Consider the following 144,179-nt stretch of genomic DNA (forward strand, 5'->3'; position numbering starts at 1 on the left):
TCAGTGATTTGGATGAGAATATACAAAGCATGATCAGTAGGTTGAGAGTGTGAGGCTGGAAAAGCACAGCCAGACAGGCAGCATCCAAGGAGCAGGAGAATTGATGTTCCGGGCATAAGACCTTCATCAGGAATGAGGCTTGTTGACCAGGGGGCTGAGAGATAAATGGGAAGGGGTGTAGGTGGAGGTCAGGTAGCTGGGAATGTGATAGGTAGATGAAGGTTGGTGTGGGGTGGGGGATAGTGATAGGTCAGAGAGGAGGATGGATTGGATAGGTGGGAAGGAAGATGGACAGGTTAAGAGGGCAGTGCCGAGTTGGAAGCTTGGGACTGGGATAAGGGGAGAAGGGGAAATGAGGAAACTGGTGAAATCCACATTGATCCCGTGTGGTTGCAGGGGCCCAAGGCGGAAGATGAGGCGTTCTTCCTCCAGGCATCGGGTGGGTAGGGTTTGGTGATGGGGGAGGCCAAGGACCTACATGTCATTGGTGGAGTGGGAGGGGGAGTTAAAGCGTTCGGTCACGGGGCAGTAAATTTGCAGGTGACATTAAATTAGGTAGTATTGTGGATAGTATGGAAAGTTATCAAAAATTGCACCAGGACCTTGATCAGCGGGGAAGTGGGCCGAGAAATGGCAAATGATGTTTAATATAGATAAGTGTGAAATCTTGCATTTTGGAAAGTCACATCAAGGTAGGAGTTTCATGGTGAATGGTAGGGCCTTAAGGAGTGCAGTGGAACAGAGGGACCTTGGAGTTCAGGTTCACAATTGTCTGAAAGTGGAGTCACAGGTGGACAGGCAGAAAGTGAGGACTGCAAATGCTGTAGATCAGAGTCAAAAAGGTGGAGCTGGAAAAGCACAGCTGGTCAGGCAGCATCCGAGGAGCAGGAGAGTTGATGTTTCAAGCATAAGCTCTTTGTCAGGAAATTAGTAGGGCCCAAGGGGGCTGAGAGATAAATGGGAGGGAGCTTGGCTGGGGTGGGGCGGAAGGTAGCAAGGAAAGTGATAGGTAGATGAAGGTGGGGGCTGATGGTGATAGGTTGGAACGGGGCGGGGGGGTGAAGCGGATAGGTGGGAAGGAAGATGGACAGGCAGGCCAGATCAAGAAGGTGGTGCCAAATTGGAGGGTTGCATCTGGGATGAGATGGGGGGAGGGGAGATGAGGAAACTGGCGAAGTCAACGTTGATACAGTGTGGTTGGAGGGCCCAAAGGCAGAAGATGAGGCATTCTTCTTCCAGTCATTGGGTGAATAGGATTTGGCAGTGGAGGCCACCAAGGACATGCAAGTCCTTGGTAGAGTGGGAAGGGGAGTTGAAGTGGTCGGCCACAGGGCGGTGGGGTTGTTTGGTGCATGTGTCCCAGAGATGTTCTCTGAAACATTCTGAGAGTTAGCATCTTGTCTCCACAATGTAGAGGAGACCATATCAAGAGCAATAGATACAGTAGAAGTGGTGTTTGGATGTGCAGGAAAATCTCTGCCAGATGTGGAAGAATCCTTTGGGGCCTTGGATGAAGGTAAGGGGGAAGGGGTAGTTGCAGGTTTTACACCTCTTGCAGTGGCAAGGAAAGGTGCTGGGAGTGGAAGGTGGGTTGATGGGGGGAGGGGGGGGAATGCGTGGACCTAACAGGGGAGTCATGGAGAGAATGGTCTCTGCGGAATGCTGAAAGGGGTGGGGAGGGAAATATATCTCTAGTGGTGGGGTCTGACTATAGACGGCAGAAATGGTGGAGGATTATGTGTTGTATCCGGAGATTGGTGGCGTGGAAGGATCGGGGGGGTTTGATCCTTGTTGCGGTTAGAGGGATGGGGATCAAGCGCAGAGGTACGGAAAGTGAAGGAGGTACTCTGGAGGGCATTGTTGACCATGTTGGAGGGGAAATTGCAGTCCTTGAAGTAGGAGGCCATCTGGGATGTTTTGGAGTGGAATTGATCCTCATGGGAGCAGATACAGTGGAAGTAAAGGAATTGGGCATAAGGGATAGTGGTTTTACAGGACGGAGGGTTGGGAGGTGGTGTAGTCCAGGTAGCTGTGGAAGTCAGTGCTCGCTCCTTCCCTCCCTCCCTCCCCCTCTGGGCACGTGCTCGCTCCCTCCCTCCCTCCCCCTCTGGGCGCGCACTCGCTCCCTCCGGGCATAAGGGATAGTGGTTTTACAGGACGGAGGGTTGGGAGGTGGTGTAGTCCAGGTAGCTGTGGAAGTCAGTAGGTTTGAAATAGCTGGCTGTGTTGAGTCAACCACTGGAAATGGAAAAGTCCAGGAAGGGGAGGGAGGTATCCGCGATGGTCCAGATGAATTTGAGGACTGGCGCCAATACAGTAATTGATGTAGCAGAGGAAAAGATGGGGAATGGTGATGGTGTAACTGTGGAAGGTGGATTGTTCCATGTACCCGACAAAGAGACAGGTATAGCTGGGACCCATGCGGCTGCCCATGGCTACCCATTTGGTCTGAAGGAAGTGGGAGGATTCGAAGGAGAAGTCTTTGAGGGTGAGGACCAGCTCAGCCAATTGAATGAGTATGTCTGTGGTAGGGTACTGGTTGGGTCAATGGGAGAGGAAGAAACGGAGGGCTTCGAGGCCTTTGTCATGGCAGATGAATGTATACAGAGACTAGATGTCCATGGTGAAGATGAGGCATTGGGGGCCTCTAAATGAAGAAGACCTCTAAATTGCAGCAATGTCTTCCTCATTGTGGAGGAGTGATTTTTTTTAATCAACTTGCCACATTTCCTGAAGGCCCACTTTATCAGCATTGCATGTGGTTTTTCTCTCTCCACATCCAGTGCCTCAGTTAGCCTTAAGCTCTTTACCCGCTACACTATACTTTCACTAGACTTTTTTTCAGATTCTTCCCCCTTTTCGCTTGGAGTGCTAAACTGGGCTTGAACTTCACCCACTATACCATACTGCTGCTGGTCCTGTGAAACTGATGTTATGATTCCAGATGATGGAAGGTTTTTGGTATGCTTTCCTTTATTGGTCAGAGTATTGAGTACAGGAGTTGGGATGTCATGTTGCGGCTGTACAGGACATTGGTTAGGCCACTGTTGGAATATTGCATGCAATTCTGGTCTCCTTCCTATCGGAAAAATGTTGTGAAACTTGAAAGGATTCAGAAAAGATTTACAAGGATGTTGCCAGGGTTGGAAGATTTGAGCTATAGGCAGAGGTAGAATAGGCTGGGGCTGGTCCCTGGAGCATCGGAGGCTGAGAGGTAACTTTATAGAGGTTTGTAAAATCATGAGGGGAATGAATAGGGTAAATAGACAAGGTCCTTTCCCTGGAGTGGAGGTGTTCAGAACTAGAAGGCATAGGTTTAGGGTGAGAGGGGAAAGATATGAAAGAGACCTAAGGGGCAACTTTTTCATGCAGAGGGTGGTACGTATATGGACTGAGGTGCCAGAGGAAATGGTGGAGGCTGGAACAATTGCAACATTTAAAAGGCATCTGGATGGGTACATGAACAAGAGGGCTTTGGAGGGATATGGGCCAGGTGCTGGCAGGTGGGACCAGATTGGGTTGGGATATCTGGTCGGCATGGACGAGTTGGACCGAAGGGTCTGTTTCTGTGCTGTACATCTCTATGACTCTACAACTCTATAAGTCAGATACCAAAGTAAAGTCTGGCTTGATTAACTCTAAGTGATATTTCTGTAATTTGGTTACTGTTATGGTCAGGCACTGAACACTACACAAGAGGCTAAGATTGTATGTTGAACAGGATAATGTAAAGACAGCACATAAAAGAACATTTTTAAAAGCGGCATATAGAAAAAATTTTATCATAAACAGCTTGTAGGAAATTATTTAACTGAGATAGTGCCGTTCTTATTTTCAGAGGCTTGTTCCTTGAAGCCACTAAGCCTAAATACAATAAATGAATACATTCTAACATTGATGTCTGTTGCAAGACCCTCTCAGAGCAGCTCCTTTAAGTTCTAGTTCCATGATATAGCAAACAGGAATAGCCAAACTATCTACTTTGACACTGGGGATACTGTCAATCTAACCAATGAAATGTGAAACCTGAAAATGTTGGCAGGAAATAATGCGCACTTCATTCACAATCAAATCATTTCTTTAGCAAAATCAGCTGGCTAGTTTGGAAAGTCAACTTCAAGTCTGAAACACAGAGCAGTTTGGAGATAACTATAGCAGATACATGATGAACTGAAAATATTTACCTAGTTGTGTCATCACATAGCTTTATGGCACAAATCTCTAGAATTGATTGAGTTTTTTGAAGGAGTAACAAAGAAGATTGATGAGGGCAGAGCAGTAGATGTGATCTATATGGACTTCAATAAGGCATTCGACAAGATTCCAATGGGAGATTGATTAGCAAGGTTAGATCTCATGGAATACAGGGAGAATTAGCCATTTGGATACAGAACTGGCTCAAAGATAGAAGACAGAGGGTTGTTTTTCAGACTGGAGGCCGGTGACCAGTGGAGTGCCACAAGGATCAGTGCTGGGTCCTCTACTTTTTGTCATTTACATAAATGATTTGGATGCGAGTATAAGAAGTACAGTTAGTAAGTTTACAGATGATACCAAAGTTGGAGGCGTAGTGGACAGCGAGGAGAGTTACCTCAGATTACAACAGGATCTGAACCAGATGGGCCAATGAGCTGAGAAGTGGCAGATAGAGTTTAATTCAGATAAATGCGAGGTGCTGCATTTTGGGAAAGCAAATCTTAGCAGGACTTAAACACTTAATGGTAAGACCATAAGACCATAAGACATAGGAATGGAAGTAAGGCCATTTGGCCCATCGGGTCCACTCCGCCATTTAATCATGGCTGATGGGCATTTCAACTCCACTTACCAGCATTCTCCCCGTAGCCCTTAATTCCTTGTGACATCAAGAATTCATCAATCTCAGCCTTGAAGACGTTTAGCGTCCCAGCCTCCACTGCACTCTGCGGCAATGAATTCCACAGGCCCACCACTCTCTGGCTAAAGAAATGTCTCCGCATTTCTGTTCTGAATTTACCCCCTCTAATTCTAAGTCTGTGCCCACAGGTCCTAGTCTCCTCGCCTAACGGAAACAATTTCTTAGCGTCCACTCTTTCCAAGCCATGTATTACCTTGTAAGTTTCTATTAGATCTCCCCTTAACCTTCTAAACTCCAATGAATACAATCCCACGATCCTCAGCTGTTCCTCGTATGTTAGACCTGCCATTCCAAGGATCATCCGTGTGAATCTCCGCTGTACACCCTCAAGTGCCAATATGTCCCTCCTGAGGTGTGGGGCCCAAAACTGGACACAGTACTCCAAATGGGGCCTAACCAGAGCTTTATAAAGTCTCAGTAGCACAACAGTGCTTTTATATTCCAACCCTCTTGAGATAAATGACAACATTGCATTTGCTTTCTTAATCACGGATTCAACCTGCAAGTTTATCTTTAGAGAATCCTCGACTAGCACTCCCAGATCCCTCTGTACTTTGGCTTTATGAATTTTCTCACCGTTTAGAAAGTAGTCTATGCTTGTATTCTTTTTTCCAAAGTGCATGACCTCACATTTGCTCACGTTGAATTTCATCAGCCATTTCCTGGACCACTCTCCCAAACTGTCTAGATCCTTCTGCAGCCTCCCCACTTCCTCAGTACTACCTGCCTGTCCACCAAACTTCGTATCATCGGCAAACTTCACTAGAATGCCCCCAGTCCCTTCATCCAGATCATTAATATATAACGTGAACAGCTGCGGCCCCAACACTGAACCCTGCGGGACACCGCTTGTCACCGGCTGCCATTCCGAAAAAGAACCTTTTATCCCAACTCTCTGCCTTCTGTCAGACAGCCCATCCTCAATCCATACCAGTAGCTCACCCCAAACACCATGGGCCCTCACCTTGCTCAGCAGCCTCCCGTGTGGCACCTTATCAAAGGCCTTTTGGAAGTCTAGATAGACCACATCCACTGGGTTTCCCTGGTCTAACCTACTTGTCACCTCTTCAAAGAATTCTAATAGGTTTGTCAGGCACGACCTCCCCTTACTAAATCCATGTTGACTTGTTCTAATCCGACCCTGCTCTTCCAAGAATTTAGAAACCTCATCCTTAACGATGGATTTACCAACAATTGAGGTTAGGCTAATTGGCCTCCAAGTTTCCATCTTTTGTCTTGATCCTTTCTTGAACAAGGGGGTTACAACAGCGATCTTCCAATCATCTGGGACTTTCCCAGACTTCAGTGACTTTTGAAAGATCTCAACCAACGCCTCCGCTATTTCCTCAGCCACCTCCCTCACAACTCTAGGATGTAGCCCATCAGGGCCAGGAGATTTATCAATTTTAAGACCTTTTAGCTTTTCTAGCACTCTCTCTTTTGTAATGGCAACCATACTCAACTCAGCCCTCCTGACTCCCTTTAATTGTTGGGATATTACTCATGTCTTCCACTGTGAAGACTGACGCAAAGTACTTATTAAGTTCTCCAGCCATTTCCTTATCTCCCATCACTAGCCTTCCAGCATCTGTGTGAAGTGGCCCAATGTCTACTTTTGCCTGTCATTTGTTTCTTCTGTATTGAAAGAAACTTTTACTATCATTTCTAATATTACTGGCTAGCCTACCTTCATATTTGATTCTCTCCTTCCTTATTTCTCTCTTAGTTATCCTCTGTTTGTTTTTGTAGCCTTCCCAATCTTCTGATTTCCCAGTGCTCTTGGCCACTTTATAGGATCTCTCTTTTTCTTTGATAGATTTCCTGACTTCCTTTGTCAGCCATCGCTGTCTAAGCCCTCCCCGGATAATCTTTCTCTTCTTGGGGATGAACCTCTGTACAGTGTCCTCAATTTTACCCACAAACTCCCGCCACTTTTCTCTACTGTCTTCCCTGCTAGGCTTTGCTTCCAGTCTATTTTCGTCAGTTCCTCTCTCATGCCCTCATAGTTACCTTTATTTAACTGTAACACCATTACATCCGATTTTGCCTTCTCTCTTTCAAACTGCAGACTGAACTCTACCATATTATGATCACTGCTTCCTAAGTGTTCCATTACTTTAAGATTTTTTATAAAGTCTGGTTCATTACATAGCACTAGGTCCAGAATAGCCTGCTCCCTTGTGGGCTCCATGACAAGCTGTTCCAAAAAGCCATCCTGTAAGCATTACATGAATTCCTTTTCTTTGGATCCACTGGCTACATTATTTACCTAGTCCACCTGCATATTGAAGTCCCCCATGATCACCATGACCTTGCCTTTTTGACATGCCTTTTCTATTTCCCTGTACATGTTGCGCCACTGGTTCTGACCACTGTTAGGAGGTCTGTACATAACTCCCATTATGGTTTTTTTGCCTTTGTGGTTCCTCAATTCCACCCACACAGACTCCGCATCATCCGACCCTATGTCGTTCAGTTTAATTTTGTTCTTAACTAACAAGGCCACCCCGCCCCCTCTGCCCACCTCCCTGTCTTTTCGATAAGTTGTAAATCCTTGGATGTTTAAGGTCCCAGGAAGTGTTGCTGAACAAAGAGACCTTGGAGTGCAGGTTCATAGCTCCTTGAAAGTGGAGTCGCAGGTAGATAGGATAGTGAAGGCTGCATTTGGTATGCTTTCCTTTATTGGTCAAAGTATTGAGTACAGGAGTTGAAAGGTCACGTTGCGGCTGTAAGGACATTGGTTAGGTCACTGTTGGAATATTGCGTGCAATTCTATTGGAAAGATGTTGTGAAACTTGAAAGGGTTCAGAAAAGATTTACAAGGATGTTGCCAGGGTTGGAGGATTTTAGCTAATGGGAGAGGCTGAACAGGCTGGGGCTGTTTTCCCTGGAGGGTCAGAGACTGAGAGGTGACCATATAGAGGTTTACAAAATCATGAGGGGCATGGATAGGATAAATAAGCAAAATCTTTTCCCTGGGGTTGGGGAGTCCAGAACTAGAGGGCATAGGTTTAGGTGAGAGGGGAAAGATATAAAAGAGACCAAAGGGACAAAGTTTTCACACAGAGGGTGGTACGTGTATGGAATGAGCTGCCAGAGGATGTGGTGGAGGCTGGTACAATTGCAACATTTAAGAGGCATTTGGATGGGTATATGAATAGGAAGGGTTTGGAGGGATATGGCCCAGTGCTGGCAGGTGGGACTAGATTGGGTTGGGATATCTGGTCGGCATTGACAGGTTGGACCAAAGAGTCTGTTTCCATGCTGTACATCTCTCTGACTCTATGACTCTATGAACCCTAAACCTCAGGTACAATATTTGGTCTGGCAGTGAAGATTTATGACCCCTCAAGAGGGGCCTCTTGGTTCGAGATTGGTCAAAAGATTCAACAAAATGCAGTCTGTACAAAAGCAAGGGTCATTAGTTTATTGAATTAAGGTACCCTTGTTGCAATTCTGACCAGCAACACAAAGGTTAAAGCTTCTGTGTTCCATGGTGAAGTTGCACAATTAAATACAAAAAATTATACATTATTTATATGTTTTTTAAAGAGGTAGTACAGCCTTAATTACAAGGAAAGACCAATCACATATAATAAGGTGACATGATTTAAAGCAAGTTAATCCAATGATATTTCCTGGACAAGTGTTCTTATATACGTAAATCATCATGCCATGGTAGGAGTTCAAGGTTTGTTTGATTACTGTCAATTAATGTGTCAGTATTCATTTTATGAAAACTCTTATTTTTGGATTTCAGCTTAATTCTGCAAATCAGTTTACAGGGTTCAATCACTATTCTCAGCCATTTTCTTATATTCTTTTAAATTGAAAAGCCATTTGTGGTTCATAAAAATCTACATATATTTGTTGCTTCTAATAATAACTTCAGTTCAAATTTTAGATCCTCAGCAGCATCTATGGAAAGATTTCCAAACTCACAACTACTACCATTTAGAAGAACAAAGGCAGCAGATACATGGGATACCAGACTGCTCACAATCCCAACTTGAAAAAATATCACCATTCCTTCACTGTCATTGGGTCAAAATCCTGTAATTCCTTGTCGAGCAGCTTTTGGGATCTACCTGCAGTACATGGACTGCAGCTGTTCAAGAAGGCAGTTCACTACCGCCTCAAGGGCAACTTGGAACAGGTAATAAATGCTGGTTAGCCAGCTATGCATATGTCCAATAAGTGCATTCTAAAAAAGCTCACTGTTCCAAATGATTTTTTGGATTAAATATTGAATAAGTTCTTGAATAAATAAAAAAAACCTTTTAAATGTACTAAAAACCGAAAACCGTGTACCTCTCCTTGAGAGCTGCTGGCACTGCAACATATTGAGAATGGTGAAAGTTATAAGGACCCCTAATTCAGTTTGTGATGAGGAACAGGCAGTGTGATTGTGAGTGATGCAAATACAAGATGGAGGAAGTAGCCCTTGCAATTGTCTGACAGGTTTGAGGTTCTTCAAGAGGGTCTGAAGGGTATGAGTTCAGTAGGCAAAAGTGAAGACTGCAGATGCTGGAGACTAGAGTTAAGAGTATGGTGCTAGAAAAGCACAGCAGGTCAGTCAGCATCTGAGGAGCAGGAGAATTGACCTTTTGGGCAAAAGCCCTTCATCAGGCACCACAATCTCGACTCTATATGAGTTAACTGACCATGGCACCATTTTACAGGAATACATTCAAGCAGGAGAAGTTAATAGGAATGTGATTGGCGCACCGATCTTTACATTGCTGAGGCTAAACGCCAGCTCGTGGACACCTCCTCCTACTGCCCCCTTGACTATGACCCCACCTCCCACCACCAAACCATCATCTCCCTGACCATCCATAACCTCATCACCTCAGAGGATCTCCCATCCACTGCCTCCAACCTCATAGTCCCACAACCCTGCACCGCCCGTTTCTACCTCCTGCCCAAAATCCACAAACCTGACTGCCCCGGCCGACCCATTGTCTCAGCCTGCTCCTGCCCCACCGAACTCATCTCTGCATACCTCGACACGGTCCTGTCCTCCTTAGTCCAAGAACTCCCCACCTACGTTCGGGACACCACCCATGCCCTCCACCTCCTCCATGATTTTCGCTTCCCCGGTCCCCAACGCCTTATCTTCACCATGGACATCCAGTCCCTATACACCTCCATCCCCCATCACAAAGGCCTCCAAGCGCTCCGCTTCTTCCTTTCCCGCCGACCCAACCAGTACCCTTTCACTGACACCCTCCTTCGAATGACTGAACTGGTCCTCACCCTGAACAACTTCTCTTTCCAATCCTCCCACTTCCTCCAAACCAAAGGAGTAGCCATGGGCACCCGCATGGGCCCCAGCTATGCCTGCCTCTTCGTAGGATATGTGGAACAGTCCATCTTCCGCAGCTACACTGGCACCACCCCCCCACCTTTTCCTCTGCTACATCGATGATTGTATTGGCGCTACCTTGTGCTCCCACAAGGAAATTGAACAGTTCATCCACTAACACCTTCCACCCCAACCTCAAATTTACCTGGACCGTCTCAGACTCCTCCCTCCCTTCCTAGACCTCTCCATTTCTATCTCGGGCGACCGACAAAACACAGACATTTACTATAAACCGACCGACTCCCACAGCTACCTAGATTACACCTCCTCCCACCCTGCCCCCTGTAAAAATGCCATCCCATATTTCCAATTCCTTCACCTCCACCGCATCTGCTCCCAGGAGGACCAATTCCAATACCGAACAACCCAGATGACCTCCTTCTTCAAAGACCGCAATTTCCCCTCAAACGTGGTTGAAGATGCTCTCCACCGCATCTCCTCCACTTCCCGCTCCTCCGCCTTTGAACTCCGCCCCTCCAATCGCCATCAGGACAGAACCCCACTGGTCCTCACCTACCACCCCACCAACCTCCAGATACATCGTATCATCCTTCGTCATTTCCGCCACCTCCAAACAGACCCCACCAGAGATATATTTCCCTCCCCTCCCCCATCACCGTTCTGGAAAGACCACTCCCTCCGCGATTCCCTCGTCAGGTCCACACACCCCCACCAACCCAACCTCCACTCCTGGCACCTTCCCTTGCAACCACAAGAAATGCAAAACTTGCGCCCACACCTCCCCCCTCACTTCCCTCCAAGGCCCCAAGGGATCCTTCCATATCTGTCACAAATTCACCTGCACCTCCACACACATCATTTACTGCATCCGCTGCACCCGATGTGGTCTCCTCTACATTGGGGAGACAGGCCGCCTACTTGCGGAACGTTTCAGAGAACACCCCTGGGACACCCGCACCAACCAACCCAACCGCCCTGTGGCTGAACACTTTAACTCCACCTCCCACTCCGCCAAGGACATGCAGGTTCTTGGCCTCCTCCATTGCCAGATCATGGCAACACGACGCCTGGAGGAAGAGCGCCTCATCTTCCGCCTAGGAACCCTCCAACCACAAGGGATGAATGCAGATTTCTCTAGCTTCCTCATTTCCCCTCCCCCCACCTTATCTCAGCCCCAACCTTTGGACTCAGCACCGCCTTCTTGACCTGCAATCTTCTTCCCGACCTCTCTGCCCTCACCCCCTCTCCGGTCTATCACCCTCATCTTAACCTCCTTCCACCTATCGCATTCCCAATGCCCCTCCCCCAAGTCCCTCTTCCCTACCTTTTATCTTAGCCTGATTGGCACACCTTCCTCCTGGCACCTTCCCTTGCATACACTTTTCTGTAGCACGTTTCTGCCCGAAACGTCAATTCTCCTGTTCCTTGGATGCTGACTGACCTGCTGCGCTTTTCCAGCAATACATTTTTCAGATGTGATTGTAGTAGTATAGTTAAGGTGATAGATCCAGTACTCTGCTACAGAAAAGTGTATGTTCAGAAGACTGTGTTACTTGCCTTATGCAGGGTTTGGGCCAACTGCTTAGTGGGAGGGGGATGATCCTGTTATCATGTTGTCACATAGCTAGTCATTTTTTTTTCTAAAAGCTGTTCCTTGGCTCAAGGATACTTTGTCCTTGATATATTTCAGGGGGCGGGGTAATAAACTGGGCCAGGCTCCGATCAGTCTAGTATGGTACAGAGATGAAAAGGATTTTGAGAGGCCTTTTGTTTATATGTAAACAGATGAGACTTCAGGCCAAAGTGGTCATAAGACCATAAGACATAGGAGCGGAAGTAAGGCCATTCGGCCCATCAAGTTCACTCCGCCATTCAATCATGGCTGATGGGCATTTCAACTCCACTTACCCGCATTCTCCCTGTAGCCCTTAATTCCTTGTGACATCAAGAATTTATCAATCTCTGCCTTGAAGCCATTTAGCGTCCCGGCCTCCACTGCACTCTGCGGCAATGAATTCCACAGGCCCACCACTCTCTGGCTGAAGAAATGTCTCCGCATTTCTGTTCTGAATTTACCCCCTCTAATTCTAAGGCTGTGTCCATGGGTCCTAGTCTCCTTGCCTAACGGAAACAATTTCCTTGCGTCCATCCTCTCCAAGCCATGTATTATCTTGTAAGTTTCTATTAGATCTCCCCTTAATCTTCTAAACTCCAATGAATACAATCCCAGGATCCTCAGCCGTTCCTCATATGTTAGACCTAACATTCCAGGGATCATCCGTGTGAATCTCCGCTGGACACATTCCAGTGCCAGTATGTCCTTCCTGAGGTGTGGGGACCAAAACTGGACACAGTACTCCCAAATGGGGCCTAATCAGAGCTTTATAAAGTCTCAGTAGCACAACGGTGCTTTTATATTCCAACCCTCTTGAGATAAATGACAACATTGCATTCGCTTTCTTAATCACGGACTCAACCTGCATGTTTACCTTTAGAGAATCCTCAACTAGCACTCCCAGATCCCTTTGTACTTTGGTTTTACGAATTTTCTCACCGTTTAGAAAGTAGTCCATGCTTGTATTCTTTTTCCAAAAGTGCAAGACCCCACTTCCTCAGTACTACCTGCTTGTCCACCTAACTTTGTGTCATCGGCAAACTTCACTAGAATGCCCCCAGTCCCTTTATCCAGATCATTAATATATAATGTGAACAGCTGCAGCCCCAACACTGAACCCTGCGGGACACCGCTAGTCACCGGCTGCTATTCCAAAAAAGAACCTTTTATTCCAACTCTCTGCCTTCTGTCAGACAGCCAATCCTCAATCCATACCAGTAGCTCACCCCAAACACCATGGGCCCTCACCTTGCTCAGCAGCCTCCCGTGTGGCACCTTATCAAAGGCCTTTTGGAAGTCTAGATAGACCACATCCACTGGGTTTCCCTGGTCTAACCTACTTGTCACCTCTTCAAAGAATTCCAACAGGTTTGTCAGGCACGACCTCCCCTTACTAAATCCATGTTGACTTGTTCTAATGTTTTAGAAGTGATCTGTATAAAGAAAAGGGCGTGGTCAGCTCTATGGCTGAGCTGAGCAATTTAGATCAGTTGGACCTGGTGAGGAGTTCAACAGGGAGCTGTGTGGAAACTCTCTTTCTCCCCTTCAACTTCAACTGTAAGCATATGTTTCATTTATACTGGCTTGTCAGGAGAGTTTGCTTATTGGGACTGCTGTGTCTATTCGGAACAGCATAATTAAATCTAATTGGATAGACTGAGTACTGTAGGGGTTCTTTATTCTGTCTTTGTGTTTCATTGTGTAATTTTGTGAATAAATTTTTGTCTGATTTAAAATCTAGTAGTCAACCTAGCTAACTTATTTTCACTGTACACTTACTGAAACAAATTGTCAAAGTTATGGTCTGAGCTGCCTGCTAAAAAACATGTTTTGAGTGGTCTGGCTGAGTCCATAATGGATTGGGGGCTCTTTGCAGGATTTTAAACAGCGAGTGGTAGATGCTAGTATCTTTATTTTGGGTGTTGGTTTGGTTAGGTAGACAAAGCTTGGGATAGTAATGGCTTTTTCAGTCGCCAAAAGTTTTCTGGATGTGGATGTGGTCATTTTGGAAGTTTTGCAAAGAATGAATAAGATCAAGCTGCAGGAATTAGCAGAGAAGCTGGAATTGGACTTGTCTGCTTCTGTGAGGAGAGGAGAGATAATTACAGCAGTAGCTCAGTATTTAAACTTGCTGGAGAAACCATCAGAATCTATAGAGATGGCAAGAATTCAATTGCAAATGAAGCAGCTTGAGCTGGACCTGAGAGATAAGGAAAGCGCGGCAGAAATGAAACAGTTTGATTGAGTTATGATTAGAAGCAGAAGAAAGGGAAGAAGAGAGAGTAGAGAAAGAAAAAGAGAGAGCTTTTGAACTTCAAAAACTGGCACTTATAAAGGAAAGTCAGCTTAAAAGGTTGAAGATGAAGGCTGAAGGTAGGCTTAGTGAGGAAGAGAGTGAGGATGAGCCTGCCCCTGGTAGTCAGAAACCTAGTAAGAAGCTGTTTAAGTACATTCAAGCATTGCCTAAATTTTATGAGAAAGATGTGGAAGCCTTTTTCATCTCATTTGAAACGGTGGCGAAACAAATGCTTTTGCCAGTGGCAATGCAGGTTTTGTTGATCCAAACAAAACTTATAGGTAGGGCTAATGAGGTATTCGCATTACTATCAGAGGAGGTATCTGGGGAGTATGAGGAGGTGAAAAAAGCCATTTCAAGTGCACATGAGCTTGCACCAGAAGCCTGTAGCCAACCGAGCTAACTTAATCCGGGTAATTTTCACTGTACACTTACCGAAACAAATTGCAAAGTTATGGTCTGAGCTGCCTGCTTAAGAGTATTTTGAGTGGTCTGGCCTAGTCCATAACACTGTCTACATAGGGATCAACAACGTAGAACTTCTTTCCTCGTCCAATCTATGTACAGAAAATGACAGCTGGGGTCAAAATCAAACAGTAAACCTTCACAGGTAAGAATGTTTGGATTGTTACCTAAACCATGAGCATACTAGTGTAAAGTAAATAAAATTAAGATTAGAGAGATGAATGGTTGGGTCAAAAACAGGTATGATTCATTGGGTACTTGCATCAGTATTGGGGCAAGTGGGTGCTTTTCTATTAAGGCAGGCTTCATTGAAACTCTGCTAGGACTAGTGTTCTTGTGAATTATATAACTAGGGCAGTATAGAGAGATATAAACTAAATAATGGGGGAAGGGACTATGTAAGAGTAGATGTGATAAATAAAAGGGAAACGAGAATAGAATGGGGCAGTCATTGGGTGATGATAATGAGGGTGAGTCAGGAAGAGACAGTGATTATAAACATGATAATGTACCAGTGCATATAACCAGAGATTGTTGAAATGGTAAAAAGACAGAATTAAAGGTTCTATATCTGAACGCAGCCAGCATTCATAACAAAACAGATTAATTATTTGCACAGATAAAGATACATATGCATAACCTGATAGCCTTCACAGAAAAATGGTCGTAAGGTGACCGTGGCTAACACAAATAATAAGGAATGTTTGACATCTTAAAAATGGAACTTAGGAGAAGATGGTGAGGTATCTCTCAATTAAAGATGCAATTTGTACAATAAAAAGAGCTGATGTTTGTTTGAAAGAGCAAGATTTAAGATCAATTTATATAGAAATAAAAAAAAAGTGAGAGGTCACATTTGGGCGTAATTTAGAGACCCTCAAACAGTAGTTACACTGTAGAACAGAGACTGCAAGAAGAAATGAATGGGTGTAGTAGAAATGTATCTCAATAATGATGAGTAACTTTTAATCAATTGCAGATTGGGCTAATCAGCTTTACAAAGTTGTTGGAAAATTAATTCATACAGGGTATCCACAGAGCATTACTTTCTACAGCCAACTGGAGATTGCTCATAATTAAGTCTGGGATAAGCAATGAAATACGATTAATCAGTAACCTCATGGTAAAAGAACATCTAGGTGACAGTTATTGTAATGTAGAATTTCACATTCAGTTTGAAGAGGACATGGTTGATTCTGAGAGTAGTGTTTTAAGCCTGAATAAAGGTAACTATAACAGTACAAAAATGGAGCTGGCTGAAGGGCGCTGGTAAATTAGGTCATATGGTTGAACAGTGAAATGCAGTGACCAACTTTTAAGAAGATGTTACCACTGGATTCTTATCAGTGTCTATTATGTGGTAACTTGCCAAAGAATTTTTGAAATTCAAAATATACAGTTTGAATCAGGCTATGTATACCAACCTACTCATTTTAAAAATAAGTTTTAACCCAATTGATGAAACATGGTCTTCATTTCATGAGGTCCTTCTTGTGCTGAGAATCTCTAATGATGTCTGATTCACAAATGAAAGCTGAGGGGGATGAACTATAACTGAGCAAGGGGCTACATTCAAAGAACTTATGATTCAGATACAGTCAAGTTATAGTCCCTCAAAAAGAAAAGCTAAGACCATCAAATCCAGAGCTCGGTGACCAGTGGTGTTCCGTAGGGATCTGTTCTGGGACCGCTGCTCTTTGTGATTTTTATAAATGACTTGGATGAGGAAGTGAAAGGGTGGTTGGTAAGTTTGCTGATGACACAAAGATTGATGGAGTTGTGGATAGTGTGGAGAGTTGTTGTTGATTGTCTGGATGACAAAGGAGGTAGAAATTAAAATAAAGAAGAAAAAATATGCTTATTAGGTGGAAAATACAGCTAAATACCAGAAAGAATAAAGAAACTTCAGAGGGAAGGTGAAAAAAACCATTGTGTTTCTCTAATGAGTAATTATGAGAAAGGACTGACAGCTAACAAAGTGGAATCCCCAAGTCTTCTATAGGTGTTTTATTGTAAAAGATAAAAATCACACTACACCAAGTTTTGTCCAACAGATTTATTTGGAAGCCCTAACTTTCAGAGTACCACTCCTTCATCAGACCTACAAATATTCAATACTCTAGGGGAAGGAAGTGTAAAGATTATTAAAGTAATTTACTGTAAAGTAGTTTTCAATAACGTTGCATCATCCAGGAAATAAATAACAAATCCAGCTGAGAAATTCCCAGGGGAAACATAGCTGCGTGAGCAGCTCTGCAAGTTTCAAATACTGTAGGGAGATTTTAGAACTTCATGTAAACCACATAAAAGCTTAGAAAAATCATGGACCCTAAATGTACACTGCCTACACCTTTTGGGTACATGGAAGGGCAACACCAAACAAAATGGAGCAGTTTGCAGCAAAAGATTTTTGAGATTTTTGAATTGCTTCAGGATTGGACACTAGGTCTGAAGCCAAGTAGGCCAACACATTAGTTCATTCTATAGGAACAGTAGCATATGATGTTATTGTAATATAGGAGTACCAGATGATTGGAGGGTGGCAAATATTATTCTCTTATTACAGAAAGGGAATAGAGATAACCCTGGGAATTACAAACCAGTCAGTGTTACATCGGTGGTGGGCAAATCATTGGAGAGGATTCTGAGAGACAGGATTTATGATCATTTAGAAAATCAGTTTTATGAGACATAGTCAGCAAAACGTCGTGAGGAGCAGGTTATGCTCACAAGTCTTATTGAATTCATTGAGGATGACAAAACACATTGATGAAGGCTAGAGCAGTGGATATGGTGTATGCGGGTTTTAGCAAGGCATTTGATAAGGTTCCCCATGGTAGGCTCATTCAGTAAGTGAGGAGGCATTGGATACCAGGAAATTTGGCTGTCTGGATACAAAATTGGCTGGCCCATAGAAGACACAGGGTGGTATTTGATGGAAAATATTCAGCCTGGAGCTCGGTGACCAGAGGTGTTCCGTAGGGATCTGTTCTGGAACCACTGCTCTTTATGGTTTTTATAAATGGCTTGGATGAGAAAGTGAAAGGGTGGTTGGTAAGTTTGCTGATGACACAAAGGTTGATGGAGTCATGGATAGTGTGGAGGGTTGTTGTGGGTTGCAATGGGACACTGACAGGATGTAGAGCTGGGTTGAGAAGTGGCAGATGGAGTTCAACCTGGAAAAGTGTGAAGTGATTCATTTTGGAAGGTCGAATTTGAATGCAGATTACAGGATTAAAGACAGGATTCTTGGCAGTGTGGAGGAACAGAGGGAGCTTGGGGTCCATGTCCATAGATCCCTTAAAGTTGCTACCCAAGTTGATAGGGCTGTTGAGAAGGCATATGGTGGGGATTGAGTTTAAGAGCTGCGAGGTTATGCTGCAGTTCTATAAAGCCCTCGTTAGACCACACTTGAAATATTGTGTTCGGTTCTGGTTGCCTCATTATAGGAAGGATGTGCAAGCTCAAGAGAGGGTGCAGAGGAGATTTACCAGGATGCTCCCTGGACTGGAGGGCATGTCTTATGAAGGAAGATTGAGGGAGCTATGGCTTTTCTTAATGGAGCAAAGAAGGATAAGAGGTAACTTGACAGAGATATACAAGATAAGGAGAGGTATAGATAGAGTGGATAGCCAGAGATTGTTTCCCAGGGTGTAAATGGCTACCAAGAAGAGTCATAATTTTAAGGTGATTGGAGGATGGTTTAGGGGAGATGTCAGAGGTTGGTTCTTTACACAGAGTGGTGGGTGTGTGGAATGCACTGCCAGACGTGGTAGTAGAGTCAGATACATTAGGGACATTCAAGCGACTCTTGGATGAGCACATGGATGATAGTAAAACAAAGGGCATTCAGGTTAGTTTGATCTTAGATTCGGATGAAATGTCAGCACAGCATCGAGGGCCGAAAGGTCTATACCGTTCTATGTTCTAAAATACTGTAAGGCAGGATATTAATGAAAACTCAGAAGTCTTAAAATCTTTCTACAACTATTTCAATGTAAGGAGCAACAAAATCTGGAAAGAGCCAAATGCAACAAAAGGGTCCAGAAACCAGGTGAACTAGTACATGCTTTTATTGATGCAAATGATCTCTCGTAAGAGAGAGCTACAGAGTGATGTTTTGGAATAGTAACAGTTCTTAAACGCTAAAACTCTTAAACTGTCATAAACTCTTTGCATTTACTTAGACTGAAGATCAACTTAATAAGACTGTAGCTAGGGAAACTCATTTGATGACATCAGTGGATATTATCGAAAGGTATCACATTTACAAAATTAAAGCCAACAGCTATTTTTGGCACGTTCCTTTGGCTGATATGTCAAAACTGCTAACATTTCATTACTCTACCATTTGGTGTAACAATCACACCAGCAATTTTTCAAGAATCCTATTTAAAATTTGCAGGGCTTTTAAGGAGTAATATGTCAAATGGATGACATTGTAGAGCATGATGACCAGCTCTCAGAATATAACCTGATGGTTAAAATAGTTTTAAACCAGCTAGAAGGCGGCCATACTGTGTAAATCTTGAAAATATCAGATTTGTTTCCTGAAGCACATTGTTAGTAACAATGTTTGTCAGTCAACCTGAAGACATAGAAAGAATAGTTAGTAAGTTTGCAGATTACACCAAAATTGGAGGTGTAGTGGACAGCGAAGAGGGTTACCTCAGATTACCACGGGATCTTGACCAGATGGGCCAAATGGGCTGAGAAGTGGCAAATGGAGTTTAATTCAGATACATGCAAGGTGCTGCATTTTGGGAAAGCAAATCTTAGCAGGACATATACACTTAATGGAGTGCAGGTTCATAGCTCCTTGAAAGTGGAGTCACAGGTAGATAGGATCATATACCTATCCAGATGGTTTTTAAATGCTATAATTGTACCAGCCTCCACCACTTCCTCTGGCAGCTCATTCCATACACGTACCACTCTCTGCATGAAAAAGCTTCCCCTTATGTCCCTTTTATATCTTTCCCCTCTCATCTTAAACCTATGCCCTCTAGTTCTGGACTCACCCACCCAAGGGAAAAGACCTCCCAACTTATAGAGTTTGTAAATGTGATACCTTTCGATAATATCCACTGATGTCATCAAATGAGCTTCCCTAGCTACAGTCTTATTAAGTTGATCTTCAGTCTAAGTAAATGCAAAGAGTTTATGACAGTTTATGCATTTTGGGAAAGCAAATCTTAGCAGGACTTATACACTTAATGGTAAGATCCTAGGGAGTGCTGCTGAACAAAGAGACCTTGGAGTGCAGGTTCATAGCTTCTCGAAAATGGAGTCGCAAGTAGATAAGATAGTGAAGGCGGCATTTGGTATGCTTTCCTTTATTGGTCAGAGTATTGAGTACAGGAGTTGGGAGGTCATGTTGCAGTTGTACAGGACATTGGTTAGGACACTTTTGGAATATTATGTGCAAATCTGGTCTCCTTCCTATCAGAAGGATGTTGTGAAACTTGAAAGGATTCAGAAAAGATTTACAAGGATGTTGCCAGGGTTGGCGGATTTGAGCTATAGGGAGAGGTTGAATAGGCTGGGGCAGTTTTCCCTGGAGCGTTGGAGGCTGCGGGTGACCTTATAGAGTTTTATAAAATCATGAGGAACATGGATAGGATAAATAAACAAAGTCTCTTCCCTGGGGTGGGGGAGTCCAGAACTAGAGGGCATAGGTTTAAGGTGAGGGGGGAAACTTATAAAAGAGACCTGAGAGGCAACATTTTCACGCAGAGGGTGGTATGTCTATTGAATGAGCTGCCAGAGGAAGTGGTGGAGGATAGTATGATTACAACATTTAAAAGGCAAATGGATGGGTATACGAATAGGAAGGGTTTGGAGGGATATGGGCCAAGTGCTGGCAGGTGGGACTAGATTGGGATATCTGGTCAACATGGACGGGTTGCACCAAAGTGTTTTTTTTCCATGGTGTACATCTCTGTGACTCTATGACAGGTATGAAAGCTCAAGCATGGCGTTGGGATGTATATCAGGAAAATCAAGGGAATATTTCTTTCACTGGACATCTAAGTTTGTTAAGACCTGTCAGTTTTGACAATAATTGTATCTGACACATCACCTGCAGGACTAAAGAGGGAGTTGTTTTTCAAGAGCAGCCAGATGGGTATTGCAGACCAATTTACTATATACCTTGGGCAAGTCCAACACTGACAGGAGGTATGTGGTTACAGCGAAAGAGCTTCTTGCATTCATGTAGGACTTCAAGGAGTTCTGATATCATATCATCAGCTCAAAGCTCATCATAAAGACAGTTCACACACACAGTTTCCTTATTCAATTAAAAAAAGCTCAACAGAATGTCCCTGAGAATCCAATGATTCCTGTGCAAATTAATGCACTTGACCTATGAAGTGGCAAATGCCCAAGGCGTCCAACTCGTCCGAGCCGACCAGATATCCTAACCTAATCTAGTCCCATTTGCCAGCAGTTGGCCCGTATCCCCCAAACTCAAGAGTGTGGTGTTGGAAAGGATAGCAGGTCAGGCAGCATCTGAGGAGTAGAATAATCAACATTTCGGGCAAAAGCCCTTCATCAGGTTTGAGGCTGTGAGCCAAGGGGGTAGTGAGATAAATGGGAGGTTGGTGGGGCTGGGGAAGGTAGCTGAGAGTGCAATAGGTAGATGGAGGTGGGGGTAATGGTGATAGGTCAGAGAGGAGGGTGGAGCAGATAGGTGGGAGGGAAGATGGACAGATCACAAGGGCGGCACCAGATTGGAAGGTTGGAACTGGGATTAGGTGGGGTTCAGGGAAATTGAGGAAACTGGTGAAGTCCACTTTGATGCCCTGGATTTGAGGGTCCCGAGGCAGAAGATGAAGAATTCTTCCTCCAGGCGTCAGGTAATAAGGGAGTGGTGTTGGAGAAGGCCCAGGACCTGCACATCCTTGGCAAAGTGAGAGGAGGTGATGAAGTGGTCAGCCACGGGGCGGTGGGGCTGGTTGGTGCGGGTGTCCCAGAGATGTTCTCTAAAGCGTTCTGCAAGTAGGCGTCCAGTCGCCCCAGTGTAGAGCAGACTGCATCAGGAGCAACAGATACAGTAAATGTGTGGAAGTGCAGGTAAAACGCTGATGGATGTGGAAGGCTCTTTTGGGTCCTTGGACAGAGATGAGTGGGCAGGTCTCGATGCAGGTTTCACAATTCCTGCGGTGGCAGGGGAAGGTGCTGGGAGATGAGGGTGGGTGCATGGGGGGGTCATGGACCTGACGAGGGATTCGCGGAGGGAATGGTTTATGGAAAGTGGATAGCGGTGGTGAGGGAAATATATCTCTAGTGGTGGGGTCCGTTTGTAGGTGGCAGAAATGGCGGAAGATGATGCAATGTTGGTTGGTGGGGTGGAAGGGGAGGACTGGGTGGGGGGGCGGGTCTATCCTTGTTGCAGTTGGAGGGGTGAGGTTCGAGGGCAGAGGTGTGAGTAGTGGATGAGATGTGCTCAGGGCATCATCCACCACATGGGAGGGGAAATTGCAGTCTTTTAAGAAGGAAGCCATCTGGTGTGTTCTGTGGTGGAACTGGTCCTCCTGAGAGTGAATGCGGCAGAGGAGGTGGTATTGGGAATAAGGGTAGCATTCTTAGAGGAGGTAGGTTGGGAGAAGGTGTAGTCCAGGTAGCTGTAGGAGTCAGTGGGTTTGTAGAAGATGTCAGTGTTGAGTTGGTCACCATTCATGGTGATGGAGAGGTCCAGGAAAGGGAGGAAGGTGTCTGAGATGGTCCAAGTAAACTTAAGGCCCAGGTGGAATGAGTTGGTGAAGTTGATGAACTGTTCAACCTCCTTGCGGGAGCATGAGTGGCACTGATAAAGTCATCAATGTACTGGAGGAAAAGGTGGAGAGCGGTACCGGTGTAACTGCAGAAGATGGACTGTTCCATATAACCGACAAAGGCATAGCTGGGGCCCATGCAGGTGCTCATGGCTACCTCTTTCATCTGGAGGAAGTGGGAGGATTCAAAGAAGAAATTATGGAGGGACCAGTTCCACCACAGAACACACCATCTTCCCTCCCACCTAACTGCTCCATCCTCCTCTTCAACTTATCAGCATTACTCCCAGCTCCATCCACCTATTGCACTCTCAGCTACCTTTCCCCCCCAGACCCACCCCCTCCCATTTTTCTCACCACCCCCATCGGCTCACGGCCTCATTCCTGATGAAGGGCTTTTGCCTGAAATGTGATTCTCCTGCTCCTCAGATGCTGCTTGACCTCCTGTGCTTTTTCAGCACCACATCTATACTCTGGTTCCAGCATCTGCAATCCTCACTTTCTCCATATTCCTCTAAAGGGAAAAGACCTTGTCTATTTATCCTATCCATTGCCTCATGATTTTATAAACTTCTATAAGGTCACCCTGAGCCTCCAGTCATTTAATTCAGATAAATGTGCATTTTGGGAAAGCAAATCTTAGCAGGACTTATACACTTAATGGTAAGATCCTAGGGAGTGTTGCTGAACAAAGAGACCTTGGAGTGCAGGTTCATAGCTTCTCGAAAATGGAGTCGCAAGTAGATAAGATAGTGAAGGCGGCATTTGGTATGCTTTCCTTTATTGGTCAGAGTATTGAGTACAGGAGTTGGGAGGTCATGTTGCAGTTGTACAGGACATTGGTTAGGCCACTGTTGGAATATTGCGTGCAATTCTGGTCTCCTTCCTATCGGAAAGATGTTGTGAAACTTGAAAGGGTTCAGAAAAGATTAACAAGGATGTTGCCAGGGTTGGAGCATTTGAGCTATAGAGAGGCTGAACAGGCTAGGGCTGTTTTCCCTGGAGTGTCGGAAGTTGAGGGGTGACCTTATAGAGGTTTACAAAATCATGAGGGGCATGGATAGGATAAATGGGGTCGGGGAGTCCAGAACTAGAGGGCATAGGTTTAGGTTGAGAGGGGAAAGGTATAAAAGATACCTAAGGGGCAACTATTTCACGCAAAGGGTGGTACGTGTATGGAATGAGCTGCCAGAGGAAGTGGTGGAGGCTGGTACAATTGCAACATTTAAGAGGCATTTGGATGGGTATATGAATAGGAAGGGTTTGGAGGGATATGGGCCGGGTGCTGGCAGGTGGGACTAGATTGGGTTGGGATATCTGGTTGGCATGGACAGGTTGGACCGAAGGGTCCATTTCCATGCTGTACATCTCTTATGACTCTATGACTCCAGGGAAAACAGCCCCAACCTGTTCAGCCTCTCCCTATAGCTCAAATACTGCAACCCGAGCAACATCCTTGTAAATCTTTTCTAAATCCTTTGGAGTTTCAGAACACCCTTCTGATTTCTCAGTCTTGGGTGTATGCATTACACAGAACAAAATAATGGGAACTTCTTATTGCAACTGAATTCCCATCTCAACTGTGGGAACTATAAAGTTAAAAATCACACAACACCAGGTTATCATCCAACAGGTTTAATTGGAAGCACACTAGCTTTCGGAGCACTGTTCCTTCATCAGGTGATAGAAGGAGCATTGCTCCGAAAGCTAGTGTGCTTCCAATTAAACCTGTTGGGCTATAACCTGGTGTTGTGTGATTTTTAACTTTGTACACCCCAGTCCAACACTGGTATTTCCAAATCGTGGGAACTATATGCATCCTCAAATATTATGTTCAGTCTAAAATTCTTCCTTATCATTGTTGTCTAGTTCCTCAAAAAAAAGAGACAGCTCCAACCAGAACATTATCAATGAAGTTGCCCAGGTATCCCACAATACTGCAGCAGTCAAATCATTACAAACACAAGCCAGTACCAATGCAAAACAGTCCCAACTTTATTGTAATTTTAATAACTTTATGACTAAACAATACTATATCTAATCCTATTCAGCCCCTTAAGCTTACAATACTTCCTCAGTCTCTTGTAGATTTGTGCAACCCTTCTCTCTATCTGTGGGACTGTGAAACTGCTTTTTGTCTTTTTCTCTCTCTCTGGACACTCAGTGGGTCTCTGCCTTGAGCTATGCTGGTCTCTTCAGAAACGTCTAAGAGACTGGTCTGCAGGTGAACCCTGTTTTAATATCTTTTTAAATGGTTTTCTGCAAATTTCTATTAATCTGGCCAATAAGGGAAACTCACTTAATAGTTTGAAACATTGTCAAACATTTGGATGGCTTGCTACTATTTGCTTCTTTGTACAGAAGGACCCGGTGCCTTACTATCTAGGCCCTCCTTTGTTTGGGAGATAAGTTGTTTGGGATGTGTCTTTCCAGGCTAACTTTGCTTTTTACATTATGCTAATATCATTAGCACCTGAGTGCCATGTTGGCACGAAGTCCGGCATCTAGGTTTTGTGACTTCAGCATTTTACTTGGCCAATATACCCAGCATCCCTTGCTGTCTGACCAAGTAGCAATTTGTGTTTTAACAGACAGGAGGCTCCTTCATCGTTAACAATTACTTCTACAGGTATATACATTATGACCACTGAAACAGTCATTTGAGTTTTAAAAGAAAACTTTGCAAGCCATAGAACACCTGACCAAATTATCTCCAACAGTAGTCCACGATTTGCCAATGACTGCTTCACATACTTTATTGATAACTTCAGGCTTGCGCATCTCATGCATTCTGCACAGTGTCATCAATTCAATGGGGAGGGCAAAAGGGCACATAAACAATCAAGGCAAGAAGTTGAACAAGAATAAGGAATTTCTTACTATATTCCTAAACTGCAGGTCATTCCACTGTAATGTGGGTTGGCACATCAGAAGTTTTCATGGACAGAAAGCTCCAAACACAACTTCCCATCATATCCCAAAAAATTACAATCCTGGACTAGAATGCATGATTAGAGTTGAAAATGTGTTGCTAGAAAAGCGCAGCAGGTCAGGCAGCATCCAAGGAGCAGGAGAATCGACGTTTCGGGCATGAGCCCTTCTTCAGGAATGAGGAAAATGTGCCAAGCAGGCTAAGATAAAAGGTAGGGAGGAGGGACTTGGGGGAAGGGTGTTGCAAATGCAATAGGTGGAAGGAGGTTAAGGTGAAGGTGATAGGCCGGAGTGGGGGTGGGGGTGGGGGCGGAGAGGTCAGGAAGAAGATTGCAGGTTAGGAAGGTAGTGCTAAGTTCGAGGGTTGGGACTGAGACAAGGTGGGGGGGAGGGGAAATGAGGAAACTGGAGAAATCTGAGTTCATCCCTTGTGGTTGGAGGTTCCTAGGCGGAAGATGAGACGCTCTTCCTCCAGCCGTCGTGTTGCTGTGGTCTGGCGATGGAGGAGTCCAAGGACCTGCTTGGTGGAGTGGGAGGGGGAGTTGAAGTGTTGAGCCACAGGGTGGTTGGGTTGGTTGGTCCAGGTGTCCCAGAGATGTTCTCTGAAATGTTCCGCAAGTAGGTGGCCTGTCTCCCCAATATAGGGGAGGCATGATTATCAGAGTACGAGAACAAGAGCAGTCCTGTCAAAAACAGCAAACCTACATCTACTGTAGTTACCCCACTAGGAACATGTGAAAATATATACATAATAATGGAGCAGAGGTCCCATTTGGTCCACTATCCAATATGATCACAATAGATTTTTTTTTAAGTTGATCTATTTTTCTAATCAGTCTGTTCAGGTATGTTATTACATACCTCTGGAGCAGGTGGGACTTTAACATGGGCCTCCTGATTCAGGGTTAGGGACACTTCAGGTCCATAGTTCATTAGATATAGAAGCAGAATTAGGCCATTCAGTCCATTTAGTCTGCTCCACCATTTGATCATGGCCAATGTTCTTTTCAGCCCCATTTTCCTGCCTTCTCCCTATAACCTTTCAACCCATTACCAATTTAAAAACTCCTCCTTAAATTCACTCACAGTCTCAGCATCCACTACACTTTGGGGTAGTCAATTCCACAGATTCACAACCCTTTGGGAGAAGTAGTTTCTCCTCACCCTGTTTTAAATTTGCTACCCGTTATTCTAAGACTTTTTGTCCTCGAATGCCCTACAAGAGGAAGCATCTGCTCCATCTATTTTATCCATACCCTTTGAATAATCTTGCATAACTCAGTTTGATCTCCCCTCATTCTTCCAAATTTCAGAGAGTATAGGCCTAAACTGTATAATCTCTCTTCACACATCAGCTATGTCGTATTTGTGTTTTAAATTTCACATTCACGCTTACTCCCAATAGCCTTTGATTTCCTTTTTGCTTAACAAGAATCTACCTACCTCCACCAGGCTCATGAAAGGATAAAATATCTGATTAAAAGGACCAACTGAGAGGATATTTCAGAAGGTATTTTACATGGAAACTGGAGTGATCTCCTTTCTGTTCGTCAAAGATGATGATCACTCATACAATGATGAAGGTTCATGACACTATTATTACATTGGAAGTTCACTTCTAAAGTGAAGGAAAATAGATTTTTTTTAGTTTTGTAAAAATCTGATGGTTTATTTTGAAAGTCAGACAGCCATTGTAAACAGTGAGCTTAAAAAGAAAGCATTTCCAAGAAGTTGTGAGATATTAAATAATGAAGAGCAAACCACTAGGAAGATAATTGTTGGGTTTTGCTGACTTGGGTTTTACAACCCAGAGAGAAAGAAAGAGGGAGAGAGAAAAGGCCCCAGAAGTAAGTTCATTCAGATGGGAGAAGTGGTGCTATTACCATCAGTCAGGACAGAGGGAAAATCTTTGTTCATTTTGAAGGACTCCAGAAACAGAAGCCATGATGTGTCAGAGAGGAAAACATTCTACAAGGCTGTTTAAGAGGATATTAAAGAAACCAATTTAAATAGCAACACGAGCGGAGTTAGCAGCATGTTTAAAAATAATGGTAAAAGACATTAACTGAAGCAAACAGCATCAAATGAATGCAGAAATTTGCTTAAGAGAAACTCATTACTGCTGGGTTGACTGAACAAAGAGCTTTAGTGTGGAGACGGGGTGGTCATTCATCGAGAATTGGGTGTCTAAGGTTATGATGGAGGCGGGATTGTTGTAATTTTCTTTCTGATATTGTAAGGAGACTGTTTTAAATAGTTCTTGTGTTATTAAATAGTTTGATCACCCTTTTGTATAATAAAGTATCTATGATGTTTTGTTAGAAGCACTTTGACAGTAATCTTATGATTTAATGACATATCTCCATAGTAAACAAAAATAAAAATTAAACTTCTGGTCTATCAAGCCAGGTATCAATCAGGGATCTGATTAGTTCTGAATTGCCATCAGCTGAGATACTAACAATATTTTTGGAAGAACTCTATGTTGGGTCAGATTATTAATAAAGAACCAGATGCTATAAATCTCAAAAACTGCCGATGCTTGAAATCTGAGACAAGAAAGGAAAAGACTGGAGAAACTCAGGTCTGTCAACATAAATCTTAAAGACTATCCAACTCCAGATGCAAGAGTTCAGAGAGACACTTATTATCCATGCCTGACAAGAACACTGTCAGAGAGAGTTGAGAAGCATCCTCTCAGACTAAATTTGTGATGTCAAAGTCTTGGGGGAAATGGATAATAAAGAAATATGAATGTAAAAAGTAACAACAAAGACTAGGGGGAGATGTAGTATTTGAATTTATATGTTTTAATGTCAGGGACTTTATAAATAACATCTTCTGTAATGATCGGTAGAAGAACTCAGATCAGAGAGTAGTCATGACTTCAACAATGTAAAACCTAGTCTTACTGAGCTGTATATAGTACAGTGGCATTGGTAAGCTCAGTTGGCTGGACAACTGGTTTGCAACGCAGAGTGAGACCAAGACTGTGAGTTAAAATCCTGCACGGGCTGAGGTTGCCATGAAGGACTCTACTTCTCAATCTCTCCCCTTGCGTGAGGTATGGTGGCCCTCATGTTAAACCACCACCAGTCTTCTCTAAAGAGGGATCAGCCCTATGGTCTGGTAAGACTACAGTGAACTTACCTAAAAAGTACCATAATACATAAATAGTTTTTGGACATGTCAATGACTCAATAATCATTCCAAAAGCTAGATTGACCGACATACAACAGTATCTCCTGGTTCAGATCCCCCATTTAGAAAAGCCAGCTGTCCAGCAAAGTCAAATCAGATGAACATCTCCACTTCTGATCTAAAATAGAGGGAAGGACATTGATGAAGTAGCTGAAAATGGTCCAGCCCAGAACAAACACTTCCTCAAGGAAGCCTGGCACAGATGTCCACAGCCAAACCAGCAGACAAGGGAGGCGCGGTAGTAGTTTGGCGCACCGACCTCTACACCGCTGAGGCCAAACGCCAGCTCGCAGATACCTCCTCCTACTGCCCCCTTGACCATGACCCCACCCCCCACCACCAAACCATCATCTCCCAGACCGTCCATAACCTCATCACCTCGGGGGATCTCCCATCCACCGCCTCCAACCTCATAGTCCCACAACCCCGCACCTCCCGCTTCTACCTCCTGCCCAAAATCCACAAACCTGACTGCCCCGGCCGACCCATTGTCTCCGCCTGCTCCTGCCCCACCGAACTCATCTCCGCATACCTTGACACCGTCCTGTCCCCCTTAGTCCAAGAACTCCCCACCTACGTTCGGGACACCACCCATGCCCTCCACTTGCTCCATGATTTTCGCTTCCCCGGTCCCCAACGCCTTATTTTCACCATGGACATCCAGTCCCTGTACACCTCCATCCCCCATCACGAAGGACTCAAAGCCCTCCGCTTCTTTCTTTCCCGCCGTACCGACCAGTACCCTTCCACAGACACCCTCCTTCGACTGACTGAACTGGTCCTCACCCTGAATAACTTCTCTTTCCAATCCTCCCACTTCCTCCAAATGAAAGGAGTAGCCATGGGCACCCGCATGGGCCCCAGCTATGCCTGCCTCTTCGTAGGATATGTGGAACAATCCATCTTCCGCAACTACACTGGCCCCACCCCCCACCTTTTCCTCCGCTACATCAATGACTGTATCGGCGCCGCCTCGTGCTCCCACGAGGAGGTTGAACAGTTCACCCACTTCACCAACACCTTCCACCCCGACCTCAAATTCACCTGGACAGTCTCAGATTCCTCCCTCCCCTTCCTCGACCTTTCTATTTCTATCTCAGGTGACCGAATCAACACGGACATCTACTACAAACCAACCGACTCCCACAGCTACCTGGACTACACCTCCTCCCATCCTGCCCCCTGTAAAAACGCCATCCCATTCTCCCAATTCCTTCGACTCCGCCGCATCTGCTCCCAGGAGGACCAGTTCCAAAAACGCACATCCCAGATGGCCTCATTCTTCAAGGACCGCAATTTCCCCCCCGACGTGGTCGACGATGCCCTCCACCGCATCTCTTCCACTTCCCGATCCTCTGCCCTTGAACCCCGCCCCTCCAACCGCCACCAGGACAGAACCCCACTAGTCCTCACCTACCACCCCACTAACCTCCATGTACAGCGCATCATCCGCCGCCATTTCCGCCACCTCCAAACGGACCCCACCACCAAGGATATATTTCCCTCCCTTCCCCTATCAGCATTCCGTAAAGACCACTCCCTCCGTGACTCCCTCGTCAGATCCACACCCCCCACCAACCCAACCTCCACTCCCGGCACCTTCCCCTGCAACCGCAGGAGGTGCAAGACTTGCGCCCACACCTCCCCCCTCACCTCCCTCCAAGGCCCCAAAGGAAACTTCCATATCTGCCACAGATTCACCTGTACCTCCACAGATATCATCTATTGCATCCTTTGCACCCGATGTGGCCTCCTCTATATTGGGGAGACGGGCCGCCTACTTGCGGAGCGTTTCAGGGAACACCTCTGGGACACCCGGACCAACCAACCCAACCATCCTGTGGCTCAACATTTCAATTCCCCCTCCCACTCCACCAAGGATATGCAGGTCTTTGGACTCCTCCATCGTCAGACCACAGCGAAACGACGGTTGGAGGAAGAACGCCTCATCTTCCGGCTAGGAACCCTCCAACCACAAGGGATGAACTCTGATTTCACCAGTTTCCTCATTTCCCCTCCCCCCAGCCTGTCTCAGTCAAATCCATCAAATTCAGCACCGCCTTCCTAACCTGCAATCTTCTTCCCGACCTCTCCGCCCCCACCCCAGTCTGACCTATCACCCTCACCTTGACCTCTTTCCACCTATCACATTTCCGACGCCCCTCCCCCAAGTCCGTCCTCCCTATCTTTAATCTTAGCCTGCTGGACCAACTTTCCTCATTCCTGAAGAAGGGCTAATGCCCGAAACGTCGATTCTCCTGTTCCCTAGATGCTGCCTGACCTGCTGCGCTTTTCCAGCAACACATTTCCATCACAGATGTCCTGGGGCTGAGGTTATATTTATACAGGGGGTCCCCGATTTACAAGTGTCCGACGTATGAATGCTCGGACTTAACAAATGCAGTCCAATACAGGGATATAATTTTGATATCAACATTTGAAAATTCCCTTACTTACAAATGTCTGTTTGATATTATCCTGCATGGTGTTCTGAACATATGAACAAATCAATTTACAAACCCAGGAATGGATCCCATTTGCAGCCCAGGGACTGCCTATATATGTTATATTAGATTAGATTCCCTACTGTATGGAAACAGGTCCTTCAGCCCAACAAGTCCACACCGGCCCTCTGAAGAGTAACACACCCAGACCCATTCCCCCACCCTATATTTACCCCTGACCAATGCACCTAACACTATGGGCAATTTTGTATGGCTAATTCACCTGATCTGCACATCTTTGGATTGTGGGAGGAAACTGGAGCACCCGGAGGAAACCTACGCAGATATAGAGAGAATGTGCAAACTCCACACAGACAGTCACCCAAGGTAGGAATCGAACCCAAATCCCTGGTGCATTTCCCAAATACGTGCACTTGCAAATTAAAAGTAACTTTTGACTAAATTTTTCACCAAAACTGTAATTGCTTAAACAAGTCTTGTGTTAAATGTTTTTCCCAAGTGCTAATATAATACTACAACATAATCTAAGCACGCTATGCAGTTACAAACTGGTTATGACTTAATTCATAAACTTCAGGAATATAGCTGGGACATTCCTTGACTGGAATAACGTCATCTGACATTTGTCTAGCCAATCTGATGTAACAAAAGCAGAAATTTGTTCAGTTAATGTTGCTGATATCATTTGCCAGCACCCCTTCAACAGATCATTCCAAGAAAGGAATGAGATACTGCCAACCAAAACAATCTTACAATCATGAAATTTATTAAGACTGCTTTGTGACTGCACTCACCTTCTGTAATCTCGTGGGTAATGGTGCCCTACAACAGTAATTATATTATTGCAACAGGTAAATAAATATAAACCATTGGGATATGGAAGTACTAACTAAGATGCTAATCCCTCAAACATTCCCTTTCTTTCTTTCTCTCTCACTCACACACACACACAGACAAATAGAGAAAATAGATTATTGGTGGAGTTAGAAAAATCTGACAAGTTAGTTCAGTGGTCTTTGCTTCCTGATTGTAATGTGGAGATGATCCTTCTTCAGCTAGCCGGGCCTGAGGCATTCAGTTGTTTTTCTCTGGTGGTTTCTACATGTTTGTAAGAAGTACAGAGCCACTGATTCATTTAGAAAATGTGCCCGATTTATCAATTCAATAAGTCACAATTCACAGCAATTGCTGTAGGGAAGGTAGCCGTTTTTCTTCAAGTGTGCCACAGAGAACAGGCAGCTGCTGCTAGGAAGCACAACAAAACACACGTCTTTGTCTGTGTCGCCGAAACTTTGTTCCGGTTCCAACCTGTCAGTTAGCGGAGAACCAACCATCTTCACTTGTAAACACTTGCTTTGCTCAAGATAGTCTATAATTGCAAGAACTCACAGCCACGAGAAAAACAGTTTACAATGTTTATCAATTTCCTAATGTGAAGTTAAACAGCCGTCTTGGTAATTCTGCTTTTATAAATAGTTCTTTTCATTGCAGTCCACAGTTTTTTTTTAGAAAAAGACACAAAAACAACACATGGGCTTTACAATGCACAGCATTAAGTAATGCATCCAGGCAAAGGGACAACTATTTTAGTTTAATTCTACTCATGAAATTATGCTGTAAATTATTCCAAAGAAAAAATAAAAGAAATTCAAGCAAATAGATGAATCTTCAACATTTGCAGCTCACAGTAAAACTTCAAAGCCCCATTTTTAAAAATTAGATGTTTGATTTTATGAGCTTTTATTCTGCTTCGCACTATTCACATTGTTGTACATAGCAAAACCCAACTTGCTAAAAAATGGATTTTATTTTAACATCAACTGGAAAGAAACTTTGTGTGCTTATAAATTTGATGAAAGGCTGAATTTCTGGTCTTAGCAAAGTGATTATCAGAATAACTTGCAATGTGGATTAGCTTTGCAGAGTCTTTAAACATTATTTTTTTCATCTTTGGTTGTGGGCATTGCTAGCATGGCTGCATTTTATTGAATATCCACAAATACTCTGAAATGATCATGATGAATCTTCCCCTTGAACTACCACAGTTCCTGGTACTCCCACAACTATGTTAGGTAAGGAATCACGGGATATCTTCCCAGTAATGGATGGAGAAGCAGTGACATATACAACTACAAATTGGTCTCAGAATTGGAGTGGAACGTAGAAATTGTGATTCCAATGGCAATGTCCCTGAACTCTGTTTTTCAAATGTTGATACAACTTCATATAACCCAAACTTCCTATTCAAATTAGACTTCAGTGATGGCTGAAATGGAATATTCAGCACAGCAGTTGTTAATTCCACCATTGACAAAGAAGCACCTCATTTGTTCTACATTACTGCTATGAAAGTGATGGTGGTCTGAAGATTCAAGAAGAACTTTTTGCGTTGGTACTATTACTTTGCTGGATTTGAAGTGCTTTTTTATAAGAAGTGTACCAAAGAAGGCAGTTTTTTTTGGGCATTGTGAAAGGAGTTAACTTCACAGCAGTCTATATGATGAAAGATGACTGAAAGTGCCAAAGCAGTGCTATACCAAGTATATACTGGATTAAATGAGGAAGGCTTTGTAAGATTATGAAGGCAAATAAACCCAGTCTAATGATTATGGACATAATAATGTTGCTATCAAATTTTCTATGACAACCAAGCATTTTCTTGCATGCATGCAAAACAATATTACAACCTTCACTCATACATCTAGACATCAGAGCCTTGCAGTTGAAACATTCTGATTTGCATATTTTATAGCCAATATCATTTCTGGAAATTTAGCATAGCAAAACATATGCATGCCAAGACTTGGTATGTTGTTAGAATTAGTCACAGTTGGTATGGAAGACAAGGTACACTTGACTGTTAACTTCTACATTCTTCAAAGATCCAAACTCTCAAAGTGCAGTATATTGTGCCTTTCCTTGTGCTAGGCTTGATGGTAGAAATTCATCTTTTAAATCAGACAGAATAGCGGCAGCAGGGAATGCTAGGTAGGTAAACTAGCAAGAAAGGGGTGGCTCGGTGGTTAGCACTGCTGCCTCACAGCACCAGGGTCCCAGGTTCGATTCCAGCCTTGGGTGACCGTCTGTGTGGAGTTTGCACATTCTCCCCGTGTCTGCGTGGGTTTCCTCCGGGTGCTTCGGTTTCCTCCCACAGTCCAAAGATGTGCAGGTCATGTGGATTGACCATGCTAAATTGCCCATAGTGTTAGGTGCATTAGTCAGAGGGAAATGGGTCTGGGCAGGTTACTCTTCAGAGGGTCAGTGTGGACTGGTCGGGCCGAAGGGCCTGTTTCCACACTGTAAGGAATCTAATCTAAAATATCAAAATTGACAGTAAGAGCTTCTTTAAAGCAGGAAATACAGGGAATCTAATGAATACTTTGCTTCAATCTTCATGGTAAAATATCCAAATAGCATTGTAAAAATAATAAACATCATAACTATCACAAGGAAAAAGTACTACGGAAACTAATAGGGCTAATGGCTGATAGGTCTTCTCGGCCTGATGGATTGCACCCTAGGATATTAAAGCTAGTAGCTACAGGATAATGGATCCACTAATAGTAATATTCCAAGAATCCTTAGGTCATGGAAATCCCAGAGGATGGAAGTCTGCTAATGTAACACTTTATTTTGTAGGAAAAGTTAGAGCCTATTATAAAATGTATAATAGCAGAGCATTTAGACAACAGTCAGCATAATTTCATGAAGGGAAAATCATACTTGACATTCATTAGAGTTCTTCGAGGAGGTAACAAGCAGGATAAAGGGAACCAGTAGATGTAATACTTTTGGCTTTTTAAAATTGGCATTTGGTAAGGTACTGCATTTTAAGCTGCATAAAATAGGAGCTCATGGTATGAGGGTAGCATATCAGAATGGATTTAAAAAATGATTAACTAATGGAAGGCAGACAGTTGGGATAAAGGGGACATTTTCAGGGTGGCAAGCTGTAACTAGCCAAATGCCAAAGGTATTTACAAGCATATTAATGGTTTGGATGATGGAAAAGAATGTAGTTTACCAAATTTACAATGACATAAAAATAGATGGAAAGGCAAGTGGTGAGGACGACAAAGGTCTATAGAGGGATGTAGGCATGTTAAGTCATTAGTCAAAATCTTGCCAGATGGAATAAGGTGGGAAACTGCAAGATTGTGAACTTAAGCAGGAAATATAGAGGAGTGAATATTATTTAAATGGAGAAAGTTTGCAGAAAGTTGAAGCACAAACCTATTTGGGGTTCCTTGTGTATGAATCACAAAAAAAAAGCTAGTATACAAATTTAGCAGATAATTAGGCTGGCAAATGGACTGTATCTCAAAAGAAATGGAGTATAAAAATAGGGAAGGCATGCTAAAATTACACAAGGTACTAACTAGATAACATTTAGAATACTGTAACCGGCGTTGGTCCCCTTATCTAATGAAAGATATGTTGACACTTGAGGCAGTCCAAAGAAAGTTCACTAGGCTGATCCTATATTTTCAGGGATCCTGTTATGAGGAGAGGTTGAGTAGGTGGAGTCCATATTGCAGTTTAGAATGACAGACAACCCTATTGGAACATGCAAGATTCTTAGGGGGCTTGTCAGGGTAGACAGTGAAATAACTCCACAAAGGCTGGTATCCTGTTACCAAGTCACCGTTTATGTATATGTGGAGAGTCCTTGATACAGATCCAGCTCTTAGAATGAATAGGATGTCTGACAATCTTGTTTTTATAAAAATTTTATTAACCAGCACAAGTTACAAACAAGTTAACAATGAACAGCAGTTTATAAGAAACAGAAATTTACAGGGAAAATGGGTGGCAAAGCCAGACCCTCAAACCCCACCATACAAACCAGTTCACAGGGAAAAAAGGACGAACCTCAAATCCCACCTTATCATTTAAAAAAAAAGTAAACGCAAACAGTCTGATAAACTGAACAATAAAACTGTGAATGATTCATTGACACCCCCCAGCAACCAAGCAAACCACCCATCCCTCCCACTTTCTGGCCACTCAAAGGCAGCCCACCCCTTCTGGCTCTATTAACCCCATGCCCCTTCCGGTGCTCGGTCTGCCCTGACATCTTCCAGCCACCTCTAGGACAGAACCGTCCCGTTTCCCCACCCCAAGTTAGGATAACAGCGACCAGGACGGCCTACCCATCTTCCGGCTTCTCCAACCACTCTTCGCACCTCCCGGCCACGTCTAGGACAGCCCACCCCAGTACCTTCCTAGGTGACAGCACTGAGGACAGCCCCGCCTTCCAGCTCTCAGCCTGTCCCTATGCAACATGTGGCTTTCGCACACCCCGACACGCCATCCGACCTGTGGATTGCCCTGACACACCTTCCGGTTACCTTTAGGACAGCCTGTCCCCCTCCCTGGGACACCAGTGCACAGGACAGTCCACAAGTCTTCTGGATCTCGGCCTGCCCCTACTCACCTTTGGGCTCTCAGCTACTCTAACACACCTTCTGGCCACCTCCAGGACAGCCCGTCCTGATTACCCCTTCTTGGGATGACAGTGCTCAGAACAGCCTACCCACCTTCTGGCTCTCGGAGCAATTGGCATCGGGGTGGCCTTCCCATCTCTCGGGATGACAGCTTTTGGGACAACCTACGAGCCTCTCAGCTCACAGTGAGGCCTGCCAGACCACTGACACAAAAGACAGTGCAGGTGATAACCCCAATAAACAAGATAGAGTCAATTATCAACAAACAGAGCCCCTTCTGGTACACAGAGTTCATTACCATAAACAGTTCTGTTCAGAATGCAGATTCCATTCCCAGGAACAGAATCCACTCCAGTACGCGAAGTGCATTGACAGAAATAGAGTCCACAACCAAAGGCAAAGGCAGAGTCCACTCTGGTATGCAGAGTCCACTCCTGAAGGCTGCAAATCCACACCCCTCAGCACACACAGACAGATGTTTAATCTCCATAGAGGCCTGGTCTATCCAAAGAGAACCAGGCCCACTCACAGAAATACAGTTCATTGTAAAAGGTGCAGTTAACTCATGAGTGGTCCACTCCAACAGACAGCAAATGCTCACCTCCCAGCACACACACAGGTGTTCAGTCTTTACAAAGGCCTAGTCTACCCACAGAGAACCAGGCCTCACAGAAACAGTTCATTAGGGTTTGGTCCACTCCAGGATACAGCACATATTCGCCTCCCAGCACACACACATAGGTATTCAATCCTTATAGAGGTCCATGCTACCCAAAAAGGGCCAGGCCTATCCACAGAGGAACAGTCCATCTGGAAAGGTGCATTTTCTCACAAGGGCTCAGTCCAAACCATAAAAAGTGAAAACACACAGAAAAAAAAAGAGGAAGAGAACCAGGCCCACTCACAGGAACACAGTACATTGTGAAGGTGCAGTTAACTCACAGGGGTTTGGTCCACTCCCAAAGGCAGAATTCATTCCTGAAATCAGAGTCCACTCCCAAACTCCAGGATGTAGCAAATGCTCACCTCCCAGCACACAAGTGTTCAGTCTTTACAGGAGCCTAGTCCATTGACAAAGAGCTAGGCCTACTTACACAGTAACAGCTTATCTGGAAAGGTGCATTTTCTCACAGGGGTCAGTCCAAAACACCAAGTGAAGACACATTCAAATTAAAGAAACCCAGAGTACAATGGCTAAGACTTGCCACAAAATCAGCATTGTCCTTTTCTCAAAAGTGAAACAGAAAAGAGTAACAAACAGGCTGTAAACAACCAGTGAAACAACAGTTCCCTAATGAGGGCTGAATTACATTTGGAACACATTGACTGGTGTAAATCAGGCAGTTTAGAAATCAGTCCTCAACTGATAAAAAAAGGAATACCAGTTAACAAACTGACTGTAGTTCAACCTGTCCAGGAATCATATTTCCCCCAAAAACACAGAAACCAACAGCAGCAGGATACATTAGCTGTGGTCAGCCAGCTCGGAGTCAGTCCCTTGACACAAATCCAGCACTCTGAGCAAACAGGATGTCTGACAATTTTGTTTTTTTTAAGTTTTATTAACCAGTACAAATTACAAACAAACAACCAGTTAACAATGAACAGCAGTTTAAGAAACAGCAATTTACAGGGAAAGGGGTGGTAAAGCCAGACTCCCAAACCTCACCGTACAACTAGTTCACAGAGGGGAAAAGAAGAATAGAGGACGAACCTCAAATCCCACCCTATCATTTAAAAACCACAGTAAACACAATCACATAAAAACAGTCTGATAAACCAAACAATAAAACTGAGCATATATCCCAGACACCCCTGGCAACCAGCAAACCACCTGTCCATCCCACCTCCTGACCACTCAGAGGCAGCCCACCCCTATGCCTCTTCCGGCTCTTGGTCCATCTTGACACATCTTCTGGCCACCTCTAGGACAGCTCGTTCTGTTTCCCCACCCCGGACGACAGCGATCAGGATGGCCTAACCACCTTCTGGCTTCTCTCACTGCCCTTCTGCGCCTTTCGGCCACCTCTAGGATAGCCCGCCCTGTTACCTGCCCAGGGTGACAGTGCTGAGGACAGCCTTCCAGTTCTCTGTCTGCCCCTATGTACCATCTGGCTCTCGCCCACCCCAATGCACTATTCGGCCTGTGGACTGCCCTGACACACCTTCTGGCCACCTCTAGGATAGCCTGTCCCCTTCCCTGGGACGACACCGCACAGAGCAACCCACAAGCCTTCTGGGTCTCAGCCTGTTCCTATGTGCCGTCTGGTTCTTGGCTACTCCAACACACCTTCCGGCCACCTCAAGACAGCCCGTCCTGATTACCCCTTCTCAGGACGACAGCGCTCAGAACAGCCTACCCACCTTCTGGTTCATAGGATGGCTCAGCCATCCTCCAGCTCTTGGGGTGACAGCTGTCAGGACAACCTATGAGCCTCCCAGTTCACAATGAGACCTGCCAGACCCAGAGACACACAAGACAGCACAGGTGATAAACCCAACAAGCAACAAGATAGAGTCAATTACCAACAAACAGAGTCCTTTCTGGTACACAGAGTCTATTACCATAAACAGTTCTGTTCAGAATACAGAGTCCATTCTCAGGAACAGGGTCCACTCAGGTATGCAGAATGCATTGTCAGAAATAGAGTCCACAACCAAAGGCAGAGTCCACTCCAGTATGCAGAGTCCACCCCTGAAGGCAGCAAATACACATCACACAGCACACACACAGGTGTTCAATCTCCATTGAGGCCTGGTTTATCCACAGAGAACCAGATCCATAGTACATTGTGAAGTTGCAGTTAACTCACAAGAATTTGGTCCATTCCAAAAGGCCTAATTCACTCCAGGATGCAGCAAATGCTCACCTCCCAGCACATACACAGATGTACAGTCTTCACAGAGGCCTAGTCCATTGACAAAAGGCCAGGTCTACCCATGAGAACAGCTCATCTGGAAAGATGCATTTTGAAACACATTCAAAAGGAAAACCAGAGTGCAAGGACAAAGCCCTACCACAAAATCAACATAGTCCTTTTCTCAAAGGAGAAAAGAGTAACACACAGGGTATAACCAACCAGTGAAACAACAGTTCTCTAACGACTGTTTAAATCAGTTTAGAGATCAGTCCTCAAAAAAAATGCCATTTAACAAACTGACTATATAATTCAGCCAGGTCAAGAATCAGGATTCCTCCAAAAATAAACAGAAACCAACTGCAGCAGGACACACTGGCCAGCTCTCAGAGTGAACGGGATGACTGACAATCTTTTTTTTATTTTATTAAACAATACGGTTTACAAAATAGAGTATACAGAGAAACAACAATTTTACAAGGGAGAGGAGCAGAACCCAGGCCCCAAACCCTACTGTTCAACCAGTTTTCAGGGAAATGAGGACAAACTTCCAATCCCACTTTCATTACAAAACAGTAATAGTAACAAATACATACAAACACTCCAATTAGATTAAAAACAGTGCATAGAATAGAGACCCCCCCCCCCCTCCAGCAAATCAGCAAGCCACCGGTCCCTCCCATCCTCCGGCCACTCTAAGGCAGCTCGCTCCTACACCCCTTGCAGCTGTTGGTCCATCCCATGCCCCTTCAGGCTCTCAGTCCACCCTGACAACTTCTGGCCACCTCTAGGACAGCCCATCCCATTTCCCCAACACCCCCCCCCCCTTCCAGACGACAGCAATCAGGACGGCCTACCCACCTTCTGGTTTCCCTAACCACCCTTCACACCTTCCTGCCACTCTAAGACAGCCCGCTCTGGTACTGCCTGGGGTGACAGCATGGGGCAGCTCACAAGCCTTCCAGATCTCAGCCTGCCCCATACACACTTTCTGGCTCTCGGCCGCTTTGACACACCTTGCAACCATCTCTAGAACAGCCTGCCCCGATTACCCCTTCTCGGGACGACAGCGCTCAGGACGGCCTACCCACCTTCCGGCTCTCAGGGTGACTAGCATCGGGGTGGCCTACCCACCTTCAGGTTCACAGGACGGACTACCGGTTCTCTCGGATGACAGCTTTTCGGGACTACCTCTGCCTCCCAGCTCACAGTGGGGCCTGCCAGACCTCAGCACATACAAGACAGTGCAGGTGATAAACCCAACAAGCAACAAGACAGTGTCAATTACCAATAACTAGAGTCCTTTCTGGTACAGAGTCCATTAGCATGAAGTTTTGTTCAAAATGCAGAGTCCATTCCCAGGAACACAGTGCACTCCAATGTGCAGAAATGCATTGTCAGAGATAGAGTCCACAACCAAAAGCAGAATCCATTCCTGAAAGCAGCAAATGCACACCCCACAGCACACACAGGTGCTCAGTCTCTATACGGATAAATCAGGCCCACTCACAGGAACACAGTACATTGTGAAGCAGGGGTTTGGATGGCTCCTGAAGGCGGAGTCGACTCCCGAACTCCAGGACACAGCAAATGCTCAGCTCCCAGCACATACACAGGTGTTCAGTCTTTACAGAGGCTTAGTACACCGACAAAGGCCAGGCCTACCTACACGAACAGCTCATCTGGAAAGATGCATTGTCTTACAAGGGTTCAGTCCAAATGCCAAAAAAGTGAAAACACATTCAGAAAACAAAGAAAACCAGAGTGCAAGGGCTCAGTCTTGTCACAAAAATCAACAGTTCTTTTCTCAAAGTACAAAAGAAAAAAAGAGTAACACACAGGCTGTAACCAGCCAGTGAAATAACAGTTCCCCAATGAGAACTAAGATACATCTGAAACACATTGACTGTTTAAAATAAGCCAGTTTAGAAGTCAGTTCTCAATAAAAGGAAATACCAGTTAAAAAACTGGCTGTATGGTTTAGTCAGTTCAGGAATCAGATCTTTCCCCCCAAAACAGAAACCAACAGCATCAGTACACATTGGATGTTGGCAGCCAGCTCAGAGTCAGTCCCCTCCATGACAAATGGAGAGTCCTTCACCACTGATCCAGTTTCCTCAGAGCCAGCTCTCAGAGTGAACAGGATGTCTGACAATCTTGTTTTTTTCCCTCTACACTGAGGAGACTCAATCTCCTGGTTAGAATTTTATTCAACAATACAGAGTTTACAAAACAATTAATATTAACAGCTGTATACAAAAACAGCAATTTTACAATGGAGAGGAATGGCAAAGCCAGGCCCCAAACCCGCCCGTTCAACCAGTTTTCAGGGAAATGAGCAGAAACCTCAAATCCCAATTTCAATAATTACAAAACAGTGACAGTGACATTTGTACATAAAAAACAGTCCAATTACATAAAATCAGTACATAAAATACAGACGCCAAGCAACACACCATCTCTCCCACCTTCCGGCCACTCTAAGGCAGCCCACCCTTACACACCTTCTGGCTCTCTGTCCACCCTGACACACCTTCCGGCCACCTCCAGGACAGCCCATCCTGGTACCTGCCTGGGGTGCTAGCACTAATGACAGCCTACCAGCCGTCTGGTTCTCGGTCTGCCCCTACATATCATTGGGCTCTTGCCCACCCTGATGCACCATCTGGCCTGTAGACTGCCCTGACACATCTTCCGGCCACGTCTCGGACAGTCCGTCCTCTTCTCTGGGACAACAGCATGCAGGACAGCCCATGAAACGTCCGGATCTTGGCCTGCCCCGACACACCTTCTGGCTCTTGGCTGCTCTGATACCTCCCGACCACCTCAAGGACAGCCCGTCCCGATTACCCTTTCTCGGGACGACAGCACTCAGAACTGTCTATCCACCTTCTGGCTCCTTGGGGCGACCGGCACCAGGGTGGCCTACCCACCCTCCAGGGCAACCTACTGACCTTCAGGTTCACAGGATGGCCTACCCACTCTCCAGCTGACAGCTTTCAGGACAACCTATGAGCATCCCAGTTCATAGGTAAGGCCTGCCAGACTCAGGGACACAAGGCAGTGCAGGTGATAACCCAACAAGCAACAAGACAGTCAATTACCAACAGAGTCCTTTCTGGTACACAGAGTCCATTAACATAAACAGTTCTCTTAAAATGTAGAGTCTATTCCCACGAACAGAGTCCACTCCAGTATACAAAGTGCATTGTTAGAAATGGGTAAACTCCATACAGCAGAGTCCATTGCTAAAAACAGAGTCCACAACAGAGGGCAGAGTCCAATCCTGAAGGCAGCAAATGCACCCCCCACAGGACACAGGTGTTCAGTCTCCATAGAGGCCTGGCCCATCCATAGAGAGTTGAAAAGTGTGGTGCTGGAAAAGCGCAGCAGGCCAGGCAGCAACCGAGGAGCAGGGGAATCGACATTTCGGGCATAAGCCCTTCTTCAGGAATGAGGCTGGTGTGCCAAGCGGGCTGAGATCCTAGTTGATCTTAATCTACTGCGAATCCTCTTGCAAGTATGCCTACCTTGAAGAAGCTCTCCTCCTCCCTCTACAAGGATCTCAGTGAGTCCCTCTCTCACTGAAGCCCCTAGGTCATCTCCTCTGCCCTGAAGCTCTTCAGCTACGTCCTGAAACTGACTCGCTACCACAGCCGTATCTCCTTCCTCAGCACCTGTCTACGGAACCAACTGATCCCGCATGGACTCTGGACTACATTCAGACCAACACAATTTGGACCCAACCAGGACAAACAATACCTGCAACAAATCCGAAGCCTCCAGCAACAGACCTCCCTCCGGATCATCCGCTCCACGCTCACAGCCATGCACCGCTACCTCCACTCCCTGCAGTCAGCCCTGCGCAAGCTCAGAACAACACTCTCTCAGACCTGCAAAGGACCTTTGCTGTTCTTCATCCTCTGAAGAATTCATACACTGAACAAATGTTTTTTCCTAGCCATATCGAACATCAAAGAAAGTAAGTACAAAAAACTTTCATGTACTCATCCCCACACTCCGGATTCCTCGACCATTCCTGAACCTTCTCGTGACCTCCGGAACCGCTCGGGCGCCATTGCCCACGCAGTCGCTGCAGCTACCACCGCCACGGCGAACGGTGACGTCACTTCCGCCCCCACCATCGCACAGACAACAGCCACCACCGACCATGCATCCTCCGCGATCGCAGCCCAGACAACTGCCTCCACGATCGCCAAGAAGACCATCGCCGACAGATACGTGGCTGCTGCGGGATCCATGGCCACCGGGACCAGCGCCATTTTTGCCCAGCGCGCCACTTCCACCCCCGGAGTTGCTGTCGCCGCAGCCACTTCCGCCCCCGGAGCTGTCGTCGCCACAGCCACTTTCGCCCCTGGAGCTGCCGTCGCCACAGCAACTTCCGCCCCAGTGACGTCACTCACCTGCTCAAGGACCACACCAGGTCCTAACTCCCAGTCCTGCTGTATTTTCACCATCCCTCTAGACCTCTCCCTCTCTGAGGATGAATGATCAGTCCGCAGCAGAGGCCTCACCTTCATCCCCCTTCGCTCCCGGATCAATGAGTTCGACACGGGGCGAGACATCGAACAATTCTTCCGCCGCCTTTGCCTCCACGCCTACTTTTTCAACCAAGATTCTCACCCACCCTCTGACGACCCCTTCTCCCACCTCCAACACACCCCATCCACCTGAACACCCCGTGCTGGCATTTTACCCGCCCTCGATCTCTTCATGTCCAACTGCCGCCGCAACACTGACCGCCTCAACCTGTCCACCCCTCTCACCCACTCCAACCACTCACCCTCGCAACGCGCAGTCCTCCACTCCCTCCGCTCCAACGCCAAACTCACCATAAAACCGGCAGACAAGGGAGGCACGGTGGTAGTTTGGCGCACCGATCTCTACACCGCTGAAGCTAGACGCCAACTCACGGACACCTCCTCTTACTGCCCCCTTGACCATGACCCCACCTCCCACCACCAAACCATCATCTCCCAGACATCCATAACCTCATCACCTCAGGGGATCTCCCATCCACCGCCTCCAACCTCATAGTCCCACAACCCCGCACCGCCCGTTTCCACCTCCTGCCCAAAATCCACAAACTGGACTGCCCCGGCCGACCCATTGACTCAGCCTGCTCCTGCCCCACAGAACTCATCTCTGCATATCTCGATACGGTCCTGTCCCCCTTAGTCCAAGAATTTCCCACCTACATTCGGGACACCACGCATGCCCTCCACCTCCTCCATGATTTTCGCTTCCCCGGCCCCCAACGCCTTATCTTCACCATGGACATCCAGTCCCTGTGCACTTCCATCCACCATCACAAAGGCCTCCAAACCCTCCGCTTCTTCCTCTCCCGCCGACCCAACCAGTACCCTTCCACTGACACCCTCCTTCGACTGACTGAACTGTTCCTCACTCTTAACAACTTCTCCTTCCAATCTTCCCACTTCCTCCAAACCAAAGGAGTAGCCATGGGCACCCGCATGGGCCCCAGCTGTGCCTGCTTCCCCACATCTATCAGCGTTCCGGAGAGACCACTCCCTCCGTGACTCCCTCATCAGGTCCACACCCCCCACCAACCCAACCTCCACTCCCAGCACCTTCCATTGCAACTGCAAGAAGTGCAAAACTTGCACCCACACCTCCCCCCTCACCTCCCTCCAAGACTCCAATGGATCCTTCCATATCTGTCGCAAATTCACCTGCTCCTCCACACACATCATCTACATTGGGGAGACAGGCTGCCTACTTGTGGAATGTTTCAGGGAACACCTCTGGGACACCCGCCCCAACTGCCCTGTGGCTGAACACTTTAACTCCCCCTCCCACTCCGCTAAGGACATGCAGGTCCTTAGCCTCCTCCATCGCCAGACCCTGGCCACATGATACCTGGAGGAAGAGCACCTCATCTTCCGCCTAGGAACCCTCCAACCACAAGGGATGAATGTAGATTTCTCCAGCTTTCTCATTTCCCCTCCCCCCACCTTATCTCAGTCCCAAAGTCCCAACCCCCGGATTCAGCATCGCCCTCTTGACCTGCAAACTTCTTCCCGACCTCTCCGCCCCCACCCCCTCTCCGGCCTAACACCCTCACCCTCACCTCCTTCCACTTATCGTATTCCCAGTGCCCCTCCCCCAAATTCCCCCCCGCCCAATAACTTTTATCTCAGCCTGCTTGGCACACCAGCCTCATTCCTGAAGAAGGGCTTATGTCCGAAATGTTGATTCTCCTGCTCCTTGGATGCTGCCTGGCCTGCTGCGCTTTTCCAGCACTACACTTTTGAACTCCGGTCTCCAGCATCTGCAGTCCTCACTTTCTCCCATCCATAGAGAACCAGGCTCACTCACAGGAACACAGTACGTTGTAAAGGTGCAGTTAACTCACAGGGGTTTGGTCCACTCCCGAAGGCAGGGTCTTCTCCCAAACTCCAGGATACAGCAAGTGCTCACCTCCCATTACACACACAGGTGTTCAGTCTTTACAGAGGTGCAATCACAGGGCCAGGCCTTCCTCAAGGAACAGCTCATCTGGTGAGATGTATTTTCTCACAAGGGCTCAGTCCAAAACACCAAAAAAAAGTGAAGACACATACAGAAAAACAAAGAAAACTAGAGACCAAGGGCTAAGCCCTGCCATAAAATCAACATTGTCCTCTTCTCAAAGTAAAAGAGAAAAGAGTAACACAGGTTGTAACCAGCCAGTGAACTAACAATCCCCTAATGAGAACTGAGTTACACCTGAAACACACTGACTGTGTAGATCAGACAGTTTAAAAATCAGTCCTCAATAAAAAAAAAGAAATACCAGTTGACAAACTGTTTATATGGTTCAGCCAGTTTAGGAATCAGGTTCCCCCCCAAAACAAAACAGAAACCAGCAGTACACACTGACTGTAACCAGCTAGATAGGAGTCAGTGCCCTGACACAGATGGACAGTCAGGGCACTGATCCACCTCCCTCAGAGCCAGCTCTCAGAGTGAACAGGCTGTCTGACAATCTTGGTTTTTTTTATAGGTTCTCCTCTACGTCATGCACCATCCTGAATTAAAAGTGTATCACTATTCCTGCACTAACACTGGGTCAGAATCTTAGATTGTGTAGGTGTCACCTGAAATAACTCCACGAAGACCGGTATCCCATCACCAAGTCACCCTTTATTTACACATGCATAACACTTGACGCTGGTCTGGCTTCCTCAAAGCCAACTTTGACAATCTTGTTATTATTTTTATTTTATTTATTTTAATTTTTAAAAATATTTTATTAAGCAATTACAAAAAACAGTTAACATTTACAGCTATAGACAATCTTGTTATTATCTCTCATCCAGGACTTCCGGATTGGACCAGATTAACAGTACTCAATCAGAGAACTCATATTCTATGAGGTCCACCTGGCTGACCTCATTACAATCACTCTTGTGGGACAGTCCAGAACCAGTCAGCACAATCTCAGAGCAAGGAGAAAATTCTTTCCTCAATGGGTAGTGAATTCTGTGCAATTACAGACAATAAACAGCTATGAGGAGCTCATTCCAGAGTGGAAACGTCAGAATTTGTGAAAATCTCTCCCAAACCCATGGTCAGTTTCATTCCTTGCTAGTCACTATTTTACTTTTATTGTCCCTAGTTTCAGAGTCGCTACTAGACATAGAATCATAAAATAAATCCCTACAGTGTGGAAGCAGCCATTCAGCCCATTGAGTCCACACTGTCCAGACCTTCTGAACAGTATCCCATCTAGACCCACTTCCTACTCTATCCCTGTAACCCTTACGTTTCCCGCAGCTAATCCACTTAGCCTGCAAATTTCTCAAAACTATGGGTAATTTAGCATAGCCCATCCACCTAACCTAAACATCTTTGGATGCCAAAATATTTTCTCCACACCTACTCATCAAAACCCCTCAGCTCAACTCTCAGCTTCTTCTCATTTGAAGAAGGGCTTCACCTTATTCACTGTGCTCTTAGTTCTGGTATCATCATTATAAATCTTCTTTATCCTTCCCCACTGTGTAAAAATATGAGTTACAGCTGCTAGTGACATAAAAGAAGCGAAGACTTGTAATAATCAGTATCACTTTTTAATTCATTTAGGGCTAAGCAATAAATGCTGCTGTATAACCCTGATGCTCACATCCCATGAATGCATTAAAAATCTCTGTCTAGCACGAACACCAAAAAAATTTCATCTTATGTGGAGGATTTAGCAGGGCAGTAACAGTGGTATTCCATTGCAAAGACTTGTCTTGATAGTGTTGCAGACTAGCATATTCCATGTAAAGCAATTGGTGTCAGAATGCTGATTGCAGCATTGACCTCTGGTTCCGGAAGTTGCTGCTCCGCAGAGACCTCAGAGGCCCACCCTGTCATAAAGAAAATGAGCAGGAACGTTGATTTCAAAGTCCAGGGGTACATGCTGAGGTACGCGCTAAAGCTTGCTGTAATTGCAGCAAAGGTGCAGTGTAGGAAGGCCACTACCTGAGACCTTTTAACGACAACATACTAAGGGATTGGTAACTTATATGTTCCATCATGCTACATGCTTGTAACAATATGTGGTTACTGTCACGTGTTTTGCAATTTAAATGCAGCAATGAGTGGAAGGTTCTCACATGAGACAAGTGATATTTTATCATATTTTCTGTAACAACCGATTTGAAATGTTTTGAAATGTACTTATAGATATTTTATGAATAAAATATATTTTTGCAAAAACGAAAGTAGTAGTAGGGGAACAGGAACCTGAGGCTGGGCTAGCTGAAAAGACTCACTTGCCAAACACAAACATTAATATTTTTTCAGGTTGGCATGCAGATACACTCTATTTTGTTCAAAAAGTGCACAATCTGCAGGCAGTCAATTCATGTGACATATTATAAACTTCTACTTTGGAAATAGAACCAGTTTGACTCAAGATTGGAATACAGATGCTCTCTAACCTCACACCTTTTATGCATTGTCTGAATTAGATGTCACTTTTTTGAAAAAAACCTTAAACTATCTTGTGGATGTGACTTGAAAGAAGTTCTGGGATTTACATATTAATGAATTGATACCTGCAACACATTCTAAAGGACAAAAGACTTAACAGCAACCTAGGTGTGTTCAATATATTCCATCAGTTGCATGACACTATGATCTTTTGCTATAACTTCTGTGTTTTATAATCCTACTGCACTAGTTACCTGACGAAGGAGCAGCGCTCCGAAAGCTTGTACTTCTAAATAAACCTGGTGGACTATAATCTGCTGTTGTGTAATTTTTAAGTTTGTCCACCCCAGTCCAACACTGACACCTCCACATTATTTCTGGAGCTAGTCACTGTTAAAATAGATGAAACATATAGTCAATTTTGCACACTGAAAGCTCCCATAAATTTCAAAGTTGTAGTAACTGGACAGTTTATCTTTGCTTGTAGTTTTGGTTGATGGATAAATATTGACCAGGACATAATGAATAACTCGAATGATTTCCCTGCTCTTAAGTTCAATAGTGCCTTATACTTCTTACACCTTGTGATAAAACTGACTGGGCTGTCATATACCATCTGATCTAGAAGAGAGGACTCTGCCTCTCTCCCTCATTATTGTGCTGAGGTATCAACCTCGACTGTAATGTTTTGAAGAAGGATCCAAAACATTAACTCTGATTTCTCTCCACGGATGCTGATAGACCTGGTAACTTTCTCCAGCAATTTCTGTTTTTGTTACTTGAAAAGGAACTTACACCTACAACTTTCTGATGACCATCTACTGAGCCATGACTGTATTTTTATGCAATTAAAGTATTCTATATTTTAGAGGGATCATTTGATTTTAAAACAAGACACATAAGAGCTGCCAACAGTCACTTAGCTGATCCTTATTAATTCACTGCCAACCAATTGGTTAGCTGTTGGAGGAGATTCTGAGGTACAGGATTGACATGAATTTGGAGAGGCGAGAACTGATTTTGGGATAGTCAACATGGCTTTGTGCATGTGAAATCGTGTCTCACTAACTTCACTGAGTTTATTGAAGAGGTGACAAGAAGATAGATAGATATTGTCTATATGAACTTTAATAAGGCCTTCAACACAGTTCCGCACAGTAGACAGGTTTGTATGGTTAGATCACGTGGAATACAGGGAGACAGATTAGTAAGATTAGATCACATGGAATACAGGGAGAGACAGCCAATTGGATCAAAAACTGGCTTGACAGCAAAAGACAGTGAGTGATAGTAGAAGGATGTTGTTCAGATTGGAGCCTGCGACCCGAGGTGTGCCACAAAGATCGGTACTGGTCCACGGTGTTTGTTATTTATGCAAATAATTTGGATGAGAATATCGAGGTTTGCGGATGACATCAAAATGGGTGGTATTGAGGACAGTGAAGAAGGTTATCTAAAAGTACAGCAAGATCTTGATCAGCTGAGCCAATGAGCCAGAGAGTGGCAGATGGAGTTTAAGGTACTCAATGGAGTTTAGAAGGATGAGGGAGGATCTGATTGAAACTAACAGAATACTGAGAGGCCTGGACAGAGTGAACATGGAGACAATGTTTTACTAGTGGGAGAGACTAGGGCACATGAACATAGAATCATAGAGATGTATAGTATGGAACCAGATGCCAACCAGATATCCCAACCCGATCTAGTTTGAACATAACCTCATAGTCAAGGGATGGCCCTGTAAAACTGAGATGAGGAGGAATTTCTTCAGCCAGGGGGTGAGAATTGGTGGAATTTATTGCTGCAAAAGGCTGTGGAGGCCAAGTCATTGAGTGTCTTTAAGAGAGAGATAGAGGCTATTCATTTACATAGAACATAGAACAGTACAGCACATCCCCTTCGGTCCTCGATGTTGTGCCGGCCTTTTCTCCTACTCTAAGATCAGACTAACCTATATACCCTTCACTGTACTAACTTCCATGTGCTTATCCAAGAGTTGCTTACATGTCTCTAATGTATCTGACTCTACTACCACTGCTGGCAGCGCATTCCACTCACTCACCACTCTCTGAGTAAAGAACCTATCTCTAAACGTTCCTCCACTTACCTTAAAATTATGCCCCCTTGTGATAGACATTTCTGCCATGGGAAAAAGTCTCTGGCTATCCACTCTATGTATGCCTCTCAACATCAAGTACACCTCTATCAAGTCACCTCTCAGCTTTCTTCGCTCCAATGAGAAAAACTCTAGATCTCTCAACCTTTCTTCATAAGACATGCCCTCCAGTCCAGGCAGCATCCTGGTAAATCTCTTTTGCACCCTCTCCAAACATTCCACATCGTTCCTATAATGAGGTGACTAGAACTATGGTCTAACCAGGAGTCTATAGAGCTGCAGCATAACCTCATGGCTCTTAAACTCAATCCCCCTGCTAATGAAAGCTAACACATCACATGCCTTCTTAACAACGTTATCAACCTGGGTGGCAACTTTGAGGGATCTATGGACATGAACCTCAAGATCCCTCTGTTCCTCCACATTACCACAAATCCTGCCTTTAACTCTGTATTCTGCATTCAAATTAAATTTTCCAAAGTGAATGACTTCATACTTTTTCAGGTTGAACTCCATCTGCCATTTCTCAGCCCAGTTCTGCATCCTGTCAATGTCCTGTTGCAACCTACAACAGCCCTCTACACTATACATAACTCCACCAACCTTCGTGTCATTGGCAAACTTACTAACCCATCCTTCCATTTCCTCATCCAAGTCATTTATAAAATCACAAAGGGCAGAGGTCCCAAAACTGATCCCTGCAGAACAACACTGGTCACTGAACTGCAGGCTGAATAGTTTTCATCTGCTACCACCCTCTGTCTTCTATGGGCCAGTCAATTCTGTATCCAGACAGACAGGTCTCCTGTATCACATGCCTCCTTATTTTCTGAATGGGCCTGTCATGGGAAACCTTTTCAAATGCCTTGCTAAAATCCGTATACACCACAACCACTGCTCTACCTTCATCAACGTGTTTTGTCACGTCCTCCAAGAATTCAATAAGGTGTATGAGACATGACCTGTCCCTCACAAAGCTATGTTGACCATTTCTAATCAAACTATGGTTTTCCAAGTAATCATAAATCCTGTCTCCCAGAATCCTCTCCAATACTTTACTAACCACAGACGTAAGACTGACTGGTCTGTAATTCCCAGGATTATCCCTTTCCCTTTCTTGAACAAGGAAATAACATTTGCTAGCCTCCAATTATCTGACTCCAAAGGACAGCAAGGACTTAAAGATCATCGCCAAAGGTGCAGCAATCTCTTCCCTTGCTTTCTGTAGTAACCTACGGTATATACTTCTGGCTCAGGAGACTTATCTATTCTTACGTTTTTCAAAATTTTCAGCACATCCTCCTTCCTAACACCAAGCTGTTCTAGCATAGCAGTCCTCAGAAATGTCAAATTTCCTCTCAGTAGTGAATAATGAAGCAAAGTCTTCATTAAGGACCTCCCGTACTTTCTCCGACTCCAGGTGCAAATTCCCTCCACTAACCCTGATCAGCCCTACCCTCACTCTAAGCATCCTCTTGTTCCTCACACAAGTGTAGAATGCCTTAGAAAACCCTCATGCCCTCTAAAGCTTTCTCATGCCCCCTTCTAGCCCTCCTAAATCCATTCTTCAGTTCCTTTCTGGCTACACTGTAACCCTCTAAAGCCCTGTCTTATCCTTGCCTCATCAACGTTACGGAAGCTTCCTTCTTCCTCTTGACTAGATGTTCTACATCCCTTGTCACCTAAGGTTCTTTCAACTTACCATCCTTTCCTTGCTGCAATGGGACAAACCTGTCCAGCACTATCAGCAGGTGCTTCCTAAACAACCTCCACATTTCCATTCTGCATTTCCTGAGAACATCTGTTCCCAATCTAGGTGCCCTAGTTCCTGCCTAATAATATTGTAATTCCCCCTCCCCAATTAAATACTTTCCCATACCATCTGCTCCTATCCCTCTCCATGAGTATAGTAAAGGTCACAGAGTTGTGATCACTATCACCAAAATGGTGTCACATCCAGAGTTCTGACACCTGGTATGGTTCGTTGCCAAGCATCAAATCCAATATGGCCTCCCCTTGAGTCGGCCTATCTATATATTGCATCAGGAACCCTTCCTGCACATGTCTGACAAAAACTGCTCCATCCAAACTGTTAGAACTAAGTAAGTTCCAATTTAGTAAGGGGATCAAATGATTAGATTAGATTAGATTAGATTAGATTAGATTACTTACAGTGTGGAAACAGGCCCTTCGGCCCAACAAGTCCACACCGACCCGCCTAAGCGTAACCCACCCATACCCCTACATTTACCCCTTTACCTAACACTACGGGCAATTTAGCATGGCCAATTCACCTGACTTGCACATCTTTGGACTGTGGGAGGAAACCGGAGCCCCCGGAGGAAACCCACGCAGACACGGGGAGAACGTGCAAACTCCACACAGTCAGTCGCCTGAGGCGGGAATTGAACCCGGGTCTCTGGCGCTGCGAGGCAGCAGTGCTAACCACTGTGCCACCGTTCCGCCCATGATACAAGGAGAATGCAGGAGAATGAGGCTGAGAGATATATTAGCTATAATAAAATGGCAGAGTAGATTCAATGGGCCAAATGGCCTAGTTCTTCTCCTACATCTTATGGTCTGTGGCATATCATTTTAAAACGTGGCACCAAGAACAATGGCACTAAGATGAGACAGCACCAGGGAAGAGAAAGGCAAACTGGCTAAGAACAGCTGTCTTGAATTAGGCTATCGAGTGTCTTTAAAATGAAAAACAAATCCCTCCCAGAGCCCATCCTGGAAGAAATGTGAAAGAAATCTCCAACTACAAAACTGCAAAAGCCATCACATGGTTGAATTCTGACTTCAAATTTACAAATTTTCACTTTGAAAGATAAATCTTCAAGCAAGTAACTGGCTTACAATGACAATGGATTGAACTGACTTTCAGCTTTTATCTGTATCTATTTGTAATCATTTTACTACAGAAGGAGCCATTTGACCCGTCATGTTTGTACCAGGTCCTGAAAGAGCTACCCAGCTAGACCCATTCTCCAGCCTTATCTCTGTGGCCCTCTAACTTCATCAGTTTCAAATATATATCCAGCTCTCTGTTGAAACCTCCTATGGAATCCACCTCCACCATTCTCCCAGGCAGTGCATTCTGAAACCTAAGAACTGTCTGAATAAAGAAGTTTTTCCACTCTCTTTCTGACAAACTTGTGTGAGAAACGAAGCTCACTCACTTCAATAATTTCAGTCCGAGACAAGATCTGAATCAGTAGTGTCATTTATTTTACTCTTGCAAGAGGGTGTGGTGTCCACTGTCCACAAGGCAGGGACACACACACACTGAATTCAACTAGTACACAACATTTATGTAATTTGGTTCCTATTCTTTCATCCCATTGCTCCTCCCCTGTTTACATCTCCCACCTCTCTAAGACTAGTGCCCATTACTCTTGTTTATCTCTTGCCTTATCCGGCCTTGTCTGTGACAAAATTCTGGCCTCACAAGGCCGTTTGACCACATCCTGCTGTGGGCCATTGTTACGTGTATCCTTCTTCACTACTATCTATATTTCCCTCACTTGTCATGATCTTATGACCTCATGATTTCTTGACTGTGGTTTGTTCTTGGTTTTGCAGAAGCGGGAAACAGGTGCTTATAACTACTGTTTGTACAGGCATATCTAGCTTAATCCCCTCCCCTCACAGCACCTTATCTATTTGTCTGTAACATCTACCATTATTTGCAGGCATATTTCATTCTTGCATACACATTTTAGCTAATACAAAAACAATTATATATTTCTTTCATAAAGTTTTCATTCTTGTTGACTCAGCTCTTGGCTGAAACAATTATACACTGGTGTGAGTTCATTTACCTGCATAAGTAAATATGGTTGTAGAAGTAAAAGTACTTTACCTATATCCCACAATTTCCCCCTTTTTCTTTAATTATCATTTGTTACCTTCTGCATTTTTCTGATGTCACTTCCAAATTGACGAGCATCTTACCCAAAATTTTGTTTATTTTGGAAATCTCCCTGAGGTCACTTATTCCTTCAGTGTTTAACAGGTAGAGCCCTTCTCTCCGATTGCTCTTTAGGGACATTTGTTTCATTAAGGTCGTCACAATCAGTCTCTGGGTGAGCCCTCGTGTACAGGGTATGATACAACAGCCAATGGCTACCAACACCCCTGCTACTACTCTCAGGGAGGTAAGGATGGAAACCACCACCCCCTTCAATTTTCCAAACCATGATTCAAGCCATCCTGAATTCTCAGCCAGTTCCTCTGCTAAGGTAGTCAATCCCCTTAAGGCCCGACTAATTGAACCACCAGGCACAGTGCTATTAGGAATAAAGGTACAACAGCTTCTTCCTAACATCACACACACACACCCTTTTTCCACTAGAATTATATCAAGGGCCATTCTGTTTTCCCATGTCATCCTACTTGTCGCATCAAGCTGTTCTGATATTCCTTTAACCACATCTCTTGTATAATTTATAAATCACTGTTGATTATAGAAAATGTAATTTATCCAATCTACATTTTTATTAATTGTTACCCACCAGAAGAGAGCTGACTCAAAGCCTGCTGCAATCTGGTTGCGAGCCTTGAACTCATCAGGTACCCCCCACCCCCCCACCCGGGAATCCTACAGAATCGAGATAAATCCTGTCATTGAAAGAAGTGTCTAACAGTGATCTCTTACTCCTTCCATTTTTCTCTACTATCTTTTCCTTCTCAAATGCCAGGGTAAATGGAATTGCCAATTGTACAATTGCACATATCCCTCTCCAATCCGGAGGTAGGGTGGGTCTCAATATTTTGCCTCCACTGTACCATCACAGATCCGCTCGGGGAACCTTTAGTGCTGAGTAGTTCTCTCCCTTGTCCATTTTGGTGACATTCTTAATGTCTGTACATAATTTCAGATGCCCAAAATCTCTGGATCGATTTGTACCTCGTCTACGCGCACACGACATGTGATTTCCAACTGCGGCTGAAAACATGGAGGGGGGCTTTTAAGTCTTTCTTCTCCAAGGGAGGGAACATCAGTGATGGGGAGGCACAGTTCCTATCATTCCATGCAGCCTCATCCTGGTACAGGGTTATCATACATTTCATGCCCTTCCTGTCTCGCTTCCACCCAAGCGGAAAGGGAACCACCTGGGCCACTGGCCTACTGGAGGCACATGCATAGCAATTGCTCTTGTTCAGACTTTTTACAGTATACTTTACCCATTCAACCCAGGTATTCGCATCCCCATATCCAGTTTCTATTTTGATGGTCTGTTTCAAATCCTTTACCTCTATAATTTTTACTACTTTAAGATCATTGGGAGGGGTGAAAGGTTGTATCTTATTATCCAGTAGTTCTGCCCGTTTTCCCTGTCCTCCGCTAATTCGAAAACAACAGCCTGAGAAATTCTTCCCGTTTGCTTTCATTTCTATCCCAAATGTTTCATTTAACTGTATCTCATAGGTGCCCCCCCCAGAATTGCTTCGTGCCATGTGGTTTTCTTTATCGTTAGGTTTATTGGGTTATGCTCTTTATCGGGACAATCGAGAGCTGATCGGAAAGGGGCCCGGTGTATTGTGACAAGACCATTATACCAAGTACCACCCCCAAAGGACTTAAGATGTATCTCTGAGCTGCTGTACTGTCTCTGATTATCTACATCCCCACAATTTACTAAGCTACATGCATCAGTGTCTATTACTTGTGGATTATTAGACTCAGGAACCGTTAATAACACATATGGAAATAATGTTTGACAAAATCCCAATATTAAGAGAGCTTGTATCATAACCCTAAGCATCCCCAGCATTCTAAAAATCGTGTTGAAGCACCAAAAGACTTAATATACAATCCCACAGAAATAATCCCGCGCTCGCGTCGCCACTGTATAATCGGTTACTCAAAGTCTCTTTAGCCTGAGTTTCAGTGGTTCTTGCGTTGATTCGGCTGTCCAGACTTGATTCCTGAAGAAGGGCTTATGCCCGAAACGTCGATTCTCCTGTTCCCTGGATGCTGCCTGACCTGCTGCGCTTTTCCAGCAACACATTTTCAGCCGGAGATTCCACTGGCCCTTTGATCCAGTGTAGTGAGTCCAGCTTTTTTCTGCCGTTCTTATCGCTGTTTCAGGGGTCAAAAGAGCCTGGTATGGCCCTTCCCAGTCCAGTTGCAATTTAGTCCCTGTCCATGATTTTACTAAGACCCAATCTCCCGATCGAATCGAATGAACAGCGAATTCAAGGGGCGGAGTCTGTGCCAATAAACCCTTTTTCCTGAGGAAAGACAAAGAGGAGGACAAGCCCAGTATATACTTTTTTAAGAACAAATCTTTAGTTTCTGGGATTGGCAGTGGCCAGAGATAGGAACTTCCCGAGGACCTGGGACAGTAGGTATTAGGGAATAAACCACCGCTTCCTGTGGATTCAGGGCTGCTTCTTTCATTACCTCATCAGCCAATAATGTAGCTTTCCATTCTTTAATTAACAATGAATTAATGCAGTCATGTTTTAAATTAACCATGAATCAATATGACAGGTCACTGAGACTGTGTGAAGGGATCCTGCCAATTAATATTGATTCAGGCTAGCACAATCGATTTATTATAAATATTAATTATTAATTATATATTATATAAATATAAAAATCATTATCTGTAATTCAGGGTGGAAATGCAACAAATGACCAAAACATTTTTAAAACTGTAATTGCGCAGTTCTGTTTGTTTACTAGTCACTTGTGACTTCTCATTCTGTTTCTGTAATTGTTTTGCTCGAGCACATTCATTTTTAAGAACCTCAACAGATTTCATAGCACCATTTGCAGTTAATTCAATCCCCAATTTGGTGACAGTATCTTGTCATGAGCGCAAAACTGATTCTTCGTGCCTCTCATCACAAAACTGTCACCATAATCCAATTCACTCTTTTGTTCTCACTGCCTTGGGCTTAAATTTTAAGGATGACCTTGCTGCCCCCGTATCAACTAGTAAAACTACGTCCTCTATAAAGTCCCACCTTTAAATTTATCAAAGGTTTCTGATGGGTCCCCGGGGGCAGGAGCTCCTGACACCCCTATTTTTCATCAAGGTTCATAAACGGTACTGTCTTTATTTCCTTTTTCAAATCTGGACACTCTCTCTTAAAGTGACCCGTCCTTTCACAGTAATAACATCCCAACTGTGGGGATTTCCACTTCGATTCTTGTTCCTGTCCACCAGACCCCTTAACATCTCCTCCCTGACCATTCCGGTTTCTTTCTCCTTTTAGTTTTGTCCTTTCCTTTATTATCTCATCAACCGTGGTTTATCATTATTTTTGCCTTTTGTTTCTACTTCTCATGCTACGTTGCCAGATCAATTGCTGACCCGATTTAACCAACTGAACAGCCTTAGGGTCACCTAACGGCCGTTCTTCATCACCCAATGTTTTATTTAGACCTTGAGAATTTTTTTTAAGAAATATTGCAATATGCAATATGCATTTTACATTTTAAATATTGAATACTGAATAAATGAATTTATAATATATAAATATATATTTACAAGTTGGAAACAGGCTTTAAAGTTAGACAAGCATAAATTGATGAATTCGTATTTGAAGTTATGGGGAGCAAGAAATATTGCAATATTTCTTGCTCCCCATAACTTCAAATACCAATTCATCAATTTATGCTTGTCTAACTTTAAAGCCTGTTCCCAACTTGTAAATATATATTTATATATTATAAATTCATTTATTCAGTATTCAATATTTAAAATGTAAAATGCATATAGTTCCCAACTTTGAAATCCACTATAATTACCCAGTTTTAGTCCCTTAATTTAAATCCAAAATTAGTTTTCTTAAGTAGTCCTGACCAATCATTGCTCAATTACAATACTATAGGTCGTGAAATAATTGGAGCTGCCTTAAAAGGATTTGTCTATTCAAGTTAAAAAAAAACTTCTAATGCATGAATAGTGGCCAAATCCAAAGTCACAGATATTAACCACAGGATTTTTTTTACTATAATCTAATGTTGAACTGAAACTTCAACTGTCCTCCATAAATCACTTTTATGTAAGGATAAAAGAGATTAGTTAGAAACTGATAGTAAGGCAGTCATGACCTGTAAAAACAACAGGAGTTATCATTGTTTTTTTCATAATCACTACAGAATCCTTAACATTAAAAGAAATCATGTTAAGTTTCCATAATAAAAATCAGATTCAAAACAATCCTGGAACTCAAGCTCCAGAGAATAAAGCGCAAACATTCAATCACCAACAAACAAATGTGCATTCAAACCAAATCACAAAGGGTGAAACTTTCTACCAGCTGTACAGCCCTCTTCGTTCTCTCTATTTCACACACCATATCTCACAGACACTTTCTGAGCTTCCCGCAACAACACCTCTGGGTGCTCCTCACGTCAGCCCTCTATCTTTTGAATATGTTTCTGGATGTCTGGCCATGATTTAGTTACAAAGTGTACCCTCAGTAGCCCTTCAGCCACCAGCCCTTCCGATTTAAAGCATAATCTGATTTCTCCTGACTGTAAGGTTGTTTTTCATGAATATATAAATTCAAATAGCTATAAACCCAGTCTTTGTCCGACCCTTACTTTGGCCAGAAGATGGCGGGATGAAGAATGGATTCCTTAGTCTATACAAAGCAATAATATTTAATCATCTTTTTCCCTTGTATAAGTATTATTTTTCCAATTCCACAACATCCTGCCCAACGGGCTTTCTGGAGATATGTTGTAAGGGACCCCGCCTCCATTTCCATTGCTTCCATTGTACCCACGGCACAGCCCATATTGAGTTCCTTCGTTAGTCCCTTATTAACTACTAAAACTCAATCCCGGCCACCAAGACAGTACTTAAAAGTCAATTTTCTTACCTTGGTCTGTGTACAGAGTTGCCTGGCCCCTTTTTGCCATATTTCATATCAACCTCCTTTCACTGTCTGATTCAGATGTCTCTCTTGTGGGATTCGTACAAATCGCCCAAGGGAGCGGACCAAACTGGGACACGAGACCGCTCCTCAATCGGGAACGGGACGCGTCTTCCCAGTGAAAGGGCCAGCCATCCCCCCCAGGGATGAAAGAATATCCTGGATGGCCCCCAATTGTGAGAAACGAAGCTCACTCACTTCAATAATTTCAGTCCGAGACAAGATCTGAATCAGTAGTGTCATTTATTTTATTCTTGCAAGAGGGTGTGGTGTCCACTGTCCACAAGGCAGGGACACACACACACTGAATTCAACTAGTACACAACATTTATGTAATTTGGTTCCTATTCTTTCATCCCATTGCTCCTCCCCTGTTTACATCTCCCACCTCTCTAAGACCGGTGCCCATTACTCTTGTTTATCTCTTGCCTTATCCGGCCTTGTCTGTGACAAAATTCTGGCCTCACAAGACCATTTCACCACATCCTGCTGTGGGCCATTGTTACGTATATCCTTCTTCACTACCATCTATATTTCCCTCACTTGTCATGATCTTATGACCTCATGACTTCTTGACTGTGGTTTGTTCTTGGTTTTGCAGAAGCGGGAAACAGGTGCTTATAACTACTGTTTGTACAGGCATATCTAGCTTAATCCCCTCCCCTCACAGCACCTTATCTATTTGTCTGTAACATCTACCATTGTTTGCAGGCACATTTCATTCTTGCATGCACATTTTAGCTAATACAAAAACAATTATGTATTTCCTTCATAAAGTTTTCATTCTTGTTGACTCAGCTCTTGGCTGAAACAATTATACACTGGTGTGAGTTCATTTACCTTTCATAAATAAATATGGTTGCAGAAGTAACACTACTTTACCTATATCCCACACTTGAAATTGTGACCCCTAGTTACTGACATACCAAATAGTGGAAACAGAATACCCTTCTTTACCTTGTCAAAATTGCTCATAACTTTAAACACCTCAATAAGGCTCTGTTTTACATTATAGTTATTGTACCTCACTTTTACTTAGAGATTTTTAATAATAATTCTGCAATAAACTAATCTTTGATCTTGTCTCAAACCTAAATATTTCAAACCTAAATACATACAAACAATCTAAAAATGTGCTTAAGTAATATGACTAGATTACTTACAGTGTGGAAACGGACCCTTCAGCCCAAGTCCACACATTTACCCCTTCACCTGACACTACGGACAATTTAGCATGGCCAATTCACCTATCCTGCACATTGTTGGACTGTGGGAGCAAACCCACACAGACAGTCGCCTGAGGTGGGAATTGAACCTGGATCTCTGGGCTATGAGGCAGCAGTGCTAACCACTGTATCAGCCTGACCTGCTTTTCCAGTAACACACATGATCTAGAAAATAAGACACTGCCTGAAGGGTGAATTTAGGTTCAGCAGTGCTCTACGCTCCACCACACCAAGTGCAATGCGACAGCTTCTTTTAGGGAGCTGCAGTCTATAAAGGTGACAACTCCACCCCTTGCACAAAAGAACCATAGACACAGCGCTATTTTAGAGTCGACAGTGTGTTATGGGAAAAGCACAACAGGTCAGGCAGGATTCCTGATGAAGGGGCTCCTACCCGAAACTGTGATTTTCCAGCTCTTCCCAGACCTCACTGTCTCCACTGCGCTATTTTAACATAACTCAATCTCGGTGAAATAAAATGCAACAATGCTGAAATCTGGCAAACTATTTTGTTTCCCATTCTGAAACGTGGATGGATTTTTCTGCTAGATTAGCCTGAAATAAAACAGAACCTCATCACCTCAGGAGATCTCTCACCCACAGCTTCCAACCTCATAGTCCGGGAACCCCGCACTGCCCGCTTCTACCTCCTTCCCAAGATCCACAAGCCTGACCACCCTGGCCGACCCATTGTCTCAGCATGCTCCTGCCCCACTGAACTCATCTCTACCTACCTCAACACTGTCCTATCCCCCCTAGTCCAGGAACTCCCCACATACGTTCGAGACACCAACCACGCCCTCCACCTCCTCCAAGACTTCCGTTTCCCCGGCCCCCAACGCCTCATCTTCACCATGGATATCCAATCCCTCTACACCTCTATCCTCCATGACCAGGGCCTCCAAGCCCTCCGTTTTTTCCTCTCCAGATGTCCCCAACAGTACCCTTCCTCCGACACTCTCATTCGTTTGGCCGAACTGGTCCTCACCCTTAACAATTTCTCCTTTGAATCCTCCCACTTCCCCCAGACCAAAGGGGTAGCCATGGGCACACGTATGGGCCCCAGCTATGCCTGTCTCTTTGTTGGCTACGTAGAGCAGTTGATCTTCCATAATTACACCGGCATCACTCCCCACCTCTTCCTCCGCTACATTGATGACTGCATTGGCACCACCTCTTGCTCCCGCGAGGAGGTTGAGCAATTCATCAACTTCACCAACACATTCCACCCTGACCTTAAATTTACCTGGACCATCTCTGACACCTCCCTCCCCTTCCTGGACCTCTCCATCTCCATTAGTGACGACCGACTTGACACTGACATTTTTCACAAACCCACCGACTCCCACAGCTACCTGGATTACACCTCTTCCCACCCTACCTCTTGCAAAAATGCCATCCCGTATTCCCAATTCCTCCGCCTCCACCGGATCTGCTCCCAGGAGGACCAGTTCCACCACAGAACACACCAGATGGCCTCCTTCTTTAGAGACCGCAATTTCCCTTCCCACGTGGTTAACGATGCCCTCCAACGCATCTCGTCTACATCCCGCACCTCCGCCCTCAGACCCCACCCCTCCAACCATAACAAGGACAGAACGGCCCTGGTGCTCACCTTCCACCCTACCGACCTTTGCATAAACCAAATCATCCACCGACATTTCCGCCACCTCCAAACAGACCCCACCACCAGGGATATATTTCCCTCCCCACCCTTTCCGCCTTCCGCAAAGACCGTTCCCTCCATGACTACCTGGTCAGGTCCACGCCCCCCTACAACCCACCCTCCCATCCTGGCACTTTCCCCTGCCACCGCAGGAACTGTAAAACCTGCGCCCACACCTCCTCCCTCACCTCCATCCAAGGCCCTAAAGGAGCCTTCCACATCCATCAAAGTTATACTTGCACATCCACTAATATCATTTATTGTATCCGTTGCTCCCGATGCGGTCTCCTCTACATTGGGGAGACTGGGCGCCTCCTAGCAGAGCGCTTTAGGGAACATCTCCGAGACACTCGCACCAATCAACCACACCGCCCCGTGGCCCAACATTTCAACTCCCCCTCCCACTCTGCCGAGGACATGGAGGTCCTGGGCCTCCTTCACCGCCGCTCCCTCACCACCACACGCCTGGAGGAAGAACGCCTCATCTTCCGCCTCGGAACACTTCAACCCCAGGGCATCAATGTGGACTTCAACAGTTTCCTCATTTCCCCTTCCCCCACCTCACCCTAGTTCTAAACTTCCAGCTCAGCACTGTCCCCATGACTTGTCCTACCTGCCTAGCTCCTTTTCCACCTATCCACTCCACCCTCTCCTCCCTGACCTATCACCTTCATCCCCTCCCCCACTCACCCATTGTACTCTATGCTACTTTCTCCCCACCCCACCCTCCTCTAGCTTACCTCTCCACGCTTCAGGCTCTCTGCCTTTATTCCTGATTAAGGGCTTTTGCCCGAAACGTCGATTTCGAAGCTCCTTGGATGCTGCCTGAACTGCTGTGCTCTTCCAGCACCACTAACCCAGAATGAAATAAAACAGAGGCTGTAATACCTAATGCTTAAAGTTACAGAATCCCTACAGGCCATTCAATCCATCGAGTCTACACCAATCCTCCAAAGAGCACCCCACCCAGAGCCACCCCCCACCCCTACATTTACCACGGCGAACTCGGAAAATATGGGCAATTTTGCATGGCCAGTCCACCGGTATATCTTTGGAATGTGGGAGGAAACTCGCGCAGACACGGGAAAAATCTGGAAAGCTCCCCACAGGCAGGCACCCAGGGACCGGGGTTGAATCCAGGTGTGAATCCAGGGGCGGTGAAGCAGCAGTGCTAAGCAGCAGTTAAGCACTGGGTAGCTGTTGGACACGAAAGCTCAAAAAAAAGGAAATGGTCCGAGGTTAGTGAGCACGGACAAGTGACTGGGAACCAACCCTGCCAGAGCGGAGTTCTCAGGTTGTTGAAGAGTAACCACTAAACCCTGTCATCTCTCCATTCAGGACAGTTATAGACTTTTCAGCAAGTTCACATTTTGTGAAGGGAAAATGTCCACGTTTACACGTACGATAGCTCCTTACAAGGCTCCTTACTACTCGATCTAGTTAATAGTGTGCGCAGTTCACACCCAATGTCTTTTTTCAGCTCTTCCTCTTCCTTTTTGCAGCCAGACTGAACAAACTTTTACTGAAGAGGGTTTGGTTTTGCAAAATTACGTTTCTGTAACTCGCTCACGGGTGTGCCTGCTACTTCTCGCTTTGCAGCTCGAAAGATCTGAGTAAGCCCCATCCCTGCTTTGTGTGTGGAAGCTCAGTGTGGGAGGAGTGAGGTGGGAGGTACTCCAGACGGGAGGAGAGAAGAGAGAGTTGATCACCATTAACTCGCTCAGACAGTCCACAGTGGGGAAGACTGTGGATAGAGCTCAAAGGATTCCGGAGACTGGCTCAAACAGTCCACAACCAACTCTTTGGAAATAAAGAGCCCTATTATTCAAAAGGACTTACACCTTGGCTAGAGCGGCTTGAATTCAGGCTTGCAGAACTGACAGGCGAGTACAGTGAAACATCGTCAATTTTTATTTTAAAAAAACGATTAAATCACTTTTATTTTCTCTGATTCGATGAATCTTGACGTCTTCAGACTGCATTTGATCGGAATGATATTTCCACCCCGTAGATGGAGGTCTGTGTAGGGTGGGAGGGAGGTCTGGGAGGGGGGGGGGGGGTGGAGGGAGGTCTGGGGGGGGAGGGTGAGGTGGGGGTTATGTTTGTTTGTCTTCCTTCAGCAGCCAGAAACGCGGCAGGATTTCATTTTAAAACGTTTTAATGAAACATCTATTATTTCAACCGGGCTTTATTGACAGGCATTCAGACCGTCAAACGGACAGGGAGACTAATAAAAACAGACAGTAGCTTCAGAAACCCAGCAACTCTAGCAGGCGTATGTGATGAGAAAACAGTTCACATTTGGAGCCTTCTTCAGCGGCTATGGAGAGGGGACTGTCGGTCCTGTGCCGGAAAACAGGATTATTTTAGAGGGGCATCACGGTCGGCACTGCCATGGTGGGCCGATGGGCCTGTTCCTGTGCTAGATTAGCCTGTGCTTGTTCAGACAAACTGTGGATTTGGGAATATTTCTGATGGAAGCAGCTGGGCTTTCGAAACGTGTTTCCTGCTATTTGAAACCAAGCCGAGTGATGACGGGGAGGCTGGCTGCTGAAGAGGGAAATGGGACATTTTAGAATGATCCATTTGATAGTGTCAGTTCAGTGGGTCCGTGTAGTGTCTCCACTTGGTGGTAGATCGATCGTTCCTACAATGTTTGGAGTAATTTGGAGACAATGTCCCCACATTCGCTAGTCTTCACCTTTTGGGTACATCATCATTTCGAACTCGGAGCTGACACTTAGTCAACGGTGAGCTCGGAAAATGAACTTGGATCAGGCAAAAACTTTGTACATGATCGCTTCTCCAAATTACGGTATACGAATTGTGGCGGGCGGAGCTCTCTTAGAGTCTCCGTTTGTGAAAACAAGAAAAGCTATGAGAAATGATTACTAGTATTTTAACAATTTATTTTTTATTTCTGAGATGGTAAAAATTTATGGACAGATAGCGTATCCCTCCTTTTATATTTGTGTGCAGTGAAATGAAATTCAACTTCACACAGTCACATTCTCTGTCCTAATGTGTTTTATTATTGTGAAAGGTTTTATCTGCAGAGTATGATCTTCCCCCAATAATTCAAGGTCATGTTTTGTTCCGTAAAATATAAATTATCCGATTAAAGTAACAAGTAATACAACTGAATGAAAATTCAAAGATGAAGAAAATAATTATCATATCTTTTGAATTAAGAAACTTTGACTGAGGTGAGTATCCTGGTGAACAGGGTAAACTCAGGCATTTTGATTTCTGAACATTGAAACTAGAGTACAAGCTGTCCTAGCCTACACTGCTACTCAATAAGGTTATGATTGATCTAATTGTAGCCTCAATTTATTATTGCAGCTTACATCCAATTATTAAAATGGGAGTCAAATGTGAAGGAGATACATCTTAATTGCTCATGAACTCAAAGAGATTTGACACTACAGGCATTCCCAAATATTCTTCCATAAACAGAAGCTCAAGGTCTTCTCTCTGGTTTTCTTGTGCAGGTTTCTGACCCAAGTTTTCATGCCCATTGATAATGCAGTGTCAGGGAGAAAAAGATAACAATCAATATTCAATGTTATTGTCACAAATTGTTTGAAGCCACACTGAGTTCCGAATAGTTCAGTTAATATACAACTTATCCAGATGGGCTGGAAATTCCTTGGAATAATTAAAAATTGCCCTTAAATTTGTTGATTGTATGTTGACACTTGATACCGCAAATACAACTGATTATGCACGTTTCACCTTGGGACTGTTAAAATCAGCCTGAGCTCCTTGTTCTAATCTTGGGTTCAGTGTCTTGGAATTTAGATAGCACTTTTGAAGTAGAAAAGAACCTCCCAATCTTTCTCAGGAGTGTTATCAAATACAGTGTGACACTAAACAGAGGTGAGTGGTCTGATGAGTGGTCTCTCTCTTTATCTCTCTCATTCTCTCTGTCTCTTTTACTCTCTCTCTCTTTTTCTCTCTTTCTCTCTCTTTTTCTCTCTCTCTCTTTCTTTTTTCTCTCTCTCTTTCTTTTTCTCTGTCTCTTTTATTCTCTCTCTCTTTCTCTGTCTCTTTTTCTCCCTCTCTTTCTCTCTCTCTCTCTTTCTCTCTCTTTCTCTCTCTTTCTTTCTCTCTCTCTCTCTATTTTTCTGTCTGAAAGCTTATTTGTAAGGAAATTTAACACCAAGATTATGAATAAGCTGTTTCAGCCTCAGTTATGAGTGAGAGACATGAAGGCAACGGCTAGGGAATGAAGTGTGTGGCAAAGACAAACGGCAATGGCTTTAGTTGTCCCAATATTTATTTGAAGGAAATTCTTACTCATCTTTGTGTGGAAAATCAGAGATGGTAAAGGATCAAGGAAGACAATGGTGGTGACAGAGAGCTGGATGTCATCAGGATTCATGTGAAGCTTGACTTGTGTTTTCAAAATGCACAGTTAACGTTAGGTGAAAATGGAACTGGGCTTGGCTATGTCCACCTTGATGACTGAGGAAACAAACAACCCTCATAGTTAAAATTAAATCTGAATAATGAGAACCATGGACCTTGAAACCTTATTTGTCAAAAAAAACTATCTTAGATTTAAAATTACAACTGATCTAGCAGCCACTGTCATTTGTGAAAGAATATTCCAAACATCTACCACCCTTTGTGTGTGGAAATACGTCCTAACATCTCTCCTGAACAATCTGGTCCTAATTCTAAGAACTATGCCCCCTGGTTCTACAATCCCCAACCAATGGAAATAGTTTATCTTTACCTACGCTCTCTTTTCCTGTTAATATCTTGAAAACTTTGATCACCCTTCTAAATTCTAGAGAAGACAGGCCTGATTTGTATACATCCTCATAACTTAACTCCTGAAATCCAGGTATCATTCTCGTTAACCGACAGTATACTCCTTTCAAGGCCAGTATGTCCTTCCTCAGATGCGAGACCCATATCTGCTCACAGTATTCCAAGTAGGGTCCAGTTGGGGTTTTGTATAACTGCATCATAATCTCTGCATCCTCATACTCCTGTCTAATGAACAGTTGGATGAAGTATCAGGACATATGGCACCATGAAAGTATGCTTTTAGGAAAAAGTGAGGAGGGGGAAGTCAGATTGTTTCATATTCATATATTTGTAATGGATTGGAGAAAAGAAAAGTTTGAAATTAACTCTGAATTCCAGTAGCAATTAATGTTTTAAGTTAAATATTCAATTATGTTTAGAAACACATCATATGGATGTTATGGTTAATTAAGGTTGAGGAATCTAAACCCATCAGATAACATATTTCCATGAGGTAACACGTAGATGTGATCAAAACTGATAAAATTAATGAAGAGGTTTCAAGAATTACCTAATTTCTTTAAAAAATGACAGTAAAATAATCAATTCCTTAATTTTACTGAATGTTTCATATAAATAACATTAAGGGGTGAAAATAAAGTTACAAACATTTAAGTAACACAAATTCTGACATGAGCATTTACATCAGGTCAATAAATTCTGAATTTTCTCTCAAGTAACTTTAATTCTCCTGTTACTGATGGATGGTTGGGTAAATCTGACATGAAGTGGCTTTGTGTATGTTACACGTGTTAAATTTCGGTGTTTCTTGATTAATGACTTGCATTTGTATTGTTCTGTAAAAATATAAATATCTGCTACAGAGTTTTGTTGAAGCAGTGCCAATCAAAAGAGATTATGCCAAGAAAAAGACTTGCAAAGATCAGCAGAAAATAGATTTAAGGAAGGTCTTAAATAGATGGGGGTCCTGGTGAGGCAGAGGAGTACAAGGTGCAGAATCTAAGAGCAAGATGCCCAGACAGAGGCAGGCTCAATTCAAACAAAAACAAATTGCTGGAAAAACCCTGCAGATCTGGTAGCATTTGTGGAGGGAAAGCAGATTTAACATTTTGGAACCAGTGACCCTTGGTTCTGAAGAATGGTTTTTTTTTTATTTTCAGCATCTGCAGTTCTTTTGATTTTTTTTGTTGTTCATGATTGTCAGTGGTGGGGAAAAGGGACTTAGTGATACATAAGAAACCAGAGTTAAAGAACTGCAAAATGAATTAAAGTGAAGTGAAAGCTGAGAGAGACCATGGAATGAATAAGGCATTAAAATGAGAATTCTAACATTAAGGCAGAGTTTTGGGTTGAGGTGAGGTCAACAGGCTGACTTGGAAAGCCTGAAGTAGTTGAATCTGGATGTGACAAAACAAGGGTCACAATTTCAACAATGATTTGCAGGTTTGCAATGTTGTAGGATTGGAGGTAAGCTACCTTTGTGGTAAAGGGACCCTATGAGATCAGAAACCTAAGTATTGGTTGGATAGTGCTTCAAAGTTGCAAACATGTCAACCTGGGATAGTGGTCAGGGAGCAAGGTGGAATCAATGGAAAGGGAAAGGAATTTGACATTGGCCTAATGACACCATTTAGTCTTTTTGATTTCAACTTAAGAGAATTCTAGAACTGGATACTAAACAAACAGTACCAACACAGAGGCAGTGGAAGGGTCAAGAATGATGATAATTGAGTGGGGTCAATATTATCAGTACACATACAGAAACTGACCATGCATCTTTGGAAGCAGATTGTAGATGAGTGATGAGGATTGATCTTTGGGGTACATCAGCCATAATAATGAGGAAAATAGTAAATAACCCATTTTAAGATGGGCTGTGCATGCAATTGGTAAGAATGGAATTAAATAAGGGCAGTCTTGCTAACCTCAGTATCAAAGGAGAGGCATTGAAGAACTGTGGTATTATTAAGGATAAGAACACATCAAGATGGAATAGCAGACTGTTTTCACTATTCTACTTCTTGTTATATATTGGTAACCCCACAGTGCCAAACTTTACTACAGACAACAGTCTGCAAAAAAGTTGTTTTTAGCTTTTAGCAGCAAGTATGTGACTAAAGCAGATACTTTGAATTGCATTTTGCAGTGTTGTATTTTGTGTGAGATCTCTTATCATAGCATCTTGAAAATCCAATGTGCTTTTTGAACTCCACACTAGTCAAAGCCCCTGAATGGCCTAGTAAGCCAATCATATCAAGAGCAATTAGGCAGGGCCAATAAAGGCTGATAAAACTAGTGAACTAATGAACAAAGAAAGAAAATAAAAGTTCATGGTATAATGTTCAAAAAGGCCTTTTCCCAATGCAATCTATGATACAATCTTTTAAGATATTGGACTCTAATGTGGTGAGTGAAAATAAATAATGTTTCCTTTTTTTGATGAGCTTGTGCAGGTATATGAATGGGAGGAGTTTAGAGGGATATGGGCCAAGTGCTGGCAAATGGCACTAGATTAGGTTCGGATATCTGGTCGGCATGGACAAGTTGAACCAAAGGGTCTGTTTCTGTGCTGTATATCTCTATGACTCTATAATTCATTGTAATACACAAATTATGAGGAAATTCTTAAAACATTATCTCCAGCAGTGCACATACCTAATAGCTGCCCAGCTAGGGCTTAGCAGAAATGCGGTGATAAACATGCAGTAGAAACTCTACATGATGTAATCATAGTCAAAAATTGTGGCACTGGAAAAGCACAGCTGTTCAGGCAACATCCGAGGAGCAGGACAGTTGACGTTTCGAGCATAAGCTCTTTAGCAGAACTAATGGAGAGCTTATGCTTGAAACTTTGATTTCCTGCTCCTTGGATGCTGCCTGACCAGCTGTGCTATTCCAGCACCACACCTTTTGACTCTGATCTCCAGCATCTGCCATCCTCACATTCTCCATGATGCAATCATAATCAAAGTATTAGTGATAAACAACTAGTGTCACTTTGGAATTAACAAAGATAAAATATAGAAAAGTTAGCAGGAATTTAACTTTTGTATGTTTCTGTATGCTATAAATGAACAACCTCCTGTGATTATAAAACACAGCAATATGTACCATCACCTAATCTCCCATAATCAACATCTTACAGTTCAGGTACCGCTGACCAAAAGCTTAAATGAGTGAACCATATAAAACCATTGGCGGTAAGAGCAGGACAAAAGCTGGTTATTCTTGTCAAATGACCCTCCTGAAAACTGCTTAAATCCTCCCCTACTAAAGAATAGTATTGCTGAATCAGATGGAGTACCTGCCACAAGATTGGATAGCTGCAGCCAAATCAACATTCAAAATCTTGATTGCATCCAAGATCAAGCTGTTTATTCAAGTCGTGCTCTTTGTGGATTCAACCTATCCCTCCTAAGATGACACTCAGTAATTGTGGAGAGCATTACCTTCATTGCTGTAGCTTATTACTTCAAAAGTACCTCCCTGCGATCCCCACCACATGGAAGAACAGCATCACCTGCAAATTTATCTTCAAGTCCAACACCATCCTGACTTGGAAACATTTATCTGTCCTTCATTGCTTTTGGAAAATATCCTGGAATTCCCTACCAAATGACATTGTGAGAAAATTATCATGACAAGGACTGCAGCACTTCACAGGTCTTTCATTACCTTCCTATTTTCCATGTCATACACCCATAGAAGTGGAAAATGTATGGTACAGAGAGAGAGAGACAATTCAGTCTAAGATTTGACCTGAATGATTCGGTCTAATTGATTTTTGATGTTGATCTCTAACCTTGGAGGTTACAGTACTTCAAATGCATATTCAAGTGTTCCAGACTCAAACAAACAATCTCTGTGTGGAATTATTTTTTGACGTCCATATCCCTCTCCCATCCTGCTGCCAAATCCTTTAAATTGATGTACTCTGGCTATTGAGCTCTCTTAAGGAAAACAGATCCTTCCTATCCATTTTATCTATTATAGCTTTTTAATCCTCCATTAAGTCTCTTTTCAGCCACTTCCATTATAAAGAAAATAACCTATATTGCAAGATTGAATAAAATAAACTTATGTTAAAATATTAACATTTTACAAGCTCTAATGAAAAGTGAGATAAACACTTATGAAAATTTTAATGATAAAAATCTTTTATTAAATCTGTACTTGCTTTAGTGTCTAACAGGTGTTTCAATGTTAATTCTAAAACTTATTTGTTCTAAATTCCTTACCCTGTGAATGACATAAAAAATTCAAACCCTCCTCCCTTACTCAGTAACTGATATATTATTGAGATATGTTGCTGGATTATATAATTGTATGTATACATTGAGTTGTCATTAATGATTCTTATTTCCTCATTAAAATTTCTACTCAGTTTCTTGCAAAATTCTGGTCCATAGCTGTCCTTATCAACTGGAAAATAATATGCAGCGCAATATATGCAATGTGCCCAATTTTGCAATATATATCAGTACCATCTAATCACTTGAAATCATCTCATTTTTCTCAACATGACAAGAGAAAATTGGCTAAATATTTCAGAGCTTTCTCTAATAAAAGTTATATTGCGGCTGTATGTGTATGAGAAAGAGGTGCATTATCTATGTTAGATATGACAGAGAACTGCACACCTGTGACAATTTTTCATTTATCTTCATAGTCCAAATAAAATGTTAATTATTATTCTCAATGAAAAAAATTAAATTATGTCTTTCAGAATTAGAGTTTCAGGTTGTGTTTCTTAGAAAATTATTTGAATAGAACCTAAATGATAAATTTGAGTACAAGTTCAACTCGATGTTGAAGACTGATCATTAACTACAAATTTTGATTTTGAAATTGCATTGAAAGAAGAAAAACAAAATCAAATGTCCTCTTATGTAAATGTACAATTTGTAAGGATTCCTTTGTCTGGCTTCAAGTTGATGAGTTAGGCACTGATTACTTGTGTGAAACTTTTCTATATGTTAATTCACTAACCAGACTTTTTGAACTAACTTCTAAAAGAGTTTGATTGACAGTAAGACAGTCCATTCATACACAGAGCTTGTTGCAGGCTCAGTCCTATCTATTGAGTTACCGAGAGACGCAATGATCTCTGATTGAATTTTGTCATTTTAAAGTATAAGAAGACATATTTTAAAGCAGCCCTGTGTTTACTTACAGACCTTGAGAAGCTAAGTAGTGACATAATGTGAATTCTGCATATTTGTTTATGCAGTTGAGTGATACATATGTATATTAAGGACATCATCTGTATATATTATTTACAATTGTAGCAATAAATCATGAAATATTTAATTTAATATCTGCAAATAGCACTTAGAAATTCACTAGTGAGGGATGCCAGATCAAGGACTAACTTCCTCAAATTATCAAGACTTCAACCACCTTCCATTTCTTCTCAGCTGACAATTCCCAGGGATCTACCAGTGAATCACATTCTACCTGCAGTTCTGCCAGACATTTTTTTCTCCCCCCAAACAGTACTTCTGAGCGATAGCACACTACTCACAGTATTGTTTCCTTGTGCTACTGGTGCCTGAGGCCATCCCAATGTTCCTGATCATAGTCATGATTCGGAGATGCCGGTGTTGAACTGGGGTGTACAAAGTTAAAAATCACACAACACCAGGTTATAGTCCAACAGGTTTAATTGGAAGCACACTAGCTTTCAGAGCGACGCTCCTCCTCCTCACCACCACCACACCCTTCTGTCATATTTCAAAATAGTAGTGACCTACCTCCTTGGTATATTTCAAAGTAATTTTGTTGTTTTCCTTTGTCATTAGGAAGGTAAAGGATAAAAATTAAGTTCAGTTCTAAATGAATATCTGCTATTGATGTCTTACAACGTTTCTCACAATCAATCAATTTTTTTTAAACAAAAAGGATTGTTAATATCAGGCACAATGAAGAATCAGTTTTAAGGGTAGTTTTATGATTTTGGAGCATTTGTAATTAGGAGGAGGACTGAGGAATACAGCATAGTATCTCAATTTGAACTGTAATTTGAGCATGGTCTCACATTTAAATCAACCATTGACGCAGCCTCCTCAAATTCCTTGAACTCACCCAACCTTGGGAACTATACCCCTCCCCTTCTATCACATTCTCCTCCAGAGCCTTTGTGATCACTAAAATTCCATGTCATCTTTCTTCAGGCTTCATTCTTGAGTCACTCCAATCATCCCATTTCTCAGTATTAAATGACTCTCAAAATCACAAATGATAAAAGAAGACTATCCCTCTGGTCTTTCTCAATCTGTAGGCTTTCAAATGGTTGACCGTACAATATTACAATTCTCTCTTCTGTCATCCAACAAAGTGGGAGTCCACTCACCTAGTTCCATTCTTATCTATGATTTGCCAGTTAATCACTTGTAATTTCACTGTTACGCCCCTGCCCCCCACCCCCCCACTGAGCCCCAAGGACCTGTCCTTGAACTTCTTATATTTTTGCACTTATATGCTATGCCTCAGCAAAATCATTCAAAAGCATGATGTTAGTTTTCACACGTACACCAACAGCACTCAGCTATACCTCACCATCATCTCTCACAATTCCTTTGCTCTCACTAAATTGTCAGACTAATGATCCAATGCCCAATAGGATAAATTTCTTTCCAATTATATATTGGAAAGGCTGAAGCTATAGTTATTTTGCCATCAGTCCAAATTCCATTCCACAACTACCAACCCTATATTTTCTTGGCAACCGACCATTTAACCCTGAGATGAGCTTAAGATTGTCTGTTTTCAACTCCATAACATTACTTGAATTCATCCTATCTCAGCTCATATGCTGCTGAAACTGTTTTGTCTTTATCATCATGAGAACATGACTATTGAGCACACTTTTGGTTGGTATTTCTACCCTCTGTAAACTTGAGATAAAGCAAAACTCTGCTGCCTAGTTCTTAACATTCATCTATTACCCATATATTTGCACATCTACATTGGTTTTTCTTTGCTCCTACAAGGGATGTAGACATTACATGGCTTTGCTGCTCCCCACCTCTGTAATCTCCCCCACCATCATAATCCTCCGAGATATCTGTACTCATTTAATTCTGTTCTCTTAAGCATCCCCAATTTCAATTGTTCTAGTGATCATGTCTTTAGCTGTCGAAGTCCGAAGATTCAGAAATACTTCTGTACGCCTCTCTCACCCTTATCTTTCCTTTAAGCCACTCCTTAAAAACCACATTCTCTGGCTTGATATCTCATTATGTTTCATAACACTCCTGTAAATTGACTTTAAAGTTCTAACTCTGGAATTTACAGAGCCCTTGACATTTTAGAACTGCAATCAGTATCAATCTCTTTCCATCTCAGTATTTTGCAACCGATTATTTCAAAAGATCAGAAAAGTCATTCTTTCAATCTCTGATCATCACATGGCTGTTTCATTCAGAGGATAAAAATCATGTTGTTGAAACAGTAAAATACTTTAAATTGTCGAGAGATTTAAAAAGCATTCTAGTAGAGTGAATAAATCCCCAGGACCTGATCAGGTGTACCCGAGAATTCTGTGGGAAGAGAGAGAAGTGATTGCTGGGCCTTGTGCTGAGATATTTGTATCATCGATAGTCACAGGTGAGGTGCCGGAAGACTGGAGGTTGGCAAATGTGGAGCCACTGTTTAAGAAGGGCAGTAAAGACAAGCCAGGAAACTATAGACCGATGAGCCTGACCTCGGTGGTGGGCAAGTTGTTGGAGGGAATCCTGAGGGACAGGATGTACATGTATTTGGAAAGGCAAGGACTGGTTCAGGATAGTCAACATGGCTTTGTGCCTGGGCAATCATGTCTCACAAACTTGATTGAGTTTTTTGAAGAAGTAACAAAGAAGATTGATGAGGGCAGAGCCATAGATGTGATCTATATGGACTTCAGTAAGGTGTTCGACAAGGTTCCCCATGGGAGACTGATTAGCAAGCTTAGATCTCATGGAATACAGGGAGAACTAGCCATTTGGATACAGAACTGGCTCAAAGGTAGAAGACAGAGGGTGGTGGTGGAGGGTTGTTTTTCAGACTGGAGGTCTGTTTTTCAGATTGGTGCTGGGTCCTCTACTTTTTGTCATTTACATAAATGATTTGGATGCGAGCATAAGAGGTACAGTTAGTAAGTTTGCAGATGACACCAAATTTGGAGGTGTAGTGGACAGCGAAGAGGGTTACTTCGGATTACAACAGGATCTGGACCAGATGGCTCAATGGGCTGAGAAGTGGCAGATGGAGTTTAATTCAGATAAATGCGAGGTGCTGCATTTTGGGAAAGCAAATCTTAACAGGACTTATGCACTTAATGGTAAGGTCCTAGGGAGTGTTGCTGAACAAAGAGACCTTGGAGTGCAGGTTCATAGCTCCTTGAAAGTGGAGTCGCAGGTAGATAGGATAGTGAAGAAGGTGTTTGGTATGTTTTCCTTTATTGGTCAGAGTATTGAGTACAGGAGTTGAGTACACATGTTGTGGCTGTACAGGACACTGGTTAGGCCATTGTTGGAATATTGCATGCAATTCTGGTCTCCTTCCTATCGGAAATATGTTGTGAAACATGAAAGGGTTCAGAAAAGATTTACAAGGATGTTGCCAGGGTTGGAGGATCTGAGTTACAGGGAGAGGCTGAACAGGCTGGGGCTGTTTTCCCTGGAGCATCGGAGGCTGAGGGGTGACCTTATAGAGGTTTACAAAATTATGAGGGGCATGGATAGGATAAATAGACAAAGTATTTTCCCTGGGGTTGGGGAATCCAGAACTAGAGGGCATAGGTTTAGAGTGAGAGGGGAAAGATATAAAAGAGACCTAAGGGGCAACTTTTTCACGCAGAGGGTGGTATGTGTATGGAATGTGCTGCCAGAGGAAATGGTGGGGGCTGGTACAATTGCAACATTTAAGAGGCATTTGGATGGGTATATGAATAGGATGGGTTTGGAGGGATATGGGCTGGGTGCTGGCAGGTGTGTCTAGATTGGGTTGGGATATCTGGTCGGCATGGACGGGTTCGACTGAAGGGTCTGTTTCTATGCTGTACATCTGTATGACTCTATGATGAATGGGCAGGTGTACATATTTACAAGAACTGAATCATTACTATATGTGAAATTAACAAAATGTTCCTGAAACCAAGCCCTATTGATTGAGCTATGAATGGCTCGTTGGCCAATAGTGGAGGCACTGCCTATAAATTTTCATTCATTAATATTAAAGGATAGAAAGTCATTAACAGTAGTTCACACTGTTTCTGAGTGAAGAACACAATGTTGCACAAAGTTCAGCACTATTTGTGACTCCTCAGATCCTGAAGTAGTCCATGTCCAAATACAATAAGACGTGGATATTATCCAGGTTTGGGATGACAAGTGACAAGTAATATTCATGCCACACAAATGCCAGGCAATGACCATCTCCAATAAGAGATCATCTAATCATTGCCCCTTGACATTCATTAAAAATACCATCACTGAATCCCCCACTGTCAACATCCTGGGGGTTACCATTGACCAGAAACCAAACTGGACTCGTCATATAAATAAAGTGGCTATGAAAGCAGGTCACAGGCAAGGAATACGGTGGTGAGTAACTCATCTCCAGACTCCTCAAAGACTATCCATCATCTACAAGGCACAAGTCTTATGCAACAGTGTGTACTGTCCACAAGATGCATTGCAAAAATTCACAAAGATTCTTAGGCAGCATCTTCCAAACCCACAATCACTTCCATCCAGAAGGGCAACAGATACACAGGAATACCACTAACTAAAAGTTCTCCTCCATGACACACACAATTGTGACTTGGAATTATTGCCATTCCTTTTTAGTGTTGCTGGGTAAAAATCCTGGAATTCTCTACAAAAGTATATGGACTGCAGTGGTTCAAGAAGTGGAGGTGCCAGCGTTTGACTGGGGTGGACATAGTTAAAATTCACATGACACCAGGTTATAGTTCAACAGGTTTATTAGCTTTCAGAGTGCTGCTCCTTTATCAGGTAGTTAATGGAGTATGACTATAGGACACAGAATTTACAGCAAAAGATCATAGTGTCATACATTGATGTGATATATTGAGCAAACCTCGGTTGCTGTTAAGTTTTTCATCTTTTAGTTTTTTAATTCATTAATATGTAAATCCCAGAACTTCTTTGAAGTCACATTCCTAAGATAATGTAAGGCTTTATTTTAGAAAGGTGACATCTCAGCTCAAACAGTGCATTAAAGGTGTGAGGTTAGAGTCTGTATGTATTCCAGTCTTACCTGACAAAGGAACAGCGCTCCAAAAGCTTAGTGTTTCCAAATAAACCTGTTGGACTATTACCTGGTGTCATGTGATTTTTAAAGTGGTTCAAGAAGGCAGCTCACCATCACCTTCTCAAGAGCAAGTAAGGATGGGAATAAATGCAGGCTAGCCAGTGATGCCCATGTCCCACCAGTGAATAAAAAAAATCCCTGCATGCAAGGTAATGGCAAGAATCTTCAGAAAAATGTTGCCTACTGTGATATTTTGCTGCTGAAGTAAACTAGCTTTTTCAAGGCTATAAGTTCTTACAGCATGAGGATCGACAGGATGACATTTCCTATTACCTGGGTGGAGATGTATCTGTCTTCAATATCCACCTCTGTGTTTAGCAAGACTTGTGAGGTCAGTGGAGTTTGTGTTAGTGGGATGCTCAACAAATCTTTCATGCTCTTCACCTTCCATAAGTGGATAAAACTTCTAAGAAAAAGCTTCAGGATAGGGAAGAGGTTGGAGAAGAGTTGTACCCACCCCAAAGAAAACTGAAATTGCTTCCATGGTTTTTTTTTAAAAGGGTGCTGATGCAATCCTGGCTTCAATCCCCGATGTATCCACAATCCATGATGTGTCCCAGCAATCTATTTTCATTACCCATGATAGACTGTAACTCTATAAAACCCCTAGAAATAGGAGGTGCACTGCTCAGAGTTCACTCCTGAAGTGATAACCATGAGACCACTGACGTGAAAATTGATTCTTCTGACCCAACTTATGATTAGGTGAATTGATAAAAAGATCACTTGAGAAACTGCAGAAGTGGGCAGAACTGCAGATATTTTGGATTGCAGTACAATTCCGATCAAACCTTTGTCTCCATTTGCTTCTTTTTACCTTTCCCTCAGATATGACACTGAAACATTGATTTTTTTTAACATCCCAATGCTTGTGGGATTATAAAAAATAAAGCTTCAAACTTCAATTATAGCCTCAACTTTAATCCATTCAATCCTGATTTTATTGGTGCTGGGAAGGTTCAGATGACCAATCTGCTTTCATAAGGCTCTGTGCCTCATATTGTAACTTCACTTTAAATACAACGCGATACCTGGCATCAAATGGAGATGAGAATGATTGATTGTGTTGAGGGGTAAGTGCTTTTCCATCACTGCTTGTGGATCAGTGGGAGCAGCGATATGTTTCCTTAATTAATCCTGAAGCTAACTTGTTTTTTTTCCTGTGATTGACACCCTCCACTCAAAAATTTACTGACCTCCAACTCTGCCCCTGACACTCACTACAAGCCCCACTCAGTTGTAGGAAAATATGTGAGGTTGGGATGATAAAGTAGGGATTCTTTGCCTGACATGGAGTTGGATTTGTTAATCTGGCTGGTTCCAGGCAAGAAACCTGAAACGGTATGGATACTGCAGAGTTAAATTCCACAATTCCCAGCCCTCACCACTTCCAATCTGGTCTGAAAATTCAGCACCTGCAAAAACCACATCTGTATATCCCAAGTGTAAATTCTGGTCTTTGAATTTTGTTAGGCAGGCAAAATATGTATCAATAATAATTGTTTTGTAGGTGCTATTACCTGTAAGAAACCTCATACCTGCTGCAAATGTTGGAACATTAATAGATGGAAAATCTTGATCTTGTCATTTCCGCTTGAGTGCAGCTGCCACATGGTTCCCCTATCTGAATGTCCTGTGGGATTAAATCCAATAAGTATTGCCTCAACCAAGGAAATAAAACTCTGAAGATGATGTTTTGATCTTCGTACTTTGTGAATCTTGCTTTTCTATCTTATCAATCATCTTATAATTGCGTGGATTTGTGATTGTATAGGTTTGATGAAACCTTAAATATGTTCTTCTATTTTACAGATCAGTACCACATTAGCAACCATCGCTATGGTGAGGCTAACGTTTGTAACTACAAGCATTGCTGTATTTGTGGCTATTCAGACATTTGCTTTAATCGTCATCTACTCCAGACAAAAAGTTCAAATATCTGTGTCTGATAACCAGAATAACAAGGTTCACATTCTCATTCTTTCTTCCTGGAGGTCAGGTTCTTCCTTTGTGGGGCAAGTATTTAGTCAGCACCCTGATGTTTTTTACTTAATGGAGCCTGCCTGGCACGTGTGGGTAAATATGTATCAAAACAATGCAAAGGTCTTGCAAATGGCTGTTCGAGACCTTATACGATCTACATTCTTGTGTGATATGTCAGTATTTAATGCCTACATGGGTGAAAACAGACGCGTGTCTGATTTGTTCCAGTGGGAAGTCAGCAGAGCTCTCTGCTCACCCCCTACATGTGACTATTATAAAAGAACAGATCTCAGCAATGATGAAACATGTAAGAAACATTGCAATATGTCCAAATTTTTTAAAATGGAAGAAGCATGCAAAACGTACAATTATATTGTTATCAAAGAAGTGAGATTTTTTGAGTTAATGCCACTGTTTCCTCTTCTCGCCGATCCCTCACTGAACCTCAAAATCATCCACCTTGTTAGAGACCCTAGGGCTGTCATGAAATCTCGTGGTAAATCATTATCTGCACTGATGCGAGACAATGGAATTGTTATGGGTGCTAATGGTAAACCCATTGAAAAAGACAAAGCTGAAGCATCAAATTACGAAGTCATGAAAGAAGTTTGCAGAAGTCACATACAGATTCATGAGGCAGCAACCAAGCAAGCTCCAGACTTTCTAAAACAACGCTACATGATGGTGAGGTATGAAGATCTAGTAAGAGATCCACTGAATGAGATATCAACAATGTATAAATTTACGGGCTTAACTTTTACTCCAAAACTTAGGTCTTGGATATATAACATCACACATGGAGAAGGAGCTGGATCAGCATTCAAAATAACATCTCGGAATGCTAAAAGCATATCACAGGCATGGAGGACTGAGGTGCCATTTGAAAAGGTTTTAAAAGTACAGGATATCTGTCGGGGAGCCATGAATATTCTTGGATATCGATTAGTCCAGTCTGAACGTGAACAGAAACTATCATCTCTGGATCTTGTCTTACCACTGAGAGAATACAAATTCAGCTGGTTGAGTTCTGCTGAAGACCCATCTTAAATCATGGATGATTTTTGGACATCAAAGAACTTATTTTATATTGTGATTGTCTGCTGTCTTTGATTTAAAAAAACCCTTCTGAATTTTGTATGAAGTGCACAAGGATTGCTGGATCTTTACACAAAAACTTTTGAGCTGTCATTGCAACATTGCCACTGGCATCAAAAATATGCCAGATCTTTCCATGATATTTTATCTTTTGTGATAAATTAAATTGGTTTCATATTTAGCACTATAGTTAGAAGATATGTACATTAAAAGATGTAATTAATGCCATACTTAGCAGTTAATTTTGCAGTGGGGCTATTTAATTTCTGGGAGGTCAGTGCATCGGTGATAAATTCTTTTTAATATGTTTTATTTTAGTTTAATGAGGACAAATTATTCATTTTAATTTTGGGTGATAGGGGCCAGGAAGTAAAGAAGAAAGACAATCCCATTGGTGTTGTATGGATTGTTCTAGATTAATGAAGTAAACTGTATTTCTGGTAAAAACGGACACATGGGAAATCAGTGGAACATTCACCAGAATATTTTATGTATAAAATGAATGGGCAGAACATTGTGAGAAATGCACCAGTGCTTTCCCATTGTGTACATCCAACTGAAAAATGTCAGTTAGTTATATATTTTACTTTAAACTTTACATTTATATAGGGTTTTATTTTCAAGTAAAGTGTGTGCTGAAACATCAGAAGCATTACAAGACAACTGGCAACAATTCAGAAGAAAAAGCTTTATTGTTCGATTATTCTTTTTGATGTAATCACAATAAGGCACCAAGCTCAGAACAACAGGTCATATTTCTACCTTGGGTAGCCAATGGAAATTGAATAAACTCTCATATTGACACAGCGCAATCAAAGTAAATCTTTCTCTATTTTGTCTAAAAATGAGCTTTAATCTATTTTTGGAAGAAAAATAGATTATAGTGTTATTTCTGTTTTTCATACCCATCATTCTTGTTGACTATCAAAATTGAATAGCAACAGAAATCTTGATATTATCCTTTCCATTGGCTATACTGTACTGGTCAAATTGCTTCAGATCTAATTGGTGCAGGTTCATGAGAGAATTTAATTTTTTAAGCTATTTACATTAAGTTGAACACTAATTGTTCACTGGGTTTTCCCACATCTCTGTACACAGCCAGTCACATGTACTTGCTGAAGCATATACACCCACACAATGGGCAAATTGTTGAGTTCTTGATTTATGATGGTATTGTAGTCACTTGGCACCAGTGTTTCTACAATGTTTGCACTCAGAATTCAGAGTATACCAATTCTTTTTGGCTTACAATTAACAAGTAATTATGAGTAATTAAAAATTTGGGGAAAATGATTTTTTGTCTCTTTGCATGTTATACTGCTGGTTTCAATCTGGATATTTTGTCTGATACCTTAAGCGTTATTCCTTTAAATCTTCTATGAATTGCAATTATGAAGCAGTTAAATGCTTGAAGTAGCACTTGCAAGATAAAACTTATTGATGGTTCTATTAGCAACAAATTGGATTTAAACAGAACTTGTATCACAGAAAAAATTCCAAAGGGGAGAAACAGATGCCTGGGCAAGAGCTAAGGGAGATAACAAAAACAGCAAGATTGACAATATCCAGCTTGGAGTGATAAATGACAAGTAGCATTCATGCCACACAAGAGTCAGGCAATGACCATTTTCAACATGAGAATTAACGATTCTCATTTGGCATACAATAGCTGTACCATCACTGCATCTCCCACAATTAACATCTTGCAGGTTACCATTGACCAGACACTGAACTAGATCAGTCATACAAATACTATAGCTACGACAGCAGTCAGAGACTCGGAATTTTGTAGCAGGTTACTCACCTTCTATTTTCTCAATGCCTTTCCACAACCTACAAGGCACAAGTCAGGAATGTATTAGAATTCTGAAATAAAGTAAAGAATGCTGGAGATCTGAAACAAAGAAATAGCTTGTTAATAGCACGGCTGCCTGACAGCACCAGGGACCTGGGTTTGATTCCAGCCTTGGTTGACAGTCTGTGTGGAGCTTGCACATTCTTCATATCTGCTGGGTTATCTGCAGGCTGCTCTGGTTTTCTTCCACAGTCCATGGTGTGCAAGTTAGGTGGATTGGCCACGCTAAATTGCTCCGTAGTGTGCAGGGATTTATAGGTAAGGTGGATTAGCCATGGGAAATGTGGGGTTATGGTGATAGGGTGAGCCTCTGGGTGGGGTACCCTTCAGAAGGTTGGTGCAGACTTGATGGGCTAAGTGGGCTGTTTCTGGCTAATCCAACATCCCATTTCCTGCATTTTCCCCATAATTCTTGATTAAAAATCTCTCAGCTGTAAATATACACAAGGACTTTGCTCTCAGTGGCAAGGTGTTCCAAAGATTCTTAATCCTCAGAAGAGAAATTCTTTCTCATCTCATCTTAAAATGGAATCCCTTTATTCTGAAACTATGCCCTCTGGTTCTAGACTGTCTGAAAAGGGGATGCAATCTTTCAGCATTTACCCTGTCAAGCCCCTTAAGAGTCCTGTATGTTCGATGAAATCACCTCTCATTTTTTCTGATTCAGTGATAAGTCCTAACCTGTTTTGACAATCCCTCCATACCAGGGATCATTCTTGTGAACCTTCTCTGATCTGCCTCCAATGAAACAAAAGATATTTTTTAAAAAGGGCACCAAAACTGCTTACAGTACTCCAGTTGTGATCTCACCAGCACCTTGTACAATTGCAGTAAGACTTCCCGATTCATATACTATAACCCTTTTGAAATAAGAGCTAACATTCCGTTAGCCTTCCTGATTATCTGCTGTACCTGTGTGCTGGCTTTCTGTGTCTTGTGCACAAGTACCTATCCCACTTCCCCCCCCCCACCAAACTTTTGTGTGGCAGCCTTGTGCAGTTTCTCTCTATTTTAAATAATTCTGACTTTTTTTATTCTCCCTTTCACGTTTTCCCATACTGTAGTTAATTTGACAACATTTTTTCAACTTATTTAATTTCTCAACATTTCTCTGTGAACTATTTGTATTCCTCTCACAATTTGTCTTTCTACATATTTTTGTGTCATCTGCAGATTTGGCTATAGTATATTCACTTCCTTGATCCGCAATATATATTGTAAACAGTCGTGGTCCCAGCACTGATCCTTGTGGAACCCTACTGGTGCCAGGTTGTCAACCTGAAAAAGAACCCTTTATCCCCCACTTGATGATTCCTAACCATTAGCCAATTCATTATCCACATCACTCTTGAACTGAATGTTAATTTTTATCAAGGTTATGATCATGACTCTCTAGGGACCTTTTACCCAGAGGTCTTTTATTAAACCTGCCTCATTACCAATAATGAGATCCAAGGTAGCTTGTTCCCTGGTTGCCTCCATGACATACTACTCGGGGAAGCCATCCCGGATGCACTGTATGAATTTGTTGTTGTAGCTACCCTCTGAACAGTAAAGGAATTAAGAGTTATGATGAGCAGGCAGGTACGTGTAGCTGAGTCCACAAAAAAGTCAGCCATGATCTTATTAAATAGGGGAGCAGGCTTGACAGGCTAGATGGCCTACTCTTACTCCTATTTCTTATGTTCTTATGTTCTTTCCAATTTTATTAACCCAATCAACATGAAGAGTAAAGTCGCTGTCAATTATTGTGTTTTCTTTTTAATGCGTTCTTACTATTTATTGATGGATAGCTTTTCCAACAAAAAGGTTGATGTTTGGGTTCTGAACATTACTTTTGCCATGTCTTAATTTCCTTTTTTTTTACCTGTGCTCAAATGGACTCTACATCATTTGAGCCGAGATTGTCTTTCACAACTGTCATCATTTCATTTCTTACTGACATTGCTAGCTCATCACCTTTTCCATCTCTCTTATCTTTCTGAAAAGTTAAGTATCCCTGAATGTTTGAGTCATACCTCCTTGTGACCATGTTTCCATAATGGCTTGACAGCATTTTGATTTCACTGATCATGGAATCCCTACAATGCACATAGAGGCTATTAGGTTCATTGACTCTGTACCAACCTTCTAAAAAGAGTATCTCACCCTAACTCTACACTTACCATATTAATCCACCAAATCTGCACATTTTTGGACTGTGGGAGGAAACCCATGCAAACATGGGGAAAACATGCAATTTCCACACAGTCGCCCAAGGCTAGAATCAAACCCAAGTCCCTGGTGCTGTGAGTGCTAAATACTTTACCACCTTGCCATCCCAATTTATCTCAACTTGCACTATTAGTTTGTCTAAATTATTTGGAATGATTTGTGCATTTAAATATGACTGTTGTTCTATTATTGAATTTTCTCACTCTTTTATGCTTCCTTGGTAAAATATGACATTCACATATTCTGTCCCTTTTTACGTTTTGGTTACAATCAGCCCCATCACTAACCTGCTATCCTATCTTCTATTATCATTGATTTTCTTATTTTCCATATAGTTGAACCTATCTCCCACTATTTTGTTTAAAGCTCAATATCCATCAATACATGGCTTGGAGAGGGTGGACGCTAGGAAATTGTTTCCGTTAGGCGAGGAGACTAGGACCTGTGGACACAGCCTTAGAATTAGAGGGGGTAAATTCAGAACAGAAATGCGGAGACATTTCTTCAGCCAGAGAGTGGTGGGCCTGTGGAATTCATTGCCGCAGAGTGCAGTGGAGGCTGGGACGCTAAATGTCTTCAAGGCAGAAATTGATAAATTCTTGATGTCACAAGGAATTAAGGGCTATGGGGAGAATGCGGATAAGTGGGGTTGAAATGCCCATCAGCCATGATTGAATGGCAGAGTGGACTCGATGGGCTGAATGGCCTTACTTCCGCTCCTATGTCTTATGGTCTTATCCAGCCCTAGTCATGTGAATCACCAGAACTCTGATCCCAGCATGATTTAGGTGTAGCTTGTCCCATTGAAGCAGCTCTCTTCTTCCCCAGTACTGGTGCCAATGTCCCAATAATTCAAACCTGTTTTACCCACACCAATCTTTGGGACATGCATTTACCTCTTTAATCTGATTGACCCTGGGCCAGTTACTATATGCTCAGGTAGTAATCCAGAGATCATTGCCTTTGTGGTTCTATTTTTTAATTTAGCCTCTAGCTGTTCATATTCCATCAACAGAATCTCTTTCCTCTTTCTAACTGTATCACTGGTACCTACAAAAACTGGATCTTTCCCCTCCCACTCCAAATTTGGGGCGGTATGGTGGCTCAGTGGTTAGCACTGCTGCCTCACAGTGCCAGGGACCCGGGTTCGATTCCATCCTTGGACAACTGTCTGTGTGGAGTTTGCACGTTCTCCCCATGTCTGCGTGGGTTTCCTCCCAGAGTCCACGATGTGCAGGTCAGGTTAATTGGCCCTACTAAATTGTCCATAGTGTTAGGTGCATTAGTCAGAGGGAAATAGGTCTGTGTGGGTTACTCTTCGGAGGGTCAGTGTGGACTTGTTGGGCCGAAGGGCCTGTTTCCACACTGTAGGGAATCTAATCTAATCAAGTTCCCCAGATATTCTGAACCTGGGCACCAGGTAGGTAACACAGCCTTTGGGACTGTCAATCCTGACCACAGAGAACAGTTTTTATTCTGTTAATTATACTATCCCTGATTACAACTGCATTTCTGTTTTCTCCCCACTTTTGAATAGTTTGCTGTACCATGGTGCTATGGTCAGTTTGCTCATTCTCCCTATAGCCCACAAAGGGAGCAAGAATCTCAAACCTGTTAGATAAGTACAAGGGCTAAGGCTACTTCAGCGCCACTTTCCGGATCCCTGTACTTGCCTGGCTATAGCTACACTCTTCTGTTCCTGATCACTGACCAAATTCAAAGTAGATAATCTAAGGGGGTGTGCCTGCATCCTGATACATCCTGGTAACTCTCTCCTTCCTGTTGTGTTGCAATATACAAAGCTCATCAATTCTGAGCTGGAGTTCCTCAAGGAGCCAACACTTCTTCTGTATTATCCAAAATGATGGCTGAAGGATCAGCTTCTGAATTTTCAAATTCTGATTCTTTCTCCAATTATTCATGTTCCACGCCCTGTTTCTTTTACTGTAAGTAAAATTTTCTGCTGGTTTTCCTCACGACGGTAATAACTCTTTAATCTCACTGATTGTTCCTCTGGAATACTCATACAGAATTAGCATAGTTGAATTTCTTTTTAATTTGGTACGGTTCAATGAACCTTGCTTTTCATGGTTCCCCAGAGACAGGTAACAATGCTAACACATTGCCTTTGACAATGATATTTGAAACCTTGACCTTTTTATCTACGATAGTTTTCATTGTTTGTTGAGCAAGGTTCAAATGTTTTTTTGACCTTGATTAGTTTCTCTCAAACACAAAACACAGATAGGAATTTCTCATTAATCAATTTGCATAAACCTCTCACTTCATATCTTGAAATTCCTTTAACCCAATCTTTAGGATATTTATGACAGTCAGTTTTAATCATGGACTTTAAAGCTTTATGCTATCTTTCCAATGCACCTTGCGATTGTGGACCTAAGCAGAAGATGCAAGTTTTTTTTCTTCCCAAACTAGTAATCATTTCTATGAATATTTAAGACGTAAAATTTGAACCCGGAATTAACGGTACTTTAAAAAAAATTCATGCCAGTAAAAGGTGATATAATTTTTCTCCGACTGTACTTGCAAGGAATTTCCTCAAAGGTGTTGCTTCAGGCATAGGGAAACATTAATAATTACGAAAAAAATATTGATTCCTGGATTTAATGATTTACAAGATAGGCAATGGCAAACTTTCAAAGTGTGCATGGTTCATTTCTGTCTGGCGCAAAGATAAAATGGGAAACCACCTGACCATGGCTAACAAAGGAAGTTATGGAAAGTATTAGATTGAGAGGGAGAAGCATAAAAGTTGGCTAAAAACACCAGTAACCTGACCTTGGGAGCAGTGTGGATTCAGCAGAGGAGGACAAAGGGATTAATTAAGAGGGGAGAAACAGAGTACAAGTGTGAGTTTGCAGGAAGCACACAAACTGATTGTTAAAAACTTCTATAAGTATGTGAAGAGATAAATGACTAGTGAAAACAAATGCAAGTCCCTTACAATCAAAACAGGACAAGTTATGATGGGAAACAAAGAGATAGCAGAACAACTAAATATATATCTTAACTATCTTCACAAAAGGAGAAGACAAGTAACGCCCAAAACGTTTTGGAGAACATAAGGTCTAGTGACAAGGAGGAAAAGAAGGAAATCAATAAGTGGTGTTAGGGAAATTGGTGGGATTAAACCTAGAGCCCTACAATCTACACTCCAGAATACTAAAGGAAGTGAATAGTGAATGCATCATCAATGGTCATCTCCAAGATTCTATAGACTGTGAAACAGTTCATATAGACCGAAGGGTAGCTAATGTAACCCCACTATTTAAAAAAGGAAGTTAAGAGAAAATGCGGAATTGTAGACCAGTTAACGTGACTTTAGTAGTGGGGACCAATATAGATTCCATTATGAAAGATTTAACAGTTGAGCACTTGAAAAACATTGACAGGATTGGGCAGGTCAGCATGGATTTTTTTTTCATTCACTTGTGGGATGTGGGTGTTTTTGGCTGGCCAGCATTTATTCAGCATTTTGAAAAGGTGGTGAGCTGCCTTCTTGAACCGCTGCAGTCTGTGTGCTGTAGGTAGCCCCACAATGTTGACAGTGAAAAAATGATGATATGTTTCCAAGTCAGGCTGGCTTGGAGGGAACTTGCAGATGGTGGTGGTGTTCCCATGAACTACTGTCCTTGACCTTCTAGATGGAAGTGATTGTGGGTTTAGAAGACACTATCATACTTGACAAATCTATTGGATTGTTCGACGATGTAATGAGTAGAGTTGATAAGGTGGAGCCAGTGAATATGGTTTACTTCAACTTCCAGAAGGTTTTCTAAAATGCCTGACATAAAATATTAGCATGTAAAATTAGAGGGCATAGGATTGGGGTAGGGTATTGACATAGAGAGAGAACTGGCTGGCAGATAGGAGACAGAGTAGGAATAAATGTGTCATTTTCGAAGTGGCTGCCAATGATTAATGGGATACTGCAGGAATCAGAGCTAGGATACCAGCTAATGGCAATGTGTATGTTAATGATTCAGATGAGGGAACTAAATGTAATAACTCCAAATCTGCATACTATTCAAAGCTGGGTGGTAGGGTTAATCTGAGGATGATGCACAGATGCTTCAGAGTGCTTTGGACAAGTTGAGTGGTTGGACAAATGTGTGACAAATGAACAATGATGTGGATAACTGTGCTGTTATCCAATTTTGTAGCAAAATTAGGAAGTAAACATAACCGAACAGTGATAGATTGGAAAAGGGGAAGGTGCACTGAGACTTGGGTGTTCTTGTACATGAGTCACTGAAAGTAAGCATGTATGTGTAGCAGGTGGTGAAGAAAGAAAATGGTATGTTGGCCTTCATCGTGAAAGGATTTGAGTACAGGAGCAGGGATGTCTTGCTGCAATTGTACAGGACCTTGGTGAAACCATACCTAAAGTACTGTGTGCTGTTTTGATCTCCTTATCTGAAGAAGGATGTTCTGCCAAGGAAGGAGTGCAACAAAAATTTACCACACTGATTGCTGGGATGGCAGGACTGATAAATGAAGAGAAATTAGATTAGTTAGGATTATATTCACTGGAGTTTAGAAGAATGAGAGGGGAGCTCAAAGAAACTCAGAAAATTCTAACAGGATCAAGCATGGTAATGGCAGGAAAAAATGTTGCTTTTGACCAGGGATTCCTGAATCAGGGGATGACAGCCTGAGGATAGGGAGTAGGAGGAGGAGAATTTTTTTCATCTAGAGAGCATTGAGCCTGTGGAGTTCTCTGCGAAGGATAAAGTATTGGATGTTTTCAAGAAGGAGGTAGATATAGTCCTTAGAGCTAAAGGAATTAAAGGATATGAAGAGAAAGTAGAAACAAGATATTGAGTTGATGAGTCCTGATCATTATGAGTGGCGGAGCAGGCCGGGAAGGGCTGAATTGCCAATTCCTCCTCCCATTCCTGGCAGGAGCCCAATGCAACCTAATGAAGATGCTGTTAAATGGTTCTTTGAGAGCTGCTATCAGGGTTAAGGGCACGGGTTTAATTGTTGAATGGGATTTCCTGGCATTCATGGTGACATTTGATTACATCTTTGTGTAATCCTGGCTAATAAAAATGTATTAGTATTTTAGTTTATGTTTTCTTAAGATCTAGTGACCTACCGTTGGGATTCTGTGGGCCACTAATACATTTTGTTACAATACCTAGATGGGATTACAATCTATTTGATGTGGTTTTCATTTCCTAATAGTACGTAGAGTTGTAGAATTTTCATAGCATGGAAAGAGGCATCTATTCTAATCCCAGTTTTGACCCTAGCCCGAAGCCTGTGGCATTTCAAGTGCTCATCTAAATTGTCTTTAGGGTTCAAGCTTCTACAATTCTTTCAGGCAGCGAGTTCCAGATACTCCTAATTCTCTGGGAGAAAGCATTTTTCCCTCAAATCTCCTCTAAACCTCCTGCTTCTTGCCTTGGAACTGTGTGCACTGGATATTAACCCGCTAATAAATGATAACATCTGTCTATCTGCACCAGTCTAAGCCCCTCAGAGCTTTTTGTATCTCAATCGGATTCCTCTCTCAGCCTTCTTTGCTTTAAGGAAAACAACCCCAGCCTATTTAGTCTCTCTTCATGGCTGAAATGCTCCAGCACAGGCAACATCCTGATGAATCTCTTCTGCATCCTCTCTAGTGCAATCATATGCTTCCTGTGGGGTGGTGACCAGAACTGCACACAGTACTCCGGCTGTGGTTTAGTATTATATGCATCTGCTTCATAATCTCCTCCTCATGTATTCATTGCCTTAACTAATAAAAGCAAGTAATCCATATGCCTTCTGAACCATCTTATCCACTTGTCCTGCTGTCTTCAGGAATCTATGGACACACACACGAACGGTCCTACCATTCAATGTGTACCTCCTTGCTTTGTTGATCTTCTTACATCACATCACATCACATCACATCACATCACACTTTTCAGGATTAAATTCCATTTGTCACTGTTTAGCCCATCTAACCAGCTCATCTATATTGTTCTGTAGGCTAAGGCTTTTCTTCTCAACCACCAATTTTTGTCATGTGTGAGTTTAGTGATCCTCCTACATTCATGTCTTGATCACAAATATACACAACAAACGGCAAAGAACTCCACTGGACGCAGCTTTCAGTCGTAAAAACACCCTTCAGAGATCATGCTCTGCTTCTTAGCACTAAGTTAACTTTGGATCTAATTTGCCAAATTACCCTGGACATGTCAAATATCTTACTGAAGTCCATGTAGACTACATAAAATGGTCTACCCTCACCTACATGATCAGTCAACAATTCAATCAAATTTGTTAGACATGATTTCCCCCATGCTGAACTATCCTTGATTAATAAGGAGAAAGTGAAGACTGCAGATGCTGGAGATCAGAGTTGAGAGTGTGGTGCTGTAAAAGCACAGCAGGTCAGGCAGCATCTGGGAGCAGGAGAATTGACATTTGGGGCATAAGCCCTTCATCAGGAAGGGAAGGGACATTCTAGATGAAGGGCTTATGCCTGAAATGTCAATTCGTCTGCTCCTCAGATGCTGCCTGACCTGCTTTGCGTTTCCAGCACCACACTCTCGACTCTATCCTTGATTAATCTTTGTCTTTCCAAATGGAAATTAACTTTTTCCATTAGTTTTCTTACCACAGATGTTAGACTCATTGGCCTGTAGTTTCCTGCTTTATATCTATCTCTCTTCTTGAATACTGGCTTCAGATTAACTGTTCTCCAGTCCTCTGGCATGCCTCATGTGGCCACAGAGGATCTGAAAATTAATAGAGACCCTGCCATCTCCTCCTTTGCCTCCAGTAACATCCTTGGATACCTCTCATCTGGGCCTGGGGATTTATCCATTTGCAAGCCTGTTAAAACCTCCTTCCTCACATACTAATTTATTCAAGTATATCACAGCCCCCTTCCCTGATTTATGTACCTACATCATCCTTCTTTACGGTGAATATAAATGCAACATACTCATTTAAAACTTCACTATGTTTTTATGGCCCCTTACACAATTTGCCATTTTGGCCTTTAATGGGCCCTAATCTCTTTCTGGTTATTCTCTTGTCCTAATACACTTATAAATCACCTTTGAATTTTCTTAACTGTTATCCACCAGTGTTTTTGCACGTTCATTCTTTGCTCTTCTAATTTGTTTAAGAGCACTGTCTGCAGTTTCTATATTCCTCTAGGATATTTGTTTTGTGCCTTTATCAGCTACATAACATTTTCTTGTTCAATCCTGTACATCTCTAGTTATTCAAAGGTTGGCCCACCCTTCAGCTTTACAGGAATACGTTAGCTTTGCACTCTCACTATTACACTTTGGAATGTCTCTCACTATTTTGATGTGGACTTTCCTGCAAGTAACTGCTCCCAATTCACTTTGGCCAGATCCTATCTTATTTAATAAAATGTGGCCATCCCCCAAACCACCAGAACCATTATTTTTGGTCCATCTTTATTAATAATTACCTTATTTCCTAATGAATTGAATTATAGTCACTATTACCAAATGCTTCCGACTGCCACATCTACCACTTGGCCAGCTTTGTTTGCTATAATTAGGTTCAGGACTGCCCCCTCACTTGTTGGAATTTCTAGATGTTGGCTCAAAAACCTCTCCTGGTCACATGTTAAGAATTTCAATCTAAGCTTTTCACATTTTGTCTATCCCAGTTAATATAGGCAATATCATACAATTATCACTGTTATTTTTTCACTACTGAGAATTGCCTAAGATATCCATGTTTCTATCTCTTCTGTCTATTTAGAGATCTCTAGTACACTCCCATCAAAGTACAGTAATTGCCCCATTTTTGGGGAACCTTCTTAAGTGTCAACCCTCCTTTCTGCAGTAATTGGCTCCTTGATCAATATTGTAATACCATCAACCTTTTTTTTAATAGCTATTAGTATTGAAAAAAATTATTTTCCTTCACAAAATTATAAAATTACACAATATATAACGATCTGAGAGTATAACAACAATTACAATAAACTACTACTCTACTCTACAAAACAAATCAAATCTACATTTACTACAACTCAATAAATAATTAAATAAATTACACCTCTCAGCGCAACCCCAAAGCTCCCCATCCTTGGGAGCACTAGTAATTCGACCTGTATTTATTTAAATTCTTCCTCTCAGGGTACACGGCTCGTCAGACCTAATCATCGTGGCTAAACAAAAGTCCTAATTAATATGGCTGGCTAATCTGCTTCTCAATAGTTCAGAAAGGGCCGCCAAGTCTTACAGAAAAGCTCTGTTTTCTGGAACTCCATACTTGCAAGGAAGTCAACAGGGATGTGTTCCATAACTAATCTATGCAACTTTGGCAGGCCAGAGGGGCTCTCCGACACTCAAGTCATCAAAATGTTCTTCCTCGCACAATGAGTGAGAAAGTGAGCCTGCACAGTCACTGCCTTTGCTGTTTGAATTCATGTATCGCTGGACATTGGAGTGCATCTGGGACAATTAACAAAAAGTGAAATCCACAATGATTTGGGAGAGGTCATAGCACAGAAGTAAATAAGTGAACAGTTTAAGTGTGGCCTACAGAAAGTATGCAGTTGTGAGTAGAGTGGGTTCTTTCCTGATTATATGTTTTTTTGAGATATGTCTCTTGATTAAACTTAAAATATAAACCATAACTATTAATTTAATCTGGAGCAGTGTTTTGTAGAGGAATAAGATGGTGTTATTTTCTGGGTCTGTAGATTGTGAAGGAGCAAAAATGGGCTTTAGTAGAGTGATATGTTCTTCTTGTCAGATGTGGGAGTTTAAAGAGAGTTTAAGGGTTACTAAGGATTATATCTGCAATAAATGCTGTTGGTTGTGACTCTTATCAGATCGAATGGATCGTTTGGAGAGACAGAAGCAATGAGGAATTTGCAGTAGTAACAGTATATGATGGATGGCAGTTATAGGAAGGGGGGAATGTCTCAGATACAGTCACATAGATGGGTTAACTTGAGGAAAAGTAAGAGAGGTAGGCAGCTAGTACAGGAGTCTTCTGTGGCTATGCCCATTTCAAACAAGTATGCTGTTTTGGAAAATGTAGGGGGTGTTGGATTCTCAAGGAAACATAGCACGAATAGCCAAGTTTCTGGTATTGAGACTGGCTCTAATGCAACGAGGGGTACGTTGGGTTCCAAGTGATCAATTGTGTTGGGGGATACTCTAATCTGAGGTATAGACAGACATTTCTGTGGCCAGCAGTGATAAATCAGAATGGTGTTGCTTCCCTGGTGCCAGGATCAAATATGTCTCAGAGAGGGTGCAGAATGTTCTCAAGGGGGTGAAGGGCCAGCAAGAGGTCATTGTCCACATTGGCACCAATGATATAGGGAGGAAAAAGGTTGAGATTCTGAAGGGAGATTACAGAGGGTTAGGCAGGAATTTGAAAAGGAGGTCCTTGAGAGTAGTAATATCTGGATTACTCCCAGTGCTATGAGCTAGTGAGGGAAGGAATAGGAGGATAGAGCAGATGAATACATGGCTGATGAGCTGGTGTATGGGAGAAGGATTCACTTTATTGGATCATTGGAATCCCTTTTGAGGGAGAAGTGACCTGTACAAGAAGGACGGATTGCACGTAAATTGGAAGGGGACTAATATACTGGCAGGGAGATTTGCTAGAGCTGTTCGGGAGGATTTAAACTAGTAAGGTGGGGGGGTGGGACCCAGAGAAACAAGTGAGGAAAGAGATCAATTGGAGACTGGTACAGTAGAGAACAGAAGCGAGTCAAACAGTCGAGGCAGGCAGGGACAAGGTAGGACTAATAAATTAAACTGCATTTATTTCAATGCAAGGAGCCTAACAGGGAAGGCAGATGAACTCAGGGCATGGTTAACATGGGACTGGGATATCATAGCAATTATGGAAACATGGCTCAAGGATGGGCAGGACTGGCAGCTTAATATTCCAGGATACAAATGCTACAGGAAGGATAGAAAGGGAGGCAAGAGAGGAGGGAGAATGGCGTTTTTGATAAGGGGTAACATTACAGCTGTGCTGAGGGAATCTTCAGAAATGGGTTAATGAGAATCCAGAGAAAGTATATTTCTGTTCAGCTGAAAGGAAATGCTGGTAGATATGGGGAATGCAGGATGACTAAAGAAATTGAAGGTTTGGTTAAAAAAAAGAAGGAAGCATATGTAAGGTATAGACAGGACAGATCAAGTGAATCCTTAGAAAAGTATAAAAGTAGGAGTATACTTAAGAGGGAAATCAGGAGGGCAAAAAGGGGACATGAGATAGCTTTGGCAAATAGGTTAAGGAGAATTCAAAGGGTTTTACAAACACATTAAGGACAAAAGGGTAACTAGGGAGAGAATAGGGCCCCTCAAAGATCAGCAAGATGGCTTTTGTGTGGAGCCGCAAAAAATGGGGGAGATACTAAATGAGTATTTTGCATCAGTATTTACTGTGGAAAGGGATATGGAAGATAAATGGGTAAATAGACAAAGTTTTTTCCCTGGGGTGGGGGAGTCCAGAACTAGAGGGCATAGGGTGAGATGGGAAAGATATAAAAGAGACCTAAGGGGCAACATTTTCACGCAGAGGATGGTACGTGTATGGAATGAGCTGCCAGAGGAAGTGATGGAGGCTAATACAATTGCAACATTTAAAAGGCATCTGGATGGGTATATAGATAGGAAGGGTTTGGAGGTTTGACAGGTGCTGGCAGGTGAGACTAGTTTGGGTTGGGATATCTGGTCCGCATGGATGGGTTGGACCGAAGGGTCTATTTCCATGCTGTATGTCTCGATGACTCGAAGCAAGTGCGCAAAATTAGCCTTATGTAACTGGTCAAAGGTGGGAGTAACAAAAATACCTCGGTAAAGAAAACCTCCCTGCGACCACTTGAAGGGAAATCAGATATCACCTTCTATATCAGGTATTCCCTCAAGATCCCCCCACAGGCATAGCCTCCGACTTCATAAAATCAATCTTATATCCTGAGAAAGAGCCAAACAAATGAATGCATTGTATTAAATGGGGCACAGAAACTGCCGAATTTGATAAAAAGACAAGAACATCATTTGCGTATAATGTACTCGTATGCACCCTGGCCCCCACCTCCAGGGCAACCATGTTGGGGTCCCTTCAGATAGCCTCCACCGGTGACTCAATCACCGAGCGTAAACAATAGCAGTGAAAGGGGACAACCTTGTTGACTGTCCCCTCTGATACTAAAATTACTGGACCGTATACCATTGATAAGGACCGCTGCAGTGGGATCGCTATATAGAACCATCTAGTAAAGACCATACCACTCCAAAGTATAAAAAAGATATGGTCACTCCACCCAGTCAAATACCTTCTGTGCGTCTAGAGAGATCACCAAGCCTGGAACCGATCTCTGCTGACACACTTGGACCATATTCAATAATCTTCTAACATTATTAGAGACCTTTGGCCCATGATAAAACCTGTCAGTTCCACCCTTACGATAAAGGGCCGCACCTCTTCAAACTCAATGTGAGGTTCTTGGATAAAATTTTATTTCGCTGAATTTAACAGCGAAATGGGCCTATTGAAGGCACAGTCCTTCCCTTTCTTAAGAATGACGGAGATGTTAGCCTCTCTCAGAGAGGGAGGGAGGCAGTCCTGACTGTGTGAACAATTGTATATGTCCAAAATTGGCCCAGACAATCTATTCATAAATTCATCATAAAATTCACTTGGGAGACCATCAGGGCTAGGTGCCTTACCATTTTGGAGCTGTCTTACCACCTCCTGTATCTCCTGCACTGTCAAGGGGACATTCAAAAGAGATGCCTGTTCCAAAGTCACACCTGGATGGTCTAGCTTCTTTAAAAAGGGCTCCATCTTAACTGAGGTAAAAACAATGACTGCAGATGCTGGAAACCAGATTCTGGATCAGTGGTGCTGGAAGAGCACAGCAACTGCCTGTCCTCGGATGCTGCCTCCATCTTAACTGACCTATCCTCACAGCTTTCTGACCAATACAACTCAGAATAGCATTTCCAAAGTGCCATATTAATCTTTTTGGAGTTGCAAGTAAGAATCCCAGTGTCCTCTCTGATTGATGTGACGGATTGGGTGGGGGGGGGTGCTCTTTTCCCTCACCAAGTATGCCAGGTATTGACCTGGCCTATCACCATACTCAAATAGCCTTTATTTCGTGAAAGAGAGTTCTTTCTTCGCTGTCTGTCTGAGCACAGAATTCAGAGCAGCCCGGAGAGCTGCGATCTGCTGTAGTTTAATCACTGATGGCCTATCAAAGTATGCCATCTCGGTTGCCTTCAACCGGGCCTTGAGCAGACGCTACTGCTCTCCCTTCTGTCATTTCCGACTGTCCAAATAAGATATAATTATCCCCCTTACATAGGCCCTAGCAATCTCCCAAAGTACAGATGGGTTACTGGCTGTGCCCGAATTGATAGCCAAAAAACGCTTTAAACTGACTCAAAAAGAACTCAATAAATTTGCTATCTTTGAGAATAAAATAATCCATTCACCATTGCCACGAACCTATTCCATTGCCCGCAATCTTAACCTCCAAATACACTGCTGCATGATCAGAAATGGCTTTATTTCCAATTTTACAGCACAGCACCAAATTCAAAAAAGCCGATGGAGCTAGAAATGTCAATCCTTGTATAACACTTGTGTGGATTAGAGAAAAAGGTGACATCCCTAGCCGCTGGGTGAAAAAAAAGGCAAATGTCCACCAGTCCTAATTCCATGCATAAGTCCACTAACTGTTTAGATTGCAGAGAGATTCCTGGGGGACCCTTGGGCATCCTATCCACTGTGGGATCCATGAGGCAATTAAAATCTCCTCCTATAATAGTGTGTCGTGTTCCAAGGGTAATCAATCTAGAAAATGCATCAGTCAGGAATTTGAGGGAGTATGCCGGGGAGGCAGTAAACATTTTGAATGCCATACTCCTCACCATGTACTAAAGCTTTAAGGATCACAAATCGCCCATACTCATCCCTAATTTGATCTAATTAACGTTGGAAAAAAGAAATTCTGACAACACTTTCCAGAATATAATTATAAAGAGAAATAAGGAAAAAAGATGGGAAAAAAATTATAAAACGGACAAAATGAGAGAAATGAGAGCCGTTATTGTCCATGTTACTTGAACCAGTCTATTTTAAAGTATCCAAAAGGTCTTTGCTTTTTCCACTGAGTCAAATACATGCATGGATCCTTTGTGGCTAAAACGGAGCATTGCCGGGTACCTTAAAGAATACTGAATGTCCCTTAATCTCTTCTTTACCTCATCGAAGGTCTTCTTCTTGCAGATCACGGCTGCAGAAAAGTCTTGAAAAAGCATAATTTTGGATCCCTTTTAAATCAAGGCCTGTAGATTCTTCGTCAATGATCTGGAAGCTTCTAATTTCCTTTTCTTTGTCCCTATAGGACTGGAATCACACTAGGACTGGGCTGGGGCGCTGCTCTGAGCTGGACCTGCACACTGCAACCTGACGAACTCTCTTGATCCATACCCGGCCCACCCTGGCCTCCCAGCCCAGAAAGTGCAGCAGCCATTGTTCAAAAGAACTGGCCGGCTGTTCACCTTCTTCTCGCTCCGGAAATCCAATCACACAGATGTTTTTCTCTTCAACCCTGACTTTTGAGGTCATCGACCTGGTCCATCTGCTTCTTCAGGGCCTAGATCTGCCTATCCAAGGATTCGGCCCTGGTCTCTGATGCCACAGTCTACCACTTGACTTCCTCCCCGTGTGCTTCCTGAGACTCTGCATCTCCTGCTCATACTTGTGCAGCTTGATTGAGATTGATTCCAGCCTGGTGTGGGTCTCTTCCATTGCTGCCTCAATCTTTTCTTGGAGTTTCATGCTGATACGTCCAATGGGATTTCCACAGAGGTTGCGCTGCAGCCACAGGTGTGTCCGTTGCTGCAAGGGAATGCCCTGCTCGTTGTGATCCACGCGGCCCTTTGCCTTTAGTCATCTTCCTGATCAAAGAAAAGGATATGTAATGATTCTAGTAGCTTAAAACTATCAAATCTTTCCAAAACAACTGAGATGTGGAGGGTAAAAGCACCACTTTGGGTTATGGTGCAGAGCCTAGCAAGGCGGACCTGTTAGATCACTGCCATCCTGAGTCCCCATCACCATGATCTCTTTTACACCTCCCCCGATTTCATGGAAAGATTCGGTATTTTCAAATGTTGAGCTGCCAGTTCTGCCCCTCCTTCAATCATGTCTGTAATAGCAACGATATCATCTCCTCATGTATTAATCAACACCCTCAAATGATCCCTTGTACCTTAAGGTGATTGTATTTGCACTGCCTTCTAGACTGACTTGATGATTCTTCTATACTTGCCTATGCATTATCCCAACTGTATCTCCACTCTGTGTCTCAAATCCCTGCTAAATTAATTTAAACACCATCAACCACATGAGACATCTTCCCACAAGGATATTGAAATTATTCTGGTTCATGTGCAACCTGTGAGATTTACATAGGTCCCAGCTTCCCCAGATTGCAACCAAGCTCAAGGAATGTTAAGCCCTCTCACCTGTTCAAACTCTTCAGCCATGCATTAATCAGTTCTATCTGCCTATTCCCATATTCCCTAACATGTGGCACAGTGAGTCATCCAGAGGTTGCAACATTTGAGCCCCTGCTTTTCAATCTGCTATCTAGCTTCTTAAGATCTTGTACCCAAATTAAGGTCCATTATTTCACTCCCTCTCTTTCTGTTCCCTCCATTATGCAGACAGGCTGCACCTCCCACAGGAACCGTCACTTTCACTGTTTTCCAACACAAAAATCTGTTCTTGAGCGAGATGCACACTTTCCTGAGTATCTGCCTGCTTCCCTTCCTTTGAGTGATGGTTACCCTTTCTCTCTCTACTGTGCTTCCCTAAGCTGTGGAGTGACCATATCTAAAACTGTGCTATCCAGGTAGCTGTCAGCTTTGTGGATGTACTGTTGTGCTTTTAGCCGATGCTCAAATTGCAAAGCCTGATGCTCAAGCTAGTGTCACACTCTGTAGATGTAATCATCCAGGTCACCAGGAATGTTTAATATTTCCCACATGCTACAGCTAAGCAACACATGGGACTGAGCTCCTCTGTCATAATCAGTCTTAATCTTAAAATTACTTACCTTATGTTAACTATACTCTCCTTTCCTTACCATACTTTAGCTTACTTATATTATTTTATTATATTATTCCAAATGTTCACTTATTTCTGCTGCTTAATAATATATTTTTCTAATTTAAAGCAACTTACAGTTAGTGCCCAATAGCAGTTTCATACCAATAAATGAATTTATAAACTTACTGTGAAGTCCTTCTTGCTTTTATTCAACAAGAACTGACTGAAAGACACTCTTTCCAGTCTGCTATACTGTGATGCTGACTACAGGACACTCTTTCCAGATTACTTCACCACAATACTGACTGTAGGACACTCATCTTGGACTGCAGAATGCTCTTCTCAGATGGCTTCACTGACTGCAGGACAGTATTCCCAGATTGCTTCACTGTGGTGCATCAAGCCGTGTCTTTCAAATAATATAATTCAGGTATCAGTTCTGACTCAATTTCTGAGTGGGCTGTTTGATATAATTCTCTCAATTCAGAATTCACCTGTGGATTACTATTAAAGATGGAATAATCTCATTAGCCACATTCTCTTCAATCCTATAAGTTTTATTTACATTTTCAATCATTGTACCTGAAGACTGAATTTCTGTGTCATTTTTTCATACATTTCTTCTTTTCATTCAAATTCTGTGGGCCTTAGATCTAGTCACAACAGGGTCAGGATTCACAATCATAATGTTCCTCCTGTAGCATCTCAGTTTACTGCAATTGTTGTTCCACATGTTCAAAGTGGACAATATTTTGAACCAGCCAGATACTTCCAAGTTAAAATCAATTTCCTCTACAGAGACATTTTTTCACAACTCCAACAGAACCTCTCCATTTAGTAAATCACTCTTTAGATTAGATTACTTACAGTGTGGAAACAGGCCCTTCAGCCCAACAAGTCCACACCAACCCGCCGAAGCGCAACCCACCCATACCCCTACACCTACCCCTTTAACCCAACGCTACGGGCAATTTAGCATGGCCAATTCACCTGCTACTTCCAACTCTGCTACTTCCTTGCTTACCTCTGATTAAGATTTTCTCCTTTATTAACATTTGTGGCAAACAACTGGTTTAATTAGCCAGCATCAGTGACTAACTTGCTCTGGTGTCTTTCAATATTTTTCTTGGTTTACATCTTGATTTGAAACATAATGAAATATCTCTCCATTTGAGATAAAATACCCAAGAACTCCAATAGTCATCAAGAAGAATTTTCTTGATCTGTCCTGAGTTATCTCTCCCTTTTTAGTAAATTTTAAGAAAACATATTCCTTTGTACTACCTTTACAGTGTTAGTGCTTTTTTTTTCTTTCCTGATACTTGTTTCCTAATGATTCCTTCGAAGTTCCTACTACCTGTATTGAAATTGGCTTCCCATTTGGCTTCCAACCATTAGTTTGGTATGCCCAATCATATTACAATGGACAGGTTATTTTTCTTTACTTTGATATACGGTTCTAGCCTTTCTACTTTATTACTTTGGCATTCTTCTGCTTCTGTAAACCACAGAATGAAACAATATTTCTGCCTGTTTCCCAACCCTATCTATTATAGAGATATAATCAGGTCCAAAGAAGTTACACTTCGATCTCAACTCTTTAGAGTTCTATTTCTGGCTATGGACTTCGGAGACAATTCAACAAGCCCTTTCCAAATCTGCCAACATGAATGTTTAAACTTTCTCAGTTCTAATAACCAGCAGGTTTCGATCCAAAAACTCTTGTAGTTTTGAAATTTCACACACTAAATGCTTATATAGAGGTAACTGGCCCTGAACCGCTTGAAATATTGATAGGTGGACAATTAAGCTGACTTTTAAAGTCAACCCTGGTGTTTTCTGAAACAAACTGAAAAGCTTACCTTTGAATGGACTTTTTTTCAAAAGCTTGCTCATCCTAGATTCTTCTCAACTGACAACAAAGATAATGGCCTTATTTGTTTATTCTATGATAATCTCAACAGTAAAACATTTTCCATTAACACCACTAGGATTTACAGTCACTTGCTCTCTGATAAACACTGGATTAGATCACTATTCTGAACTTGTTTTGTTTTAAGAAAACTCTTCACAAAAGTAAACAACACCAAATTACCACTATTTTGAAATCCAAGCTCTAAAAATGATATCAGTATATCTAAATTATACACTTTATCAACTTGCCACTTCTTAGTCCAAGCCTGTATGTTGTCCCGGATTATTGCATGTGGACAGTATTTGAGGAATCATGAATGATGACGGACATTACACAAACATCCATACATCTGGCCTCACGATTGAGGGACTGACATTGATGAAGTAACTGAAGATGATTGGGTTGAGGATACTAGCCCAAGAAGCTCATGAAGTGATGTGCTAAGACTGAGATGATTAACCTCCAATGACCACAACTATCTATCTTCATGCCACATTTGACTCCAAGTAGCAAATTTACTCAGAATCCCATTGAATCCAGTTTTGCTGAAGCTCCTTAATGCTATACTTAGTCAAATTGAATTAGCTCAGTTGGCTGGACTGTTGGTTTGCAGAGCAATGTAATACCAACAGCTTGGGCTCAATTCCCATCACCGGTTTGAGATCACCATGAAGGACTCTCCTTCTCAACTTCTTCCCTTGCCTGAGGTCTGGTGGCCCTTAGGTTAGATCACCATCAGTTGCTTCTCTCTAATAAGAGAGCAGCCCTGATGGTCCGGTAAGACTATGGTGACACTACACTTGGTCAAATGCTAACTCAATGTCAAGGGCAGTCCCTTTCACCTCCTCTGGAATTCAACTCTTTTCTTCCATGTTTGGACCAAGATGATAATGAAGTCAGGAACTAAATTTCTCTGGCAGTGCCCAAACTGAACATTAGTGAACAGGGTATGGCACTGTCATCAAACCCTTCCATGCCTGTGTTAATGATTGCGAAAAGGCTGACAAAGCAGTAATTGGCTGGGTTGGATTGTCCTGACTTTTGTGCACAGGCAATTTTCCACCTACTCAGTTAAATGCCAGTTTTGCAGTCCCAGTGTTGGCTAGGAGCATGGCTAATTCCTGGGCACAACACTTCAGTATTGCCAGAATGTTGTCGGTGTCCAGAGCCTATGCCATATCCAGTACCTTCAGCCTTTTCTGTTGTGTGCCTATTTAAATACTATTGTGCACAAGAAGGTAATGCCTTCCTTGTAAATGTTAGCTTTAAACTTAATGGAGCATTGATCATTGATGAGGATTGTTTTAATCGTTTCCATGTGAGTGGAAATGCTCCATTTAAGGCACAAATATAGAAGGCATTGTTACTAAGTGGCTGCATCACCTAATGATTGAAGTAATGACACTATAAAAAGGTGTTCCTCTCTACATTTTCCATTAAACATATTGTATGTGGGCTACAAAAATAAGGTGTTCCTAGAAATCAAAATGCAATTCCAAAAATCAGTTGGTAAGAATGGAATTAAGTAAAGCAGTTTTGTTAACCTCAATATCAAAGGAGAGGCATTGGAGAACTGTGGTATTATTAAGGATAAGAACACATCAAGATGGAATAGCAGACTGTTTTCACTATCCTACCTCTTGTTATATATTGGTAACCTCAGTGCTCATCTTTACTCAAGAAAGCATATCTGGAAAAAATCTCTTGTTTTCAGTTTTTAGCAGCAAGTATGTGACTAAAGCAGATATTTTTGAATTACATTTTACAATGTCGGGTTTTGTGTGAGATCTCTTAGCATGGCATCTTGAAAATCCAATGTGCTTTTTGAACTCCACACTCGTAAAATCCCCCTGAATGGCCTAGTAAGCCGCCCATATCAAGGACAATTAGGCGTGGTCAATAAATGCTGGCAAAACTAGTGATATTTCATGAATGAAGAAAGAAAAATTCATAGTATATCATTCAAAAAGACCTTTTTCAAATATTATCCATGATATCATTTTCAAAAGTTTTGGACTCTAATGTGGTGAGTGATAATAAATAATGTTCCCTTTGATGTTTTTTGATGAGCTTGTGCAATTCATTGCAATACACACATCATCAGGAAACTCTTAAAACATTACCTCCTGCAGTGCAAATTCCTGATTGCTGCCCAGCTAGAGAAATGCAGTGATAAGCATGCAATAGAAACAGTACATGATGCAATCATAGTCAAAAAGTGTGGCACCGGAAAAGCACAGCCGGTCAGGCAGCATCCGAAGAGCAGGACAGTCAATGTTTCGAGCATAAGTTCTTCATCATTTAGAAATTCACAAGTGAGGGCTGCCAGATCAAGGACTAACTCCCTCAAATTATCAAGACTTCAACCACCTTTCATTTCTTCTCAGCTGACAATTCCCAGGGATCTACCAGTGAATCACATTCTACCTCCAGTTCTGCCAGACATTTTTTTTCTCCCCCCAAACAGTACTTCTGAGTGATAGCACACTACTCACAGTATTGTTTCCTTGTGTTACTGGTTCCTGAGGCCATCCCAATGTTCCTGATCATATACATTCACCACCACCACACCCTTCTGTCATATTTCAAAATAGTAGTGACCTACCTCCTTGATATATTTCAATGTCATTTTGTTGTTTTCCTTTGCCATTAGGAAGGTAAAGGATGAAAATTAAATACAGTTCTAAATAAATATCTGGCATTGATGCCTTACAATGTTTTTCACAATCAATCCATTTTTTAAAGAATATATTTTTATTAAAGAAAGGAAATTCTTTTCTTTTAAATAATTCAACAAATACAAAACCAAACAATTCAAACCAATATTAAAAAACAAACCCACTAATTACATAAATAAATAATAACTAATAACTAAACTAAAAAAGGAAAATCTTAATAAACTAACAATAATAATAACCATAACACAGCTCAGCGAAACAAAGCAATAGCCCTTGATCATCGAGTGCAGAAGTTTATACATATTCATATGTTTGTAGTTCCTCCCCTCTGGATACCAAATCCATTACATAGAATTGCCATGGCTCTTATTAGTATGGAGGACACATCTGTACCCAGGAAGTCTAAAAAGGGCCACCATGCCTTAAAGAAATTCTCAGTTTTATGTACACCATACTCATAGGAAAGTCCATGGGGATGTGCTCCATGACTAGCTTATGCCAGCCTGCCAGCCCTGGGCGATTTTCCGATGCCTACCCAAACAGAATGTTCATTCTTGCACAACAAGTGAGGATACTGAAAAGCCTTTTTTTGTGTGCATCTAAGGAAAGTGAATTAACAAAGCCAAGAAGAAGAGATACCGGGTCCATCTCAATCTCTGTCCCCAAGGACTTCTCTATTTCATCTACCACAACGCTCCAGTATATCTGCGTCTGTGGCAGGGTGAAAGACAATGAGTAAGCATACCCATGGTCACTTTAAATTTAGGGAACATTGGAAATGCTCCCACTTTAAATTTAGCAAGGTGGTCTGCAGCCAAATGGATCTTGTGGAAAATCTTCAGTTGCAAGACGTGGGTGCTGTTGCACATCGAGATCCTTCTTGCATTTTCCCAGATTTCCTCCCATGTTTCAGAAGAGATCTCAACATCCAACTCCCTCTCCTGTACCTTACAGAGCTGTTTAATCTTGTCTGATGGACCCTTTTCAAATAGATAATAAGCATTGCTAACATAATGTACCCTCAGCACTCAACACCCTCTTCTCCATGTCAGACCTATAAGGATCAGTTAGAAGTGTCATTTCTTTTTGTATGAAATTCTAATTTGAAAGAAACGAAACAGCTCCCTACTGGGCAATTTATATTTCTGAGCCAACTGGTCAAAGGACATCAATATGTCCCCTTCGAATAAATCACCCAGGCATGACACGTCCCTAGCTGCCTATAGTTTAAACCCAGAGTCCATCATCCTGGCTGAAAGCCTGGCATCCCAATTATGGGTGTCAGAAATGATATTTTGGCAATATTGCCCTCACCCTGACACATTGCCCTCCATACCTTGACAGTATTGATGACTATTGGGCTATGGCAATAATCCTTAACTGTTCTTATTTTGTCCAAGAACAGCAGGCTAATAAGGAGGCATCCTGCCTGAGATGGTTTGATGTCCAACCAAAGTGAGTGAGGATCACCCTGCGCCCAATCATTCATGAAGGATAGCAACGAGCTTAACTGATAGTTTTTGATATCTGGGAGGCCCACTCCTCCCAGTCTGTAAGCGAACTGCAAATAAGTCAATTTAATTAGAGGTCACTTGCGATACCAGATAAAAGAACTGAACCAGTTGTTCAGTTGTTTAAATATTTGCTTAGTAAAAAGCAGAGGAAGCATTTGCATAGGATACAACAGGTGGGGTAGGATGCTCATCTTAATGCGGGCTATCCGACCTAACCAAGAGGTTGGAAGCACATCCCATCTACAAAGGTCCTACTTCATTCTGTTGAATAAATGGGCAAAATTGGCTTTAAATAGCCAATCAAAAATGGGAATAATAAATATTCCTAAATAGAGAAAGCCGTCCTGTGACCATCTAAAGGGAAACTGAGATCCACCTTCAGGACCAGACACTCTCAGGAGACCTCCGACTTTGCAAAATTGATCCTATAACCCGAGAAACCACCAAATGAATGGATGCATTGTATCAGGAGTGGCACTGAGACTGCTGGGTTTGATAAGAAGACAAGAATGTCATCTGCATATAGTACGATCTTATGTGACTTCGTTCCCACTTCAGGAGTGGTTATATTGGGATCCCTGCATATTGCCTCTGCCAGCGGTTCAATCAACAAATGAAAAGCAATGGTGAGAAGAGACTGCCCGGTTGACTGCCCCGACAAATATTAAAATTACTTGACCGTGCACTATTGGCGAGGATTGCAGCAAGAGGATCATTATAGAAAACCTCCACCTACCTGATGAAGGTCTCTCCCAGGCCAAACCACTTCAAAGTATGAAAAAGATATTGCCACGCGACCCTGTCAAATGCCTTTTCTGCATCTCAGGAGATCACCAATCCCTGTACCGATTTCTGTTGACATATTTGGATCATGTTAAGTAATCTCCTGACATTATCCGTCGACTTGTGACCTTTTATGAGCCACATCTGGTCCTCCTTAATGATGGGGTGCAGTACAATTTCTAACCTTAATGTCAGAATCTTAGATAGGATTTTGAAGTCAGCATTCAGGAGTGAAATGGACCTATAGGAAGCACAGTCCTCCAGGGGTCTTTTTTTAAGAATGAGAGAGATGTTCGCCTCTCTTAGAGATGGTGGAAGGATGCCACGACTATGTGAGTCGATAAACATACTAAGCGTCGGCCCTGACAATATACTTATAAATTCCTTATTAGAACTTATTCCTTATTGTGGGCGGCACGGTGGCACAGTGGTTAGCACTGCTGCCTCTCAGCGCCAGAGACCCGGGTTCAATTCCCGTCTCAGGCGACTGACTGTGTGGAGGTTGCACGTTCTCCCCATGTCTGCGTGGGTTTCCTCCAGGTGCTCTGGTTTCCTCCCACAGTCCAAAGATGTGCAAGTCAGGTGAATTGGCCATGCTAAATTGCCTGTAGTGTTAGATAAGGGGTAAATGTAGGGGTATGGGTGGGTTGTGCTTCGGCGGGGCGGTGTGGACTTGTTGGGCCGAAGGGCCTGTTTCCACACTGTAAGTAATCTAATCTAATCTAAACTCATTGGGGAGCCAGTCAGGACCAGGCACTTTTCCACTCTGGAGCTGCCTCACAATCTCCTGCACCTCTTGCTCTGACAATGGGGGCATTGAGAAGAGGCTCTTGTTCAGGGGTCACTCCTGGAAGGTCCAAATTCTTAAAAATAGACTCCATCCTAACCCGCCCACTCTCACAGCTTTCAGATTGATATAATTCAGAGTAAAATTTCCAGAATGCTGCATTAATTCTTTTAGAATTGTAGATTAAATTTCCAGTGTCTTCTTTGATCGAGGTAATGGCTTAGGGGCACTTCTTCTCCTTGCAAGGTACACAAGATACTTGTCCAGTTTATCTTCAAGCTCAACAGCTTTTGACTTGCAAATGTAAGCCCCCTCTTGGCTGTCCGTGTGAGCATGGAGTTCAGCGTAGACCAAAGTGCTGTGATCATCTGCAGTTTAACCAGCAAGGGCCTGTCAAAGATTGCTTTTTTAGCTACATTCCGATCATCTCGAGCAAGCGTTGCTGCTCACCTGTCTGCTACTTCTTATTGGCTGAATAGGAGGTAACCAACCCCCATAGCATAGGCTTTATCTGTTTCCCAGAGAATGGATGGGCTACTGGCTGAGCCAGAATTAATATCTAAAAAGGGCCTGACCTCAGTAGAAAAGATTTCAATAAACTTGCTATTCTTGAGGATGAAGGGTTCCAGTCACCAGTGCCTCGAGCCTTACTCTTAACCATTAAACATACTGGAGCGTGATTGGAAATAATGATATCGCCAATTATACATGACACCACCGAGCCCAGATATGCTGCGGGGATCAGTAAAAGATCAACCCTGGTATGGCATTTATGTGAGTTCGAAAAGAACGTGGTCCCTGCCAGTACAGTGAAGGTGCCTCCAAACATCTACCAACCTCAATCCAGCACACAAATCATTTAACTGTTTCGATTGCACAGAAGATATCCTTTGGGCAAACTGTGTACCGTAGGGTCTGTGAGACAACTGAAATCCCCTCCTACGATAATATGTGGAGATGCAAGGCTAATCAGTCTAGGAAGTGCATCTGTCAAGAATTTAAGGGGATGGGCCAGGGGACAGTAAACATTTAAGATCCTGTATTCTTCCCCATGTATCAAAGCTTTAAGAATAACAAATCTCCCGTGTGTGTCTTTCATGCACTCTAATAACTTAAATGGGAGAGTCTTTCTAACTAAAATGTCCATCCCTCTACCCCTTGTATTGAATGGTGAAAAGTAAACCTGGTCATTCCCATTCTGTTGCAGCTTCAAATACTCTGCATCATCCAAGTGTGTTTCTTGTAATAAGGCAAGATCCACCCTTTCCTTTTTAAGGCTGGAAAGTACCTTCTTCCTCTTGACAGGCAAATGACTCCCCTTAATATTCCAGGTGCACCTCTTAAACGCATCCTTAGCCATAACCTTCTATAGCACCATTCAGACTCCCAACAGGAAGAACCCAAACTATAGATTGCTGAGTCATAGAGTCAAAACTACACAGACTAAATTAACTACAACCAACAAATCTACAAAACCTACAAAAACTATATAGAGCAAAAACAACAGAAAAACAAAAAATCACCAAAGGCACTGATTGGAGGAATTTACCCCGTCCCGCCGCCCCCATTCACAGAGGCTACCGACACATCCCACAACCCTACTAACCATCCCAACCGCCCTCTCAACTCCTACCAGTCAGGTTCATGCCACATACACCAACCACCCGGTACAGAAAAAAAATCACCAACAGCTAGGTCAGTACTATAGACAAGTAATCTAAAAATAAGTATGTCACCCATCCCTTAACATAACTTAGAGATTAAAGACAAATGGAGGGAGATGGGCTGAGTGCTGGCAGGTGTAACTAGATTGGGTTGGGATATCTGGTCCGCTTGGACGGGTTGGACAGAAGGGTCTGTTTCCCTGCCGTACATCTCTATGACTGTATGAATCTATGACAAAAAAACTCTACCCACCCGGACATCATTTCACACAACTTATTACCAGAAAGGAGACCGCACCATGTCCTTTTTAAGAAAAACAAACCTGAACAGCTCTGTCCTCTCCACCTATTTGGCTGTTCGACTTAAGTCAACATGTCCACAAAGTTTTTTTGCTTGCGCTGGTGAGTCAAACAAATGCATGGATCCATTATGATTGATCCAAAGCACCGCTGGGTATCTTAGAGAATACTGGATCCCAAGCTCTCTCAATCTCCTCTTGATGCCATCGTAGGACTTCCTTTTCTGGACCACTGCCGCTGAGAAGTCTTGAAAAAACATGACCCTGGAGCCACATATACCTCTGATCCATCCCTTAGGATCCAGAGGCTTCCATGACTTTCTGCTTGTCTTTATTATGATGAAATCTCACCAGGACAGGGTGTGGGCGCTGATCCGCATCTGGCTTTTGTGTCACGATCTGGTGGGCTCTTTCAACAGTTATCCTTCCCTTCTCAACCTCCAAATCAAGGAAGTTGACAACTTTGAAGAACTCCGCTGGCTATTCACCTTCCATCCCTTCCGGTATGCCAACAATGTGCAGGTTCTTTCTTCTGCCTGAGATTGTCTACCAGATCCAATAGACCATGGCTCTGTGTTTCCAGGGCTTCAATCCAGTCCTTGGAGGAATCAGTCTCTGCCTCTACCCCTGCAGCCCAGTGCTCAAGCTCATCAGTCCTTTTTCCCAGGTCTTGCAGCGTAGCAGATACAGGAGCCAGTTTCTCTTCGATTTTTTTTTCCTCGATCTGCTTCCCCAGGACCTCGTGAGATTTGGCCAGCTCCTCAGCCCACTGCCTCAGTAGGTTGGATTGTGGCCCTGGCCCCAGGTGAGCTTCCTCCTTTTCTCAGCATTTTCCAGCTGCAAGCACAAAGCTGAATCAATTTTTTTGGGTTTCTAACCCCTTTACTGTGTTTTTATTCACTGTAAAGTCAATGAGACAGGTTCTAGCTCTGTCGGGTCGGTGTTGCAGTGCGGGGCTGAGCAAACGCGAGCTTTTGTTTAAAAAGAGGATTGTTCTGTTAATATCAGGCACAATGAAGCATCAGATTTGAGGGTAGTTTTATGATATTGAAGCATTTGTAATTAGGAGGAGGATCTAGAAATACTACATAGTTTCTCAATTTGAGCTGTAATTTGAATCGCATTTAAATCAACCATTATCACAGCCTCCTCAAACAAATTCCTTGAACTCACCCAACCTTGGGAACTATCATCCCACCTTCTATCTCCCATTCCCCTCCAGAGCCTTTGTGACCACTGAAACTTTTTGTCATCTTTCATCAGGCTTCATGCTTGAGTCACTCCAATCATCCCATTTCTCAGTATTAAATAACTCTCAGTCACAAATGACAAAAGAAGACTATCCCTCTTGTTTTTCTCAATCTGTAGGCTTTCAAATGGTTGACCGTACAATGTTACGATTCTCTCTTCTGTCATCCAACAAAGTGGGAGTCCACTCACCTAGTTCCATTCTTATCTATGATTTGCCAGTTAATCACTTGCAATCGCACTGTTAACTCCACTGAGCCACAAGGACCTGTATGTTTGCATTTATATGCTGTGCCTCAGCAAACTCATTCAAAAGCATGATGTTAGTTTTCACACGTACACCAACAGCACTCAGCTATATCTCACCATCATCTCTCACAATTCCTTCACTCCCTCTAAATTGTCAGACTATTGATCCAGTGCCCAATAGGATAATATTTTTTTCCAATTATGTTTTGGAAAGGCTGAAGCTATAGTTGTTTTGCCATCAGTCCAAACTCCATTCCACAACTACCAACCCTATCTTTCCTTGGCAACAGACCATTTAACCCTGGGATGAGCTTAAGATTGTCTGTTTTCAACTCCATAATATTACTTGAATTCATCCTACCTCAGCTCATATGTTGCTGAAACTGTTTTGTCTTTATTATCATGAGAACATGACTATTGAGCACACTTTTGGTTGGTATTTCTACCCCCTGTAAACTTGTGATAAAGCAAAACTCTGCTGCCTAGTTCTTAACATTCATCTACTACCTCTATATTTGCAGATCTATATGGGCTTTTCTTTGCTCCTACAAGGGATGTAGACATTACATGGCTTTGCTGCTCCCCACCTCTGCAATCTCCCCCACCATCATAATCCTCCGAGATATCTGTACTCATTTAATTCTGTTCTCTTAAGCATCCCCAACTTGAGTTGTTCTGTCATCTGTGATCATGTCTTCAGCTATCGAAGTCCTAAGATTTAGAAAGACTTCTGTACGCCTCTTTCATCCTTATCTTTCCTTTGAGCTACTCCTTAAAATTTTGCTTACTGTGATAATTTGCTGCTGACATAAATTTGACTTTACAAGGCATGGGAATCGACAGGATGACATTTCCTATTATCTGGGTGGAGATGTACCTGCCTTCAATGTCCACCCATGTGTTTAGCAAGGCTTGTGAGGTCAGTGGAGTTTGTGTTAGTGGGGTGCTCAACAAATCTTTCATGCTCTTCACCTTCCATAAGTGGTTAAAAATTCTAAGAAAAAGGTTCAGGATAGGGAAGAGGTGTACATGAGAGTGGGTTGGGGGTGTGGTGGGAAGCAGTGGTGGTGGTGGTGGTTGGAGAAGAGTTGTACCCATCCCAAAGAAAACTGAAATTACTTCTATGGCTCTTTACAAAGGGTGCTGATGCAATCCCCAATGTATCCACAATCCATGATGTGTCCCAGCAATCTATTTTCATTACCTATGATAGACTGTAACCCTATAAAATCCCTAGAAATAGGAGTTGCACTGCTCAGAGTTCACTCCTGAAGTGATAACCATGAGACCACTGTCGTGAAAATTGATTCTTCTGACCCAATTTATGATTAGGTGAATTGATAAAAAGATCACTTGAGAAACTGCAGAAGTGGGCAGAACTGCAGATATTTTGGATTGCAGTACAATTCCGATCAAACCTTTGTCTCCATTTGCTACTTTTTACCTTTCCCTCAGATATGACACTGAAACATTGATTTTTTTTAACATCCCAATGCTTGTGGGATTATAAAAAATAAAGTTTCAAACTTCAATTATAGCCTCAACTTTAATCCATTCAATCCTGATTGTAGTGGAGCTGGGAAGGTTCAGATGACCAATTTGCTTTCATAAGGCTCTGTGCCTCATATTGTAACTTCATTTTAAATACAACGGGATACCTGGCATCAAATGAAGATGAGAATGATTGATTGTGTTGAGGGGTAAGTGCTTTTCCATCACTGCTTGTGGATCAGTGGGAGCAGCAATACGTTTCCTTAACTAGTCCTGAAGCTAACTTGTTTTTTTTCCTGTGATTGACACCCTCCACTGTATGATTTGACCCACTCAAAAATTTACTGACCCTGCCACATGACCATTGACCCTCCAACTCTGCCCCAACACCTGCTACAAGCCCCATTTTACAATTTCCACTCAGTAGTAGGAAAATACGTGAGGTTGGGATGATAAAGTGGGCAGACTCTTTGCCTGACATGGAGTTGAATTTGTTAATCTGGCTGGTTCCAGGCAAGAAACCTGAAACAATATGGATACTACAAAGGGATTGTTGGTGGTGCTGCTGGTGGTGGTGCTGGTGGTGATGCACTGAGAGAAAGATTCACTGAGATCCTTGTAGAGAGAGGAGTTGAACCTCTTCAAGGTAGAAATCCTTGGAAGAGACTTCATAGTCAAGTTATAATCAACTGGGAGAAAGTGAGGATTACAGATGCTGGAGAGAAGAGTCGAATAATGTGTGCTGGAAAAGGATAGCCGGTCAGGCAGCATTCAAGGAGCAGGAGAATTGATGTTTAGAACATATGCTCTTCAACAGGAAGAGCTTGGGTAACCAATGGGAATTGAATAGACTTTCATAGTGGCACAACACAATGAAATTAAATCTTTCTCTACTTTGTCCAAAAATGAGCTTTAATCTATTTTTGGAAGAAAATCTTATACCACACCAATGCCTTTACAGTATTACTTCTGTATTTCATATCCATCATCCTTGTTGACTATCAAAATTGAATAGCAACAGAAATCTTGACATTATCCTTTCTATTGGCTATACTGTATTTGTCAAATTGCTTCAGATCTAACTGGAGCAGGCTCATGAGGTATTTGAATATGTTAAGCTATTTACATTTTGAACACTAATTATTCACTCGCTTTTCCCACATCTCTGTACACACCCAGTCACGTGTACTTGCTGAATCATATCTACCCACACAAAGGGCAAATTGTTGTGTTCTTGATTTATGATGGTGTAGTAGTCACTTGGCACCAGCGTTTCTACAATGTATGCGCTCAGAATTCAGAGTATACCAATTCCTTTTGGCTTACAATTCACAAGTAATTATGAGTAATCAAAATTTTGCAGAAAATGACTTTTTGTTTCTTTGCATGTCATACTACTGTTTTCAATCTGGACATTTTGTCTGATACCTTAAGCGTTATTCCTCTAAATCTATAATGAATTGCAATTATGAGCCAGTTAAATGCTTGAAGTAGCACTTGCAAGATAAAATTATCTGACAATTCTTTCAGCAACAACTTGAATTTAAAGAGAACTTGTATCATAGGAAAAATTCCAAAGAGGAGAAACAGGTGCCTGGGCAAGAGCTAAGGGAGATAACAAAAACAGCAAGATGGACAATATCCAGTTTGGAGTGATAAATGACAAGTAGCATTCATGCCACACAACAGTCAGGCAATGACCATTTTTAACATGAGAATTAATGATTGCCATTTGGCTTACAATAGCTGTAGCATCACTGTATCTCCCACAATTAACATCTTGCAGGTTACCATTGACCAAACACTGAAATGGACCAGTCATACAAATACTATAACTATGACAGCAGTCAGAGACACTCGGAATTTTGTAGCAGGTTACTCACCTTCTATCTTCTTAATGCCTTTCCACAACCTACAAGGCACAAGTCAGGAATGTATTGGAATTCTGAAATACAATAAAGAATTGCGGATACTGGAGATCTGAAACAAACAAACAGCTTGTTGATAGCACGGCTGCCTGACCTGGGTTTGATTCCAGCCTTGGGTGACAGTCTGTGTGGAGTTTGCACATTCTTCATATCTGCTGGGTTATCTGCAGGCTGCTCTGGTTTTCTTCCACAGTCCGTAGTTTGCAAGTTAGGTGGATTGGCCACGCTAAATTGCTCAATAGTGTGCAGGGATATGCAGGTGAGGTGGATTAGCCATTGGAAATGTGAGGCTGTGGGTGGGATACCCTTCAGACGTTTAGTGCAGACCTGATAGGCTGAGTGGCCTATTTCCACAGTGTAGTGATTCTGGCTAATCCAACATCCCATTTTCTGCATTTTCCCCATAATTCTTGATTTCCCTACCGATAAAAATCTCTCAGCTGTAAATATACACAAGGATTTTGCTCTCAGTGGCAAGGTGTTCCAAAGATTCTTAATCCTCAGAGGAGAAATTCTTTCTCATCTCATCTTAAAATGGAACCCCTTTATTCTGAAACTATGCCCTCTAGTTCTAGACTCTCTGAAAAGGGGAAGCATCCAGTGGGCCTGTGTATGCTTGGTGCTGATTAGTGGTCATCTTTCAAAATTCCATAGACTTTGGAGCATTTCTTGCAGATAGGTTCTTGAGTATCAAGCATTATGGGAAGAAAGTTGGAGAATGAGGTTGAGAAATTAATCAGCCATGAATGAATCGCGGAGCAGACCCACCTAATTTCTGCTCTTATGGTCTTATTAGAAAGTGGCAAATGTAAACACTTCATAAGAAGGGAGGACAAAAGTACATGGGGAGCTGCAGAGCTTTTAACTGGATGACAGCCATTGGAAAAATGCTAAACTTAATAATAAAGGATGCAATAGAATTCTTAGAAAATAATGTTAAAATTGGAAATTATCAACATGGAGTTATGGAAAGTGAAATCATACTAAACAAATCTGTTGGAAATTGTTGGGGATGGAACTAGCTGAATAGATAAGGGGGAAAGTCAGTGAATGTGTTATAAAGTGCTTAGATTTTGATGAGAATTCACACACAAGGTTAGCAAACATAACTGCAGCACTTGCATTAGTGTTAATATGCCAGTATGGATTGAGAGCTGATTACTTACAGAAAATAGAATAGGAACAAATGGGTTCTTTTCAGAGTGTAAGATGGAGTACTGTAGGGATTGGTGCATGGGCACCCCTGCTTTTCATTATTTGTATCAATAACTTTGATGCGGGGATTAAATGTGATATTTCCAAGTTTGAAGATGAGACAAAACTTAGTAGGAGTATGAGTTTTTAAGGAGGCTGCAAACATAATCTCTCCAGAACAACATGAATTAAGTGAACAGGCAAAACTTTGGCAGATAGTGTATAACAACAAAATGTGAGATTATCTACTTTGGTAGGAAAAACAAAAATACAGAATATTTTAAAATGGTGAGATAATGAGGGATTATTATCCTTGAAAGGGTGTTGTCATTCTAATAGAATGCACTTCTGATTTTTTTGAAAATCAATTTCCTCAAAGTTTTCAATTTAGCAACTCTCTCAGAAAATTTGAAAATGAAGCATTTTGCCCCAACTTTTCTGATGTGACATCAGAAGCAGGTGAATGATTTTAAAAAATTAAGAACTTACCTGCAGAACATTTCTTCTGGTCCCTAGGGGTTTTATTGCATGACATCTCAGGTTTTCTCTTGTAGCCTACGAACAGAAGACACTATCAACAAATGATGTCATTGGAAGACGGGACATCCGATGAGGGCAGCATTTCTACTCTAGGTAAATAATCTGATTTGAATGACAGAGATTCTGAGGTAAGAAGATAGTTTAAATATTCATTCCAAAGATTAAACTTTAACTAATTTGAGAATAGTTAAAGTTTAACTATTAAATGTCACTTTTTCGAGCTTAGTGATTTTAATGACAAGGTATGTATATCATAATAATTAAAGACAAATGTCACAATATTATTGCTAACTTAATTGGCTCTTCACATTAATTTGTAAAGGGTAAGGTTTTTAAATGATTATCTTCTAATTTAATTTGTTCTTTGTATGCAGGAAAATCGACGTTTCAGGATTCCTTATCAAGGGTTTTTGTCCGAAACGTTGATTTTTATTACACTAGGCAGCACAATATCAGCATCTCCGCGAGAGCCAATAATGAGGGTCTTCAGGATAATGCAGCATAGGATGGGTGGCACAGTGACTCAGTGGTTAGCACTGCTGCCTCATAGTGCCAGGGATCCGGGTTCAATTCTAGCGTCGGGTGACTGTCCATGTGAAGTTTGCACATTCTCCATGTGTCTGCATGGGCTTCCTCCAGGTGTTCCAGTTTCCTCCCACGGTCCAAAGATGTACAAGTTGGGTGAATTGGTCGTGCTAAATTGTCCACAGTATTCAGGGATGTCTAGGTTAGGTGCATTAGTCAGGGAAAATGTGGGGTAATGGCTTAAGGTGGGATACTCTTTGGAGGGGCGGTGTGGGCTGAAGGGCCTGTTTCCACACTGTAGGAATTCTAATTCCTCATGTATCACACTTACAGAATGTGGAAAAGGCTGTGGACCTTTCAGCCTCATTTCTGAAATCTGTTAATGATGTGAATGGATCTGGTGCAGTCCATCCAAATTCTGGCAGGATTATTTGAACAAAGTAATAGGCAGCAGTATCAGTTTCTGAGCCAGTTTATGGAGCATAACTCCATTTCCAAGGCAGCTTTCGTACTAAGTCCAGAAATAGATTCCTGCTGGGATTGCAGCAGCTGGTCAGAACAACCTCTTGCAGTCACTGACCAGCTGCAGCACAGAGCAGGGATGTCTGGTGCCAAGCTTGCATTCAAGACTGAGGACAGCTCCTCACAAAGAAGGGGAAGACAAGGAAGGAATGAGGAGCCATATCAGCCACATTCCCCCATCATAATCCTCCTGCAACAGATCCCCTGCATGGTTATTGTTACATGGGGGATATTGTACTTATTTTCATATTATCTTTGATGTTGAAATGCATCTTTCACTGCACATACAGTGCAGTAATTTTTAGTTTCATTGTTCACTTTCTTGAAGCACTACTTATTAAGAAATACTTCAAAATCTTGCTCTGCACTGTGTCACATCACTTCCGTTTGCTTTTATACGTTATCTGCTGTTGGTTTAAAATAATTTTGCAGCGCTTTCTTTACGTCATGACAATTGAAATGTTAGTGCAAAGATATGTTATTATTTGTTACAGTCTAATAAATATTTTTATTCAGCAACAATACCATCAAATAATTACAAATAAACACTTCAAATTCATCAAAAGATCACACTATAACCTGTGAAAACTGTTCTTTTTGTAAATAATAGTAATTTGCTTATATATTTATCAACTTTCCTTATCTTTCTGGGAGGGTGGGAGATACAACAGTCTGATAGATTTAACGAACAAAAGTGGTCATAACCAGGTGATCCTTTGCTTCCCTGGCAGTGACAGATTCTTGATCTGCCCCACATTCTCAAGAGGCATATCTGCATCAGGCTCCAAGTGATGTTCATTTATTTTGTTCATTTGCTATACTGTTTTCTCTCCTGGATCAAGGGTGAGTACTTCATGGATTGCAAAACTGTGCAATGCACAGCAGGTAACTACAATCTTGGTCACTGTCACAGGTGAGTACAGTAAGTTGCCACCTGACCTGCCTTAAGTGGCAGAAGTGTGACTTCAATGCTGCACTGTCTTGGCCACCATTTGGTATGTTGCTGTGTTAGTAATATTATATTATTCTGTGCATCAGCAGTGGTGGTATGAGCCATGTTTTCAATGCTTACCCTGAATCACGCAGAAGCCACTGTATCTCCACACATGTAATTGATCATTTTATAGGACCGTCCTTTGTTGATGTCTGTGTCTGGTGCTGTCAAGAAAGCAGTATCATTCTGATCATTGAAATTTCAATAATGTGAAGAAGTCATCACACAAGCCTACAGGTGATGGTATCCAAGTGTCAAGGCTTTTGTTAAAACCTATTCAAAAAGTGTGATATAACATTAGATTCAATGTCTATCTCAGTAATTCAACTGCACATTCACTTCTTTGAAGCTTTCTTTTAAAAGTTTTTGTCAATATGTATTGGGAACAGACTATTAAAAGTAATGCACTAGAAATTCACATCAACCCATGCTGCCTTGCAGAGCACACAGGACCTGCGTAAGAGCTGAAGGCCTGTGAAAGTCACGGATAATCTGATTGTCTTAGAATGTTACAAAATCCCTGACATTTTCATTTTTCAAACACACTTCAGACCATTTAAACAACTTTTTAACTTTGCCTTAGATAAGAATAACACAGACAGTATCACCATTGATAGAAAATTGGACGAGTGACAGGAAACAGAGAGTAATGGTCAATAGCTATTTTTCAGGCTCAGGGAAGGTTTGTAGTGGAGGTACCCAGAGATCCTTCTTTTTCCTAATGAGCAACACCTACCCTCAGTTTTTGAGTGAAGAATTCAGGAACTTTGCAATGGATTGGGAAATTCATCACTACATATCTCCCCACTACCTCCTGTTAAATGGAGAGGTTGAGGCTGTGCTGAAAATTGCCAAGTGAATCAAAATAATTCAGCACTGACGTGTGCAAAGAAATCAAATAATCATCTATAGAAGGTGTAAATGTTGTCCAATTATGTTGCACCCAGACTACTTTTCCAACATTTAAAAGAAAGTCACTGAAACTAGAAATGGTAACAGGAGTGAGTGATGGAGTCTCAAAACTAAATGACAGAAAACCAAATTCCACAATGATAAAACTGCCAAGTGAAAGGTGGAAAGCTGGAGTGTGCAAATATTTCACTCAACAAAAGTCAAGCCACAAACGACCTGTGTTGTCATCTCACTCATAGATAGTGAAAGTGAACAATCTGATCTATTGTTGAAACTGCAGAAATCAATGTGCAAGCAGAGAAAATACTCTTTCATAACTAACAGCTGATGAGGAAGATTTAATTTCACCAACTGAATAAGGAACTGAATGATCACCAGTCCCAGAGGTCAACCATTTCCCCAACAAATGCATCTGATCAGCAGCAACTTTTGCCACAGCAGCAAATACCCTACAGAAGCAGTGTCACCCAAGGGACAGCCAGTACATAACCATTATAATTAGAAGACCAGGATACTTTGAATATCTTTTGTTTTGTGTGTGTATACATATAAAAATGGAATAATCCCAAAAGACTACATTCACATATACAAAATATCCATATGGATTAGGTGTACGGAGTAATTCTCACATGATAGGGCAGGGAATTTGTTTTATATACCATGGAGAATGCTCAGATAAATACCTTTTTACACTGGTTTGCCAGACTTATTATCTTGATGTAATTTCACGCACAACATGAAATATCTGTGGCATACGGGAGAAGGTTGGTGGCTTATATTAAACACACATGAAAAGGATGTTGCCCCTTGTGGAAGAATCAAGGGCCAAATGGCATAAATGTACCACCCTTTATTCTGGGATTAAGACAGACGAGGAGGAATATCTTCCTTCAGAGGGTTGTGAATCTGTTGAATTCTTTATCAAAGAGAACTGTTGAGGCTGGGTCATTAACTATATTCAAGGCTGAGACAGGCAGATTCTTAATCAGTAGGCAAATGAAGGATTAGGGACAAAAAGCATAAAAGTGGAGATGATGATTATCAGATCAGCCATGATCTCTCTGAATGGCAGAGCAGATTCAGTGGGCTGAATGGTCTATTTCTGCTCATATATCTATGGCCTTACTGCGACCCCAGTCGCATGCATATGCACCTACCTCTAGCTTCATAGTGAACCCTGCAGTAGATGGAGAAGAAAAATTTACTTATTTAAATCAGGCTCCTGCAGTACCTGGAACACTGCTTTAAACCAACATGGTTTAAAGCAGGTCTCCCAAACAAAATAGTGGCATAAGCTGCTGGCTCCAGAAAATATACGCTTCTTGTAAACTTCACATGGATCAGAATGAGCAGGAGTATCCTCATGCTTCTGTCTTAGATGTAGGTTTGCTCACTGAGCTGAAAGATTCACATCCAGATGTTTTGTCACCCTACTAGGTAATATCTTCAGTGGGCCTCAGGCAAAGCACTGCTGAAAATTCCTGCTTTCTATTTATATGTCCAACTTGATGTGTTTGTTGTGAGACCCCATCGACTTAGACCCCATCTACAACCCCCTGAGAAAAGGACAGGAAATGACTTCACCACTGGAAATGACATCACTAACCCAAAGAAACCCAAACATATAAATAGAAAGCAGGAATTTTCAGCAGTGCTTCACCTGAGGCCCACTGAAGATGTTACCTAGTAGGGTGACATAACGCCTGAAAATGAATCTTCCAACTCATCGAGCAAATCTACATCCAAAACCTCAACTTGAGCTACAAATCTTCTCAAAACTCACTAAAATGCTTCTGTCATTTGTGGCTTTTCTCTAGTTGCTGTGAACAGGATCTCCCTTCCCACATAAAACCCAATCTGATATTACTGTCCCTTCCAATTGCTGGGAAACCACACCAAGGGACTGAAGCTTCAGCCTCCTGTTGCTAAAGATTTTTCTGGCTGGTGTCAACCAGATTGTCAATTTACCCAACTGATAGGCAAGAAGTAGAAGGGAAAACCATTACAATGTGGGACTGCCATAAATTCATGTCCCCAGCCTTGCATTGGATTTTCCCCAGGCTGTCACTCTCCCCAGCTCCAGGTAAATAACAGAGTCAAAGAGATATACAGCATGGAAACAGACCCTTCAGTCCAACTTGATAGTACAAGTGGATGTCTTAAACTAGTTCTTTGGCAGCATCTGGCCCATATCCCTCTAAACCCTTCCTATTCATGTACCCATCCAGATGTCTTTTAAATGTTGTAATTGTACCAGTCTTCACCTCTTCCTCCGGCAGCTTAATCCATACACACACCACTCTTAGGTCTCTTTCTCCCCCTCTCACGTTAAACCTATGCCATCTAGTTTTGGATTCTCCTACCTTGGGAAAAAGACCCTATCCATGCCCTTCATGATATTATAAACTTCTTTAAGGTCACTTCTCAGCTTCCAAGCTCCAGGGAAAACAGCTCCAACCTATTCAATCTTTCCCTGTAGCTCAAACCAAACAATCCCGGCAATATCTTTGTAAATCTTTTCTCAACCTTTTCAAGTTTAACAGCATCTTTCCGATAGCAGGGAGATCAAAATTACATGCAATATTTTAACCAACGTCCTGTACAACTGCAACATAATGTCCTAGCTTCTATATTCAACGACTGGCAAGTGTGCCAAACGCCATCATCACTATCCTGTTTAGCTGTGACTTCACTTTCAACAAACTATGGACTTGCACCCCTAGGTCTATTTGTTTGCCAGGGCTTGACCATTAACTGTTTCAGTCCTGCCCTGGTTTGCCTTACCAAAATGCAACACCTCATATTTATCTAAATTAAACTCTATCTACACCTCCTTGGCCCATTGGCCCATCTGATCATGGTTCCATTCTACTCTGAGGGACATTCTTCACTGACCACTACACCACCAATTTTGGTGTCATCTGCAAACTTACTAAACATATCTCCTATGCTGACATCCAAATCGTTTACATAAATGAAGAAAAGCATTATTCCCAGCACTGAATCTTGTAGCACATTACTGGTCACAGCCCTCCACCACCATCCTCTGTCTCCTACCTTCAAATGTTTTTTATCCTATTGGCTAGTTCTCCCTGGATTCCATGTGATCTAACCTTGCTAACCAGTCCACCATGAGGAATCTTGTCAAATGCCATCCGGAAGTCCATACAGATCACAACCACCGTTCTGTTTTTAATCTTCTTTGTCACTTCTTTAAAAGACGCAATCAAGTTAGTAAGATATGATCTCCCACAACAAAGCCTTGTTGACTATCCCTAATCCATTCTTGCCTTTCCAAATGCATGTGAACCCTGTCCCTCAGACTCCCCTCCAACAATTTACCCACCACTGACGTCAGGCTCACTGGTCTGTAATGAAAACAGAAATATCTGGAAAAGCGCAGCAGGTCTGGCAACATAGAGTAGAGATGTACAGCATGGAAACAGACCCTTCGGTCCAATCTCTCCATGCCGACCAGATATCCCAACACAATCTAGTCCCACCTGCCAGCACCCAGCCCATATCCCTCCAAACCCTTCCTATTCAAATACCCATCCAGATGCCTCTTAAATGTTGCAATTGTACCAGCCTCCACCACTTCCTCTGGCAGCTCATTCTATACACGTACCATCCTCTGTGTGAAAACGTTGCCCCTTAGGTCTCTTTTATATCTTTCCCCTCTCACTCTAAACCTATGCCCTCTAGTTCTGGACTCTCCCACCCCAGAGAAAAGACTTTGTCTATTTATCCTAACCATGCCTCACATAATTTTGTAAACCTCTATAAGGTCACCCCTCAGCCTCTGATGCTCCAAGAAAAACAGCTCCAGCCTGTTAAGCCTCTCCGTATAGCTCAGATCCTCCAACCCTGGCAACATCCTTGTACATCTTTTCTGAACCCTTTCAAGTTTCACAACATCTTTCCGATAGGAAGGAAACCAGAATTGCATGCAATATTTCAACAGTGGCCTAACCAATATCCTGTACAGCCGCAACATGACCTTCCAACTCCTGTACTCAATACTCTGACCAATAAAGGAAAGCATACCACTTCTTCACTATCCTATCTACCTGTGACTCCACTTTCAAGGAGCTATGAACCTGCACTCCAAGGTCTCTTAGTTTAGCAACAATCCCTAGGACCTTTCCATTAAGTGTATAAGTCCTGCTAAGATTTGCTTTCCCAAAATGCAGCACCTTGCATTTATCTGAATTAAACTCCATCTGTCACTTCTCAGCCCATTGGCCCATCTGATCAAGATCGTATTGTAATCTAAGGTAACCTTCTTCGCTGTCCACTTCACCTCCAAATTTGGTGTCATTTGCAAACTTACTAACTATACCGCTTATGCTCACATTCAAATCATTTATATAAATGACGAAAAGTAGAGGACCCAGCACCGATCCTTGTCGCACTCCACTGGTCACAGGCCTCCAGTCTGAAAAACAACCTTCCACCACCACCCTCTGTCTTCTACCTTTGAGCTAGTTCTGTATCCAAATGGCTAGTTCTCCCTGTATTCCATGAGATCTAACCTTGCTAAACAGTCTTCCAAGGGGAACCTTGTTGAACAGCTGTGAAGAGAAATTAGAGTTAACGTTTTGTGTCCAGTGACCCTTCCTCACAACCAGTCTATTGTTCCCTGACTTTTCTTTACCATTTTTCTTAAATAATGGCACCACATTAGTTACCTTCCACTCTTCTGGCACGACACCTGTGGCTATTGATGATATAAATATCTTAGTAAGGGGTCCAGCAATTTCTTCCCTTGCTTCCCACAAAGTTCTGGGATGCACCTGATCAGATCCCAGGATTTATCTAAGTTAACGCATTTTAAGATATTCAGCACCTCCTCTTCTGTAATGTGGGCAGTTTTCAAGATATCACCATGTATTTCCCCAAGTTCCCTAGCTTCCATGTCCTTCTCGCAGTAAATACTGACACAAATTATTCGTTTACCATCTCACAATCTCCTGTGGTTCCACACGTAGATGGCATGGTTGATCTTTAAGGAGCCTTATTCTCTCACTAGTTTTCTTTTGCCCTTAATGTATTTGTAGAATCTCTTTGGGTTCTTGTTAACCTTATTTGCCAAAGCTATTTCACATTCCCTTTTTGCCCTCTTAAGTATACTCCTACTGTTATATACTACTCTCGGGATGCACTTGATCCCAGCTGCTATTTGCCTCCTCCTTTTGCTTGACCAGACCCTCAATTTTTCTAGAAGAACAAAGAAAATTTACAGCCCAGGAACAGGCCCTTCGGCCGTCCAAGCCTGAGCCGATCCAAATCCAAATCCAAATCCAAGCCTGTCGCCTAATTCCTAAGCATCTGTATCCCTTTGCTCCCCACCTACTCATGCATCTGTCCAGATGCATCTTAAATGAATCTACTGTGCCTGCCTCTACCACCTCTGCTGGCAACACATTCCAGGCACCTACCACCTTCTGTGAAGTACTTGCTGCATGTATTCCCTTACACTTTTCACCTTTCACCTTGTAAGGGTGATCTCTCGTTATTGAATCCTTCACTCCTGAGAAAAAGCTTATCTCTATCTATCCTGTCTATACCTTTCATGATTTTGTAAACCTCAATCAGGTCCCCCCTCAATCTTCTTTTTTCTAATGAAAACAAACCTAACCTACTCAACCTCTCTTCATAGCTAGCACCTTCTATACCAGGCAACATCCTCGTAAACCTTCTCTGCACCCTCTCCAAAGCATCCACATCCTTTTGGTAATGTGGCGACCAGAACTGTACACAGTATTCCAAATGCAGCCTAACTAACGTCATTTACAATTTTAACATGACCTGTCTGCTCTTATACTCAATACCCTGTCCAATGAAGGCAAGCAAATCATATGCCTTCTTGAATACTCTATTCATCTGTGCAGCAGCCTTCATGGTCTATGATGTGGAGGTGCCGGTGTCGAACTGGGGTGGACAAAGTTAAAAATCACTGGACCTGTTGGACTATAACCTGGTGTTGTGTGATTCTTAGCTCAATTTTTCTCATCTTTTAGCATTCCCTACACCTACCAGCCTTGCCCTTCATACTAACAGGAATATACTGTCTCTGAACTCTCGTTATCAATTTTTTATGGGCCTCCCACTTTCCAACTGTCCCTTTATCTGCAACAGCCTCTCCCAGTCAACTTTTGAAAGTTCCTGCGTATTACCATCAAAATTGGCCTTACTCCAATTTAGAACTTTAACTTTCAGGTCAGGCCTATCCTTTTCCATAACTATCTTAAAATTAATTGAGCGTAGAAACCTCTTCTTTTCACTGTAAACCTTTTATCTATGACCACATAGATTTGTGCCAGGAACCTATGAGTATGGATTCATTCCAAACCTTTGTAGAGAATTAGATGATTTCCTATGAGTGGCTATGATTTCTGCATAGAATCATGAATTAGTACAGCAGATAAGGAGATAATTTGGTCAATTGAGTCCATACTGGCTCTCCTATGAACAATCTAATCAACCTGATGAATCCAAAAAATCTATTCTGTGATCTATCCCCCAGCCCCTTAAACTTATTTCTCTCAAGTGTCTGCTCAATTTCCTTTCCTCTTCCTGCTATAGAAAGGGAATTCCATGTCAATTCCACACACTGTGTAAAGACGGCTCCTACATCTGGTGTTTATGAGCAAGTTTCCTTGTTTCTCCATTGTTATGTTAAGCCCTGCCACCACTGCACAAATCTGATTAGATCTAGCTTTTTGTGGACGTCAGACTGTTGTGATTTATTAGAAGTTACTAGGTTACCCTTTGAATTTAGACAATTGCACAATTTTTTTCCTCTCAACTGCTCCTGAGGACTTTTCAGTCTCTCTTGCAGGGGATTTCATAACATCAAGAGAATCAACAAGTAACTTTCTTGGTAATAAGCGAAAGGAAGGCCGTGCCTCTGTGATTAAAGTTAACGTGCATTTGACAAAAGGAATTTGGGGTGCTTTGTGACAGACTGTAATGGAGTCACTGAATTAGACAGGATACTTAAACTATCCCACTAGTTTGGCTCTTAATGTAACCTTGGGGTTCCTATACCTTAAGCTGTCTAAGTCTGCCTCATCACACATGTTTCAATACAGATTGCTTGTCCTAGTGGGCTCTATCACAAGCTGATCCAAAAAAAAGTAATCTCGTTTCACAAATTTCTTTTCTTGGAATCTGCTACCAAACTGATTTCCCAGTCCACCCATATATTGAAGTCCTCCACGACTATTGTAATCGTGCCTTTCTGACATGCCTTTTCTATATTCTGATTTATTTTCTTTGCCACATCCTGATTACTGCAAGGTGGCCTGAATATAACTCCCATCAGGATCCTTTCTCCTTTGTAGCTCCTTAACTCTACCCACACTGATTCTACATTTGCTGACTCGATATCATTTCCTGCATGGATTTAATTTAATTTCTTACTAAAAAGGCAACCTTGTCCCCTCTTACCATCAGTCTGTCCTCTTGATAGGATGTGTATCCTTGGATATCCATATGCCATCCCTAATCCCTTTGTAGCACATTTCTGTGATACCCACATCGTACCTGCTAATTTTAATCTCTGCTACAGGTTCATTTACCTTGTTTCATTTAAGCACAACACCCTCAGTCCTGCATTGTCTGCTCCCATTTCTCATAGATGTCACCTTATCTGCTGTGCCTGAAGTTAGATTTCTGACCCTTTCCATACTCTCTGTCCTATTACTTTTTCTGAAACTTAACCACCACTGAGCCCTCCCTGCATCCTATACAACTGATCCTATCCACCTCTTCCCACCCCCCCACCAACAATTTAGTTTAAAGCCCTCCATCCCAGTGGAATAGCTCCCTCCTTCCCCAATAGGAATGGTGCCAATGTCCAATGAATTCAAATCTGTTTCTCCGATACCAATCTTCGAACTATGCGTTTACATCTTTGATCTTCTTGACTCTGCCAATTTGCTAGTGATTCAGGTAGTAATCCAGAGATTATTGCTTTTTTGATTCTGCTTTCTAATTTAGCTCCACCTGCTTATAATTTCCTCAGCAGAACCTCTTTCCTCATTCTATCTATACTGTTGTTACCCAAGGGATCTTTCCCCTCCCATTCCAAGTTCCTCTGCAGCCCAAATGAGATAGGCTGAAGCTGAGCACCAGGCAGCCAATACAGACTTCAGGATTCTTGATCCTGGCCACAGAGAACAACGTCCATTCCCCTGACTATACTATCCCCAATTATGATTAATTTATCTTTTCTCCCTCCTTTTGAATAGCTCCCTGTACTACAGTGCTATGGTCAGTTTGCTCATCCTTCCTACAGCTCTGATCTCATCCACACAAGGAGCAAGAATCTCAAACCTGAGGACAAGGTCAAGGGCTGAGGCTCTTTTAGCACTACTTCCTGGTTCCTTCTGACTGCCTTGCTCATAGTCATATCTTCCAGTCCCTGACCACTGATCAAGTTGGTCTAACGGCGTGACTTCCTCCTGAAATACAGGTAGCTCTCCCCCTCCCTGATGTATCACAGTATTTGAAGCTCAACTCCAGCTCACCATCTCTGAGCTGGAGTTCCTCAAGCTACAGATGTGGTCACTATGAATCACAATGGGGTCCATCATCTGTCATATCATGCAGCTACAACACATCACCTCGCCTGACATCTCTATTGTAATGACTTAGTTCTTCATTTTAGTTCCTAAAAGTAGTGCACTAGTCTTTTAGGTTGTAATTTGTAAATATTCCCTAAATATTCTTTAATCTAAAAGTAACCTGTAATAGATAGTCAAATTACTGGCTTATCACCATCCAATGATCTTACACTTTACCTGTGAAATCACTCTTGTGTGCTGGCCCCTAACAACTTAACCTGTTAAAAAAAAATCATAAACTACGAACCAGAAAAAAGCACCTCATTCACCCCTGCACCAATTTCCCACGTTCTCTCCAAATTTCCCAAACAATGTACTCACTCTAACTGTGCACTCTGGATCATATCTCTTCTTCTGAAGCTTCCATTAACGTCGAATTACTAACTGGACAAGCAGTAAGAAATTTACCAGTGCAATAGTAAACTACAGGTATCACCCCAAAAGTTCACTTTATGCCACTTTGCTTTTATGAAAGATCTAATTAGTACCTGTTTGCACTAACCAAAATAAATCTGAAGAGGATTTTCGCCTTTACGAGAAAAGGTGAAATTTTTCCCATATAAATTAATGCTTCTTTGCTTTACGCCATTTCAGCTTACGAAAGGTTTCATAGGAATGCTCTACTTTCACATCGTGGAGGATACCTATATATAATTTTATCTGGCCAGAACAGATGAGAAGCCATTGAGCTCAGCTGCATGCCCTGTTGAATACTTCATCAATTTCTCTTCTATTCGGTGAAGTCCTGCACTCGAGTTCCTATGTTGTCAAACAATCAGAAATTGGAGAAGTAATCCATCACAATGTATAATCTCTGAATACATCTGCTTTGGATCTTTATGATCATCCATGGAAAAACTGGGAGCACTAAATCTGTAAAAGCTCTCCAGGTGACAGCAAGCAAGATATTCAGAGTTCCTTTTTTGGGATTAGCTAAAGCTGGATTTGTAAACTAAAACTGCATAAGATGCTTGAATAGCTGTAATTCAGTAAAGGTATAATTGGCTGAGCAGTCCATAATTAATATTTTGTCTGTGAGTTCTTATGGAGAGGCTTGGTTTTTTTAAGACCATAAGAAGCAGGAACAGGAGTAGGCCATTCCCCTTGAGCCTGCTCCGCCATGGCTGATTAGATACTCCTCACATCCACTTTCCTGTTCTTTCCCCATTATCCTTGATTCCCCTACTGAACAAGGATCCACTGGAGCCATGAATATCTACAAGGACTCTGAACAACTCTCTGTAGCAAGGAGTTTCAAAGACACACAACCTTCTGAGAAAAGAAATTCCTCTTTATCTCAGTCTTTAATTAGTACCCCTTTATTCTGATTCTATGCCCTTTGGTCCTAGGCTGTCCCATGAGGAAAAATGTCTTCTCAGAAGTTACTTTGTTAAGCCCCTTAGGAATTCCACATGTCCAGTGAGATCACCTCTCATTCTTCTAAACTCCAGGGAGTAGAATCCCAAACTGTTTAGCTTTTGTTCATTCATCCTCGTGAACCTTCTCTGAAATGACTTCAATGAAATGGTATGTTTCCTTCAGGGGACCAAAACTGCTCACATTACTCCAGATGTGGTCTCACCAGCACTTTGTACTGTCGCTGTAAGATTTCTCTACTCTTATACTCTAACCCCTTGAAATATGGGCCAACATTCCATTAGCCTTCCTGATTACCTGCTGCATCTGGATGCTAGCTTCCAGTGTTTCATATTCAAGTACCCCAAGCTCTTTCACATTGCAGCTTTCTGCAATTTTTCTGCATTTAAATAATATTCAGTTCTTTTGTCCCCCCCCCCTTCCAAAACGAACTTCACATTTTCCGCCATTATAATCCATTTACCAACTTGTAACCCACTTGCTTAACCAATCAATATCTCCCTGTAAACTGTCTGTATCCCTCTCACAAACTGCCTTTCCACCTATATTTGTGTCATCTGCAAATTCGGTGACAGTAGATTCACTTACTTCCTCCAAGTCAATAATATTACAATATGTTGTAAACAGTTGGGGTCCAAGCACCAAAACCTGTGGAATTTCACTGGTCAGAGGCAGATGACTCCTGGGGTGTGGAGGGGTGGAATTTGGCCAGCAACAGAAAACAGCAGGCTTTACCAAATCCATCATCCAGTTTAAGATGGCGGCCCACGTCCAGAACTACTAGTTGAATAAGATGCCATAGAATCCAAGAGTCATACAACTAGTCGGTCCAACTAGTCCATGCCAATCATAATTCCAAACTAAAATAATCCCACCTGTCCCACCTCCAAACATTTCTTATTCATGTACTTATCCAAATGACTTGGAAACATTGTAACTGTACCTGCATCTACCACTTCCTTTGGAAATTCATTCTACAAATGAATCACTCTCCGCGAAAAAAGTTGCTCCTCATGTCTTTTTCAGATCTCACCTTGAAAATATGTTTCATAGTCTTGAAATCTCCCACCCTATTGAAAAGACATGTGTTATCCACCTTATCTATACTCATTTTGATTTTATAAACCTCCATAAGGTCTCTCCTCAATCTCCTATGCTCCAGTGAAAGAAGTCCCAGCCTGTCCAACCACTCCCTATAACTCAAACCCTCCATTTCCAGCAACATCCTGGTAAATATTTTCTGAACCCTCTCCAGCTTAATACCATTTTTGCTATAACAGGGTGACCAGAACTGGACTGAGTACTCCAATAGAGGCCTCACTAACGTGCTGTACAACCTCAACATGTTGTCCCAATTCCTATTCTCAAAGGACCAATGTTGAGATAACATCAATGTCGATGTTGAGGCAGATTCAAAGAAAGATGAGTTCTTGGGAAAGAAACTGTGATCAAGGCTGGTGGGCCCCAGCTAACAGTGTGGAGAAGAGGGCTCTAACTTTTGGTTGCACTTTATTGGGGAAGCGATGCAGCTCTTACATTTGGGATGTTCTCTTATGAGGTCATAGTGTGACAACGAAAGACAGCTGCCTCCACATGGGAATCCATTAAGAGGCTGCCAGGGTTTATCTGATCATCTCCCCATGCAGTGGTATTCCTTTCAATGCCAGTAAAATGCTGGAGGGGCAGAAGATGGTCTTTTATTAGGGAACTGATTGTCTCATTTGGCTATCTGGTCAGCAGCTGCTCTTCTCAGCTTCCCACTGTTAGCATGCCCTGGTGCCCTGGTGACAGGAACATGTCAGACTCCATTTTTAGTACCTTTGCATGCTCTCCCCATCTCCGTTCCATCCCTAAAGTAGTGGGAAAATGGAGCTCAACTTCAACTCATTTTCTTTCTCACTCTATAAATGGGTGAGATGAGCATTTCCAGCAATTTTTGCTAAAATTTCAGATTTCCTGCATCTATAATATTTTGCATTTGCAGCAAATAACCTTCTTCACTATCCCCCACCTGTGATTCCTTATTCTGCTAAATGACAACATCACTTGATGTGGTTTCTAGGTCAAATACCAAGTATGAAATGGTCTGAGTGTTCCCGATATATTAACCCTTGCAATGTATATTATAAAGACTGGGACAGATGTCTTAAAGTTTATTAACAGCATCAGCTTCTTATAGTGCTATAGTTTCTCAGGCTTGCATAGTCTGCTTTCTGCATTTACTGCAAATGCATTAACTGCTACTATAAGTGAGGTGTGCACCTTGAGACTGGAACGCCTCATGCTGTGATATAATTCAATTGTCTTAAAAGGTACATTGCCAGCTTGGTCTAGAATCTGTAATACATGACTGCTTTCCAAACTCACAAATGCCTGTGCACCTTCAAATCACATTCTTCCACTCTAATAGAAATGGAAACAGTTTGAGATACTCACAAGATTGGCAGCATCTTTCTGTTGGATGTAGCCATTGGTCCTGAATTTCATGGCTGCTCCCCCATATGGCAAGGTGTTCAGTTTTGACAGTCTATTAGGGGAACCAGTGGAGTAGGAGCAGAGATAGGGATTGCTTAAGGTTGCCATTATTATAGCTGCCATTTGAGAGCCCTAACTTCACCTTAGAAGAAATTACATTGCAAGAACTTGGAATACTCGGAAAGCCACAGGCCTGGCTGCCTTCCATGCGTGTTCAGATGGACCCTCAATTAGGTTTGGCATCTGTCCCTTTTTGTCTTCAGGCCTTATGATGCCAGGAGGACCATCAACCCCAATTGCCAGATTGCTTGCTATTCACTCTTTCTGCCACCTGCATACACTGATAGCATACATTTTGTACCATTTCGCCTTTCACAGGGAAATGGCTAGTTCCCAATCTGTATCTGCCCCCATTCAACTGCTCTGCCTCAAACAGTGAATGCAGCCCTTGTGGCTTCTTGAAAATGCAAAATGTGACTTAAGCTCTCATTGTGCACTTTAATGATATTAATTGACTAACTAAATAAATTGTGAGATCTCGAGGCCACATTGATGAAACTGTGAGAGCAACATCAGGAAACTTGTACATAGCTCAGCACTGTTCTTTCAACCCATGCCCACTTCCGTTCCCACCCTGGTGAAACCTACAAATTCAACTCAAATCCATTCTGGCAAACCACTTCAACACCCTCAGGTCTCTATATTACTAAATTAGCGTTCTCATGTCATATGTTGTACACTTTATAATTGTCAGGTTTATCCTAACTCCTAACAGCTGTCATAGAGTCATAGAGATGTAATGCACAGAAACAGACCCTTCGGTCCAACTTATCCATGCTGACCAGATATCCCAACCCAATCTAGTCCGACCAGCCAGCACTCGGCTCATATCCCTCCAAACCCTTCCTATTCAGATACCCATCCAAATGCCTCTTAAATGTTGCAATTGTACTAGCCTCCACCACTTCCTCTGGCAACTCATTCCTTTCACCCCACACTCTGCCTAAAAGGTTGCCCCTTAGGTCCCTTTTATATCTTTCCCCTCTCACCCTAAACCTATGCCCTCTAGTTCTGGACTCCCAAATCCCAGGAAAAAGACTTTGTCTACTTATCCTACCCATGTCCCTCATGATTTATAAACCTCAATAAGGTCACCCGTCAGCCTCCAATGCTCCAGGGAAAACAGCCCCAGCCTGTTCAACCTCTCCCTGTACCTCAAATCCTCCAACTCTGGCTACATCCTTGTAGATCTTTTCTGAACCCTTACAAGTTTCACAACATCTTTCTAATAGGAAGGAGACCAGAATTGTATGCAATATTCCAACATGGCCGAACCAAAGTCCTGTACAGTCGCAACATGACCTCCCAACCCCTGTACTCAATACTCTGACCAATAAAGGGAAGCATACCAAATGCCTTCTTCATGATCCTATCTACCTGCAACTCCACTTTCAAGGAGCTATGAACCTGTGAGCTTACCTGTGTATAAGTCCTGCTAAGATTTGCTTTCCCAAAATGCAACACCTCGCATTAACTCCTGTCAATGAAGCTTGAGGCCTTAAACTGGATGTTTAGGCATTATAATTGTCTCCCTGTAGCATATTCAAACCAAATGCATTTCTAAGCTATTTTGATTGGAATCAGCTTCCTTTTAAGCTTGAATTTGAAAGCTGCATTGGTCTCAGCAGCAGTTGTACTGTTCCCTACAAAGCTGACAAGATCACTTTCACTTGACACAAACACTTAACGGATGGTCTTTGAAAGAACTGACCAGTAACCTTTTGGATTTTAGTAAAGACTGAACTCATTTGCTCCTGTTCTTTATGGAAGGAGGCCTGTAATCCTTACCTATTTCAGTCTGTGTGGACCTGTTTTGGGAATCAGCTTCCAAAAAGAACATTAGCGAACTGTTGTCACCAATACTGAGACCTTCTTTTAATTCCAGAATTTAAATTATTTTAATTGAATTTAAATTCTAACAACTGCAGTGGTGGGATTTGAACCCAGGTCCCCAGAACATGAGCCAGGGCCTTTGGATTACTAATCCAATGACATTACGACCACAAGATCCCACAAACAACAACATAAGGTTGACAAGATAATTTCTTTATAGATGCTGGTTTGGAGATAAGATTTGGAGACAAATATTGACCAGGAACCAGAGCAAACTCTAAAATAAAACAAAGCGCTGCAGATGCTGGAAATCTGAAACAAAAAACAAACCCAGAAATTGCTGAAGAAACTCAGCAGGTCATGCAGCATCGGTGGAGAGAAAACAGAATTAACATTCTGGGTCCAGTGACCCTTCTACAGAACTGATAGTAGCTGGAAAAAGGTGGTATATATGCTGAAGACAGGTTGGGGTGGGGAGAGAGGGGTAAAAGGAGTAAATGATCAGTGAAGATGGAGGCCAGAGGGAGTGAGAGGCAGTTAGGCAGACAAAGGAATGGATAATAGTAATCCCTGATAATGGGGACCCTGATAATGGGGACCATTCCCTATACAGATCAAACTAAGTTAGGACAGCAAGTCATCTTCCCTAAAGAATAGGGAGCCACTGGTTTCAGTTTTTATTATAATCCAGTGATTTACAGAATGTGTGAGGTCCATAGGGTGCCCATCCCTACCTCACCCAGCCCACATGTGACCCTAGACCCACAGCAAAGTGGTTGACTCTCAAGGGGAGGGACATGGCAACTGCCATCTGGGCAATTAGGGATGGGCAATGAATGCTGGCTTGGCCAACAATGCCAACATCCTAAAAGTGAATAAAAACAAAACAGATGCAAGTTTTCTTATTGTATGACCTTTGACTCAAAATGCCCAGGGGCTTGAAGGCTTCCTTTGTGGCTCTTCAGGTGGAGCAACTGTTCTGTTTTCATCAATGTTGTGCCAGAAGCATGTGACATGGCAACTGATCAGCACCTTTTCTTCTTCATACAGTTAATTTCTGCCAAGTCACTAGCATGTGAACTCTGCAGATGTAAACAACTTGGACAGTTGAATCCTTCCATTCTGCCGCTCAGTTTCTGTCACTTGCTCCCTGTTGCTTTCTCCATGCCTATGGTGAAACCCCAGCAAATTCAAAGTCAAACAGTCAACCAATTAGCACTTTTTTCTGCTATAGTATAAGTAATTTTGATCATTTAAAATTTGATATTTCATTTATCCTGGTGAGTGGAGAACCTAAAGCTTCAGCAACGTGTCTTTCTTCAACAAAAAGTTGGAACCAATACAAAAGTTCACCATGTGCAGTCAAAATTATTTACACTACTAATATTTCATCAACATGCACAAACTGGTGTCACTTAATATTTCTTGTAGAAAAAATATGTTCAGAGTTATTAACAGATTAATTTCATGACCATGTCCCTCCCCTTTCTTAGCATTTGCATTAGTATGGGTTGGGCAGGTTGGATCAGACAAACTGGATTCAGTAACAAAGACTTATAGGTAAACTTGTTTCTTTAGCAAAATAAGAACATTGTGTTCTACCTTATAGTGCACAAAGCAAATGTGCAGGAAACATTTTTGGATGAAATATTATACTCGTGAAAAAGGTCACACCTTTGAAGACTGTATGCTTTCATGTTTCATTAGTAAAGTTAATTTCATTTTCAACTCCTGAAGCTAAATGTTTGGGATTTTAAGAGCAGTAAGTACCTGCTTCTGGGAGTAAATCTTGTCAGTTGTATATTCAACTCTGAACTAGCCTAGAGAAAAATGTTTTTAAAAAATTCTTGAAAATGGACATAGTGATTGTTCTGCAGCTCAATTTTAAGATATACATAACAAATTCGACCAGAATGTGCACTTGCAAGTCTAACTGGTTTTCCCTTTGGCATAGGAAAGTGGACTTTGATAAGGGGGAGATATAGTAATTTATTGCCAGCAAGCTCTGCTTTGAAGTTTTTGGTATGTTAGTCCCTATAGCACAGACCATGAAGCCAGATTTGCATGGAGTCAGATATGTGGAAGTTTATTAACAACTAACTATGTACACTAATATGACATCTGAGACTTACATATAAAGTCTGGCTATATGTATATTTAGACTATTATTATAGCAGATATATCATTGGTTAGCTGAATACTGACTGACTGGCTACTTGCTTGCCAATATGTGAGCTACTTGACATTAAACTAGTTTATCGGGGGATAGGAATCTAATGGGTAGTATGTTGGATGAAGTAAATTTGTAACAGGAAATTGAAAAGATACCAAGGAGACATGAAAAGAGGAGAAACATTCAGTATTGGAATGATGTCAAAAAGACAAAGTGAAAGACATTCTCCTGAAGGCATTCTCCATCCACAACAAAGGCAGATGATCTCAAGGCACAAAAACAGATACATCAGTATGATCTACTTGCCATTGCAGGAAAAAGCTGCATGGTGACCAGGACAGGTAACTGAATATTCAAAGATATTTGCATTTATGAAGGTGAGACAAGAGGAAAAGGGAATGGAGTTTCGCTGATTATATGCGATGGGATCATTACAGAGCAACCTTGATTATCCAAACCACACAGGCAGGGAGTAGTTTGTTCGGATATTCAAATGTTCAGATAACACAGTTTACCCAAGCATCGGGACCTTGAGATCTTGTTTGGATAATCCAAAATTCGGATAAATGGTGTTTGGATAATCAAGGTTGTACTGCACATTGTAAGGGAGGATCTCAGATTGGAAGAACAATGTGTGAAAACGGTTTGGGGCAACTAAGGAACAGCAAAGGACTGCATACATTGGTTGAAGGTATTTATAAGCCACCAAATCTTAGTGTCCATAACGGGCATAGAATCATCCAAGACAGAAGAGTCCCTTTGACCCATTATTTAGTTAGAGGAAGGAACAAAACATTACAATTAAAATGGTAAGTGTAGTTTATAGGTTACCAACTAGTGGAAATGTTGTGGAGGAACAAACTGGCAAGAAAATTACAGAGGTGCAAGAAGTAAAGAGGGGTTGTAAAGGGGAACCTTAATTATCCAAATATAGACTGAGATAACAGTCATCTAAAAGGGCAGAGAGAGGCAGGAGTTCTAGAATGTATTCAGGAAAATTTTCTGCTGTAGTATATAACCAATCTAATGTCAGACCTGGACCTTGGAAATGATATGCAACCAGTGGAGCAAAACTTTGTTTTAAAAAAACCTATTTTTCTAGTCAACCTGTTCAGAGATGTTATTAAACACCTCTGGAGCAATTGGGACTTGAACCCAGGCCTCTCAGGTCTAGGGTTAGGGACTATATCACTGCACCACAATAGGACCCTCATCAAGTGCATCAAATAACAGGAGGTGAATGTTTAACAGTTAGTGATCACTGTATGATGAGGTTTAGATTGGTTATGGAATGTACGAGGAGAAAGTGAGGTCTGCAGACGCTGGACGAAACGTCGAATCTTCTGTTCCCTAGATGCTGCCTGACCTGCTGTGCTGTTCCAGCAATAAAGTTTCAGCTATGGAATGTAATAAAGAGTGCAAAAATACTTAACTCGGAATTGCCAACTTCAATGGGGGCTATGTGTTCTTTATACAACTGCGTCCTGTTCTGAACGTTTTGGACTCATTGGAAATTGACATCTAAACAATATGCAGATCTCAAACATAATGAGGGCAGAGTCAAAGGTGTATTCCAATGGAAGGAATAAATACAGCAAATGAATCCAGAGCTCTCTGAATGATAAGTGAAAGAGAGATCAAGATGAAGAAGTAGTAGTGTGCTTATTACAGACGGCAAGTGATGAACTCAATGGGGAATCAGGTGGATATAGAATGCACAAAGAGATCGGAAAAAACAAAATTGATTTGTCTTCCATATGACGTGATAGGATATCTGGTCATCACTTAGAGTCATGGAGTCATAGAGATGTACAGCATGGAAACGGTCTAACTCGTCCATATCTGCTAGATATCCTAGTCCAATCCAGTCCCAGTTGCCAGCACTTGTCCCATATCCCTATAAACCCTACCTATTCATATAGCCATCCGGATGCCTTTTAAATGCTGAACTTCCAGATACCTCCACCATTTCCTCTGGTAGCTCATTCCATATACACACCATCCTCTGAGTGAAAAAGTTACCCCTTTTAATTTTTCCCCCTCTCACCCTAAACCTGTACCTTCTAGTTCTGGACTCCCCTACCCAAGGGAAAAGATCTTTGATTTGCCTTTCCAAAATGGAGCATCTCATATTTATCTAATTAAACTCCACCTGCCACTCCTTGGCCCACTAGCCCATCTGATCAAGATCCCATTGTAATCTGAGGTAACCTTCTTTTCTGTCTACTACACCTCCAATTTTGGTGTCACCTGCAAGCTTACTAACTATACCCCCTATGTTCACATGCAAACCATTTATATTATTGACTAACAGCAGTGGATCCAGCACCAATCCTTGAGGCACACCACTGGTCACAGGTCTCTATCTGAAAGGCAACCCTCCACCACCACCCTATGTCTTCTACCTTCGAGCCTGTTCTGTATCCTAATGGCTATTTCTTCCTGTATTCCATGTGATCTAACCATGCTAACCAATCTACCAAGAGAAACCTTGTGAAACGCCTTATTGAAGTCCATATAGATCACATCCACTGCTTAGCCCTCATCGATCCTCTTTGTTACTTCTTCAAAAAACTCAATCAAGTTTGTGAGACATGACTTCCCTTACACAAAGTCATGTTGATGATTCCTAATCAGTCAGTGCCTTTCCCATTACATGTAAATCCTGTCTCTCAGGATTCCCTCCAACAACTTGCCAGCCACTGATGTCAGGTTCACTGGTCTATCGTTTCCTGGCTTTTCCTTACCACTTTTCTTAAATAGTGACACCACGTTAGCCATCTTCCAGTCTTCCGGCAGGCTCTACTGTAGTTTGTGGTGAGTCTAACAAGAACTTTTACTTGCAGGCATTGTATACATTTCCTCTGTGTGATCTCTCTCCTGTTCTCTTCTAGTCATGTGTTCTAACATCACTGATGCATCATAATTTCTTACCATCTCTTAATGGCTGTTAACCCATTACACTGCAATCCACTACAAGTTCATGGTCTCCTTATTTACAACTGTCCCCATCAATGTCAAAGTTCCTATGGTTTCAGATCAATGAAGCAGTTTTACAGTTCCTTCTGATCTCATCAGAATTATTTCTGAGGTTTACAATCTATTACACTCCCCCTTCTCTCATTTTGTGTATATTTTTTGGGTATCAGTCAAGATTTTGGAGGCTCTCTCCTCTTCTTCAGGATTAGATCACATTTCTATTTGTTTCCCAGAGAAGGATTCTGAGGCTGTTTGATTGCTCCTTATAATACCTTATGATGTTTCCACTGAAAATGATCTCAGCAGTTCTGTTTCACAACCATAGTTCCTTCCTGTTGTCAGTCTTGGATCTCTGCTCTGGCTGAAGAATTGGTAATTTCTTCCTTTGATGGCAGTAACTGAAATTCTTGGTTTGCTTTTCTATTTGTACTTATGATTTCTTATTTTTTCATGGCTTTCCATAGAAACGTGAGGTTTTAATTTTGCAGAAAATGATATAAACTGTGTTCGCGATCTTCTCCCTGTCAACAATTCTGGAGATAAATTGATTTTACTATCACATTATAGATATAATTACAGAATCAAATTACCATTTTTATTCAAAGTTCTTTTATAGTTCTGACTCCTTCTTTACTTCGTTATTTACTTACAGGTAACGAGATGAACTCTTAACATGAATGAAGACCTAATCTTTGGCAAATTCTCTAAATTGTTTATTTGAGAATTTGGCCAATTTTCAAATTCAACCATGCTGAAAATTCTGTGGATTTAACTGATTTATTTTAATGATTTTATCACCAGCAACGGGTATGTAAATAATTTATCTCAATTCACTTTCATTAAATTTGATAACAGTGATAAATATTTTCCCTTTAAATTCAAACAAGTCTATTCCTTATATTTCCCAAGGTCTTGACAGAAGCTATGGAAGTAGGAAAGACTCTCTCTGTTCCTGACTATTTATAACACAGATTTGACAGTTACACATCATTTTCTTAATTGAATGAGTAGTCCTTGGGCAAACCAACTACTGGGCTCTTGATCAACATTTTAATATTCCAAATAACCTTGATGTAATTTTTAGAGAATATCAAATCTGAGTGTTAATTACTACTGTGGTTTAATTAAAAATTAAGAAATCATTTATAATTGAGAGGTTTACATTTCTCAAAGTTTCGAATTAATTACTCTAAATTTCCCTGCTCTTCATAATTCATTGTAAATTTTAATTATAAATGTAAACACCAGTATCAACCTACCTGCTTATGATCTGTTTCAATCTTAAACTTTAGCCCCATAATATAATCAGTGAATTACTTGCATGCCCATGTTGCCAACATGGTTTCCTTTTCAATATTGGAGATTTTTTAACCGTTAGAGACATTAGAAACATAAGACACTGGCCTACATTTCCTATCTGCTGTGCAATTGAGGCAAACTGCACCCAATCCTGCAAATAACCATTTCAGCTATCATTGTTAGTAACTTTAGGTTATCGTGTGTTAATACTTCAAAAGAAATTAACAATTTCTTAATCTTTTAAGTATTTCCCTGATTGATAATCCAGCACCACTGTCAGCCTTTTCTCAACAGCCCTTTCAATATAGTTATTGCTGATAGATTCAACATGAATTTTCCTACTTGGTCAACCATGCTTAAGAATCATTGTAGTTGCTTTATATTCTTGGATTGTGGAAATTCTAATTATGTGAAGCAATGTATTTTTCACAAATTTAGCGAGGATATCAACAACTGATGTTGTTGAATGAATTTCACATTGTACTGCATTTTTGAGTTGAATCAGATCCACACAGATCCTAATTGGTTTAGAAACAGTGACCATACCTGAACACTATTTACTGTGTACTTTAATTGGTTTAGTTACCCCCTGTTGTTGTCTTCTTTCAATTTGTACATTCACTATATTCATTAGGTGCAATACATATGCTGCAGTAAAAAGATAAATAGCTCCACATTTGCCTGTAGTGTAATATGACACTTACTAATGAAATTACCCAATCCTAAAAATAGCTTAGAAAATTCTTCTGTAAACTCTGCATTGTTTTTCTCCTAAACAGCTTAATCTACCTTGTAAATCAATTTCAATCTCAAGCATGCTTTCCTTCTGAAAAATTAAGATTCTTGATTCTATAAGCTGTGACATGGTTTAATTATTAATTAATAATTTAACCTTGCCAAGATCAAATACTTTTGTTTTAAATTTACTCTTCCTGAGCCTTTCAGTTTGATTGAAAAAAGTTTTAACTTGATCTGTTTTAAGCATTTTAACGTATCAGGCAGGCACATTAACACTGGCCCTTTGAATCTTTATTTACTATATTTACTATATTTACTGTATGGGTTATTGATCTCATCTTAGATGTCTAGTGTCTATGGTTGTGATTCTTCTATTTTCTGATTTTGGATGCATTTAAAATTGTGTTATCTATTGCTTCCACTGATTAGGATAATGGAATGACAGTGTTTGTCAAAGTTAAAAATCACACAACACCAGGTTGTAATCCAACAGGACAACCACCTGATGAAGGAGCAGTGCTCCAAAAGCTAGTGCTTACAAATAAACCTGTTGGACTATGACCTGGTGTTGTGTGATTTTTAACTTTGTCTACCCCAGTCCAACACCGGCACCTCCAAGTCAATGTTTCTCAAAATAACAAAGTTTTCCACAATTGTGGCATACAGTTCCCCCTGTTGAGCAGTCATCACATACTGGTGTCTTGTTCCTGCTGCATCTGAATTATTTCAAAATTGAGGTTGCCACACTCTTACCATTTTTGGTGGTCTTTTGTTTCAGCACCCTTCTGATTTCAGGCTGACAAATTGCATGAATTTGTTTGGCTTCTTCCACACAGCCTCAGACTCTCCATGAACTCGGACGCAATTTTGTTTCTGGATCTTGAACTGCCTCATGAACTGTACTGCTTTCATAAACATCATAGAGTCATGGAGATGTATAGCACAGAAACAGACCTTTTGGTCCAACTTGTCCATGTGGACCAGATATCCTAGCCTAATCTAGTCCCATTTTCCAGTACTTGGCTCATATCCCTCTAAAGCCTTCCTATTCATATACCCATCCAGACGCTTTTTAAATGCTGCAATTGTACCAGCCTCCACCACTTCCTCTGGCAGGTCATTCCATATACGCACCACCATCTGCATGAAATGATTGCCCCTTAGGTCCCTTCTATATCATTCCCTTCACACCCTAAACTTATGCACTCTAGTTCTGGACTCCCCCACCCCAGGGAAAAGACTTTTTCTATTTATCCATCCATGCCTCTCATGTTTTCATAAATCTCTATAAGGTCACCCCTCAGCCTCCGATGTTCTAGGGAAAATGGCCCCAGCTATTCAGCTTGCTGTATAGCTCAAATCCTCCAACCCAGGCAAAATCCTTGCAAATTTTTTCTGAAACCTTTCAAGTTTCACAACTTCCTTCTGATAAGAAGGATACCAGAATTGAATGCAATATTCCAAAAGTAGCCTAACCAATGTCCTGTACAGCCACAACATGATCTCCCAACTTCTATACTTGGTGCTCTGACCAATAAAGGAAAGCATATCAAATGCCTTCTTCACTATCCTATCTATCCGTGGCTCTACTTTCAAGGAACTATGAACCTCCCTAGGACCTTACCATTAAGTGTATAAGTCCTGATTTGCTTTTCCAAAATGCGGCATCTCACTTTTATCTAAATTAAACTCCATCTGCCACTCCTCAGCCCAGTGGCCCATCTGATCAAGATCCTATTGTACTCTGAGGTAACCTTCCTCTGATTCCAATAAATTTAACAATGCATCATTGATCAATCTGATAATTATTTAACCCATATTAGTTGTCCTTTAGATCACAACGTGCACTCTTGCTTGCTAATCTATAAATAGCATTGATTAAGAAATTGGTGGAGTTCCTTGGTATCTGCCTCTCTTCATTAAATTTATCCCATTTAATGATTAGGTTTTTGAGGAGATCAAAATATGCGTTAAAGGAAGTTAACTGCTCAGCTTTAAACTTTAACGAGGCAGAATAAATTAGAACAAAATAGGTGATTGAAGCACTGTGGGAGTGAGTGCTTTATTTCCTCCTCCAATTCTATTTTGATTTAAACACCAGCCTCCCCTTCATCTTTGGCTACACGTAAGCATTGCTCACACTGGGCATTGCATGTCACTGGTTCCTTGGCCACATGGGTGTTCTTTCCTGGTGGCGGAATATTAAAAAATTTATTTGCATTTTGTATTTTCACTGTGTCTTACACCTACACACACACACACACACAAAACATGGGTGCTGGGGAATACACTGTGTGGCAGAAGTGTAGGGGCATTAAAAATAGGTGATAGATGTCTTTTTAATTCATTCCTCAGATAGAGTCAATTTGCCTGGGTTGACTGCCAAGTTTTGCTTCAATTTATCAATCAATCATTATCAAGCAGGTGTATTCTTCATGCTAATATTTAAATCAAAGTTCAGCATTCTCTTCTTATACATATATATGTATTTTTAAAAAATGCACCCTTTCAGATATTCACAAGAATATCAACACCAAGGGAAACAACTTTTGATACTGATTGAACATATCCACCCAATTGTTGGTACTGACAATTCTTTCTTTGATTAGATTAGATTAGTTACAGTGTGGAAACAGGCCCTTCGGCCCAACAAGTCCACACCGAACCTTTGAAGAGCAACCCACCCAGATCTATTCCCCTAATTTAGCATGGCCAATTCACCTAACTTGCACAACTTTGGATTGTGGGAGGAAACCGGAGCACCCAGAGGAAACCTACACAGACACGGGGAGAATGTGCAAACTCCACACAGACAGTTGCCTGAGGTGGCGAATTGAACCCGTGTCTCTGGTGCTGTGAGGCAGCAGTGCTAACCACTGTGCCACCGTGATGATCATATGAAACGTTCTATTCGAACTTGTATTTTCTCAGAATCTGACATCAGATTTGAATCTCCCATAATAATTTATAGCAGCAAATAAGGTCAAAGTGGGAGAAAATAGTAAAATGCCAACATTAATGGCTCCTTACTTGAATGCACAATTTTCAGAACAAAACAAATGAATTAAAAGCACATATATAGATTAATGATATAATCTTACAGACAGTATGGAGACATGGTGGCAAGGAGATCAAACCCTGAATAGGTTTATTTTCCCCAGTTATGTGATTTTTTTGAAAGGACAGGAAGGAAGGAAAGGTTGGTGGTATAGCTTTGCTGGTACGTGATGGTATGATAGCAAGAAACGATCTTAGATCAGAAGTTGTAGAATTTGTATGGGTAGAGGTAAGAAATAACAAAGGAAATAAGACACTTGTGGAAGTAGGGTACAGCACCCTATCCCCACCTCCACCTCCTAACAGAAGCTACACTGTAGGAAGGAAAATAAATCAGGAGATTATGGGGACATGGGAAAAGGCAGTACATCAATTAAGGATGACTTTGAACATCATGTAGATTGGAAAAGACAATGTGGCAAATGCAGCCATAAGGAAAAAAGCTCACAGAGTGTATTTGGGAGGGTGTTCTGCAATAACGTGTGGTATATCCAGCTCGGGATCTGGAAGTTTTAGATCCAGTAATACCTAGCAATATGTAATGAGGCAGGGTTAATAAATGATCTCAAAATAAAAGATCCCCAGAAAAATAATTACCATAACATGATGGAATTTAGCATTCAGATTGAGAGTAAGAAATGTGGGCCAGAAACAACTGTTAAATGTAAATAAATTGAAGGAAAAAACCCACTAATCTTTGCCTCATTGTAAGTCAGAGATTTAAGAACGTTTTAAAATCAAAGGATGGCCAAAAAGAGGGAGAAAATCAACTTTGAGGATAAACTTGCAAATCCAGACAGATT

At 42.2% G+C, this 144,179-nt stretch overlaps 1 protein-coding gene across 2 annotated transcripts; it reads left to right on the top strand.

Moving 5' to 3' along the window:
• The first annotated feature begins 8,801 nt into the window (after positions 1-8,801).
• Positions 8,802-81,619, top strand: chst6 (carbohydrate sulfotransferase 6). 2 transcript variants are annotated; one of them, XM_087995770.1, is made up of 2 exons: positions 8,802-9,053; positions 79,058-81,619. In XM_087995770.1, the coding sequence occupies exons 1-2, from the start codon at positions 8,877-8,879 to the stop codon at positions 80,273-80,275; spliced, it is 1,395 nt and encodes a 464-aa protein (XP_087851896.1). In that variant the 5' UTR covers positions 8,802-8,876; the 3' UTR covers positions 80,276-81,619. The 2 variants fall into 2 exon arrangements, with proteins under 2 accessions (XP_087851896.1, XP_043562657.2); XM_043706722.2 differs by lacking the exon at positions 8,802-9,053 and adding an exon at positions 63,868-64,026.
• The last annotated feature ends 62,560 nt before the right edge of the window (positions 81,620-144,179 follow it).

This window comes from Chiloscyllium plagiosum, unplaced genomic scaffold, assembly GCF_037043375.1.
Source record: "Chiloscyllium plagiosum isolate Xiang-an unplaced genomic scaffold, Cpla_swu_hap1 HiC_scaffold_17, whole genome shotgun sequence".
In the NCBI taxonomy this organism is placed as follows: Eukaryota; Metazoa; Chordata; class Chondrichthyes; order Orectolobiformes; family Hemiscylliidae; genus Chiloscyllium; species Chiloscyllium plagiosum.

What these genes read in the sequence shown, in the direction of transcription:
- chst6 (XM_087995770.1), top strand. Translation starts at nt 8,877, where the DNA reads ATGGGATACCAGACTGCTCACAATCCCAACTTGAAAAAATATCACCAT. An exon ending in TCAAGGGCAACTTGGAACAG is followed by an intron (nt 9,054 to 79,057) that starts GTAATAAATGCT and finishes TCTATTTTACAG; the next exon opens with ATCAGTACCACATTAGCAAC.